The sequence below is a fragment of the Ciconia boyciana genome, chromosome 10, assembly GCF_034638445.1.
Source record: "Ciconia boyciana chromosome 10, ASM3463844v1, whole genome shotgun sequence".
Classification (NCBI taxonomy): Eukaryota; Metazoa; Chordata; class Aves; order Ciconiiformes; family Ciconiidae; genus Ciconia; species Ciconia boyciana.
In genome coordinates this window covers 30,138,787-30,260,682 of record NC_132943.1, presented here as the reverse complement: position 1 = coordinate 30,260,682, position 121,896 = coordinate 30,138,787, and the positions used below count along the sequence as shown (strand labels likewise).

The 121,896-nt window shown below is 37.2% G+C and overlaps 2 protein-coding genes and 1 long non-coding RNA gene across 17 annotated transcripts in view; 1 reads left to right on the top strand and 2 right to left on the bottom strand.

Moving 5' to 3' along the window:
• Window positions 1-516: 516 nt before the first annotated feature.
• Window positions 517-82,587, bottom strand: ADAM23 (ADAM metallopeptidase domain 23). Of its 9 annotated transcripts, none has more exons than XM_072873910.1 (27): window positions 82,151-82,586; window positions 80,826-81,052; window positions 70,985-71,061; window positions 57,016-57,079; window positions 52,386-52,468; window positions 51,594-51,657; window positions 49,191-49,263; window positions 48,581-48,654; window positions 47,564-47,629; window positions 43,574-43,645; window positions 40,662-40,828; window positions 38,571-38,655; window positions 37,691-37,781; window positions 36,070-36,118; window positions 33,692-33,791; window positions 30,921-30,992; window positions 30,051-30,137; window positions 29,819-29,899; window positions 27,803-27,853; window positions 27,284-27,347; window positions 25,518-25,623; window positions 23,961-24,080; window positions 22,476-22,644; window positions 20,449-20,560; window positions 11,599-11,689; window positions 8,366-8,420; window positions 826-4,134 (listed from the first exon to the last, which is right to left on the bottom strand). In XM_072873910.1, the coding sequence occupies exons 1-27, from the start codon at window positions 82,320-82,322 to the stop codon at window positions 4,021-4,023; spliced, it is 2,586 nt and encodes an 861-aa protein (XP_072730011.1). In that variant the 5' UTR covers window positions 82,323-82,586; the 3' UTR covers window positions 826-4,020. The 9 variants fall into 9 exon arrangements, with proteins under 9 accessions (XP_072730004.1, XP_072730002.1, XP_072730003.1 ...); XM_072873907.1 differs by lacking the exon at window positions 8,366-8,420 and having other exon boundaries at window positions 826-3,797; window positions 4,041-4,134; window positions 82,151-82,585; XM_072873903.1 differs by lacking the exons at window positions 8,366-8,420; window positions 11,599-11,689 and adding an exon at window positions 517-704 and having other exon boundaries at window positions 4,041-4,134; window positions 40,662-40,732; window positions 82,151-82,587.
• LOC140657218 (uncharacterized) lies at window positions 82,094-84,053 on the top strand. Its single transcript, XR_012044249.1, has 2 exons — window positions 82,094-82,796; window positions 83,061-84,053. It is a non-coding gene; the product is annotated as an uncharacterized lncRNA (long non-coding RNA).
• An 18,841-nt stretch (window positions 84,054-102,894) lies between these two features.
• ZDBF2 (zinc finger DBF-type containing 2) overlaps window positions 102,895-121,896 on the bottom strand; it is a 19,945-nt gene continuing 943 nt past the window's right edge. The window contains exons 1-7 of one of the 7 annotated variants that reach the window (XM_072874171.1): window positions 119,318-120,198; window positions 118,623-118,674; window positions 118,045-118,096; window positions 117,345-117,450; window positions 116,318-116,445; window positions 107,660-110,264; window positions 102,895-107,385 (exon numbers count right to left, since the gene is read on the bottom strand). In XM_072874171.1, the coding sequence (XP_072730272.1) occupies window positions 107,332-107,385; window positions 107,660-110,264; window positions 116,318-116,445; window positions 117,345-117,450; window positions 118,045-118,096; window positions 118,623-118,674; window positions 119,318-119,341 (3,021 nt within the window). In that variant the 5' untranslated portion in view covers window positions 119,342-120,198 and the 3' untranslated portion in view covers window positions 102,895-107,331. Of the gene's footprint in view, window positions 110,265-112,584; window positions 112,647-116,317; window positions 116,446-117,344; window positions 117,451-118,044; window positions 118,097-118,622; window positions 118,675-119,317; window positions 120,199-120,244; window positions 120,670-120,731 lie in introns of those variants that run through there. The other 6 variants (XM_072874168.1, XM_072874170.1, XM_072874169.1 and 3 more) reach the window with 6 other exon arrangements.

Genomic DNA, 121,896 nt, shown 5'->3' with positions numbered 1-121,896 from the left:
TTCATATGCTGCAAAACGCTTAACTCCTATTTTAGGAATGACTGTCTACTATAACTATAGCCCAAATGTTGCATGTTCATATTGAGTTCATAGATAAATCCTCCTACATTCAAATGACAGGAAACAAAAGTGGATGATAGTGGATCCATTAATGACAGCGTTCCCTCACTCTGTAGTTCTAAACGAGAGGCATGCTTTCCTACATAACCTTGGGAGTCATTAACACAAAAGTGTATTTTGTTTCCCTGGCTGGAGCTGGAGAAAGCAAAGAAATAGCGGTAGTTATTTGGTAACTGTGTCATGCAGGCTTTTAGTTTTCCCAAGCTGGCTTCACTAGAGTTAGTCTGGCAAAAAAACAAAACGGGAAACTGCGTTTCATTCAGTAATCCATTAAAATGATGACCATATTATTTGGTTATTATGAGGCCTTCAAAATATTTTTTAAATAATTACATCATTTTAGACTTTTTGTAATTACGTAATTCAGATTTTTGAACTGCAAAAGGCTTCCCTCAACTAACTAATGCATGCAGGTCTCACTCAACTCGGTGAAGCCAGCAGATGGGAGCGGGGCAGGCCCAGCAACCCTCCTTCTGTACGCCTGCTCAGCCCTGGGTGCTGAGGTGCTGGTCCCACGCATGTCGGAAAGCCTGTGTGCAGCGTCCTCAGAACCTCGCTGCGAGATGGGACACAGTTCAAGAGATCTTCAACAAAAGAAAACTCCAGTCAATTTCTACTCCTATAAAGGCGGTGATATCTTGAACACAGAAATTAAATAAAATGGAGAGAATAAATAAGGAAAAAATGATTGAAAATTAAAAACTACTCCATTCCATGTTCACGATGTTTTTAATACTCATCTTGCTAAGATGCAGAACAAGGACTATCGAAACTCCATTCATTAGCAGCCAACAAGATATGAATGAGTATTAACTTCAAACAAAAACTGATTTATAACATCAAGTTGTGCACTTAAAAAAATAATTACAAATCATTTTTTAAAGGAAGAGTAACAGTGGAAGCAATAATGAATATAAAACATGACTGATTAGGCTTAAAACATAACTTCAAGTATTCTATGGCATTTCCTCAGACATTTGTCTTGAACTTGTTTGTGCAATACCTATCTTTGCATAGTAAAGAAAAATTGGCTAAACTCCAGCCTTAAGTAATCTGTGCCTTTTAACATGCACCTATACAGCTGTTGATTTGTCTAGCAGACTTCTCTTTTTTAGGAGGATCAGATCAAATCAGTGAGATCATGCAGCAAACGGGAACGAGCGATAGTTACCACAGTTTCTTGTCCAGATGAATAGATAAATAATGGAGCAAACGTATAGTGGATGAAAGGGAGGCAGTCCTGACCAGGTCTTCTTTTGATGACGCTTTGCAATGAACAAATTAACACTAAATGGATATGTATGTCCCAAAGCACAGCAAAGGCGGGATGCAGAAAATCAACACCTACCAAAACCAGTTTTTTTATTGTCTACCACCACAGAAAGTACTTCAGCCTGTACCTACTCTGAGCTGTGGTGTCACTTGCGTTGTGCACACGCAGGGCAGAAAGCAAATGTGTTCTTCCACATACACACAATGGCTGATGAGTGGAGCATAAATTCCATAATTCCTATGAAACTGCTGGTGTAAATAAAAAAGTTACTCCAGCACTGAACATATGTACATAGTAGTTGGGGACCACTGTGGTCTGATTTAAAACATCACATCACACACTAACAATGTTGTTTGTGAAATGCTTCTCAAAGGTTTATTACACAGGTAGTTTATCTATATCCAGGTGACTTATTTTAATTTTTGGTAACCACTAGTGTTTCTGTTGCAGGTTACACTTGCTCTGGAAGCAGAACCCTAACGAAGTTAGGGATTATGTTCCCAAGCAAAGTACCTTTAGAGGACAATAATACAGCTGCAACTGTTTTTGGTTTGCCATCAAAGTATTGTCACTAACTTCATTCTGCCTGAAGCCAGGCAGGAATTTTTCAGAATAAGATCTATAATGTATATCAGTGTTGACTACCTGTGTGCAGCACCTTTAACTCATAACGTAGCAAGTGTTAATGTGATTATGTTAAAGCTGTTTAAAAACATTTAATAATAACTGCCAACCAAAACAATATATTGCAGTTCTTTTGTGAGACTGTTTCTTGAACATTATCGTAATAAGAAATACAATTGAAATGAGATTTTGTAAGTCACAGGAAATCTGCATCATTTTCTTAAATGTTTTGGCTCTTAAAGCTAACTCAGGAAATGGATTTCCACTGAACAAAGATGGACTAAGTAGTGTAACTGGACTTCCGTTGTTACTAATATCCAACCTTTAAATTAAATCCAAAATTACAGAAGTTTTTAATTCTGATTATCAGATGCAGCAATGAAATTTTCAGGTCGCTTCACTTACATAAACCGAATTACCTAAGTTTCCAATCAAGATGAAAAGGATGAGCCAGACCATACAGCCCTGTACTTTAAGGGAGACCTAAACTAGACATCTTCGTACCTTTCTCAAGCCAGGCACGCCCAGGCTAGCCTGGTTACTAGGGGAACAGTACTGCTGCCCAGCACTTCTCTCCACAAATCTATGCTTGTAATTACTTTTAGATGCAGCTTGTGTACAACACACAACCCCCTGAAATTACAGGGGACTTTGCACACTTTGTGATGGTAACAAGCTACTAGTAGCCAAGGGTCAAGTATGAATTTTGCATTACGCTTTGAAGAGTGAGATGCATCAAAGAGATCCAGGGAGTGTGCTAGAAATGTCTGTCACTTGGCAAGCCAGTTTGGGTGGGTGGGCAGAAGGCAAGAGAAGAAGAGTAACTCGTTCCAAGCTTTTAACATTTTGTGAGTATTTTAAGGCTTATTTAAGTTTTTGTTTCACAGAATCTAAACAGGAAAAAAAGTAGCTATAGTGAAAAAAAAAACAACCCGCAACCTTGGCACTTCTGTGATTAGTTTGAGAGGGTTTCACTGATCTTACATTGTATTATGGAAAATCTGTATAACAGCCAAAAAAAAGTAATCCAGACTTATAGTCAATACATAGATATGCATTTATACATTTTAATTGGTTTTGGTTTCAAGCATACAAACTTTAGATCACATCTGTTTGGTGTCAGAACTCCCTGCATCTGCATGCTATTATCTGCCTTTTTTGAGCAAGCCCAGAACATCCGTTGTACAACATGCTACAGAAAAAAAGGGGAGCAAAAAAACCCAAAACCAAACCCAACATCAAAAATAGATTTACATAAAGAATAGAACCTTTTTATGTGGAAATCCTTTTCTCCAATATATATATTTATATATAATCTGTGAAAATGATACGTCAAAATCTTATTTCCATATTTACACTTTCTCCTTCTTGGAAAAATTACATCTGTCACTCAATAGCTTCCATACCCAACAGACTCCTGGCCCAGGAGACCAAAACAAGGTGGACAGCAAGCTCACAGAGCAGGGAACTCTGAAGTCCAGCAGCAGAATGCACTGCGTGGCTGGAAAAGCCATCAGAGCCTGGTATCAGCTTCCCCGTGGTTTGTATTGATTGGGCTGCAGATTCTGCTTGGGGGCAGCTTGCTAGCTTGGTTGTTTGTATGTGAGCCATGCAGGTTACCCTTTCAAAATTAGCTCCTCATGCCACTGGAGTTTGATAAGAAAAAGGAAGTCATGCGAACTCAAGTGAAGTGAGAGTGCCAGCAGGCTCGGAAAAAATCTTCTGCTACTTCATTGTTTTGGAACAGTTCTCTTATTGCACTTGGTCTGTGTGTCTTCTCCTTTGTTTGAGGAAAGAAAAAAAACCACCTGATTTTGAGATTTTGAAACAGTTTGCTTGTAACACTTGTCAGTTAATTTTAACAAGAGAAAGGTGAATGGAGGAAGTATTTCGAACTTATCTCCAAAAAGGACAGTCTTCTACCACCTCAAATCCTAACATCCCAACACTGTGTTTATAGTTAGTTTCTCATGTTCTTCCTGACTGATTTAGTTCCTGTGCAGCTACAGCAAAGACATCATACCCCAAATCCAGTAGTGCAAGAAGCAGCTTTTTGAATCGCATTTCTTCAGATAGGGCCTTGTTGACTTGGATCGAACCTTCGTTTTTTGACATTTCTTCCAGGTTGCATCAAAAGGAGATGAAAAGAGAAAAATGCAAGACATTAGTTAGATATAACAGGACCAAAGCCATTGCCAAGGTCATAGTAAAGTAAAAGGCTCACACTGAGACAGTTTAACAAGTAACTTTTCCAAGGGGTAACAATTTAAGGAATTTGGTTGCAGGCTTTCTGAAGCATAGTATCAAGTATTGGTTTCCTTATGCAGTTTAAAGATCATGCTGGCATACAGAATTCAATTATTTCTGCAGTACTTCAAGTGGTGCTCTAAATTTGTAGAAACTTTCAGCCCACAGTAACATGTGTGTCCGCTAGGCCGAGAAAGCATGCATATACCTAAAGGGAATGCGTCAGAAGTGCTAGTACTGGAAATACATAAGCACACAGAGACTTGAGTTCTCAGAGGAAGCGCTCATCTCTGGCTATACCAGAATACCAGAATTTAGTTTATGTATTCCAGTGTGACGAAAAAGTGAGTGTCTCTGTGACCTCTTACCACACTATTGACCATAAGTGCTGTGAATCTTAGTAAGGTGCAAAATATAGCAAAGACATTGTGTTCGAAGGAGACTGGACGGTTCTGTAAGTTGTGTGATTAGAATTTAATGGTGACGGTGGATAGCAAGCTGGTGGGAGATATCCAGTCTCCTGCGATACCGATATCCTATGTCAAACAGCAAGACATTAGGAAGCGACAACAAAAGTTGGGTGCAACCTCCCCAGTATCTGGCTTTATGTGGGGCATCAAGCAAGGGGCTCATGCATTTAGTTTTAACATTGGGCATATGCACCACTACCACCACCAAACTGACATGCAAAAAATACGGAACAGGAATTCATAAATTCCCTAAAGCTACATACCAACCCCACCAGCCAGGACTTTTTATTTTCTGCAGCCCTGCTAACTACTACCACTGCTACAATATTTATAAATATACTATACACAAGGTTTGCCTGGTCGTTTAAGAGACTAATGGATGTATGCAAAGGCAACTTATTTTTGAGAAGACTTCCAGAGACTGGTAATTCCTAGGCATCCTTTGTTTTGTTTTGTTTTCCTTGGGTACCAGTGCCTACGTTTTTGCAAGGTGAATGCTTAAGAATTGCTGGTTTCTTAAAGATCGCTATATTCATCTTTCAGTCATTTCCCCTCTAGGAGAACTGTACTAATGCTCCTTTGGAATTAGGCCGACATTACTTCAATATCTCAATCCATCCTCCTCTGCACTACAGGTAAATCTGAGATGAGCAAATTTATTTTTTCAGGCCAACTTGCAGAACTGCATGATAGGAAGTATGACTATAATATAACTTGGTTAAATGTGAGTTAAAACATGCTTTGCATCTGCTTGTCCTGCCAGTTTCAAAGGGGAAAGGACATGTCTGCTTCTCTCCCCCCTCCACCTCCCCCTTTAAATACTGGCTAGCATACTTGAATTCCAACACTACCGATGAGCAACTTATTAGTCAGTCCCCTTAAAACAAATCATCAATGCATGTAAAAAATCCAGATGACTTAACTTCTCCTCCTATTCTAGGGAAAGTACCATATTCCAGTTTGCTTGAAGAGGACAAGTCATTAAAATATACACTGAATTACATTCTGTTACCTGAGCTTATTTTAATTAAAGAAATGGACTTTGTAAGTCTTAGAACAAGGTGCAGAGGACAGATGCTATGCTAGCTTCCCAGTACAGCTCTTGTAACAAAACTCTTTTGACTTTTATCCTATCAAATCTTTTCTAACCTGATCTTCACCAGCGTAGAATTCCAGTAAGGACCATTCAGTTGTACGACAGCTCAGCCAGCTCCTGTGCTATGGGACAACAGGCAAAGTCTGCTGTGCCCTCGCCATGCATTCTGTGGTCTGTCCAAACCATGTATTTACTCGTTTCCTAGTTTTATCCAGCAGAAATACACACTTTGAGGAATAAGATACTAACCAAACCACTGCCTTTCTTCATTTAGGATATTCTGCTAACAGTGTTGTATGAAAAAGAAACATGTGAAGAACTAAAAGAACATGTAGCATACGAGCCTGAAATAGTCTCTGAAATACAGAACATCAGGTACCTTGTCAATAAGGGAACATAGTACACATGTGCAAAGCATTAACAAGAGCCTGCCACAGCTCTCTGCTGCAATCATGGCACTTCACAGAGGTAGGCAGTCAGGTGTTACACTGCAGGAATCAGAATTCTATTCTGATTCCCCGACCTGCTTTAACACCTTTGTCTCAAATTACCAACCATTTTAATACTAAAATGAAGACAGTAGTCTTACTTTAATCGGCAAATAGAACAAGTCTCTCTCTTCCCCAAGAAAATTACAATAAAAAGAAAGGAAACCAGGATATCTGCACCTCTTTATAGCTATGTATTACAGAAGTACAAGGTTCCTTTCAGTATGTGTCAGTAAAACGATAAGGCAGGGGGCAGAAGAGTCCTCTATGGAAGGACATGTAGGAGAATGATGCTGTTTCCTAGTTCTTTGTTGTTTTATGTGGAAGATCTCAGAACATTAACTTCTTTTTGCATTTAATGTTTTAATGCTACTTTAAATAATGAGCGTCAGCCTTTCAGTCTGTAATCCAACCAGAAAAAGTGTCTCTAACAAAAACAAAATTATAGGTGATTCTGAACCAAAAAAGCACACCATGCTACAGCACATTACTGCCTCTGTAACGTGGTTGTCTTTACAAATGAAAAATATTTCGGAAAAGAAAACTGGTTTCAAAAAAGGCTGGATGTATATATGAAATACCTTGCTGCTGTCCTCTGCGTTTTTTTTGCAACTAATTAGGAATGTGGTTACAGAGTATATTACCTGCAAATCTGTGCTGTGGTCTGTGATCACTTAAATACAAAGCTTTACTTAAGTAGTTAAAGATTTATCCAAACCCAGTATTTTAACCACTTCAAATAACTAATGTTTTCATAGGCATTCCTAAAGCATGGTTCAAATGCTGAAGAGGAGATTAAATAAATGACCTTTTGCTACAAAACTGATCCAAATTAACAAAATGAGGGACCAAAATTAGCAGCTTAAAATAAGACGTTGACATGCCACTTATTCTAGTAGTTTGGAAAAAAGTGAGAAAATATCTCACTTTTGATTCTAATGCTGATGTTTGCGTAGCGATTAATGTATTTAGGTCACGATCCATGCTTTATGGAAGTGCTGGTAAGGGACCGAAACCTCCTTCCTCACAAAGTTGCCATTAGCATTCCACTGCCTTATCTTGCAGAAACTGTTGGGGTCTAAATGCATCTGCACAGACCAGTTAAAAACTTGGCATCTGTAAGGACTAGGTAGGTCTTTGGTCCATCCGTTAATCTTCCATTAAAGGGACAGAAAACCCTGCAGCTCTTCAGATAAGAAACAAATGCTGGGAATAGAATTGTGCCTACAATCCACTCTTCTCTGTCAGCCACTTTTGCATTCTGATATAACAAGCAGCAGCTTTTCATATGCCTTTCCACATCACTTTTACTAGCATTGCCTCCTATCAGTGTTGCTTTATTACCAAAAATTGCTTGAATACTGTTAAAGCCAGCAACAAAAGCATTTAATTGGCTTATATTACTGCAGTAGCTTTGCAAAAGTAAGTGAATATATGCTAGAAAAAAAAGTGAGCATAGGCCCCTAAGACTGTGACTGCAGCCAAGGCACAGTACTACTCCTCCAGTGGTAAAAGTGTCCTTCCTGTAACAGTCCTATATTAAATTGTATATTGAAATCTTACACAGACTTGCTACATCAAAATGAACTTCACATTTCATGAATGCTGTACTTCTGTACATTACCCAGCAGAGTTCAGGTAGAAGTATGTAGGACTCCCTTACTGCAGTCTAAACACCAACAGCTTTAAAAGTACTATGCAAGGCTCAACTGAAGTAAAATCCTCCTCTTAAGAGAGTTTCCACCCACAGCCTTTAACTCTAAGCCACCTGAAACATGTAATGGGGGTTTACACCCCCTAAAATTGTCAGTTAACTTTTGTCTTTCCTATTATAGCCACACATTAACTTGATTAGAAAAATTAACCTAGGCTTCATTCTTGAAACGGGAAGGTTTTTGGTTTGTTTTTGTGTTGTGGTTTTTTGTTTGGTTTGGTTTTTTTACTTTGTTTCTCCAAACTTGCATTAAGCCTTCTTTTACAGTTCACCTCCAACCCCCACCCCCCGCCACCTCAGTTCATGAACAAAGTTTGCTTAGTTGCAGCTTACGTTTGATATGGACTTGACACCACAGTACCGTATGTTCATATGAACATCTGATAACCTGTGAAACAGAAATCACATCTCCCAGTTTGTAAAGCATTAGCTACCTTCTCTCATATTTGCAGAGACTAAACACATCACTTGCTTAAAAAGGAAAAGTTAAAATCCTCTTTATCCTCATCTGTCCCTCCAGATACATCTGAAGCAAAGTATCAGAGGGTCTACATGTGCTAGCCCTCTTTTGTATACAAGCTGAAAAGCCTTTTCATTTCCCCTCTGACCCCCAGAAGAAACATGCACTTCAAGCTGTGAGCTAGGCCAGGCCAGTGTATTTGAGGTTCTGCTACAGAATAAACATTTGTATCTTGCTCTTTTGAGAATACCAGCTTCAAGAGACATTTCTAATACAGATCCTTTATAGGGATAACAAGCTTCTACATTTGGGCAAACGAATGACACCAGGATGCAAAGCTGAACACTTGTGAGAGTAGTCTGAGAGCTGTGGAACACAAAGAAGAAATAAACAAATAAATACTGTATTGTTTTAGACAGGAAGGGATTCTTCTAAAGATCTGTGTCCATGCAAGTTCTCAAGCATAGGCGTCCCCTGTCAGCAGCCAGACTGCTTGCACAGCTGCTAGCAGTGATGTAAAAGAGCAAAGGTTGTTATGGCATAAGACAGCTTAAAGAGATTCAGAGGAAGAAACTGCCTAAAGTTTTTATATTTTAATGATTTGTACTGCATTTTTAACAAATTACCTCCTGCAGTACAAATGTATTATTTAGGGATGAGTACTCTGCGTCTGGAAAGTATATGAATTGCTAAGTAACAGACATGTGTGTCCGATAGCACAAAACTGGTCCAAAAGTATAATCTGACATCTATTTTTTGCAGCAAAATCTAGCTTGGTTAACTCCCATGGGAACTTGCAATATCAATGTTTCTAATATTATTGCTTTAAATGTGCGTGCATTGTTGATCTCAACATTTCTGTTAAACTTTTTTATTTATTAATGCAAGCCTTGCAGAAAATTTGGCTGTACTTATTTAAAAAGCTAACTGCAGTGAAGTGTGGGGGAAAGAAAACTCCCTCAGTTCTGCAACTAACTGAAATCTTTATGTCTTGTTTATATGCTTTATATAGGCTAAAAGACAACTCTTTCCTATAATTCTGCATCTAGTAGGATACGGTAGAAAAAATGTAAATGTACTTGTATTAGTTAACACTGTAGAGTATGTCCAAGTATTACAGAGAGTCTGTAAAAAAGCATTACTCCCTGACTAGGCCTTTACACAGAAGAAATCTTTCAGTCCATCAAATGAAAAGAATCCCAGTTCCTTCTTGTGTTAACACCACATGCGAATCCATGTCTGTCACTGCGTATTCGAAAGTACATGCCTCATTTGAATTTCTGCCTTCGAACACAGATTTGATGAAACAACATAACAAATAAAAAAATGCATAAATACTAAATTATTTTACTGTTTATAAATATGGAAAATACACATCTCAGCCATATGATACACGATGCAAAAGATACAGGACTGAATTAAAACCATGTTGTTTAGAGCTGCCCTGTACTAACTTATAAATACTGGAGGCTGACATAGGGGTATTTATTGTACAAATAAGTGGATTTAATTCATTTAACTGAGAAGCAGCTGTAAGAAAAAAAACAATACAGCCACTCAGGATAAGTCTATCAGCAGGAATTAAAAAGGCTTCTGAAGATCATACACCCATGCTTAAAAGGCAGATGTTTTGATACATTTTTGTATTTAATCTTTTCTTACTAAAGCAAATGAGGAGCACTGACTCCCATGGCTGATGCCCGCGCCTCTTGCCAGTGTCAAGGGGAAGCGTAGGGAGTGGTACTTCCCTCAGAACAAGCATTTAGAGAAAAAATGAATGTGGCAGGTGCTGGGTCTTTCTGAAAACACCGATAGTGGCAGGCAGTGCAACAGGAAGTAATAATTGCCTTGTCCAGAAGAAAGGGCAAACTCTGCTTTCTGTTTTCAGCAGGGCTGAAAGAGCTTTAGAAATATTTTGTTTCTATATGCATGTGCAATTAGCCACCGGACAATATGAAAATATGTCTAAACCAGCAGTAAACAAACATTTTCAGGTGACCTTTGAAAGTGAATCAACAGATAAACGTGACCTGATCCCTATATTCTACTTCGATAGCCGCCTTAATCAATTAGGGAATAATTTTTTTTCTTCTCAACTCAGACATGGAATATGAATATAGGCCATTTAAAATATTCTTTGAATTATTATAAAAACCCAATTGAGGAATTATGGCTTATTGTTGTATCATGGCTTAATCTTGAGTCATGTTATTGGAAAGAAATAGCAACTTGAATACCATGCGAAATTACTTGTTCTTGTGCTTAACAGTTCCATGCTGTGTAAGGTTATAAACATCAATTCTAAATTTAGATCCTTGTTACCAAATATGGACAATGCATGTAGGTAGACTTGATGCTACAAAAAAAGGCAAGGATTAAATACCTCTCACAAGACTCTCTTTGCTTTAACAGTCACAAGCAGAATGACTAGTATGTTACTCTTCATAGTTATAACACACATTGAGCTAGAATTGGGTGAGAAATGTTTTCATCTTTCAGGAGACAGTTCAAGATTTCAAAACGTTCTCTCTAAACCTGAATTTTTTTAAAAAAATGTGAATTGATATTAAAAAAAGCAGTAGCCACAAACAAAAGTTAGCTCTGATACTTCTGAGTCAACTGTGTCAACACATTTGTTACTGAAAACTACTCAGCTACTGCCACCACTTACCATTTACACATGAAGTCTTTAGTACTAAAAAGGTTTATCAGTTTGAAAGGGCTACTGTATTAAAAATGAACACTCCTCAAGACACGTATCTTTTGGGGTTTTTAACCACTGTAGTCAACTTCTGAGAACAACACTACTAATTGGAGGTGAAAAAAAGACCTTGCTCCTCAAGCGTTATGGTGAACTCATGACAGTTAAATTCATTTTTTTACTGTTCTTCAACTTTGCACCCTGATGACATCTGCTAGTTTCAAATCCATTTTCTCCTCTTGTTCAGTGCACACGTAATTCTTTCTCTTTAAAGCAGTTTGTTATAGTTTGGGGGGGAGGGGCCATTACCTTAGAAATCTTGTAGCAGGAACTCAAAGTTTAGTGATGTAAGCAAGAAATAGAAATGCCATAGCCACTGAAGAGAAGACATGCGGCATTGCTTACTTAAAGCCCCATCCTGTCCCCCCAAGGACAATAGCTGCTACCAGGATGGCACCAGCGATGGAGCCTATTATAAGATTGGTGGCACTAGGACCTGTGATAAAGGATTATGGTAAGACAGACATAAGAACCAACCACTTTATTCACATTAAGTGAAGCAACTGAAGGGTAGTCAAACAATTCAAGGAATATAGACAGCACACAAGGTGATGTCTCTAGACAATTTCAGCAAGCCCAACTTTTCTGTACCAGTAAGAATGAACAAAGCTGTTGGTCTCTGCGTTGTGCTATGTTGACTTCTACTATAGCTAAAAATCTAGTATTAGACAGTAAATTCCATTGTGACTTACTCCATTATCTAGTGAATGAACTGTCAGCTGAGGACACTGAGATATTTGTGAACAATTCCTTAACTTAAAGGAAAAAGTATGAATGCTGTATGTTTTATGACTACAGCAAATGAGAATTTAAAAAAAAAAAAATCAAAAAGCCTAACTTTTTTCATGGAGGTCCTAAAAGGTAGTAGATAATTTAATTTGAGCTGAGAGCATCTAGCAGCACTTGCTAATCAGAGTCCAGGCTCCCTACAGTTACGTCAATGCTAAATTTACAAACAATTGTTTGACAAAAGAAAAGGATTATATAATAAGGAACAAAAGTTGAAATAAAAGCTGTATTCCCATTAAGCTTTCCAAACATCAAAGCATCTCTTCATCATCCTCAAGAAGCTACTTAACAACAAAGTGGGGAAGGGTGGAGCAGGAAAAAAGAGCAACAAAAAGAAGCAGCACAAAATATGTTTGTGCAATTCTCTTCAAAGGCAAGAGAACACCTAAATAAGATATTTGTAATTGACCCTTAAGTGCTCTATTTACACAGGGTGGAGGAAAACTGACAATAGGCTTGAGTAACATTTTAATTGCTCTGTACAAAAATTTCCTATTGAGCAGTCTTTGATGTAATGCTAATTGCATCTGAGCTCAAGGCAAAATGAAACCAACCCAACAGTTCTTTTGCAGCATATTGCACACTTTTTGCTTAAACATTTACATATTCGGGAATAGCCTTCAAAAACAGTTCTTGCCTCCTATCCCAGCCTCCCCAAACCAATACTTCTATACAGCAGTTGAAAGTTTCCTATTTTAAATGTGCTGAAACTGAGTTTGGAAAACCATCAGACAGCTAACATAAGGAAGAAAAAGGAGCAGCCAGAGATCAGCAAAGGAAAGAGCAAGGGCAGCTGCAACAACTGAAAGTTTTAAGCTGTTAGGTCGGTATCACCAAACCTTCTGCCCAGTCCCAGACACTACAATAAGTATGTGCCCTAAGTTTTAAAATTTACTGCAGTGGCCTAACTTCACTGCATCCATTACATGGTTCCCATACCAGTGCTTCTGGAGATCAGATTAGCTAAAAGAAAACCAAGTTTTAAAAATTGCTTCCTGCAATTCCTACACAAAGAGTATTCTGGAATATGAATAAAAGACTTGGACTGAAAAGACATATAGTGAGCTTTACAGATATGAGCAGTGCACAAATTTGACAACAATAATTAAAAGGTAATTTTTCACAATTTGGAAGAACATATCTTATTTGGACTTACCTTTAAAGTCACACCTGGCTCAAATCAACAGGAGTGAGCATGGTGGAGGGTAAATTAATCCATTCTACAGGCATTATATTCCCAATTAAGGCTTGCTTTCAACAGCAGCCTAATGAGCTACTGTATCTGACTCAGACCTATGGCTTACTCTGGATTTTATCAAATGACTGCACACAACAAAAGACTGGAAACACAGCAAGTAATTTATCTGTAATAAATTTTAGAAGCCTTGAAAAATTCTAAAGCTGATTTCTTTCTAGCCATAGAATGCTATCTTCCCACAAAAGAGGTACAATGATTAACTGATAGTAGCATAGTCAGAACTTGGATAAGGAAGTACCAAATTGCCACTTTTTTACATCCCTCTTCTTACTATGTTCCCTGGTTGTTAAATGGGGGGGGGGAGGATTTATTTCATAGGGCACATACATTCAACAAACAGCAGTTTGTCCTTTCAATACAGAAAATCAGTATGGGTTTTATTTACCAGAAATATGGAAGAATTCAATCAAAATTTAAACAGAAAAAGATATATACAAAACAATTAGGTTCAGTTAATAGAAAAGTTACTAATATTATGTTAAATAATAAATGGGTCCTGATAAAACACACACTTTGGATCTGACCCAATTTTATGAATTGTCAGTGACTAAAGAAGTGATGTTCATTTTTAACAACAACAATAGCAAAAAACCCTGAAAAATCAAATGCCTGTGAGAATTAGGCTATCTGCTAGAGAGAGCCTAAGAGTGGAGTCAATGATAGATGGCTGTGGATAAAGGCATGTCCATTCCTCTGGAATAATTTTTAAACTGTTTCACAGTACGCTGGGAGTGGCAGTTCCTATGGATGCAGAGAAACAGCTATTTTCCCTAGTAAAGAAACTGAAAGGGCTACGTTCAAGGTAAAATTTCACTGATAATCAAGACGACTATAATCTCGTTTCTGACTTCAATATAAAACCAAAGCTGGTGGAATACTTATGATTACTAAACAGCAACCACTTGTTTACCAGGACAGAGTCCTCCAGTTAATGAATTCCAGTTTTGAAATACAGAGATTTAAGAGGATTATTGGTAAGCCGTTTTAAGACTGTGCACATAACAGTACTTACAATGGGACTACTTTTACATGTTATACCTTACCTGGATGTATGCCTTATGTTTTATTAAGCGTTATCAAGGAAATTGTATTACTAATAAACCAGAATTTTGCTACCAGTATGAAGCCCACTTTGCATCAGGTCATTTTAGTTGGTGACATTTATGAAGAAAAGTATAAATCAATATGTTTCAGCTAAATAAGCCTCTCTAGTCACTGGGCTCAGATGCTTGACATGCAAACCGAAAGTAAGAGGAAGGTTTTAACAACCACCACACCGTAGGGTCATTTTCCATCCAGACTATCGCAAGATGCAACACTTCTGGTATACTTGTTCTTTCCGCCATACTACTGCTATAACCTGCGGACAAAGATTTATCAGGAGGAAGCTCCTGCAACTAACTGCACCATAACCACCTGGCACACCACCCTTTCCTGCAAGGCACCATCTGCTTCGGCATGGCTATTGTATCATCTCTAGTCATCTTTTAGGACGCTGATACAAATCCTACTGAAGGTGTTACAACAGAACACACCTATAATTTCAGTGGAATTCAGACTATTCCCTAAATCCTCATCATCATCGGACAGATTCGACCAGAATTAATATACATTGCTTTGAAACTCTGCTAGTTGTAGAAGAGGCAAGCTTACTGCAGATTGTCCTGCAGGTAACAGCATGCTGTGGTGGTTTGATGTTTTCTTTTCTTGCCTGTCACTTTGCCAGCCAAATCCTCTGGTTTAAGTTATCAAAGCTAAGTATCCATTTTAGGATGAAATTGGGAAAAAAAACTACTCCGGCACTTTGTCCCCCATGATTACTACAATAAATTCATAAAGCATTAAGAAACTAAAGTTATTTCAGCACTTTGAAGAAAAGCTTGTGATTTGCCAGTGAAGTGGCGAGGAAAGAGGAAGGAGGGCAGGACCTGCCATCAGGTTGTGATGAACACAACCTCCCCTGCAGCCAATTAATGGTAACAGGCACCAGGGCTTGACAGGCATTAGGAACAGAGAGGGTATTTGCATTCCCCACGTGCTTTCTTTAAACCAAGCAACAAAAAGTAGCAGCAGCTTGCCTTGAATGTACATTTGTATCTGAAGGAACTAGAGGACAGAGAAAAGACTGGTAGAGTCCAGGAAAGAAGAATGGATAGAAACAAAAAGAAGAATGAGTCAGGCAGTGCGTGACAAGGGGAGAGGAAAGATGAAGAAAAGCTGGAATTGGAGAAGGATACAGGAGCAAGAACAAATGGTCCAGGATGTTGGTCAGAGCCGAGTGGATTGAGACAGCAGGTAAGGGAAGATAAAAACAGAAGGGTACAAGGCAGAATGTAAGCAAAAGGCAAATGGTCCTCAACCTGTAGGTAAATAAATATTCTGCTCCAGAATCTGGGTCCCAAACCTCTACAAATCTTCACAGTCTTCAGTTTTTAGCAAACAGCTGTAAAAGCCACCAGTAAAACACAGATGTGATCTTTCTCAAGCATATGATCTATTACTTGCTTCCTTCTATTTGTTTTCCTATTAGTTGTCCTCTGTGAGTGTAAAGGTCTCTACTCTTCTGAGAATCTAAGATGGGTTTCGTGTAACAGTCCAGTTCAGCAAAAGCTAAAAAGGCTATCTCTAGGGCTGCAAACTCAGACACGCAAAATGCTGCCTACCAGAAGACTGCCTATGCAGCCTCAATTAGAACTGTACCTGAATGCTTTTTCACACAGCCTGATTAGAAATCACAAACTGTCTTCCTGTGATTCCCCCGTCAGAGAGATGGCACTGTCACATGACAGAGGTAATGTATAGTGTTAGACATAGTGAAGTTGGAAATCTCGGAAGAGCAGAGTAACAGCAATTTATTTGTATGTAGTTTGCACAGCGAATGCAGAATGAAGAGAGTCCTTATATGGGCATTTTTATATGCATGTGTATATATACATATATACACACACACATATATAAATTGTAGCCACTGTTAAAATTGAGGTAGTGTGCTAACAAGATTACAGTTTCCTAAAACTACAAAAAGATAATAAAAATTTCTCATACATATTCTTTATATATGAATTCTATACTTCAGCACTCTACTGCCTGGAGGTAACAGAATCTTAGCAACAGAACATTCAGCAGCTTTACTGGAAAGCTAGCTGTCTAGACTATCATCATCAGCTTTCATCTTCCTAGCTAGATTGTGTGACCTGTTATTAGACTGAAAGCCCCATAGATTGTAAGAAACAATTTCTGCATTTTGTGAAACAGTCCACATTACTCAGTCTATTTTGCAAAATAAGCACAAACCTCCATTTTTTCCCATTCTTTTTATAATTTGGTGTAATGGAAACATTTAGACATTTAATTTTACTGTGACAATGTAAAAATTCACAAACTTATTGTTTTATGCCCCACATTTTCCCAGACAGGAGAAGGTTCAACACTGCATGAGCAAACCACATGACACAGACACAGTCAAATCACACGACAAATACGGTCACCACATGACAAAGCTAATGGGGTAATACACAGAGGGCTCGGGTGCATACAGTTACCTCACACACTAGGCACCAAACATAAAACTCAAACTAAGAAAAATGCTTACTCTATTCCCCACCCTGTGCCTCCAAAAATCACCCCCAAGGCCAGAATGGTCCCTGCCACTGCACCTATTAGCCTGTTAGTGGCCATGCTCACTGTGTGGAGGGAAAAGGGAAGATTTTTTAAGGAAATGATCACATATATGTCTGAAATGAAAACATGAAATAATTCCTCAAAGGAATATTTTATGCTATAATCCATCATCGGATAAACAATTCGAACCTCCTAACAAACCTTTATTTACCAAATACTGTAGCTTTAAAAATTCTGAAATGAGCTGTATTTGGTTTTCTTTGAATGCTTGCAAATATTTCAATGAGAAGTTTTCCTGTAAACGTAAGACTATTCCTTTTAGCTTGTGAGTCTATTATTTGCTTAAAAAGGGAACATCCTCAACCTACTGCTTATTTAAAACAGCCAAAATGTAAACAAATCACCAATAAGAAAACTTCCTTTTGATCACCAGAAACTTACTGTATCCATAATACAACTAAGCAAATGAAAACTGTTTGTTTGGAAACAGTTCCATCGCAGGAAAAGAAAACACCCCAACTTTTTAATTCATTCCTTTACTAGTTAGTACTATTTTCCTTTGTTACTGCATTTATCAATAGGACTCTCTATTTATCTATATGACCTAAAGACAGGTAACACCTCTTGAAAGGAAAAACCTACCCTAGAAATGTGCTTCAGGTAACACCCTGGAAATTTCAGTATGTTCAGATAGTCTCTCTTAAGACACTGAGGCCTTATTTTTCATTTTTTAAGGGAACTCTTTTGAGAAAAAACATCTATACATTTCCTATGTTAAAGATTAAAAGCTTGATAGATTCACTGAGTCATAATAGACCACAAGCAAGCAGCTGAATTCCCTGTCTAATGGGAACTTTTCCAAGGGACTAAAACTTTATAGTCTTGATGCTGAATGAAGTCTGTTTTTGAAATGGTTTCATAATTTTTTCCTGTTTCATAAATATACACAAACACACACACACACTTGAGACGTAAGTTTTACATTAAAAAAACCAAACAAACACTATCCCACTAGTCAAACAAAGGCCTAATTCTGCAAATGAAATTGCAAAGGAAGGATCTTGTGTGCATATAGAGTCCTACTGATTTCGAAACTACTAGCCAACACTCTAAAGTAATTCAAAGTTTCTACAGTAGCCAAAAACTAACAGCAAGAACTCTTTGTCTTCCCAAAACTGCTAGCATGCTGTGTAGGTCTGCTAGTACAGGATACAGTAGGTTGCTGAGTTTAGAGTAATTCCAAGATTCATGTATTAATACCAACATAATTAAGGACCACTAATTTTTTAAATCTTGAAATACAGTATGGAGCCAAAAGCGATTGATGGATGATGGAAAGGTCTGAAAAGTGCAGCAGGAGCAGCAGTCAATTGTCAATTATCATAACGATATATAAATAAATAGCAATACTTCCTAGCTATACGTGCCCTAATTGTAGTAAGAAAAATGCTTTGATTACTGGTGTAAAAAATATTAGGTGAATTTTCACATCATGAGTGTTCTGTTTCTGAAATGTAACAAAACTGAAATTTAGGCCTAAGGAAAAACAAGTATTTTGGTTTCTGTCTCAGACTTGTAAACTGGCATATGACATAGAAAGTACTGGTAATAAGGGGAAAAAACTTAATGGAAACTACTGTAGTACGTTGGATCTTTACAATACAGAAAACTACTTCTGTATTCTTCTGACATCTTCTCACAAAGGAATTCCTCTATTAGCACACAAAAGAGACTACAGTAGCTGTCAGTGTTCGGGCTCCTAAATTCATTTCTAGGTGCTTCAACATCAATAAATTACTATAACAACATAAGTAAAAATAATCCATCTTTTGAAATCATTGAGCCACCTTGTACAAAAACATATTCTGCCTTTTTGCAGAGGACTCCATCGAAAAATGCAGTCTAAACTTTATTTCTGTACCTACTAGCAGAAATCCATGCAGCTACTATTCATTTAAGACTCTTTCCCAGAATATTTGAGCATTGATGTATTAATTTTCACAAAGGTATTTCCATTCTGAATTCAATGAATTAATCTGAATTACAAAAATCTAACCAAGGTAAGTGTACCTTCTGTGTTGCCTTTCCTATAGATCTTTTTACAGAGGAGGGAAGTATTTCTTACCTACAGGATTTGGAAATAAGCAATATAAAATTAATGCACTCCCAGTGTCACAACTGTAAATACTGCTCTCCCCATCCACACACCAAGAGAAGTAACCAGCTCTATAGTGCTGTTCTCCACTATTTTTTTTTAAGAGTCTGTAAGCAGCGTTCCACAGTTAGGAAGGTTTTTATGGGAAATGGAATGACAAGTAGCTTTGTAAGACAGACTACAAACCAGGTGGCTCTACACTGAACAGTGGTAGAGTTAGGAGTTCAGGAAGCACCTGTACAGATTCCCTAATACAGATCTGGACTGCCCTAGAGAGCCTCTTTCAGAGTGGTAACTGTTTTAAGACGATCTCTTCAACAGTTCTTGGTAAAGGTCTACTGGAACCATTCCACTAAGGGGCAAAAGAATAAGGCACACAAGACAGAAGCAGAACCATTCTGGTGGGACATACCAAAATCCTGTCCTCCTTTGAAACCTCGGATATTTTAAAGAGTAATCAATTAGCGTCTGAGCTCTAAGGTCTACATTTTTAAACAACTCTGTCTTCTTTCTATCAGCCTTGTATAAGGGACAGAAGAACCTGGAACTGGGACATAGCGGAAAAATTTTGTTTGGGTTTCTCAGTTCTTTATCGGGAACATCTGTAAATGTGTAACACTGGATAAATATAGTCTGATGTTGGACAATGTCCTGATGACAGGAAAGATAGAAAAAAATTGGACAGCACAATCCAAAGACATTCTTTGGCACAGAAGTCAAAGAATCTCAAGTGCTTTTCTTCCTCTCTGAAAAACTTTTTTGATTAATTATTTCCTCAATAGCTCTTCTTTGCATTTATATTTCATATGCAGTTGAAATACCTACACAATAGGTAAGAGTAAGCAATAATAGTCGTAAGAATAATGTAAGTCCTTAAAATCTTAATTTATTTCTTTTTCCTCCCATTGAAATCTGATTTCAAAGAATCAAGGCTTTTTTCACCAGGGACATTCCACTTTTCCCTTTTTTATGCCACAGCTCTCTGAATTAGCTGAGAACAACTAAGGGAACTGGAAATCTCTAGTAAAACATAAATACTCAATTATCCTATAAATAATAAGAGCTACACTTAGATTCCAACCACAAAGAAAATAATCGTAAGAAATAGAGAATAAGGGATGAAGTAAAAAACAGAAAGTACATGTCGTTACCTATTGAAATCTTCCCCAAATTTAGGTTAGAAAAATAAAAGTTTAATCAATTCTCAAAGCAGAAAGACCTACTTCATTTACACAAAGCAGAATTTTACTGCCTGGGTCTAAGCAGGACTGCACAATATTATTCTCTTTCTGTATGCTAATTCTGCTACCAGGTATCAACAGAAAGACATCATAAATACTTGAAAGAACATCAAAACTGAAATCACACAAACCCTTGGGTCCTTCATCCTTCTTGCTACCAGTATCCCTGATAGGATCATCAATACTGCAGTCTGTCCCAGCCCAGGAGAAATTACAAATGCAAGTGGCTTCATTACTACAAACCTGGAAAAGAAAATAAATGAGAGCAGTTGGTTTTTAACTACATTTTATTAAGTTTATTTAACATGTAATTAGGTATTTAATTCACAGTATAAAACTTACCCATGTATATATTGTAACAATAGAACTGAATGTTTAGAATGAGTATAATACATCAATAACCTAAAAGTTTGCTTTAACCCTCCAAATACACTCAGATGCTAGGAAAAGCAGAAGTATTCCCAGTGGGAATTCCCATCATCACTTGCACTACACACCTACATAGGATGTAAAAAATAACAGAAACTCTCATCCAAAAAACCCCCTGTCTAGACTAGTTAGATCTTCACTAACCATCTAGACTTTGAGCCTGGATGTCCAGAAGGAATACAAGCATTTGTGTTTAAAAGGTTCAAGACATGGTCATGCTTTACAACCTCTCATTTACAGCTTGCTTCCATGTAGAAAAAACAGTAAGATTTTCATTGGTTTTATTGTCATTTTTTCCTAAGCAGCAATGAGGAGTGCTTGCTTATCTTCTAGAGAGAGAGGAACTAGTTCTTCCTAAGTCTACATTTAGTTGAATGACCTCTAAGAAAGGACTTAGGACTCACTAAAATTGGCAGCACATTTATCAGATACATGAAAACTTATCCAACTGACAAAACCTCAAATATCAAATCAATAGTGAGAGTTAATAGCTATAAACTTCCCATATGAAAAAGAATGGAACACATGGAATGTGTTGCTAGAAGAGGTTACTAAGGAAAAAGCATGACATGAGAAATAGACACAAAACAAAGAATGAAGTTTTGATTATGGGGACTCGAAGTGAAGTCAATCATTGGGCATCAGCTAATAATGTCTTTTGGACACTGGAACATAATGTCAAAAAATCCCAGAAAATAACCTACACACTAATGATTACAAGTAAGTAGTACATGTGATTTTTTTAATTTAACTTTTATCTCACTCTGCTTCTTAAAGTATTCACTGAAGAATCTTATCTAGGAAGCTGAAGATAAATACATCTTATTGGCAGGTTTGATCAACTGAAGTATTCTTTTAAAATTATGAATCGGAATCATGCAAAGCAAAACAAAAAAGGTAACACAGTTCTCTCACCACTCATGCCACTCTGCAAAAGTACCAAGATGATTTCTAGATCTCCTAGATCCTTTACTTTCTAATTTTAAAATTTTTCTTCTTGATTTTGAACCTAACCCTCTTCTTTGAAGCACTCAAATTCATCTTCAATTACAAATAACAAGAAGAAAAAAACCAAAACTTCTTGTATAAAGTCTAGCCCCTTAGGCAAGTATCTGTCCACTGAATCCCACAGTGGAAAGGTTTTATCAATACTTTATCAGTATCAGTTAAGACATGGAACAGTGAATCTGTTCAAACATACCTAACGTCTTAGACAAATGGACTTACGGGTAGAATAACAGAACATAATGTGCCTGAATGTAAAATGATACACTTTGCATCTGTTCAAGAAGAATTAATCATCTCTGTTGAGGTCCAACGGTTTAGAATTTTAATTATTTAAGTAATGAGAAATAATTCCATGAACACAGGACCAACTTTATAAAGGTATTAGTATGCAGGAAAAAGTTGAAGAGAAGATGGCAAGTAGCTTGAAATATGGGTAGTACATTACAGAAGTCTTTACAATAACTGATGTCAAAGCTCTTTCTTGCTAGTAATGAAAACAACACTTTGGATATAATTGCAGAACTAATTTGACAACTTTGCTTTCTAAAATTTTATCTATGCTTCACAGAATGGCAGTCTTCCTCTGAATCTAATATTTGTGTTTTCAGATCAACAGGTCATAGGAACACTTTCAGGTAGAGAACTCCACAGGGTACATTAAGATCAGATATAGCAGAGGGAGCTGGAGAAGCTTAGCTGCTAACTCCCAGTACAGACTCACCCCATGACCAGAACAGACTTTTCCATTAGAACCAATGGGACAGCTGCTTATGTTCAAGGACTGAATTGGCAGGCACTTTTTGTCCAGACACATCATGTGAGGTCCACATGGAGCTCCATCCTCCACATAACCTAAATCCGTATCATCATCTAAAAGAACATGAGCACCACTGGGAGAAATAAGTTTTAAGATACTATTAGTATTATGACTGGAGTCTTTTGAAAATATTAAACATGTTAGTGTAGATACTAAAAACTTCATACCCTTCTGTCACTCAAGCATACAGACAGATTGAACAAAATTATAGTTTTTCTGTCTGTCCACAGCGTTGACAAGGTGTTCCAGTTGTCAGAGTAAAAAGAAGTCCAGATAACTACTTAAATACTCAAAAAGGGCACCTTAGGCTCTGGGGGGTTTTTAACAGTCTTTGATGGGCTGTGCTTTTTTTTTTTTTTTTTCCTTTTTTTTTTTCCTTGTCCAGTATTGTGCACAGTAGACTAAAACCCATTTACCTGCCCTTTACCTGAACTGTAGCTTAACATCTTATCCTGCCACAACTCTTCAGTTTCCTCCCTCTCAGCCTCCACTTCCCTACAGCTACTTCTCTGAGGATATAGTACTCAAAAACATTACGTTTAATATATGGGTCTTCAGCAATTACAAACTTCCCCGCTGAAAAATATAATGCTGAGCATTAAACTCTGACTGTGAAGTTCTGCTACTGGAGAGACCAGATAGAGCAATGAGGAGGATAACCCACATTGCGCCCTCTTTAAATGTGGAATATTAGCCTTTTTATTTGTCCTGGTTTCGGCTGAGATAGAGTTAATTTTCTTCCTAGTAGCTGGTGTAGTGCTGTGTTTTGGATTTAGTAAGGACTTTTCGGCTTCCCCTGCTCTGCCAGGTGCACAAGAAGCTGGGAGGGGGCACAGCCAGGACAGCTGACCCAAACTGGCCAAAGGGATATTCCATACCATACGGCGTCATGCTCAGTATAGAAAGTGGGGGGAGCTGGCTAGGCAGCAGCGATCGCTGCTCGGGGACTGGCTGGGCGTTGATCAGCGGGTGGTGAGCGGCTGCATCACTTGGTTTTTTTGTTTTTCCCTGGGTTTTGTTCCTCTCTCTCTCCCTCTCTTGTTATATTCCTTTTCATTACAATTTATGATTATTATTTATTATTATTATTTTATTGCAATTATTAAACTGTTCTTATCTCAGCCACGAGTTTTCTTACTTGTGCTCTTCAGATTCTCTCCCCCATCCCACCAGGACAGGGGAGGGTGAGCGAGTGGCTGTGTGGTGCTTATTTGCCAACTGGGGTTAAACCACGACATTGTTTTTTTAATCAAAAGAAATACTGCTCAGAATGATTTTGCTGTAAGATACTAATTACCTAAAAAACTTACAATTTTACATTTATGTTTATCTTAATTCAATTAGGTTTGACAAAGCAAAATAATGTTGGAACACTGCATTATCTCTTACCTGCAGTCCACTATTCGTCCTTGATGATAAAAAGAATTTGGGATAATTTCTCCTTGAACTTGACCAACTCGTGGAACTCTAGTAAGATTAGTACAGAGTAAAAAGCCACAGAAAACATCACTGTAAAATGAAAACATAAATCAAAAAGTTACTGGAATAATATGAAGTAAACTTACAAAAAAGAAAGCCTGGCAATGATGCTGCTGATCACATTAAGTGATATATTACCATAAGCCGCATGATAGACTTTCAGAGTACAAGACTGGAAATAAAATATTATTTGATATAAATGACAAGAGGCAGAAACAAGTAATTGTTCATTCTAATGCACCAGTGAATGTTCACATCAACAAAAAATTTATCTGTGCTCTAAATACAACACAGTACAATTAAGAGGAGCCAAATTGTACAAACTTTGTCATATCAGGCTAAATTACATTTCCCTCTCTCTAGCAGCTTGGACGCTGTACATTAATGTGAAGTTTGAATTTTTAATTGTATTTTATTTCCCTTTCAGGACAACAGGACCATAATAACAATTGTTAGCAAGCAGCGTGTGTGCCTGAAATTTGGTAACGAATCTGCTTTATTTGATGTTATATGTGCAATCTTCGATAGAAGCATATAAGCTTAAAACTTCCATGTCTTACTCTAATTGTCCTAAGTCATAGAAGCAGCTGGATGAATGCTAGAAATTGTGTTTTTTAAAATTGCAAAAAATTTAAATGGCCCTTCAGCTAGACCATTTCTCTGCATCTCTCTACTGACCAAGAAAAGCTTTTATACAAATGAGGTTTTTAATATGCGTATCAGAACAACACTATTCTCATCTAAATATAAAGAAATCCACTAAACAACTTCTTTGCTTATGATCCTGTCTGAAAAGTGAATCATGTAATTAAAAAAAAAAAGCCACTTGACAAACATCAGATAGTCAAAAAAGGAAAACACCATTCCAAGACTGAAATTTTTACATGCATACTTAAAAATTATAAAACAGTAAGTAAATTAGGAGAAATGTAAGTCTATCCACTAATGATCATTAACTTGAAAAGTAAATTTAATCAAATATTCATCTAGTAATGATCACATGCAAATGAATCAGCCATTTTCTCTGTAGCATCCAAATGTCTAATGGTCCTCTCTGGTCAAAATAAAGGTTGGAAGAAACTTGAAATAGCACAATCTGCTATCGATCCCAGAGCAAACGAAAATAGTGTGTGTATTTGCAGCCTAATTTATCCCTACCAAGTCTGAGGTGTTTGTACATTATGAACTTGTGACTTTTTGCTGCCTTGTCCCCCAGCTCCTCTGAAAGAATTAAAAGTCACGGTATGTTCTTCTGAAAATCTGGAATTCTTTAGAAGTGTATTGCTGAGTCACCCATGAATTTGTCAGAATGAGCTATGGAACTTTTTCCAGATGCAAACCTTGTGAGGGAAAGAAGATTCAAAATAATGCAAAACAAACTGCTGAAACATTCATGAAAATGTAGACAATATTAAACCAGTATTAATCTATTTAAAATACAGATAATGTCTACCAAGCTGAACTTACTGTTTGCTACACTGAATCCATCGGTCTCCATCCTTTCCACAGTTTCCTTTTTTTGTGCCTTCTGTATTAAGCTTTTCATAACAAAATTTGTCAGATCCTGAAGACTCTGTTGATGAAGAAAGGAAAAAGGAATGTACTTTCTACTGGCAACATGAGAGCTTTGACAACCTGCATAATTTATTGCAGCAGTTCTCTGTATTTTTTTAATACAAAACAGAAATCTAACCACATGTGTATGTACACAGGTGGTATTTTCCAGTGACTACAGTGGGAACCTAGCAGACTGAACTGCAATACCTGCAGATGGCTTTTCTAAAAATTGCTCAATGTTCAAAATTTGCTCCAAACTTTTAAAAAAGCAATCTCCACAGTGTCTGTATTGTCTTCTGCATTTGAATTTATCTGTGGTCTAATTTTGTTCGCTTCGTAACAGTTGCACATAGATTTAATCTAGTTGTTTGCACTGCAATTGTTCCTGATCTGTATTTTAGGAGATCAAATATTTTATATGTGGCATATACCATAAGCATATGTTCTGACATCAACTCAATGTTTAGTTTATTTTATTTTTAGGAGTTCACAGAGAAAACAAGGTTGAACAGTCAGAGTGTAATTTCTACTGCTTTTTAGGAGTAGAAATCTGAACTAATAGGTTTAAAACCACAATTATTACTAACAAGCCCATTTGTTTTTTCTAAAAATCAATTTTAAAAAAGCACAACAATTATACAGAGAAATATAAAATATTAAAGGTAAAAAAGACAGAGTAGTTTCAGTAAAATCTCTTGTACTTAAGACAAATCAAATATTTTAAAATATAAGTGTGTAAGATACAAATAAATTAGTTAACACTAACATCTATTGCCTTTAATATTATCAATAAATGTGACGTGGCAACATAAAACTCAAAAAGGCATCAGAAGACAAAGAAAATGTTGTCTCCAACCAATTTTACACTTATATAGCATCTTTTGTATTGTACAAGACAAACAGTAAATGATAAAACTATATCCCTCCCCTCCCATCTTGCCTAGAATGGAATGATTCTTCTGCCTCAGATAGGCAGTGTCAGCAGTGGCAGTTATGATTAGACAAAATGCACAAGAAAACATTAAGTGCTAGAGTACAGGACATCCTGATAGTTCTGCTCTGCTGAACTGTCTCAAAGTCATTACACAAAGCATTTATCCCCTCTCAGCTGCAAGCAAAATCCATTGCAACTGCAATTCTATTTTACTCAACACCTCTGGGCTTAAATTCGTACTATGTATATGTAAATTCACACCAATGCACTAATTTTCCTGACTTGTAGGATGGTATAGCAAAGAGAGGGCAAGGTGGAGCAGCTTTAGCATGAACCACTGCTGGAATAATGGAATTGACAACTGTCATTAAAACCCCCAAAAACATCTGTTTTGAACTATACCAAAAAAATCCTCAAACCCATTTTTTTTTCCCCTGGTAAGAGTAACTCAGAGTTGCCAGTATTTTGTATGTTTTCTCACCTAATTCCACCAGAGTCCAGCATTTGCTGCCCTACCTATGTCTGCAACCACATCACATCAGAACAATCTCACTATCATCACTCTCAAACTCGAAATTTCACTTGGCAATCAAGCCACAGTTTCTCACTGCAGCCTACTCTACTGAGCAGAAAACTTTAACTTACAACAGCAAGAACAAAAAATAAAAATACTAAGAATGCAAAACAAAGGCAGGAATAAACCAGAAATAAAATACATTTAAGGTAGTTAAAGTCAACCTACTAGATCCCCAGATATATTTGCACTGATTATCTCTTGTCTTGCATTCACCATTATAGCAACGACCCTAAACAAAACACGACATGTTAGCAATGAGAACTGAACACTATTTCATTTCCTTCCCCTCCCCAACAAATGCGTCATTTTGATTCTTCACACACATATTGGGATGTATAATAGTTTTCATAAATTTGGGTAGATGGAGTACACATTTTGGCCCAGATTCTCAAAGTCAGTTGGTGTCTGATATGTACTGACATTTCAGCAGCTGCTTCATACTTACATAGTTGTAAAGAACTTATTAACATGGAGTGTAATAAAAGATCTACATGTAAAATGTAAAGATACCACGCAGATTTTACTCAAAGCAGAAATTTTTACTATTCACAGAGTGCATAAAGCACAAGCAACACCAATGTCCAAAAGACAAAATTTATGAAGAAATATGGAAGACAGGATTAAAAAAAAAAAAAAAGAAAGCTTGTATTTGCTGATGTGCAGGGATTTTAAAACATTGCATACCTGATTAGAATCACAGGCATACCCATCTTGTTTATGAAGATTTGGTGGGCACTGAAAAAAAATTAAGAATGTTTTTTTATCATGTGTACTGTAACAATACATCAAGGGATCATATATAGAATTTTCCCAGTTTTAAAAGACAATTGCACAACATACAAAGGGGGTAGATAACATAATTAGTGCAGGAATCTTTATAGCTACAAATACAAATGAAAAAATTAACATCTTGAGCCATGAAATACAAGGTTTGATTCTAACTTTCTGCATATTCCAAGTAGAAATTAAGAAGGTGAGGCAAAATGAAAAGCAAAACAAATGTGTTCAGTAACAGGATATTTGGTAGCTAATACTGGGGCCATGTTTGCAACACTGCCACTGCATTCATTTCAGTTCTACTAAGAAAGTAAGCAAGCACCTAGTTGTAGCCTACCAGTCTATTGCTTACAGAGCTGTGGGGTTTTTTATGATGTTAATTGTCATGTTCTCTTAGCATTGGAAATTTCTTTGGTATGAACAAGTCATTAGGTCCAGAAGCCTGAGATTACTAAAGCTAGGAGCAGACCATTCTCAAAGCTTTTCCTCACCAAAAGGGACCCGTGAAGATTTGGAAAGGGTATGCTGCTGCAATGTACCATATTAGCCAATACTTTGAGAGCAGCCTTTCTAGCTTAAGAAAGCCTTTCTCCCTCCCATTAAGAATGTTCCACCTACAGAATAAAAGTTTTACAATAAAATCTCAGCAATAGCTACTTATCTGTAAGTGTGGATGTCTCAGATGATAATACAAAAAGAAGTTACTGTTAATTCATTGGCATCTATAATTACAGCCAATGCCCAGAGACAGACATGTGATCTATCCTGAATCTTATTTCTTCAAAGCTAAGAACCTGATGCAGTAGATGACTGCAGCAGAGTTATGAAGTTCTTATATAACATTGAAGCTAAACACTCAATATTGAAAAGGAGCATATATCACCTAAAGCATCAAAGTTGCTGTGAAAATGGAAGATGTACAGAATGTCGACTATTTAAAAGAACTGAAGTTAAAACAACCTTTTGGTTGCTGTTTATTCCTATACCTTTGAGTATTAGCCAAATGTTTTCAAGAAAAATGCATAAGATCCACAACTTTTAAAATTATCATACCTGTGCACACTCTTAAAAAACATAACAGTTTATACAAGTCTTATGAGGAGCGGCTGAGGGTACTGGAGTTGTTTAGCCTGGAGAAAAGGAGGCTCAGGGGAGACCTTATCGCTCTCTACAACTGCCTGAAAGGAGGTTTTAGCGAGGTGGGTGTCGGTCTCTTCTCCCAAGTAACAAGCGGATAGGACAAGAGGAAATGGCCTCAAGTTGCGCCGGGGAGGTTTAGGTTGGATATTAGGAAAAATTTCTTCACCAGAAGGGTTGTCAAGCATTGGAATAGGCTGCCCAGGGAAGCGCTTGAGTCACCAGCCCTGGAGATATTTACAAGACCTGTAGACAAGGCACTTAGGGACACTGGTTTAGTGGTGGACTTGGTAGTGTTACGTTAATGGTTGGACTCGATGAAAGGTCTCTTCCAACCTAAACGGTTCTATGATTCTATACTCAATTAGTTATAATTTTCTACATTTATATTTTAAACTAGTTTACTTCATAAAATCTTACTGTTACTACCTTTGAATCCATTCACATTTGCAGTATATTCTTAGTACTTATGCTATAGACCAGGCAAAGAGTAAAGGAGGATGTCTGACACAAGTACTATACAGATACACAAAACCCCACAAGTTTTAAAAAACAAATAAACCTACAGAAGTCATATTTTGAGTCCACTCAGATTAATTTTTTTGAGCTTATGATAGTTTATTCTTATGTTTTAAAACTTTTGTTACAATTAAAAAATAACCCCCCACAGTTATTTGGGTATATGAGGGTGCAGTTTGTTAATCCGCATTTTCCTCTTAAATTGATATAAAAATGAGTGCAAACAAACATCAGTAGTGTAAGCAGAGAAAGCTTCTGCATACATACCTGGCCAGAATCTCCAGTGCAGAACTCTGCAATATCACATTCATTCACTGCATATCGACAGTCATAGCCTCGTGGGAAAAACTAGAAAATGAAGCATATAGTTCAGGACTAAGATTATGTCTACATACTGTCCTTTTCATTCTACATAAAACACACTTTGAACTATAACAGGCTGCACATGACTTCCATGGACAACTGAGAAGAGCAATAGATATAGTGCAGCAACACTCACAAGACATGATGTATTACAGCAGGGTCCATCACTACAATGAGCTCCATTAGAAAGAGAGCACTTCTTACAACAGTCTGCATAGCATTCCTGAAGAAAATATTAAGCGAAATTTTTAGTTTTCTATTTTAAATAAGTTTTTTCTTCACAATCTTTCCAACAAACTATTATGTACCAGCAGACAAAAGATTCAGTTCAGCACTGATGACCTGAAATTATCAGCTGGAAGAATCTTTTGCAATGATCAAATACTAAAGTAAAGGGAAAACAGTGACATATATCCTATAGGGACATGGGGATTCACACCTTCTGAAGCCTCTTCAGAAGTGTGGAATAGCCTGTGCCAAATGCATGCTGCTTAGTCAAATTGCATTCAATGCAGAAAAAAGATTAAGAAAACTATTTATGGGTGCAAATATATTTAAATACTAGAACTAGCACTCAAATCTACAGGGCATATTTTTGCAAAAACATTATTGGACTATTTCTACAATAGAGAAGAAAAAAACAGTTTACTTATTCTGTCTGAACACAGGCACCTATCTCCAAAGCATAGATAAGGAGTCTACCACTCCAGGCATGCTATCCAGGAAAAGTAAAGGGGTAAGCACTTCTACAGTGCAATTCAAAAATTGCTGGGAAACAGCTACATCTTGTCATTAGTGTAACAGGAACTGTTCTGAGGACACACTGTCTTTGCACTCGTTCTCACTTGAAAAAATGTTTTAACACAGTCCTTTAATGAAGTTGTTCCCTAACAATAAGCAAAACAAATTCATTTCCATAACCCTTCCCCCTCCCTTACCAATCACATAATTTATCTTAATATATTTTGCAAGAAAGACTTGTGGAGTAATATATAACTCTACTTGCCATTCGGAAACCACAATCACATTCTTCTCCTGGTTCTACATATCCATTTCCACACTCAGTGGTTTCAAAGAGCTGAAAGCAAAAAAACCCCCCCCCCCAGGTAAGAATAAAACTAGTTATCAAATTACTTTCCTGTCACACATAGCCCATTTCCACAATGCTACAGAAACACGCTCTCACAGAGAATATATGCCGTGCTGCTGTGATGGGGAAGGCGGCGTGTTTTTCAAGTGCTGCTAGTCAGAACTGTTCAGACATGAAAGATGTACAGTTAAATCACTTGAATGCTAGCCCTCTTTAGGAGAATACTGATCTCAGAAAATTATGATAAACAGAGAGACAATAAAATAATACTCAAGGGGAGAACATTTTAACTTCATTCCTATTCTATGGACTCCCACTTCTCTGACAATTCCTTCAAGAAACCAGTCAGCAGTATGATCTCTGGGATTTACTCAGGTACCCATACTTGCTCATGCAATTAGCTACTGTCTATACCAGTGTAACATGTTTGTGCATGAAAATAATAAACATGATGAAACTGCCAAAAGGAAGTTCTATGTGCCTTATTAGTAAGTTAGAATAACACAACCACATATAGATAGTGCTAAACAGTTAATCCTAGGACCAGATATATGCAATACAGATAAATTCTACAGTTCAGGATGATACAGATTCTATACTGGTTTCACATATCATAATTTTGATTAAAGGTGATTTAAGATATTTTTTCAGTCTTGTCACAGAAATAATTTTGCAAAAACCTTGTCTGTTTTCAATGTAATAATTCTGCTTTAAAACCCTATAAGAATATCAGGAATCTCCAGTTTAACTGGGATATTAGCAACAGAAACATTCATCACTAGAACAAGGCTGAAATGAGAAGTTAAAAGGTAACAAGTTAAAATGAGAACAGATAAATCTATGGCTAGATAAGGGTGAAAGATGCGAGCAAACATGTTCTGCATGGGCTTAGTGGCAGTACAGCTGTTGAAGATCATGAAGATACGAAATACATATAATACAATATGAATAACATAATACAATATAAGATATGAATAACAATAACAATACAAATTATTTATAAACTTGGATGGAATTCTTCTTTGGTACTTTGGGGGGTAGGAATCATAATGCCTAATCAAAAAGAAAGAAAACATTTTACTTTTGTTGCATAAACCACAAAGGTAGTCAATAGCACCTACAATTTTGGGTGCCAGAAGCAAAACTACACTGAAGCAATACCCATATGTACTTCACTAGCAATGTTGACACAATTCAGAAAACTGAAATTCCTTTGTTTTTCCTCTATAAGCCACTTTTACTACTATGCTTCAGTGGAAACAACAAGATCTCTTATTCTGAACCTGAAATTCAGTTCTTCATCAAACAGACCTGGTTATCTGACCTGTAGCCCATAAGAAAACAAAAAGGGGTCAACCAGAGAAATGCAAGAAAATAACAGAACACGCACAAATTTCCTATGGCATTAATCAGGAAACATCAAAAGTTGATATACATGTCAGAGCATAACTAAAAGGTTATAGTTAAAAATGACATCATGGTGACTGCTTAACACAACTACGTTTTATTTACCAAAAGGTTAAACACACCATTTTCTACTTTACCTCCCAACCTCCAAATAATAGGATTCAAAACACTGTATGCTTCCCCCTCCAAAGTACTTTAACTTCAAGGCTGTGAAACACTGACACAGATAACATATAAAGATAATTCAACTATTCTCCTGGGATCATTTTCACGGAAGGAAACCAGATTTTTATTCTGTATACCGTCAATTTGACAATTTGTTCACGTTACCTTGCTAGACAACCATCATGAAAAAATGAAGCTGTATTTTTCTTTCTCTCTATTTACTCTTTTCTGTAAGAATTCTTACATTTTATTCTATAAGCAAAAGCTGCTACCCTGGGAAAAGATTAAAAAGCACTCTAACAAGCAAAATTTTTTTAGTTAATTGTGCAAGGTGGTGGTCTACCAAAGGATACAGCACAGTAAACAGAACAGCCTAGTAGTCTCATGTGGTATTAAATTCTACAAGGACAGCAAGTTTGACATCATGATTAAATAGAATATTAATACTTTGGATTGATCTTACTTTGCAAAAAGAGCCACATGGAATGTTTTTATACTACTCAGCTTTAGAAGGATGTCATGCTAATATTGCCTTAGAAAAAATAATGACCTTGATAAGTTTTTAGGTGAAAAAAGCAATGGACAGTACAAGCAAACAGTTATAAATTACAGAGTTCACTAGATCTACCTCTGAAATGAAATGAAGTTAACTTTGAGAACAACCACAAGCTGCCACTGTCTATATGAAGTAAGCTATTGATTTCTAATTCCTAGTGTGGTAATTGGCATTCTTTTTAACAAGCTTAGGCAAAAAGTCCAAGAATTGAGTGTATGTGGAGCATGCACTACGACCTCACTTCTGGATTTATTTTGCACTAATTCTAGTTTAATAGGTAGTTCATTTATGCTGAATGGGGATTTATTTAGCTGTGAAAAAAATCAACTGCAATATTTGTCATTATTTGAGCATGAAGAATTGATGGAAAACAAGTTGCATTCCTCTTAAGATTATTTTTAAATATTATGGGAATGAACAGTCAGCTAATTACAAGCAACCTCAAGAAAATACCCACATAGACTTTTGAATAAATCTGAGAACAGACAGGTGTTAGTGAAATTACTACATTTTCATTACAATGTTTAGCAGAGGTGCTGACTACCAATGTATTTATTACCTTTGTTGGCCTGTTGAAAAGACAGGCACCTCCCCCACGAAGTAAAAATTCTTTGTATTCTGCAATGCTGCATTTGGAGAATTTCCTGGAATGGTATACCCTAAAAAGGCAAAGAATTATCTGAGTAAATGCCTTGAAACACCAACAGTTACGGGACGGGGGCAGAGGGGTCAGAACATTTTTTTAATACTGTAAATCCCAGTTTCTTACAACCACTGTGTGTACCAGTATGTCAGCTCAGTCTTATTCTCAAGCAATAAAATCAAAACAAAAAGTTTTTAAACATTTTGCATTTTTATATTTCTGGATTATAGATATTTATATTATGGATCTACAGTATATGAAACTGTAGTCTTCTAATCTTAATAAGGTGAAACCACATTATCATAATAGCTGCTATGCACCCTCTCGACTACATACATAATCCAGTGCTCTCTTGGGTTTGTTCTCCCTGCAGCTTCAGTTTGAAAGATGGATTACATTCCAGATCCCTGATCTCATGCCAGGGTTTTAAAACTGTTCCATTCATCTGATCCTGTTAATAAGGTTAATTTTAAAAGTAAAAGTATTTGTAGCCATAAAAACGGCTGTATAGGGTCAGACCAAAAATCCACTTCACCCAAATACCATCTCTGATTTTGGCCCTGAGAATATGCCTAGGGAAGAGCAGAGAACAGAGCACTGCAGTACTACTTGCAGAATATTTTTGCAGCTTCCAACAATTTTCAGCTTAATGACTTTCCCGGGAAGCTTTATTTTCTCTTATTTAATAATCTTCATTGTATTTGGTCCCATGAATTTGCCCCAAATCTTTTAGCATCTACAAGATGCCATAGCAAGAAGTTTCACAGCTTCATTACAGACTGGCAGAAGAACAATTTAATCCTGTTTTTTCTGTCACCTATTTGCTAGTGTCATTTCGTGTCTCCCTAGTTCTTATACTGGAAGAAACAGTAATCATTTGCTATGTTGTTCATGATGTTACAGAGTACTCTCATATTTCCTCATCTCCATCTTTTTCCCAGCCTGACGAAAACATACTTTATTAGTCATTTCTCACATAGAAACTGCCTGGTATTTTTATTAGCTATGTTTTGAGATCTGGGAATGAGAACTATTCACACTATTAAAGATGGGGGTAACCGTACCATAAGGCGGTTTTTCATTCCTTTCCTAGCAGCTAACTGCTACTGAGCTGACATTTCCACATGGAATTATTCTATATATAAAAAATGTCTTCTGGCACTGATGGAGTTAAGTGAAAAGGCTTTACACTGCAGCTCATTATTCACTCATTTCATTAGTCAGTCCTTTTTCAGCTTCTGGGTGACTATCATCTGCTCCTGGCATTTTTTTTTACTGTTACCTTATCTACAGAAGAGGTTTGTTCCACAACCTCTTCTACTGATATTTCCATTAGAGACTGATACTTTGATGAGTTCACCATAGGAAGGAAGCTAGTATCTATTCTGATCAATGCCTTACTTTGGATTCCAGAAGCAAACTTAGTGAATAATTTTCTGATGCATTCATACGGTGGCTGACAATTACAAGTCTACAGGAAAGCACACAGTAATTCTACTGAAGAACCAATTTCCAAATACCATATGAAGAAACTAAGCTCATTCTGTCTTATAACTAATTTTCTCCATGATTTTTGCAATCAAGCTGCCACAGTGAGCAAGAATTCTGAAAGGAAATTATTTATAAGACTCAAAAACCTGTGTTTCAGAAGCTATCCTTTTCCAATGAAGTGCTTACAGTATAGAGAAAAGAATCTCTGGCAGTATGTGAGGGCAGAGGGCAATGAAACCTGGTTTCCTCCCATATAGATGTGCTTCCCCGCCATACTTCACTGACCATTTAGCTAAGGATTGAGAGCTCTTGCTGAAAGCTTCAGGTTTCTACTTTTATTCACTGGAACAGAAGCAGAGAGATCTGTGGACTCAAAATTAGAATTTTGAAGGAACTGGGGAAAAAATAATTAAAATTTAGGAGGAAAATAGAAATATCACTTATCAAAACTATTAAAACACTTCTTCAGCTGCATGTAAAAAGTGTAACTGGATTTATTTAATGAAAAATATACATATTGTACTTTTCAATCATTTAAGTATAGCAAAGCATTAGTGAATACACTGCATTGCACTTCAAAATATAAGATTTATGAATAACTTCCTAAAATGTGAATAGCAAAGGGAATGAATTGCTGAAAATTGAAGTAATTGATCTGTATATTTGGGTTGTTCCAACTGCTTCTATTTTTTCATTTATTAGTACTAAAACACATGGACAAAACCCAATACATAAATATTTATGTCATAATGTAAAGTATGAACTCATTCCAGAGCCCTCCGTTACTTATAGTTATGACATACCCCGTTTCCTCCATGATGCAACCACCCCAGGATTCAGTGCAGTCACACTCTTCTCAGACAAGACCAAAATACAACAGAAAAGGAAAGCAGTTATAAATATGCTTACAATGAATATAAAGTACTCCCTATAAAAAGGGACTTTGACTAATTATACATAGATTAAATGGTTGCTTGGCTGTACAGATTCTAGCCCTAAAAAGGAAACGAGCCCACCTGAAGAGATACTAATATACTTAATATAAACACAGTATTTTCAAATTACCATATGTGCATGTTCTTAGACTCAACACAAAGTTTCAGGCAGTATAGAAAGCTAAAAATAGCTGGCAATGTTCTTCCCTACATGCTCTCAAAAGAGGCAGCACAAAGGTATGTGCAGTACACATGATACTGGTTATTAAAAATGTTCACATTTCCTCCTCCCTAAAATGTGTACAGAACACCCTGAAGGAGAATTGTGACTGGACAGGCCACGTTTTTTCCCTTTGGCATAAAATTATTAATAGTAATATGTGAATCAGCCATTCAAACATTCATTAGAAAAAGTAGTTGAGTGAAAATGGATTTACAGTTTACTTACAGCTATAGCATGTAAGTCAACAGTGACCAAATTCATAAAATAAAAAGATCAACATCTTATGGTTAGTAAAACAGAAGTTACAAACTACCCATAAAAATTATTTACCAAAGAAGTAATATTTTCAAGAAGAAAGGATCTGTATTCTAGTTACTACTGCAAATCCATACTGTTTCTCCACAGAAAATATTCACAGATTATTTTTATGGTTACTTCTGCTCTATCCAGGTCTTTCGTTCACCTTTCTCTATAAAGGGTATCCAAATAAGGAAACTAAGCTATCATTTTAAAAACCTCTATCTTACAGTTAAAAAAGATTCTGATTTCCAAATTATATGAACTCTGTTTTACCTGTAATCAAAAAACAATTATATAGAAAATATTTCAGCAATTTGCAAGTTCACACAATTCAAAAGCGATGCTTTACAAAACAACATTCCCTAAACTTTTCCACATTGTTTCCTAATTCACAGATTTCTGAAGTGATTACAAAATAAAATCAGCATTACCATTCACACTTTTCAAGAAACAAAGAGAGAAAGTAGCCAAATTGCTTACAAGATGTGAGTGGAAAAAACCCAACAATTTTCTTTAGCCCCAAAAAGGGCTTTTGCAGCAGTTTTTGTACCTACACTCTACACGTATTAAGACCACATCAGTCTAATCTTCTGGCTGTGAAACAGCAAGGTAACAAGTTGAGCAAATGTCACCCTGGACTAAGTTACAGCTTCTTAACTGCTTCTTCAATTATAAATCAGTTAAATTAATGAGTTAAATTAATGGTGTTTTTACCATTATACCTTTGAATGTTGGTTATCAACCTAACCTCCGGACACAGGACATCACTGAGGTCATTGCAAAATGAGTGCTAAACTGGTGGCTCTTATTTTGGTTAAACTCAAATTTCGGTGTATATATTTTCAAAAGCAGCAATTCTTGTTCTACAGTTACAGCAAATTTGGTATTTGTTTCAAATATTACAAAGGAAGAGTTTATATATTTAGCTAAGGAGGACAAAAGAAGACTCCACGTCCATGTACATACTCGGTTTCCTGGCAGCTGGCTCCCACTGTATTCCAAGGTTCTGAGCAAGACTTTGTGCTAGTTCCTGTGCCATGGCCAAAGGAAGACCATACTGCATTTCAAGAGGAGCGCAATTAAAAAAAAATAAACAAAACAAAACCAAAACCACAAAAAAAGTAAGTTATTGTAATGAACACTACATTGGCTCATTCTGGCTTACCACATACCTACTCCTTCAGTAATTCTGTACAGTCAATCACAATTCTGTGTGCATATAAGGAAAATAATCACAATGAAGTGTGTAATGGAAAAAATTTTCCTCTTAACCTCAGGGAATCCCTGTCTGCTGGTTAACCTACAGAAAGGAGTCTGTTTGATACATATGTAATATAGTTTTGTATAGTATGATGAACCCCTGTTAAAACAGGAGATTTTCATTATTGATTAATACTGCACTGAGGAAAATAAAAAATAAAAAAATTAAAAAATCAACACACAGGGACCAAATTTTCCTAGTTTTAATGTTAAAAATTCAGTAAGAATTACATGTCATCACCACCTCAGAAGATCAACCCTCTTCTAGTGAGAAGACTCAAAAGGATGTTCAGTGCTATATTTCAAATACTCCTGTCTGAGATTTTGGGGTCTAAATTTCTGTCAAATATACTAAAAGCCAATTTAAGATCTTATTAAGAGAATAATGCAGACAGGAGGAATGCTTTTTAGAAAGAAAAGCACAGTGAGCAGTAGTTTAATGATGATACAAGAAGGTTGGCTGTGAGAATCCTAACTTCTTAATAGATAAGTTATCTTTAAAGCCCTGAATACTGAAACATATAAACTCTGAGGTTATAATGTACAGTTTCTACTTTATTTCACTTTAGTCATGAAAAAAAATTACCTCATTCACTCCTACTCCTCTGGTCACAGAGCAAACCCCGCCAAAGTAACTCAAGCTGCTCCTTTTGTAATGAAATGTCACATTCCTTACAAACAAAAAAGAAGAAAATATAACACATTGACATTGGGCACCAAGAACTTATTGAAAGATTACACTTTCACACATGCTATGATACACTGCATGCACATTAATCCTCATCTAGCATCAAAAGCAACTGCAAGTTTACAAACAGAACACTGACATCAAAACAGTCGATTAGATACAACCTTCAACAAAAATACTATTTTTACCTTGTGGAGTCAGAATCAGTCCCAACCCACAAACAAACCAAGCAGAGAAAGCTAGAGTACCAGATTCCTAAGAAAATACAATGATAACGTTTCCTTTAAAAAGATAACAATATATTCCAATTTATAACCTGTCAGCCAGGAATTATATACTGAAATGTATCAGTGTTGAGAATTTTTAAAATTATGCTCTTAATCCAAACCAATTCAAGTTCTAGTTTCAACTCCAAATGAAAAGACTAAGAAGTACACCTAAAGGGAAAGTAATTTAATACTGCTCTTTAACCCTGCCTCCTTTCATTTATTGTTAATAAGCTCCAAATAATTCAGTTAAGTTAATGTAATCTGGAAGATATAAATTATTCTATAAAATGTCTATAAACTATTGTGAATTATACCTATTTTAACTTCATAGGCATAATAATAAATCAGCCTTGGGCATGCATAGCAAATGACCCTAATCTTTGAAAATGAAATCCTTTTACAAGAGCAGAATCAATGTCCCTTTTGTTTTTTTAAATGACAGGATACTTCAGACATGTATATTTTTATTTTTTCAGAACATTCTGACAGCCATCAGAACTTTCAAACTGCAGCCTAGCTAAATGCTTAAAGCTAGATGCTTTACAATAGACAGAACCACAGTAACGGCTGAGGTTGACAGGCACTTCTGAAAATGGTCTAGTTCAACCCCCTTGCTCCAAGGAGCCTCAGCTGGAGCAGGCTGCTCAGGGCCATGTTCCATTGGCTTTTGAATATCTCCAAGTATGGACACTCCACTCTGGGCAACCTGTTCCAGCATCTGACCACCTTCACAGTGAAAGTTTTTTTCCCCCTATGTTTAAATAGAATTTCCTGTATTTCAGTTTGTATTTGGTACCTTTCACTGTGCAGCATTGAGAAGAGCCTGTTTGCTGACAAACTCTTCAGCAAGTGACACAATACATGCACAAAAATAATTAAGAGTGCACATCATCATCACTTTGCATATGTTATGAAAAATGCAATTAGCGTTGGGTTGCAATGCCTGTATTAAGGCAGTACAGCTATGACAGAGGCTGGAGGAAGTTCTTCATCCCCTAATTTTTATCTTCCTCTGCAGAAGATGAATGATAGGAGAATCACATGGAAGACATTTGTCACTCCATCCTTGTCATACGTCATGCTGCTGGGAGAAGGCTTAAGATCTTTATGCTGCACAGGGGAACACACTCTTCCTCCTCTTTGCTTACAATGCCATGAAGTAAAAAAAATACTGTTGCTCAAGGCTGATGTTGTGCCTAATGATGCAAGTGGAATTTCCCCTCAAAATGCTTTGTGTCTCAGAAAACATTTCATTACAGCTCTAAAGGAGGACACCTTCCATGAACAAATCATCACTGTAGCTACCTATGTGAATAAAGACAGTAACTGGAATGCTCTTGTGGCAACACATAATACTGTCAGCTCTGCCCTCTCCTGCTCTTTACTGGGAAAGCAGTACATTACACACCTGATTAGCAAAACTAGGTGTCCTTAAGGGCTCATCAGAAGACACTTCAAATATGTGACACTGTCTCCAGGTTGCAAACACATTAAAATTTCATTATAGATATATATTCAACATGACCATGGTATATACTACATCTATTAAAAATAGACTAATGGGTTAAAAAATAGATTAAGCTTCCTAAGGAAGGCAGATGTTGATTGATGTAGTCACTACCAAGCAAAAATGTAAGCAAGAGAGACAGGTAGACAAAAGCAGTAGACAGAAAAGTATATAAAACTGTAATAGTCTAAACCATTGTATAAGGGTACATACGAGAGCAGGTGCACAGCATCAGCATGCTGTTTGATGAAGTGCTGTCGATATTTCGAGAAATCATGAAGCATCTGCAGAGGGTCAGGGTGAATATTAATACGATCTCTGTCTGTCCAAGTTTCCACAGCCACAAGAACCACCCTGGTGTTCAGCTGTTCCTTGTATATCTGAGGGCAGAGACAGGACAGGCACAGGAGTAGAACACTGGGTCAAACATGCACAGTTAGCCAGTAAGAGTAAAGCGGAAGGACAAGAGGGATAAAGCAGGAGGGAAACATGGGGAAATGGTTAGCTGGTAATGCCTTGGGTTTCCTAAAAGTTAATATTCTGATCAACTTAAATGTTATGTTTCAGAGGACAAAAAAACTTGCTGCTCTTTTTTTGAGCTACTCCCTTTTCTTTAGAAATCTCATATCAAATAATTTCACCACTGAGTTTTGCAGAAAACCTGTACAAAAATCAGCAAAGAAGAAATGTAAAGGTACACTGGGCGATCTCAAAGAAAAAGAAAAGAAAGATCTCAAAGACAAAGACTAGCCAAAGCCAATCCTTAAGTCAAGATTAAATAATTTCTCAGTTCTCCAATATATCCAAAATTTAATTCACATAATGCTTGATTTTCATTTATAGTATGATCACTTAATGTTACTCAAGTAATGTGTGAATTAAGTAAGATTATTAATTTTTCTATTAATTTTAATGTCACTGTAGCAATAGACAAGGAAACAACAATCAGGCCCTAATAATTACAAAACAGCTTTAAAATATGCATTTTAACTTCGTGCATGATACTTGATTCTGAAATAAAACTGCTGCTCGCTTTAGGTTCAGGCCATAAAATGCCGAATTTTATTAACTAAGGTTATTCAGAGCTTGCAGATCTACAAAAGAGGCATTCCTTATCCGCAACAGACAATCTGCCCATCAAAAATCTTACATGGGACACGAAGAACACTTACTGATCATACTTAGTTATGGTCTAAAAGCACTGAATAATTAATGCATTGGCTGCCTAATGCATAAAATACACAAAGGGCAAGTTATTTGGTCACTTCCATGAGGCACCATATTAAATATATGCTTTTATTATCTTTTTGCCAAATTATAGCTACAATACACAACATGAATTGCAAATATTCTCCTGCAGTTATGATAAATATTTATACTGAATAAACTAGCATTGACTAGCATGCCAGCCTTTTGTATCAAGGCAGCATTATCCTTACAAAAAAGTCAATGTGTAATACTCAGCTTAGGAAAAAAGGCAATAAATATAAGAGCAAGAGAGAGCAACCAGCTAAGCTTACTTGTGTCCAAGAACTTTGAAGGAAAAAAGAATATTAATATGCTTCAATCTGAGGAAGACAGGCTGAGGACATACACAGAAAATGGTTAACGACATGAGAAAAATCAATAAAATTAAACCCCATAAATTACATATGGGTGGATCAATAAAGACTTTACTTGTGTTTGCTAAGAGGAAAACCGTATTTCCTGAAGCAAACAGGAAGGAAAGAATGGAAGAGGGGGCAGAGAACCTGGAAGCCTCTGAAAGCCAATATCCTTTTCCCAATAATATATCAGTAAGAAATACGGCCCACTCCTTATGAACACAAGGGAATAACGTGGCAGAAATTCCTGCTCCTTTTCATGCTTTGTTTAAAGAAAAGGCCATTAAGACGTCATTTTGCAAGATCTCTATGGGGGGCTGAATTCTACACTGGAGAGAAGCTGAATGTTTCTGTATACACGCGTACAGCAAATAAAAATGGAAAAACAGAAGGAATAGTCAGAGAAAGGAAAGATAGATTAAATAACTTTTGTTAAAACGCAGAAGAAATACAAAGAAATAATGATCAGATGAGAAAAAAAAACAGAGATGCCACCCTTTCTTTGGGAATGTCCAATATAAACTGCAGAAATATTATTTCAATTATTTATATTTTTATCTGCTCTAGTAACTTTTCTTCAGATTGCTGGCATTTTCAGACCATTACACAAAAATATTCCAAAACACTTCCAGTATTTCATGTATGATAAATATATTCACCTAAATTTTCAATATACATACAGTATACACAATACTTTATATGTAAGACACTAAGAACAAATACTATATTGCTTCCTCCGAACTAAACGAACTGTTGACAATGTTTTGCACTGAATCATATCGCACAGTTCTATTGGTATCAATAAAGTTACATGGAAAGGGGACTTAAGAGTCAGAATTTTGCTAGGCTTTGTATTCATCACTACTAAAGAATCTATCCTATTTTCACTACAAACACAGCTCTGAAATGTGTGTGGTCATTACGTGCATATCAACAAGAGAAAAAAATCAAATTTTACCACAAATCTTACTTTTAGTTTATATGCTCTATGTGAAATTGTTCTAAATATAGTCACAGATACAAGTATGGTGTCTGTGTCAGTGCCACCCATTTATAATGTACTACAATGGGATTTTTTTTAAGCTATAAATACAGATTTATAAAGGAGAATTTTTATTCACAATCTCTCTTTCTCCCAATAGATGTGTGTATCCTTTGTGAACTATACTTGCAGCTTCAACCACGTGTGGTTAGATTTGTTTCACAAACGTAAACTCGATTAAATCTCATTCTTAAGCAGTGATGGATACTGAAAGCTCCTTCAAGTTTGAAATCCCCCCTGCCAAGGGCAAACTCTGGCAGTTGCAAGCTTTGAGAAAAATGTCAAGGATAGTTTGGTGGTTTTTTACACGTTCACCCCAGGCTATTCTTCTGCAGAGGAACTAGAAATGAATTTTAAAATGTAATTTTTATAGCTGCTCATTTTTTTTATCCTGGTATCTGCTAATGTTAACTTTTTAAATATAGTGCTAAACTAACGAAGTCAGTGATACAGTTTTCAGAAGAAACATTGATACTTACAGCATCTACAAGGTTTACCACAGACTTTGCAAAATTGTTTGTGTATGCATTTGAAGAACGGTGCTTTTTGAACTAAAAGGAGAAGAAAAATTAGAACACAGTGAGAACTTAAATATTTATTACTAATTCTTTATTTTTACAGCAAGAAACAAAAATTAATATTTTAAGAAAGAGTAAAGGAAAAGCTCTAAAAGCTTTTCAGACCACAGCCTAGATCTCACATTCAAGAATCCCTGGAAGATAAAGGAAGCCATGTATGCTAGATAGCCTTTTACATCTATAAAACGAGCATTTAGCCACAAGAAATATCCTATTCAGAATCAGAGTTCAAATGTTCGAGACAAAATTACAGGTAAACACAAACATAAACATAAGCTGAAAATTGAGAGAATGCTGTACCCATTAAAACTGTGCTTAACCTGATGAGTTAAATATCAGATTGTACCAGCCACATTCCATGACTATAATTACGAGTCGTGAAGACAAAGCATTTACCACTTGCCCTGTGTACAGCTCTTTGCAAAGGCATCCTTTCTCTACTATAGCACCAGACTTTTATGACAAGTAGCATTAATTATACCAAAAGGCAAAAAGAAAGAGGGAGTACATGGTAAAAGTAAATATGTGTTTGAATGTGGAAAGAGTTAAGCTGGATATCTTAAGTTTTAACTTCAAATTTTTTCCATTTCTATAGACTTAGATGAGCTGTATTACAAATTCTGCTTCCTAATTTCTGTTCATGTCATTACAATTGTCTCATGTCTTTCCTCATCCGGCCCCACAAGTCCCCTCTGTTCCAAGTCAAATTTTCCAAAGATGCTGCTATGATATCTGAACATGAATCCATGACTTTCAAAAAACTATAGAATTATAAACCAAAATTGCATTACACAATATGATTTGCAGGCAGGAAAAATAAGTCTTCAAAATTTCACAGAAAAGGAACACAAAATTGCATAGAACAAAGAGGGTAAAAAATCTTCATCAAACAACTCTTACTAATTTGAACTACTGGTTAAAAGCAACAAATCTTATCGCCTCATGAGCAAACACGATCAAGTTCCATGAAAGTGTCAGCTATTTGCACTCCAAAACACAGTACCCAAAAAGAGGCCTTGAAACAAGAGGGTCTGACTCTTCTTTGAGCAACTGAGTAGCTACTCTCATCAAACAAGTTAGACAATTAACTACCTTCCCAAATTAGAATTACAAAACAGACAAATCCCCTGTTTTTCCAGAATTATGCTTGGTGCGAAGGTGGAAGTAAAACTGGAAGACATAAATGTTTTACAAATTAAATAATCTGTTTCTCAAATTGAAAGTCAGAAGAGTGACACACACACACTATATTATTAGACAACAAATTTTCCATCCTTTTAAATTGCAGTTATTTTTGCACACGCAATATAGTTTTATATGGACGAAACGCCACAGAGATAACAAAAAGTTCATCTTAATTTTGAACAAAAGGTTGAAATGTAATGATGACACTCATTCGACTGCAGGAAGATAAATTTTTTACATATGCAGTCATTCTCTGTTAAGTTCCACAATGCTTCAGCACATCCACAGCAGATTTTAATACCCAAGGATCCTACAACATATGTTTGCAGAGACCCCCTCCACTATCACTATTCTCAAAACAAAGCACTTTCAACTACAGTGCTAGTAGGCGATTAGGATGTACACTGAGAAGAGTATCCATATCACCACACTCTGTTTGCTCCCTAGGGAACCATGATACTAAAACAAAATGATGCAGGAGGGGGGAAGGGTGGCTTTAGTTTTTTGTTTTAAGCCAATCCCAAACTTTCCCAGAAGCGAAAAGGTAAAATAATATGCTTTGGAAAACGTTCTTGGTTTTCATTAAAGTATTTAAATGCCAAAATCAATAGCAATACACAACATAATGTGTTTAAACACAGCTCCTACAACAGAAATTAAGCTGAGTAAGTCAGTAAAAAGTGCAACGACCTAATTAAATATGTTTAGCTGTGTCTTTAGTGTTACAGGAAAGGAAAATTTTGTGAAAATACATAGTATTAACCACTTAACACCGCAACGGCCAAAGGGGTTTGAGATACTTCTTCCAACACAGAACCTTGCTGCAGGAGAAATCTGCCCTCTACTGGTAAACAGAAAACCTTAAAAGTACATTTAGTGAGCTCCTGGATTGGCAGGCTTTAACTTGTAATTGTGAACACTTCCTTACGTATATCCATTTTATTCCTTGGAAAGAATTATTATCTGCTTCTGAGTCACTGACAACTCTGAAGCAAAAGATCTTGAATGCTTGTGGTCTAAAGTTGTAACAAATAAAGCCTGACAGGAGACAACAGTTGCTGTCTGTAACAAGTGTAGTGAACAGGATGGTTGTCCTTTAAGCATGTCTGTAATACAAGAGGCCAGAGGAAACAGACAGACATAGAAATATTATCTCTTCATAAGGAACACTAACCACAGACCTCAAACAAGACAACAAAATGTCCATAATTTCAGTTATTGTGCCCTATCCCTAAACAACTAACAGGTGAGCCCCCTCAGAATAGTTTCCTACCAGGTGGCTTTAAAAGTGAAAACAGTTGAAGAAATTTCTGCCCTACTCTTTCCACCCATTTGAATTCACCCCACATTGCTGAATTGACACAGATTAAATACAAGTTATTTTTGTCCAGACTATTTCTATGATTTATTAAACAGATGAGGGAAGGTTGTATTATCTGTCTATTCAGCACTGGAACAAGTACAAAATACTGCATCCTGTTCTGATATCTGCTATTTCTGGCTCTTTAAAATCATCCTTCAGTGTTGACAAAAGAGACCACAACAACATAAAGCATTGGGAAAACATGCAGTAGAGTGAGAGATGTAAGGAGCTTTTACAGAAACTTAAAACTTAATTTTACTTGCACATAAAATAAGCAGAAACTGTTTTATCAATAGAATTTGATCTTAAAAAAAGGTCTTGCTCACACAGAAGCAAAGCCATACTAAGAGTTGATGACCCTTATTTGCCTCTTAGTCAATGAACAGCTGAGAAAGCTAAGCGAGACAAGGGCTCAGAACAAGGCACAATGAAGTCATTTTTAGAGTAACTTGCTGTCTGTTGCAGTATGTTCTTCATTATTAGAAAACTTTTAAACCCACACTGAATATTTTTCCATAACAGATATGCTCTAGTTAAAATGTAGCTATTGGACTCAAATTTGTGATGCTTTTCAAAAAGGGTCTATAAAATAGTCGTTCAGGTTTACAAAACTTATAACTCCCCAGGCCCCTCTGTCCTGATTTTTCATAAGGGTAACGCGCACTTTGATAGCCTTACTTGGCATCATTAGTGAAAGCAGTAACATTTAAATAACAAATGTCACTTGGTCTGATTTTTTCCAGTCATCTCTCAAGATAAAAATGAAAAAAAAGTGGGCTTCCTCCTCCTCCCATTTGTTGTGGGGTTTTTTTGTTTTTTTTTTTTAATCAAATAACAAACACTTTCTGAATCGAACAAACAACTTATCTTGCACTTCATTATGAATCCTGTGTATAAGTGTGGAATAGCCAGGAAGAACAGATAGTTCTGTTTATATGCTTTGCTGCATTAAAATTTAAGTTAGTAAAACTAAACTCAAAGTAACAAGTTTTGACCTCTTTCTTTATTACTTTAAGGATAGGATGTAATTTTAGAATGTTTAGTGTGTTTGTTCTAGACATAAATGTTTTATTGCTTTACTTTGGTGGTTACGGCATATTAAATTATCCATATGATACCAAAGTGTTTCAGACATATTTTGAATATATAATTGCTGTAGAAAATCTTAGGTAACATTAAGCATTATTAGGTATTATGGCCTATACTGTGACTTACAGTACAAATGTTAAGAGCTGCTGATAAACAAAATATTTGACCCAAAAGTAGCTGATGCAGCACAGTGCTGTACATCAACCCACAAATTATAATCAAAAGGAAGATTACCACTGAATTGATATACTTACCATTTTATGGTCATTGACTATCATGAGCTCCAGATATTTCATTTCTTCAAAGATACCACGAGATACCTGATGGATTAAAGAAATTATTTGAGAAATCATGAAGATGTAGTGATTTTCAAAAAGAACTGCAGCTGATGTAATAGGATTACCCATAAATATTAAGTACGGTGTGTAAACCTGTAAAAACTGGGTCAGATGTTCAACTAGGGTAAATAATCATAGTTCCAGTAACTTAGTAAGTTATGATAGACACTGGTTGAGAATCTGAGTCACATCATTAAGAATGTTTAGAGTCTGTTCTTTTTGGTTCAGCACAGAAGCCACCACTGCTTCACTCCTCTCTTATTTTCACAAAGGAGAAAAATCTCAAGCACTAAAAACTCTTGGTCTACTGTACTATTCATCACAGATTCAATGAGGAAGGAAGTTACTAAAAATAGATGCACTCTCAAAAAATATGGTGTGGATTGAGCAACTCAGTGAAGAAATACAGATAAATCTTAACTCAGTTAGTCCCCTAACTGACACATATGCATGTGCAGATCATGAGCACTGTCCACTTCTGTTCTCTCAATAACCCAGTTCTGGGTGTTCTCATTTTTAATTTAATGATGCTACTTAACAAGTCAAATGAAAATAAAGTCAGATATCTACAAAGTAGCAAGACTTCATTCAAAATTATTCTTTATCCTCAAGCAGACTCAAAACTTAAAATTCTAAACTCATTTTCACTACTAAACTTCTGTTCAATTGATGTATAGTATTGCTGTCACTTTAGAAAGTTTATCCACTTTTCTCCAAATATTCTACTAAGAATTCTATTAAGAATTATATTCTATTCTATTAAAGAATTATCTTGTTTTATCATTTGATAATTGTATTATGTGACAATATTAGGCTTCAGAAAACAAATATTTTTGGTAGCTTATGTTCTCTCAACATTAAAAAATCCAGAAATTAGTGGGTTTGGGTTTGTTTTTATAAATGGTCTTAACTCAGGGTCACACTTCTACTCACTGCTCTCTTTCTTCTCTTTCTCCTCAGCCACTGTAGTTCAGACAGAAAGGGCCATTCAGAACTAGATTCAGTCTCTGTACAAATTACAATTTAAGAATTTCATGGCATTATTTTAAACTACTTATGTACACTGTCCAAACCAAAAGTAGATTACGATCACTAAAATTAGAAAAACCTTTGATACTGAAAGGTTCATTTTTTAAAATATACAAAATATAAAATATCTCATATCAAAACTCAAGTCATTTCGAAACCTAAAGTTAGAATTAAAGCATGCAAGGGGAGGTAAAGAGACTGTAACTTGGGCTTCAAATATACATTTTCTTCCATCTCGTATCCTCAATAGCATTAATATCACTGATTAAATTAAATGATTTGCAGAAGAAAGCTAAATACAGGTCTTCATGGATGGAAATCTTTCAGCTGCTTTTTGACAACTCTAAATTCCATTGCAATAATTGTGAAAAAAGTCAGGTTAGTATCTTTTTTTCAAGTTTTTCTAAATAATCAGCAATTTTATATAGACTGTTAGCCTAATATTAAAATTTTTCAAGTTATAGATACAATTATTTCCAATATTGAAAAACTCATAACATAAGTAAAAACATACCAAGGTCCTGCAACTGCTTGGAGGCTTGTGCTCCGTAAGTTCTTTGGATGATATGTGGCCTACTTTTACTTTCCTGGTAAGAAACATATGTGACATTTTCTTCTAATTAATAATGTCAAGTGAAAAGTGAGGCACTTCTTTCAGTATTTATCATTTTTATTATTTTTCCATAAAATGCAAACAACCATAGTACCAATTTGGCATAGTACTAATCTGAAACAATATATTTGCAATCCTGAGCAAATCATGGACCCTCTCTGCTTCAGCACATTTACTGGCCTACAAAACTGAAGTATCACAGATGTCTTTGAGATTACTTGAAAAAAGTCCTTTAAAAGCCTTAGTGTTAGAGAACACAGACCATTTATTCCAATAAATCAAATGAGTATATATCTAGCTGAAATCTTCCTCCCACAGATGAAAATAACTATTACTATTTATGACAAAAATTTATCTTTCTAATTGCAGCAAAATGCAAGAAACTAATCAATATGCTATCTTTAAGAGGATTATTTCCCCCTGTTTTATTGGTGTATACAACACTTAAAAAGGAGAAGACTTCTAATGCATATTTTCTTTAGAAGTCTGACATGCCCCAAATTATCACATTTTGGTATCAGCTCTAGAAAACAACTACCTTTTCTCCTGTAATACCTCCTCTGCAGAGCCTGCCAAAACAAGCAATTTTTTTCAAAGGGTAGGATGCTACTGTTCCATAACTTCTGTAAGAAATACGTAACACACTGATGGAAAATACTGCATATTTTTGCTAGGTTTTTTGGGGGGGGTGGGTGGCAGGGGGAAGTTTTATGTAGTATCTACTATAGTTAAGATTAATGCAGCTGAATAAACTACATGCTGAAGGCTGTGTCCAAGATATTTATCTCGCGTAGTACAATCAAAAAATGAGCCTCTGAAAGATCTCTGTAGCTGTATTATTTTGATCTTCAGTAGTTTTGAGAAAAATATTCATCTCATCTGTCTTTTTATCATTTAGAATTCCACTTGAATCCTCAACAGAATTGGCAGATGGTATCTCACTTCTATAACTAGAACTTTTGCTCTGCTTCCAGGTTTTACTGAAATATCACACCAAGAGAGAGATCCTGGTTTCCTTTGTCCACCCAAGCAAGAAAACAGTTTAGTCAAATTCTCCTCTGCTTACTATATGGATAGCATTGTATAAATACAATCTCCATGAATTTACTGTACCTTTGCTGTCAGTTTTCAGCCTTACAACCTTTATGAATATGTGCTACATCAAAATGCATTACGTAGCTTAACACATGGCATGTAATATTGTTCCTGAGGAGACTGAGAAATCTTTTTGGATGTAGTATTTTCCCATGTCTCTATAGTTTCATTTACAGACCAATAATTGACCATCCAAATGATACAGATTCCTCTGAATGTTGATCCAGTTTCTTTGAAAGTGTCAGGAGTCAAAGATTTTCCAGATCTTTCTTTGGGCTGTAAGTTCAGCTTTACAGTCACTAAAACATACCAGTTCTGCAGCATTACATTATTTGTCATATACTGGTAAGTACTAGAACGAGACAAGCTTGAGAGCTGTGACACAGCATCTGGAATATATCCGACAGACCAAGTGGGATACAAACCTTAAGAATTCTCTGTCTCAATGTTGCAGAATCATTTCACTGAAAATCACTCAAATCTTTGAACCATTCAAGAGGTAGAAATCTACCTGGTTTTACTACTGTCTATGAAATTGAGTCAGTTCTATTAACAGCTAAAGTTTTAGGAACAGCTGTATTGTAATACTTAACACGAAGTACAAAAATAATAATAGCAAGATATTTGCGTAAATGCAGTCCTACATGCTGATCCAGCATAGTCATATATTGGAATATGCTGGATCAGAATCATTTAAGGTATACAGTGACCACTGACTTAACACATATAAAGTGTAAGATATCCAGATATAATCATCTACTTCATTAAGCTCTTTGTGGAAACATGGTAGGTCAAAACCAATCTGATCCCACTATTTAGAAAGGAATGAATAAATGACTTCCAGAGATCCCTTCTATGAATTTATAAATCCTTTAGGTCAAGTACTAGAGCAAATTGATAAACACTTTTTGACAGTCTATAACCATTTGCTATGGAAACAGTCTTATTAGTCTACTCCCAGAATCTAAATGATCAATGATAACTAGGAAAAGAAAGATTAAAGAAAAGCAGAGAAAAATCTCAGGTAATTCATACTTACACATTTCTTGCCTTAAATAAATTCCAATCATGTGTTTTAAAATACTTTTGGTTTTCATATGAATGCATGAGAGAGGTCACTCATTTATTGATTTATTCTAATACTTTTATTTGCTATTCCTCGAGCACTCTCTTTCCCAAACCAAATAAATTAGATAAAAATAAACTTACTGCACTGTGGGTGAGATCCATCGGTTCTATCAAGTACAAATAAGTACTATCTTCAAACACACCACTAGAACATGGAGAAAAAGCAGTGATATTTAGGATTACATGTCAATTAAGTTTGACTCCAGGATATGATTTTTGATGAGATAAAACCAAACTTAGGGCTGAAAAACTGACCAATATTAAAATAAATTCCATATATGTTCATTACTACCTCATGTGGCTAAAGCTAAGAAATTTTTTTAAGAGACCAGGCAGATTTTAATGAACTAACACTGAATGTAATGGCAATGTAATGATAAAGCACCAAAAAGAGTAAAGATTTGACCTTGGAAAGAGGAAGTCCTAAGACACACATTAGCATGCAGAATATAACCCAACAGCTGAGTTGCACTTAACAGTAACTAATCCTAGTAAGGACTAATTCCTTACATTTTTTCCTTGTACAATCTAACAAAAAGATCAATTTTTCTATTGGCTGACAGAATCACACATGAATACTGAGCATGCAAACTGCTAAAGTACAATTCTTTTTTATCCTTTACCATAATAAGTCATCTGGTGAAATATTTATTTGCACATACCATATTCAAAGGTTTCATGGGACAGCACCAAAAGACTTTAATCCAAATGATACTAAAAAAAAATGCTAGCAGTTTGGCATAGCTGGTACTGGCATTTCAAAACATCAAAAATCTTTGGGCCGGTAGAGTTTCATTCCCTCACATATTAAGAGATAATATTCAAGAGTAATAATTAGTTAATAGCCTTCTTTGAAAAATGAGATGCACTTACTGAAGTCCATTACAAGTTGAAAGAGCAACTTTGGAATCCTTGATACCTCTGATATTTCCATGGTAATAACAATGCTCTCCACCCTAATAATGTTTAAAAACAAACAAACAATCACAGACACACACAAAATTACCCTGATTTAACATCTGTTGCTTAAAACCAACGCAAAAAAAGATCTAACACCTTGCATTAGGTAAAATTTCAGAGAAAGCAGTGATTGCTAATGTGAATACCAATGACTAGCCCTAATTGCTTATAAGAGAAAAACTGTGCCCAGTAGAGACTAATCTATACAAGTCTTCAAGCCATAACATGGGTTACTCTTTTGCTGAAGTCACAGCATTCTTGATCTTTTTTTAAGTTCATTTCTTTGCTGTAAATTGATTCTGTAAAAATGTTATGTAATGCAGGTTATATGAGCATTAAATTGTTTCTTGATGCTTTCCAGGTCTGTTAAAATTACAAGTGATACAGTGTTCATCAATCACCTGGCATGTATTTGATTTAGATATGGATTCTACCAATTTTGTCTCACTAAAAATTTATCAACTGAAGTGTTACATCATTAGACTGTAGGTACCCATATCACTAATGATGAATGAGCCAGAAAGTGAATCCACTTTAGCAACTCTGAAGTGTACAGTTGCATTTTTACTGTACTTGTCAAAAGGGTAATAAAAGTCAACTCTTGATTTTAACTGCATAGATGCAAAACCCAAATTACTCAAAAAACCAGCAGGATTTTTGTGTTTCTCTAAGGAAGTCAGCAATCATGTTTTAGACAAGGTCCTGCCTTCTATTTAAAAAATAATATTTAAATTACCTACAAGTGTGTTTAAATGTTAGAGACTTTAAAAAATCCCCAAAATTACGCAAACTACATCCAAAACCTCAGTTCTCAAAGGCCCTAATGATATGAAATAAGGGAGACCTTGCTGAATGCTGCAATGCAAGATTTGAACAGTCAACTGATGCAGGGATGAGGCTAAATAGAATTAGTGCAAAATGTGCTACCAAGTGGGCATGCAATGAAGCTCTGTGTATAGTCTTCCAGTTCTCCACAAGAACATAAGGGAAGTTGAAATATGTGTATATATGGGGGGAAACACAACAAAGCAGGAGACCAAAATACCACAGAGAAGAATTGGTACATACTTAAAATCTTAAAAGTTCTGATCCAGAAAAGCCTTGCTCAGATGCCAACTAAACTCTAGTGAATGTTACTCACTTTCCTCTGAATTAAAAGTGCAGGTTCCCTGGACCTGCCTGGTTTTCATCATAGAATGAGCTAAGTTGAGCTCTCTGCTCCTGAAGCAACTAGCTCCTGTCTAAGCTCTCCTTAAAGTGGGCCGAGAACTTCAGGCACGCTCAAAACACACCTAAGACAGAGTGACAAGATGGATCCTCACCAAATAGAGTTGCAGTGGCTTTCTTTTCAAAATGTGACCATTACATGTCAGTGCCCCTCTCTGGCTAATAACTACAGCACTCATCCCAGGTTTCCCAACTGCTGAACAATTTCCCAGGTCATCTTGAGGAGAGTCAACTCACATCTCCCCACCTTCTAAAGTGTGCTCTATCTCCAAAGGTACTGGCTTCTTTGTGTCAGAGCACCCTACATGAATCAAGCTAAAGCAGTCTCATTTTGTAGAAATCACAAAGATTTATGAAGTCAGAAAGAGGGAGCATTATTCTGTACCCCAGAGGCTAGGAAGCTTCTAGGAGGAGGTCTTAACAGCAGACTACAATAAATAAATTATTCAGATGAGAAATTCAGAAATAATTGTTTTGTCAAAGCATCATCTACTCACATACAAGAATTACTAGTGTTAAAATAATTTCATGAAGATCTTTTTAAGTCTCAAATTTTTTTACTTTCTGTAGTTTCATAATTTGTCATTTTTCTTTATATGTATTATTTTTTCTATGTATACATTTTCTACGTATACATTTTCTTCTATGTCTTAAATTTGTGTGATATAATTTCTCCATGTAATGGAAATAGAGTTCTACTGCACTATCAAGAGTTTTGTATTATTTGATTGTAAATAGCTAACTATGTATAAAAACCTAAAATCTTTAGAATATTTTTAGGATTACATACTATAGGCAGCCACATGGCAAATTATTAAATCCTTTATCTCTATTCTGATACAAAAATTAATTCTATCCTTATTGCTGGACAGCATAATTACTAATCCCTAAAATTCCATAAATCACTGAGGAATAAATTGATTAGACTGTTAGAGGCTTACAGAACTACTTATCGCAACTAAGGGTAAAATAAACTGGCTTCATAAGAATGGTTCAACTGAGTAAACAAGAAGAGTATATTTATTTTCTATCAACAGAAACAAAGCACGGAGAGCAACATTAACAGATTTCGTTCAAGCTATGAATGTTTAGAAAGAAACCAAGAAACATTACTTTGACTTTCTAAAGCATTACTTTGACTGTTCTAAAGAAAAAGGACTAGTGAATTTAGAAGCTGTTAAATACCAGAAATTCTGCTGCCATATGTCAGTGAAGATAAAATGAGGAAAACCGAATGACATTAATTTACCTCATTTAAGTAGCTGGCCTTTAATGTCTATCAACATAACCCCAGCTAAACTAAAGATAAAAAGTATTCTCAAAAAGTTTTATTAAAAACCCTTAAGTGTGGTTGTCTCTCTCACACATTGTTTGAAAAACGTACCATTCGTCATCAAAATATTCTTAATTCTGGTGTCATATGTCATCTGAATTCCAACAAGTATATTGGAGCCATTCCTTCTGCAATTACTATAAATCAAGGAAGTACCAAAGATGTAAATGCTCTTTGTTTAAGTATGCATAGCATTATTTCCATTTTGCATCTTATTTAATGAGTTATTCAGATTCTAAATGAAATTCCTAACAGACTATTGTGCATAATTAAATCAAAGTACTACACAGAAAGCAATCACTACATATGTACATTTTGATCAGTGAGAATGCATAAGCCATGCTTTTCAACAACTAAATCATGATTATCTTTCTCACACAAGTAGCTTTTCAATAATTTTTTTAAAAGACAGTCCTCCAAGTAAAGAAATTGCTGTTTGTTCTTCAGTGTTTTCACTCTTGTAACAAACTACGCCTTTCTAGAAAATACAATACTTTCCATCAAGATCTCATTTCTTTACATCCATGTCAGGAAACAAAACAATCTTTTACCTACTCAAGTCTAAAAAGGATTGTAAGATACTGCAAAAGACCAGGATACCATCCTTATTTGATCTCCTACACAAGTTTTGTGTATATTTTCTGAACTTATAATGAAGCCTTTTACAGATTAATGCGACCTTAGGAGCTCTATTATTGTTTCTAAATAAATCAATTCAGAAAACATCCCCTAGGAAGTTTGGATCCAGTTACTGCAGCATGCAAAGGTAGTCCATTTGCTGAGTCTAAAGTTCTAATATAATTTTCTCGTCAGATTCATGATTCAGCAACCGCAGTGCTCAATGATAGTGCTGCAGCTGACAATTGCATGAGCTTGTCTAAATGCCAGAGGGAATTGTTATCTTGCATCGTTTAGCACTTTTGCCTATTCTGCAGAGTACTGAGTCTTAATGAAACATCTTCCTTAGTATGTTACATGAAACTATTTTTTTTCTTCAGTGGAAGAAAACAAAACAGTATATTGCAATAATTATATTGCAATGTAATTGTTTAATTTTGCCCTCATCTGTAATATATTGTTTTATTTGAGATTCTCTATAACAAGGGCAAAATAACAAACTAGACATGTAATACTTGCACAAACAACAGTCCCAGCTTGCTGAATGCATAAATGCAACTTTAATGCTTGCTTTCCTCCACTCTAAATAGAGATATATTTCACATATAATAAGCTCACAACAAATATTCCAGCATTCATACCAAATATGAAAAAAGTCATTCCCTGAAAATGGAAAACCTTCCTAGGAACCTACCAGTCCTCATTTTGTTACTACAACAAACAAAGAGACTGATCTGGTTCCCTTAGTCAGGGCTGAACTATCTTGCATAACTTTAATCTCTTTGTCTTTGGATCAAGCCTATGGCACTGAATTCAATTTGGGAGCTGGTTTGACAAATGTAATTAATTGGATGTCAAGCAATATGCTGGTTTGGTAATAACTGAAACCTTAACCTCTGGAGTTAAGTCTTTCATTTTCTGTTTCACAACTGTGTAATTCTTGCAAAGAAAAGTCACTGCCAAGTTTTTTTGGTTTGTTTGAACATCTTACATTACCCTTATCCCTTCCCCTTGCACTTTGTGCTAAGGACATGTAAATAATTAATGAAAACTATACTGATGGTGACTTCAACCCTTCCATCCCCTACATTTTACAAGATGTAATTGTTCTGGCAGTATCTGGATCATCTTCACTACTACCACCTGCCACTACCTATCCCTCACCCCGATGCACAGCTTTCCTTTTTTGTACAATTCTTCTTGTGTCACTGAGGTATCCTTACATGATGAGATCACAGTTACCTTGTATCTGGGGAAAAAGGCTTCTGGTGTTTTTAAGCCTTGCAAAACTTTTTTTCTTTTTTTAACATATCTTTGGCATTGTTCCCTCAGAAAGACCATTCAGACACATTAAGAGCACAATACCTTAGAAAACTTGGGTTTTCCATCTTCATAGTGAATCTCCACATAATTGGAAGATAACAAGTCACTGTCAAAGAAAGGAAAAATCAAGATGAGAAAAATCTGAATGTTCTTTCTACTGCTATGGGTGGGTTTGGGTTTTTCTGTTAGAATTTTCAAACCACTGTTTCTTTCCTTGTAAATTAGTTTTAAAAAATCAAGCAGCTTGTGTCCAGTAAATAGTTTGCTGGTGCACTGGAAGTCAGAGTGTGTTACAGAAGGGGGATTTCATTTCATAATCTAATCCCCTGTATTTTACATTAGCATTTAAATTAGCTTTACAATTAGATTATCAGCCTTTTAAGTATGCAAAAAAAATCCCATGGCTTTACAACTTTGTTTGCTGTCAGTAACCGGTACTGACAAAATGTATGTTTAGTTCATTATTGTTTTCAAATAAGTTTTATATTTTATCTAAAAGTTAAACAGAGTATATGTAAGGCTGAACAAATACATACACAATTGTTCTGAAGACAAGAGTGTATACTTTACCCGTACCTCACTTTCACAACTGCAAATACTCAGTTTCTTCCAAAACCAGTAATGTTCTTACAAAACAAACAAACAAACAAAAAAACCACCACCAAAAAAACCCCCAAACCCATACTACCCCTTTTCTTCCTTTCACTTTTTCTTCTCGGATTCTTTCCTCACTCTTATTTTTTCCTAACTCTGGCAAGACAAATTTCTGAAGCATAAAATGTAATGTATTGTATGTAATGTATACTGTAATGTATAATTTACAGTTCAAATTTCTTTTTTTTTTAAATAAGATTAGCTAGCCTGTACATATCCAGGGATAACTTCAATGCCCTGTTTACCACTCACCCCTTTATAATCAGGGTTGCAGCACAGCGGCCCAGGGAGAGCAAAGCAGTTAAATATGTTAACTGGCCCCATCATACATGCAAGATAAGCATTTTACTTAATGTGATCCAGAATTCTCAGCATTTTTCAAGCCTCTAAGAGCGTGTACCCTTCCAAATAAAAAAATCATTGAAGGGTCTGATAATGGTACATATATCAAAACAAAAATATTGTTCCTATGAATAAAAACCATCATCATTGTGGAAGCCTGGTCTGACAAAATAGCTCTGATGGGAATTCACGACTAACAACAACTTAGGATAATGGGTATCTCTAACTTAGATTAGGCTATTAGCAATCCTGATAACACTTTAACTCTGGGACTACTGGCTCATAAAATCGATTCTTCATGCCACATTTATCAGGCACTACACTTAGAGAAGATCCTGCAGAAATCAGTTACCAGTGGTTCTCTTAAAAGTCCTTTTTCAAGGAACTGAGAGACCACATTATGGACACTCTGTGCCTGCAAAACTAACACTAATAGCCATGAATAATTACTGAAGTCTCATAATTTGTCTTAACCTTTATTTTGATAGCAGTATTTAATAGATGTATTTTTAAAGTGCAGATTTTTAAATAAATTCAGTTTCATAAAATCATTTTAACTTTTCTCTATTTGTATCATAGTAAGCTGTAAATTTTCTGCAAGAGAATACAAATGCTTTATAAATAGCGTAAGCGCTTGACTACAATGCAAACATTCACTTCTCCAATGTGGCAAGGTTTGAAGCTTCTAAAGAGGATTACATATACAAAGTAATTAAACTTTAGAGTGTTGATAATGTCCTTTTCTTCTTTGCATTTTTCATACTTCTCATGAAGCATAAAGACTGCCATCCTCCATACTTAATAGGATGGTATAGACAAGGCTAGAGGTAACTGACACAAGTAGGAAAATGGAAAATTCTGATTAGATATAAGTTTAAAAAAAATCACTGAGGATGGTTAAACACTGGAACTATACTCAACTTGAAAGGGCCTTGACCAGACTCTGATTTTTACAGACACTTCTGCTTGAATTCACGGAGACCGTTTGGTTTCCTCAAACCAATTCCAGGATCAGCATTTGTCTACCCATTTCCAAATCAAGCTCACACTCTCATGCCCCCTTTTTTGCCCTCTTCTTCTAGTAACCTTACACGACTGATCTCAGAACTGCTTTCAGTGCTATCTAGTGCTTTTGGCATCTCGTAAGACTTGCAGTAGGTGATTTCGCACTGTCTACTGACTCACAACTAACTGTAGTTTAATTACAGCATTTGTCTCTTGGATTTATCCCACTTCATGTGACATGCTGCTCAAAACTTCTTTAGTCCACCCTTTGCAGAACCTTTGCAGAGTTCAGTGCTCTTTTCTTGTATTTTGGTTGAACTTCTGTTGTAACCCAGTTGTTTCCTTCATCTGCCAACCTTTTCCATTCTTTAGCTTCTCATTACTTCCAACTGCAAAGGGATTCCTGATTCAGGTAGTGTCCCACATGGTAAGATATCTAACATGACATGCTTATGATGGAATAATCCTACATATATGTTACAAGTATAAAGCAAGGATGCAGCAGACAGCAGCTTTTCCAGTAGACTCTACACTTTTCTCATCGCTGACTTTCCAACGCTACTGTCCTGTGGGATCTGCTGGATACAAGGCACATCAATGAAATTCTCCATACTGAACAAATTCCCTCCAAAGAAAACTGAGGTCTGCTATTCATTATATACTTCCCAAATGCCATACTATAAAAAAACCCGCACCTTTAATTTGTGAACCACCCTTTTGCCAAATGTAACACAGTATCTACCACCTAGAAGGTGGGGTAGAAAATCTATTACAAAGCTATTGTCTTTCACAAACCTGTTCTCACACTACGCTGTAACAGGGTATTTAACACTAGCTTCTGATCATTATTATGTTCTTAAGCTTGTCACACGTAACTGCCAATGTATTGCAAGGGCATTTTTCTTTTAACATTTCCCACAGGGCAGCAAGAATTTTGAACTTTCCATTGAAAAAAATCAGTCAGCTTCTCCTTAAACGGTATGCCTCTACCTTGGTAGGTACCTGATTTTTGCCAGATACCTTATATCACTTATTCTTATTTCAAGTATCTGTCTACTTCAGCAAACACCCTAAAGAACCTTACTTCCAGAAATCCCTCAACGTATACTGCTAATCTGAGACAACCATGACCTTATTCAGGGGAAGAGGGGAGAACGGGAGGGGGACAGTATGTTTGCAGGCATTCTCCAACATGGCTCTGCTAGTACACACAACCAGTTGCTTCTATAATAAAGCTAATCTCAGTCCTGTTCTCTATATTCATAGCAAAATCCGTACAAATGCATCCATAACAGTGCTTATAAATGGTTAGTATTGAAATGTGATATTGCAGAGAGTATTCTAGGACTGAAAAATTCAGCAAAATGTTCTACTACTGCAGCAAAGAAAAAGACAGAATTTGGGTAAGTGGGTTTGTTCTATGTTTTGCTAATGCTCCAGGAATAACAACAGCTGTAAAAATAAGTGTAAAACTGCTACTGCAAATTTTCCCTACCAAAACTTTTACCTGACAAAGTACAGGCTGACAAATCTGACAAAAGACAGGAGAAATTATTCAAGGAAAAGGGGGGGGGGGGGGGGAGAACACTTGACCAAAATAACTTTCAAACATTTTTTCCAGCATGACAGACAAATACACAGAAGAGCACTGTAATTTCAGCAGTAGGTGTGATGGGATCCTTTATGCAAGTGGCATCAAAAAGAAAGGCCTGGAATACACTGATTAAGACCTCATGTAGAAGTACAAGTGCCTGAGGAATGAGATACAGAACTCATGCATAAAGTAGGGGTCTCCGCATCACAAAATAACTCTTCCTCCTTCATTATCATTTACAGAATGCCTAAATTTACCTCTGACAGGCAGCCCTGAACTTTAGAAAATACATTTGTGCCTCATCTGCACTGGACTGTGTTTTGTCACCTTTCAGTTGATCCATTTACATTTTGATTGAGCAGAAATGCATCCAGTACAGCAAATTTGTTTTTCAATATTATGAACACCAGAAACAGTGCAAGCTTTAATTGAAACAACTGTGTAAGTCATGATCACATCAGACAAAAGCATATTTAGGCTAGTGACACATTAGTATGATGCCTTACCATGAACACATCAAATTGCAACATGCTGAACGAACTTGGGAAAAAAAAAATTTCAGTCTGCTATGTCCTTTTCTATAGTTCCTCCCAGCCTGCCTTCTTTGTCTTAGGTAATTGTTTTTATTAAGCTGTCCTGCATCACCAGCTCTTCTATCTGAGTTACGGTGAGAGACGCAAAATAAGCAGCAAAGGGATATGCCATTCCCAGTAGTTGCTGTCTTTGAAGACACAGGCCAGCTGTTAAAGCAAGCAGCAGATGCTTTCTGAAGAACTCACATCCACTTCCCCAGCACATATTTCACTGCTGCTGTTTCCATTAGCAGGAGAGTTGCAGTGTGAAAAGTGGCTTCCCTCAGCTGGCATCTAACTACCCTGACAAAAAGAATTGATTTGGGTAGGTAAAGGCTATGAAATGACTAAAAGCTATCTCATACACGAGTAACCAAGTTAGCTTCCAGGAACCTAGTATATAGCCTGCAGAAAACTGGACTACAGCTGTACCTTTCTTGCATACTTCTTAAATTATCCTTATACTAACCTACTACCAAGCAATAATTTATTATTTTAAGTATTCTGAAATTATTCAAGCTCAGTACCAGTGTCTGAGCAACCTAGTTTAGTTGAATTACTTAACAGAACACCCATCAGATGTTTTTGTCCATTTGACAGATACAGTTTAGTAGCACATAAAGATGTGAAAAACAAATTGAGACCTTGCTACAGCATGTTGTTAGATCATCAAGACACCGTCATCTAATGAAATGACCATCTATAGCCTTGTTTCTACTACCAGTTTCAATTATAACCACAAGCTTTGTTGAATCGACTGTTCTTGGGAATTTATTATTAAGTTCCTAGTATGTATTTACAGTAGTCTTTACTTGGCTGTTGTCTTTGAAGCTGCTCTAACAAGAGTGCCTCCAAGGAATACATATACTGCAAATATTCATTGTTATTTTTTAAAACACAGCAAGGTTTCACTACTTATATTACCTTGAAGGAGCTTAAAAATCAAAACTTAATACTGTGGATCAAGCATCTGTGTTTACAAGCAATTAAAAGAAAACAACCGATGATGCAGGTGTATAGGTTAACTTTTTCATAACTATGGAATCAAAGAAAGTCCCCACTCACTTCTGCTATTAATAACAGTAAACAGTATACTTCTTTAAAAAATAACTTCTTGCACAGTCTTGCTCTTGTTGTTTGTTTTTGTTTGGCTTGTCTTTCAGGTAGAGAAAAGGATGACCTGATAACAAATGTATTAAACTGGAAGTACCTAGGTGATATTTTAGGTATTTTTTTAAGAGGTCCTCAAATGGGGAAAGATCTCCAAAAAAGACCAAGCATGTTCTGAAGTCTTATAGAAAGGTGCAGATAATGCTCCAGATTCTTTTCTGGATCAGTCTGCCTCCCTCAGTGCAAGAAGCCCTGAGTCAGTTCAAGGGAGTTCGGACAACAAATTATTCATGATCCTCTCTCTAGTTATGTCCTGAAGCCCTCCAACTGAGAATGGAGCATGCTACATTTCAATGGCTACTTCAGCAAGCATTTTGAAAGTAGGAGCTTGAAGAGTTCTTCAGAATATTAAGAACAGTATGTTGTTCAGTTTCCGCCATATTTTCCTTTATCATAGCACTGAAGATACCACTTTAAAAAGTACTATGTAAAAGGATATGAAAAATGAACAGCCAGACAATATTACAGAAGATACGAGTACTGTGTCATGGAAAATACCTCAATGTAATTTGCTATAACAGAACTTTCCTAGAAGAGCAATTGACAAAATGAAGATTTAATTTAAACAACTGTTCAAGTTCATTCAATACTGCATTTTAATTGATCCCTTTCTTCCATCACTAGCTTGGAAAAAAGGTAGTTTTTCTTTATCAGTAAGAATTTTATTAACCTGTAGTGTAAGGCTGAGGGCTGCTGTCCGTCTTTGCCAGAATGGTCTCATTCAATAGTAACCGTATTTGCCAAAGCTTCCTTCATTTAAAGCAAGCTTTTTCATATACAAACAAACTTGGGTTTCTTCTCCTCTTAAAGAATTCACTGAATGCTCCACATGTTCTGATACTTTGTGTCTAATGATAACAGTCCAATTTAAACCAACTCTTACTATGACGGAAAAATCCAACCAGATGTGGGTATGGAGTTTTTTTATTTTATTTTACTTCTAATACTAAAACTAGTGAAATAAGTTTATTTATACTTATAGAGAGCTGACAACCACCTTCTGATTAGATTAATGACTATAGCAGAATCAGAGAAACATTTTGGTACTCCAGCAAACTAAAAATTTATTTTGGTTCCCCTTAATCCATGCTTCCATGGTGAACTATATTGCACAACTTTAGCTCTGTCATTGAATCAAGTTAAACTCAGTGATATAGGCTCTTAGGAGCTAGTTTGATTAACTTAATTAATCATATGTCAAGCATACACAGGCTTTATACTAGCTCCAAAGGCAAATATTTCAGCCTGACTATAACAGAATCCGAGATCCCAGTAATTCACTTCAGCATAAAGATCTCACTCTTAACAAGACTGGACCATCTCAGAAACAGACTGAAAAATCTACTAGATTAGAAAGATAATAGTTCTTCACCACTGCCACATTACAGTGGTTACATGTGAGCAAGGAGTAAGAACATAACCTAAGAAAGGATGCATCGAGTCAGACAACTGCTTAGTATATTGTTTGACAGCAAATACACACATGCAGCAATTTTTCAGGGAGTTTTCTCAGCACCCAGTGATCTGTGACACCAGGATTCCATAAACCAGAGTTAGTATAATTGATTTCAATGGCCCTCAGTAGATCTCTTTTCTGTAAATTCTTCCAGTCCTTTAATTCCTATAAATAGTTTAATATGCACAATACCCTGTGACAAGAAGATCTGCATTTTAATTTTTTTTGTGAGAAGCACCTCCTTTCAAACCTCCTCCTGTATTTGATACCTGTAGTTGTTACACGGGAGGAGGCAATAAACATCCTTATCCTGCCACGGAATTTTATAGCATTGTTATATTGCCTCAGATGTGTATTTGCCTTGCCCTGAGCTTGTTGACCCTAACAACTCACCAAACCAATGGCTGTGGTTGCATCTCAGCTGACAGACATTCAAAACCCTGTTCAGAAGGGTGTAAGATTCACACTTAATTAAATCCAGGATCAAGAGTGCACAGAATAAAGTCTTTTCACTCCACAAGCAAGTGGTCTGACAAGAGGGCGAACATTCACAACACCAATGTCTGCATTTTAAAAGACAAACAGCATGTCCTCTCAGGGTTTTGGGGTTTTTTTGTTTGTTTTGTGTTTGGGGTTTTTTGTATTTGGGGGGTTCTTTGTTTGGTTGGTTTTGGTTTTGTGTTTTTGTTGTCGGGTTTTGTTTTGGTTTTGTTGTGGTTTTTTTTTTTTACAAATTCTTTAAGATGCCTCTTCCCAGAGGCTCCCAAATCCCATACAGGAATGTACATCCCAAGAGCTCTTACATCAGCACAAAAAAAAAAAAGTGGAATTTCAAAAAAATTAGCCTATGCTGAGTTTCTTATAGTCTTGTTGAAATAACCACTGCTGTCAGTGATTTTATTGATAGCCATTCTACTCATGCATTGCATAGCAGGTATAGGGACATTACTTAATTACTACAGGGGAATCCAAAACTTGAGTGCTTGAAAGTCAGGGACTGCAACATTAATTTCTATGGCTACAGTTTTAAGTTCTCCCCTATAAAACATATATGGAAACAGACACACATACACACTTTTTATTTTATAAATATTTGCTAAAGAGAAGGGGATGAAATGAAGAAACATGAGATCAAAAGAGAAGAAAAAAATATTAAAAAGGACTGATGTGGAAAGTTCTAGGAGGACTGAAAGAAGTAGATGATAAGGAGCTGGAAATACTGCTGAGAAATATTTGAGACATTGAGCTAAGAGTGCAAGCCCTTGGTCAATGGCAGGATTGGTGCTGCCTCATACTGTGCTCCTAGAAGAGTGAATGAGTAAAACAGTAGACAGTGCACATCAGTGAACATACGAATGCACATGCATACATAATATTATAAAATACATTTTTTTTATCATAACCTTAGTGACAGGATGGAAAAGAATACCTGAATAGAATTGTACTAAACACTTAAAATTACAGAAACAAAATACTAAGAGAAGACAGAATAACTGAAATATTGCTTATAATTAATACTTCTAATTTACAGCTGAACACAGTAATTGAGAAGGAAGCTTCTTCACACCGCCAGGTTTTTATAATTTTTAAAATTACAAAAGAAAGCTTTTTTCACACATTAATATGTATTGAAAAATATGGAGAGGTTTTAGTATCTGTGTGTCAGTCTTTTTGCATGTGAAATGCCCACTGAGGCAAATGATAATGTTTAATAGGTTGCCTCCAGTTCTGGGAGTGGCAAATGAGCCAGTAAAGCTTTGTTATCTACAGCTGAGACACTCAAGACTGCACTTACTCACAGGAGTACACACGCATTGTTGTAAAATCCTAACACTGAGTTCTTTGCATCTCATCTGTGACAAATTTTAAAAAGCAGACTAGAGTTAAACTTGCCACAGGAATATTATCACATTTAATTTACACACCTTGTGTATCTTATAGGATCCATTTAGTACCCTAAATGTTTAAGCTTTTATTTAAGAAAATGTTATAAATATTTGAAGTTTCCTTCTGGAAAACTGTGACTAGTTTTCCCATTTCCATTAAAAAAGAATTTTGAGCAAAACCAAGAATCAAATAGATTCTCAAATAATCCAGTTACTCCTCTACTGTTTTTTAAATTATGCTAACAACATAATCTCCTATGGGACTATTCTCAAGTTAAATTCAGCCCTACAGAAACATACAACACAGACTACACAATTATAAGCTTTCAACTGATGGATAAAATTAGCTGTAATATGTTGGCTGTAATGCTGTACTTCACATAAGAGACTGACTGCTCACAAGAGTCATCATATTTTAATGTCTCAAATATTTAAGTCATGTTACAGTCAGATGGGGGGGTGGGGTTCAGTTCATGCCAAAGATGACAGATTTTTTTCATATGATCTCTTCATTCAAAAGAAAATCCATTTTCCTGGAAATAGATTTTCCTGGAAAGGTGGACTTCTATAGGGAAAAGAAAAGCTGAAAAATACAGGCTGGTTTTGGTGATTTTTTTCCCCCCTTTCCCCCAAAATCCTAAATTTTGAGGGAAGTTTTCAGTAGGAAGAGAGAGAAGTTTTTGTCTTTGGTTTTTACCTCCTGTTTCTGTCCAGCTCAGGTACCTAATTCCTCATTCCTTGTATGTGCCTCAGCCACCACAGTCCCAGTGAGGGAAGGCTCTAGCATGGTCCCAGCCTGCAGTGCTGGAGGAGACTCCTTTATTTAGAGACTGGTGCTAGTCCATCAGCTGAAAACTGCCAGACAATATAGCCAACTTCCCTCATCACTAAAAAACAAGCAAGCAGGCATTTTGTCACTGCCTTTGGTAGTATTGCTCTCTAATGTGTTTTAGTACTACACCGGAACATAAAGATTGCTAGCTTTAAACAGGATATAAGAATAATCTGCAGAAACACTTGTGCTTCAACAGAAGAACAGCAACTTAAAAGCCTTTTGCATGTTGGTGGAAAAGAGATCATTAAAAAGTAATTTGTAAGCACCTCAGAGACATTTGTTTATGTATATAATACATAAATGAAAAAATAAGAAAGTGTTCAGATATACCAGGATCACTGATTACTCAAATACATTGTTACAACAAATGAATTGAGAGTATTGTTTGAGGACAAAAATATGAATTTACTGAAATTAATGAACACCTTTAGAGGCTTTTTATATAAATTGGGTTTTAAAACAATGCTACATGTTACTTGTTACATAGGGAATTTATCAAGTTTGGGCAGACAATCATAGCTGAATTATAAAAAGTTTAACTTTCCAAATGGGATTAATCATTACCCCACTAGTACCCTATAATCTTTCATTTTTGTACTAAGAGCATTAACTAAAAACATTATTTAATCCATTACAGATTAGAAAAAGTATTACTTTTGGCATCAAATTATTTCCATAATCCACGTATCTGCAATTATTATGCATTGTCATAAATGACATCACACCGACAGCCTGAAATTGGTCAAACATTTAAGTGTAACAAGGGGCAAGATTTGAGTAGCCTATGTTATTAAAGAGTTCAAAATAATCTTTTTTCCCAGAGTCTTCTTGTCAGAAAGCGCTGCCAACAATGACCTTTAGGATAACAAATTACGTCTCATCTGTTTTAACACCTGTAGGCCTTGTGCAACTGAAAAGTTGATTACCCATTCAAACTCCATAGAGATATTACATTTCAATTGTCTCTGCACACTGGATTCAAGAGGTTTGATGGGCTCATATTTCCTTCAAGCTGTTTGTGCCGTTGCACTATAGCAAGATAGCAAACCAAGTAAAAATTTATATTAACATGCTCCAGAAACTTTCAGATTGCCACCTGTTCTTCTTACAAAATCTTGACAGTTATTAATGCAAGTGAATATCCAATTTTCTTCACTTCCTGGCTATAATACTTGCTGTGAAAAAAAGAGCAGCTGGAACATAGCAGGTAGGCAACCACACGAATTCCAACAAAGGTAAAGACAACTTAAAACTAGAACCTGTTTGCAGGCAACAACCATCCCCTGATTTTAGCTTTATATAGTCGAAGAACTTCCCTAAAAAAAAGTCAGGGACAAAACCAGAATACACAGAATACACACACAGAGTAGGTGACATTAACGCACCTTAGAGTAACTGATACAAATACACATTCAACATATTCAAGGGTATTCCAGATTTTGAATACAAAAAATCCACATGCGACTGGATCATTTTGGCCAATAGCACATAACAGCTCAAGTCTGTGGCCCTGTTGTCCTTCTGCCTTTCCCTCTGACTAGACATTAGTAATACCAGTATGCCAACTAAAATTCATCGTAATCCAACATAGTAGCAAAAGGCAGCATTGTGCTGAATACATAAACATAACTGAGATAGGAGAATAGGTCTTTTTCAAATCATTGTCTATGGGTATTTACAATTTATGATGTTACAAGTTTTATGACTTGTACATTTGACCTTATGTCAGGTCAAAAAGTAGGGAAGGTTTTTGAAGTCATTATTTTCTGGAGCAGAACCAGATAAAGAATCAAATGTTTACAAGTCAAAAACCTCTTAGGAAGCTAAGAGAAGACCCAATGTATAAAGAGGCAAATGGCAGGGATACCAGTAAGGCACCTGAACACCCTGCACCTTACATACAGCCAGTAAGAAAATTCTGGATACCCCAAGAGCAGAACTTATTCGCAATAAGGTGCACAGCAAGGGATCTCCCTCTCTCTTTTTGAAGTGAAAGACATTGCATTTCTTGATTGCTGATAAAGCAACTACGGTTGGAAAAAATACGTACATTTACTTTCTTTATGGACCATTTGTTGTTATAAATAAGCAAGGCCAAACAGCAGGGCTAGACAACAGGTAACATTGCAAGGACATGGGGAATGTAAGGCGGTCGGGTTTCTGATGGCATTCGGTTAACAGCCTTTCAGTGTAAGAGACTAAGACAGGAAAAGCAACCAACGCCCAGACACACAAACCCTCATGAACAGGAGGTAAGAGTTCTGGTCTTTGTTATTATCTCTGTTAGGTCACTGACTGACAGGCCATGGAAGGAGCCACTCAGACATGGCCTTGAAGAGGTTCAACCAGAACTTTAGAACAGGTAAGAAGGGGTAAACAATATCATCATGGGTCTCCTGGGAAAGAACAAACAATACAGGATGTTTGCAGGGGCTTGTGGAAATGTGCAAACATTTTTATGGGATGTTCAGGGGAAGTGCCAAAGGTAGGGAAGGTGAATCAGGATGGGACAAGTGTAGGAAAATGGAGAGGAAGTGGCATAAAAAGGAGTCATTAGTGTAAGCTGCAAGTCAGTAGGCTTGTTTGGCCCAGCCCTGCACCTGATCACTGCAGTCTGTCCTATGTTTTTATGGAGTCCTACTTGTAATATCTTCTGTGTGACTTTGCTCTCTATTCTGTATAGGTGTGATGTGCAAGCAAACTTCAGAGTCAGTCAACAGCTATGAGGAGACCTGTATCTGGAAAGACTTAAGGTCTAAGCCGGTGACCAACTAAGAGACCCCAGGCCTAGACGTGAATGTTCGATGAACTGTGTTACCATTTGAGTCTGTGAATGTGGGCATGCTTGTGAATCAGCAGAGGGCTGGTGCACATGTTTCACTAGCAAACTTCCAATTCCCATCAGCTGGAGAACTTTATGAGGCTGTTTGTATTCTTGTTCACCTGAGTGCTGTTTGCATTTATATGTGGTGCCAGTAAAGGCAATGTTTTTTCTCTGTGATGGTCTGTGTGACCAGCCATATCCTATGTATAGTGCCATCTTGGGAATGTATGCTCAGTCTTGCTACTGGCTGGACATGCAAAGAGGAACAGTGGCGAGCAGACCAAGAGGAGAAATTCCCTGTAGCTTAGAGGCCATTAGATATAGGTTCCCTTCACAAATACGTCATTACCACCCCACTGGAATTACTCTGCATGGGTCCAACTCCAACTCTCATAAAACATCATAGTCTTTCACCACATTAAATTCTTCCAGAGGCTAGAGAACATCCAGTTACGTTCAAGCCTTCTTTCTCCTTCCATTCTGCGTGCCATTCCTTGCCTTCGTACTAACTCATCTTTTGCCAGCCACTCAAGACTTTGTGTCACATTTTAAAAGATGGAACTGCAAGAGCAACCTAACTTCAAAATCATGCATGGATGAAGGAAAATGTTTCCAGTTCACCTTTACAGCAAAACATCTGATAACTAGTAGCCAAGCAGCAAAATATGTGAATATAACAGTTCAGCAAATTTTATAAAGCGATAGCTTGCTTCTTTGAAAAGCTATTAGATTTTATAAACTTGCATTTTTCTCCCTAACAAAGCTTTCATTACATGACAGTTAGGACTAAAACAAGACCTCATATGGACCTCAAGACCAGAGGAACACATTGGGTTTTTTTTAAACGAGTATGCAATTGTTTCTGTAAATTTGTCCCTCCTTTAAGTGTGCTGAAAGATTCAAGGGCAGCAGAAGGGGCAAATGTACTTTTAAGCAATACTGTAGATAATTTTACCTGTCCAGTATTTAGTACTGATTTTATACTTCCACCTTATTCTTAAACTTTCTCAGTGTAAACTTTCAGTGGCAAAAAAACTTCATTAAAATTTTTAGAAAAACACATAGTTACATACCTTCAGGTGGGGATATAAACAGATGTGATACAAATAACTAAACCACCATTGACCTGTATTACGAGTCAGATCTCCTAGACCTGACAATTATGTAAAATTGTCTATCTTACTGGTAAACAGACTCTAGCTGCACCTTTCAGTACAGCCAAACCATTAGGATTCCCACCTCATTAGGAACTTCATGATTATAGTGACAATAGCATGTTTTCCAGATGATTAAAGATGAGCCATTCATACAAGCATTTACAATATTCCTGCATACCAACTTGAGCAACTAAAATAACATCTGCATGACAGTTCACCAATAAGTAAAAAAATGCACAAGAAAATCCACACCTTTCAAGCACTACTGATACTGGAATCTCCCTATTTATCATCTTTTTATCAGGAATGATAAAATTCTAAAGGTATGTATGTTATGGGCGTCAGCAAGGGTAGCAGTTATCTCACTTAAAAAAGGCTAAATGTTATTTTGTATTAGGAAACTTGGATAACAGCGTATTTTTCCGCAGATCTTGGGATTTCACGTGCCCTGATCTTGTATCATAAGTTAAAGACAATAAGAGCAGGAAAGAAAGAAACCTCAAATTGTGCACTTACTTATTCAATGTGAGGTCAAGGATGAATTTGGAGCCAAAGGCCTCAATCTGGAAACTTGCCTGGGCCAGATGTACAGCCTGTAAACATGAACACACAGGAGTACTATATAGTTTTGCAGAACATTTAAAGTTGTCAAAAGAATCACTGAGCTTTGTATGCAACAAATACATGAAAAACACCTGTGAAAAACGTTACAGAAAACATCCTTATTTTCATTAATCTCATAGGCAAATGAAAACCTTTGCCCTTGTACCAAATTCTGATTCAAAAGGATTTGTCTTTTTAGACAATAAAGGAACAGAAGCAAATGGTACCCAAAACCCATGCTTTCAAATACACACTCATTCCTCACAAAAACAAGAAAAAAACCAAGAAAAACAAAGATTCACATAAATGTCTAAATGTTGCCTTAATCGGACGACTAAGTAACAAAAGCATAAGTAATGTAGTATACTGTTCTTTTAATGTTACTGCATTCATTCACTTTAAAAGGCCTGAAATAATGAAAGCATTTGTAATACATGCCTTCAAATAAAAAATCATGGCAAGGCTTGTATTACATGTTATGAAAGACTCCTCCAAAGTAATCCCGTCACAATTAAAGGCTTCGTACTTGGCATTGTAGCCAAACCAGTGTACAAAAGACTGATGCTGCTCAACATACAACAACATATAAAAAAACAACATTAGCTTGTCTCACACAGGGAGTTAACTTTAACTTTCAGGATATTCAATTTTTGTCAGATATATAAATTGTATTCTTTTCTATACTATTGTAACTGAAGCCAAAGACATTTAAAACACATTCAAGTGTTTTCTAGAAAAATAAGGAGAAGATAAGAGATGATCCAAGAATTTATTTTTGTGAAGACACTGTTCAGCACGGTGGAAGAGATTAGATCTGAATTTCATAGAACCTCTTCCCTGATAATGTTCTAATCAAATCATGCTTACTTATACACTAATTTGATACAGCATTAATAATTATATAAAGTTGGAATATTATGACTAAGCCCTTTAATCAAAAGACAAAAAATACTATTTTTTATTAAACACCACAATGAATCTTCAGGTATGTCACAAAAACTATATAAAGTTCTAGCTAGTTTACGGCATAACTTAAATAACGTGAAGGTTAGCTTTTATGGCCCACAAGGCCTACAATTTTGTTCTGCTTTGGAAATTTTTCCACAAAAGATAAATTCTTTTATGTTCCTCTTCCATTCTTGCACTATACAGAGAAGCACTGATTTTTCATCTTATTTCTCAGCAAAGGTATCCATCATCTTTCATAAAACCCTTCAATATAATTTTCAAAAACTATTTCTAAAAGTTGCTATAGTGACTAAAATCAGCTGTGATGGTTCCTGTGTTAGTTTATCATTCTTTGCCCCAGAAATGATCATTTCCCTTTCGACAGGGTCACAGAGCTTTGTTCTCAAGCTTCTTTTAAAAAAGTGTATAGTTACAAAATATTTTAAAGATCTTTGATATCAATAAACAATCTTTTACCTAAAGCCTGTTTTTTGTTTATTAAAAAAATACAATAACTTTAAACAAGAATTTTAAAAATAGTATTCCTAGGTGATACCTAAAATAATATGGAAGCAAACCAGTATCAAGCTTTCTCTCTGTTACATTTTTGGTAAATTAACAGTTGTCTCACCAGTTCACCAATTCGCCAAGATAACACTGGCCTGGCAAACTGAGTTTACAGCTGCTCTGAATCACCAGAGTGAAACAGTTTAATATAAAGACAAACAGGTGACTTGATGGAGATTTTCTCCATCTACTTGATGGAGAGATCATCATCAATCCTACTTGATGGAGATTCTCTCTTGATGGAAGAATCTGAGAGAATCTGCAAGGATGAAAGGTAGCGCATATATAAAAGAAAAAAAAAAAGGCACAGAATCTCAGTTTAAATGCATGCCTAGTAGGAGAGGCTTTTCAGTCCCTGCTCCACTTTTTTGCACAGTGAAACCAAGGAACAAGTGTCACAAGGAGCACTTCAAGCACCTGTTCGTGACAAAAACTTCATTATGTTTTCAACATGCACATGTATTAATTTAATTAGGAAAAAAAAAAAAAAGCATGAAAATTTGTTGCAGGAAAAGTGTTGCAATTCGTTTTATTCCATAAAGATTCCACTTAGAGTTACAGGAGCTACTGCTTTGAGTCTCCTTCACATGGAACATTTACCTAAAATTATGTGTCTTCATATATATGCCACAAACAAGACTTCAATATTAACAATCTGGAAAGTTTAAAAGAGCATGTACTATTCCATTAAGATCATTCTGAAACATGAGAAATGAGAACTACAGAATTGTTTAAAGTACCTAGTTTTTATTATATTATATATATATATATATATCTCACTTTGGAAGTTTTTCAAAATATCTCCTGCTCAAAGATAAACATGGTAATTTTGAGTATATTGTGTTTTTACATACAACCGTGAAGACTAAGTCTTTCGTTTCAGATAAGATTATCATTTACAGATCTATGACATAACATTCCTGACAGATGTAACATGGCAAAAAGTGACTGCCCAATCAGGATTTACTCAGTGTAGTATATCATTAACGATGTTTACAAGTCATTTTAGAAACAATACAACTACCAGTGACCCCAATGCTATACTTAGCCAAATTGAGCAAAAAACTAACATCAAAAGTGACTATATACTTTTTCCAGGGTTAGTTTAGAAATAAAAATACACTCTTTCTTTTCAGTTTGATACAAGTGCAGCATTTCTTTCACTTCTAACAGACTATGTATTACTTAAAATGTGTATTCTTTGAAACACCTTTTAGAACAAGAGCAGCATCAAGGCTAAATAATCACCTGCAAGAGAGAGAAACCCAAGTATTTTGCTTCCCATTTTAAATTGGTTTTTGTCACTACTGTTGTTCTGACTGCCAATTCCAAACCAACTAAATAAGCCAAACTCTCGAAAATCTTTCCTTTCAAGAAGATTTAAGCTACTTAACTGATTAAGAAAATGCTTAAGTGTGGAGGATGACATACCACCTGGAATAATAAAATACACTTCAAAAGCAATCATGGTGTACTGAAACATGCCAAAACCCTGAAACTTCAGCAGATACTAAAAATGTACATGTATAAAAAAGAAACCCGGGATAACCTCAAGATTGGGAACGCCCATCAAGAGCTATTAAATCTGAAAGACAAGTTCTAGTTCCCAGAAGATCCTGAGCCACAGATTGCTGGAGTCTGGGAGACCAGTCTAGGAAGTAGCACTCCATGACTGTTATGCTCCTATATCCCTCCCTAGGCATCTGCTACTGATTGCTCTCAGGGACTGCTAGATGGATGTCTAGTCTTATCTGCTATAGCTTTTCTTTTGTCCAGTCAAGCCCATTCAATGACACACGTATATCAACCTTTAAGTTTCAGCCATCAACCATGTATTCTTTATCTTTCTGCAATTTAAAATTACTTAAAGTAACTTGTATTCTCGGTCTACAATATCACAAGAAAAAGTTCATCTTGTAGGACTAGCTATAATATCATTGCTATTTCTGAAAACAATAACTTCTGTATACAAAAACACCACTTGCTATCTATTACTGTGCCTCACTTAACAGATGTAGCCTGTACACATGAGCAATTGCTGCAAAGCAGCTGACACTAATTCGGTACCCTGCAGCAGGGCATGTTCTCCACCAAACTCAGCTCAAATAATTGGCTACAAAAAGAACACTGGATTTTAAACCCCTGCAGTTTAGCAAAAACAATTTTGAATTCAGGTGAATGTGATACACCACTGCTGCAGCAAAATACACATTCTGTTAAGCCAGTTTAATAATAGGTAACCACCCATGAAAGCCATAAGCCAGAAATCAGGGGAAAGTAATGAGACTAAAGTATTTAATCCTGAAACTGACATTTTCCCTGTAACAAGTTAGCACAGAAAGCTACCAGTGAGTTGTCACCAGGTGTTTTAGCCATTATATCCATCATGTACCACCATGATGGGAGGAAGTATTTCAGAAAAGTATCTGTGAAATTCTGTTATACAGCTTATAATTTCACAGTATTCTCTCATGAGCTACTGTGTAATACAATGCCTGAAGTATAATCTGAAATACGGTGTTCTTCTGACTGGCATAGAAATATAAATTCAATCAAGAATATAATGTAGATTAGCATATCTTTTGAAGAATATATATAGGCTAGATATCTTACCATGTCTTTTCACAGGAAAAATACTAAACATCACCTTCTTGTACCACTGACATACATGCATATGTTCACATCTGCATGAGTATTCTTTACTTACATAAACAGTATTCTTTACTTACATAAACCAAGTTCCTTTGTACATGTTTGTTTATCATTTAAAAACCTCTGCAGAAGTTCCTGCTTTGACAGCTATAAGTTACTCCAAAGGCAAAGCTGCAAAATTACATAAAGTTTTTCTGCAGCAAAGACTTACTGATGATATATAGAGGAGTGGGTTGAAGGAGGGTCTGAGTCTTCACAATGTTTCCTGCCCCCAAACCCAAACTTGAGAGAGAAAAAAAAAGTCTTTTTTCACTGTTCTGGAAGCTCAGGTTACTAGCATAGTCACTGTAATAAGAGATTCTTCATACTAGGGACATTGTAAGAGTGCTGTAGCTGCTTGTGCAAAGCAGTAGCTCTCAGTTTTTTCCAAGCTAAAAATCCATATACATAAAGAATTCCAGTTTCTTTCAAATCAGTCATTAGCTTACTATAAGTTTCAAGATAAAAAGGGACTGGAAGGCTGGAATCTCAGTTCTACTGATCCATGTCAGAACTTGAACACTTTCATTGTCTTCATTATTGCACTTGGGCATCATTTGTCCGTAATTCACTTTTTCCAGACTTTCAGGAATTTTACAACCATCATCATCAAAAGTAAAGTACTATATTGGTTTTACTTTCTTCACAGTACAACTATGCCAAATGCAATAATGTTTTATCCCTTCAAAAATACTAAGTTGTGACACAAGTCTTTAAATGACAGTAACAGCATTATTTAACTGACTGATAGTACCTATGGGTCTTTTGCCAAGATCATACAGATATGATCTCCAAATGACAACATCATTGTTTTTAGAAATTATTTTTGCATATAGTTCTGCTGACTAAAATAATGGCCAAAAGCAGCCTCTCTCATTTCAGTAGCTGAGCAAGGAGTTTCATTACTCCCATTTTGGAATTAGAAACCTAAGTCAGATTTAGATGGATTTTTACACCATTAAAACATTTTTTGATCTAGACCTTCATTCTGATAACAGTACAAGTTTTGTCACAAATCAGGGTGACTTACTATATATTAGTTCCTTACTCTTCTTTTAGCTTGTTTGCCTATCCTCAGGCTTCATACAGAGGCCATCCTTCTTCAGTGTTTGGAAAACATCTACTATATGCCAAGATAACCTTCCACTATTCATTGGAAATAAAGCACTTCATACTGAAACAGCATACATAAATGTCACAGCAGCATGTAAAAACTCACACTTAAAACATACAGGATTTCAGAAAAGTTCCTTTTGATGATTTGTTCCTGGTCTTTAATGATTAGCAATAGAGAGGTTACTTTGACGCACTTGAACCTCAAGCCTTGAAGACTGTTCTTCGATTCTTTGAAAGAATGGTTGTCGGCATGTGAACAAAGGCTCAGGCCTACCTTTGAAAGCAATCCTACTGTCACTCTTTTAACCCCAGGGGCCAGAACCCACCATTCTCTCCGAACATGACAATACTTAGATATCCGTCTGTAGTGATACTGGCCTCTAAAATAATATCCCTCTTGGTGGTTTTGTTCATCAGACTCTACTAAGTAGTGCATCCATACCTTGGACCACTTTCCTGCAGCACCCAGCTTCCCACAACTGCTAAAAAACCTATAAATTTCATTTTTTTATTTCAGAACGAGGCCTAACGAGACTTTTGCATTAATATAAATTCGATATAGAATGGAAAAAAAGACAAAGTACACAAAATTCTCCATTTGCAAGTAGTGTAAATTGAAGGTGCACCACAGAAAATTCTGAAAAAATGCAAAGCCAGCTGAAATACTACACAGATTCTCCAACAGTCTTAAACTCATACACATAAGCCACATGAAGTTCATTCATTATTTTGATGAGTTTTCATTACATGGGGATTAAAAGTGAAGACCTGGCCTAAGATAGGCAAGGGAAGGGAAGACAATAATTAATGCATAGGATTTTTATCTGGATTTTAGTAAGAATTCATGTGATGCCAACTCTTGAGAGATTATTAACCATGATCGTTCATCTTTTACAAAACAGGCCTGCTTTTTCTTCAATACCACCTCCTTTGCAATGGCTGTAATACAGTTGTTTTCCTTTCATCTTAAGGATGCTTTCCCTTTCAACTTTCATACGCTACATACCAATGTTGCATAAAGGACTGAGACAGCACTGTATCTCAACCTTTAAAGCAGGGCAACAGCAGAAAACATAACATTCAGCCTAGCAGGAATATTTTCTTTATTTAAATGACAAACAGCTGAGCTGAACAGAAGCACCTGGAGTTTTCACCCCAAGAAAAATAGCCCAAAATGAATATAATTTTTTTTGGGGGGGTGGAACTGTCTTCACAGTCAAAACTACTATTACACATCTTTTTTTTTACAGCCGTTAGGGTCTGCAAAACAGTTTTCTTAACACCTCCCTCCTCCCCAGAATTACACTAGCAGCTTAGAATTATGCATGAAGACATTGCTTCTTTATAACTTCTGATTCGGTGATCTAAAACCAGTTAGAAACTGTCCAGCAGATACAATCTTCCTTCATATGCACCTAGTTCAAGCTATTTTCCACTCAAAATTTGGTAAGGTTGCCCTGAGCTATGTTTCTCTGGCAATCCTACTATCTTGAGATCACATCTTGTGTTGCAAGATTTTTCCCTCTGCTGTCCACCATAAGGACCTGCTCCTAGCCTTTTGTGATAAGTTGTGTCCCATGCAGTCTTCCCGCTAGGTCCTAACAATCTCGTATATGCAGTCTGTGAAAATTAATCAAAGCAGTCATCTGGTTCAATAAAGAGATTACCAGTTCATTCAAAATGCTACCTCCATGTGCAGAAGTTTAGAAAGACAGCCGCAGAACACAGACGACTCAGACTTCTTCAGCAAGTTTAAGGATTCTTGTGAGCTTCTTCAGTGTGTTTTTATAAACCGAGTGCTCATTTTTGAGCATTTCACACTAAAAATAACTTCAGAAGAACTCAAAACCAGCTAGCCTTAATATGACTACAAGGAAACAGGTATACAGATTTTAGAGTCGTCAAGCACCATGTATTTAAAGTATGCTTTCTTAGAGCACAAAGAGAAAATAGGTTACACACTAGAACTCTGTCCACCTTGGAGATAGACCACTTAGTCAAAACTATGGTGAACATTCCTTTTTTTCCAACGGTGAGAAAAAGCTTCTTAGAAGAACAAGAAGGAATGAGAGAGGTTCTACCAACAGTTTAGATCACATATGCCCTCTCATTATGATGGCGTTTCACCAAATTCAAAGAGGATCAGTGCTAAGAAAGCAATTTATTATTTAAATTTTTGATTCTCTGGTACACTGTTTTCTCCTCCAGTCCTTCATTTCTGCATATATTTCATGAAGAAGGTTGCAGACCCTTACTTTTAGGAAGAGACTTTTAAAAATAAAACATTTTAAATCATCTTACCTATTTCTCTAGCTTTACCTCTTTCTTCACACATGCACACAATTTCCTCTACTCTTCCCCTCTCCTTATAGTGACTCAGCATTTCTGCAGTATTCAGGTCTTATTCCACAAACTATCCCTGTGGCTTACATTCTTCTGGCCACTATAATGAAGTTCCAAAGAAAGGCATCTACTGAATAATATCCATAGTTAGGGAATATATCCACATCATATGCCTATAAATGGTATATTAAGGCTGACAAGAAAATACAGGTTAAAGAATGTATGGTTCCAAGAACAGTAAAAAAAGAAAAAAAATGGTATTTTTCTTCCTCAACTGTCCCCTGTGTATGTACATAAGGTCATCATATTTGTCTTTACTTTTTTCACATACTAAAAATCAATCCTAAATATAGATTTCTTTCTTTACCTAACTATAAAGGTATTTTGGTTATTTCTTTTTATTACCAATGTGGCAGACAGCAAAATCTCTCAAGAAGGATTTATTACAATATAGCATTTATTTTAATTCTGGGAAAAGTTATAAGCAAGTACTACAAAATTCCCCCTCCCCTCCCCCCCCCAAAATCAAAACCCTCGTGTGTCTTTCACAATCCAATTGCATTCTGTTTTCTTTATGGGCTGTTTTCCTTTCACATCCTAGGCAGGCTTCCCCCCCCAATTATTGCTCTACAGAGATAATTATAGTGAATGTAAAACAGAACAAAATAACCAAAATATTTGTTATTATATTATTGGTCAAATAGACAGAAGGGCAAAGATATGACTTCATGCAAGGAAAGACACAAGATGCAAGTTGGTGGGGGAGAAGCCCTCTATGGTGCTCTGGAAGCAAGACATGCAAAAATCAATCCAGACAAGGAACATAATCAACCCCTTCCTTCAATTAAATGGATCAAAGCAACAGAAGTTTCATACCAGAAGACTGAAGTCAACACAATGTCACTCTCCATGAAGCCCCAAGCTGAAAGAACCCTTCTGTGGGAAAAACTGCAGCGTTAGCATTCCCTATGCTTAAAAGGGACACAGTAAGTAGAAAGAAGATCCACTTTACACAATACTCAGCAGCAAGCATACCCAAGGAAATCAATAGCAATTCTGTCAGCACTGATTTCTGCAGAGCTTTACCCCAACAGCTAGATATAACGTAGGGCATAGGAAGGATAGGCAACGGCAGCAATGTGCCTGTGGGCAATGCTGGGTAAGTAAAGAGATTGGCAGATGTTGTCCTCTGTGGATACCCGAGAAAAAAACTCAGGTAGAAACATGGAGGAAGCACTATTCCCAAACCGAAAGGGTTGTCAAGCATTGGAACAGGCTGCCCAGGGAAGTGGTGGAGTCACCATCCCTAGAAGTATTTAAAAGACATGTAGATGTGGTGCTTAGGGACATGGTTTAGTGGTGGACTTGGCAGTACTAGGTTAACAGCTGGACTCGACGATCTTAAAGGTCTTTTCCAACCTAAACGAGTCTATGATATAGTTTAGAATAGGTTTACTTCTTTACCAAGTTATTTCACAAAACCAAAGTTTTTTCAATCCCATGCAATTAGAAAAAAAAAATTACTATCTGCATCTATACAAAATTAAATATTAGATCTTTTCATTAAAAAACAAAAAATGTAGGTATTATTTGACAAAAACTGGTAACACTTTACAGTGATCTTCACTGGTCATACACTGGCAGGAAACCAATACTGCATTTATTAGGTAGTGCATGATACACTCAAAGCCAAGTAACTCACACTGTAAGTTCAGGATTCTAAAGAAACTCCCTATGCAGACATTTCTGCAATCTCGAGCTGTTTTGAAAGAAGCATTTTGTTGATGATGGTATACCATAAGTCAAGACACCAGAATCTACGCTGATCAGATAAGTAAACTTTGCATAATTCCCATTCGTTTTATCTACAGTTCGGCTTCTGAACCATCCTGAAATTCAAAATAATTATTTTTAAATTAACACAAGGGAAATTACATTCTTGTTTAATTACATGTCCTCCTTTAATTCCTAAAAATGGTGGTAAAGACCACCATTAAGTCTCGAAGATCTACAAAATAAAACATTCAAACAAAGTCCCACATCACATATTACTGTTTTGAAAATTCTGCAGATGAGCTTTTTACCCTACCTTGTTGTGTTTCTGCTGGTGCCTTGCCCTAGTATCCAGGATATGGTAAGGGGTTTCAGAGTCTCTGTTGATGTAATAGATTAGTTTTGAAGGCAGTGTGATTTCCTTCTGGATTGCATTGCTGTAGCTGTTATTTTTACTGTAACTGCCTTTATTCTGTTGAAATGTATTCTCTTCATCTGCCAGTACTCCCTCTATACCGCCTGCCGTTTCATTCCAATGCAGGTCTGAGGAAGAAAGATATGCCAGCCGTAAATTAGATGGCAGAACGTGTTTATTTCCATAGAAACCTACATATTTAGCTTGCAGTATTCTAATATTTTGTTAATCACTCAAGCAAACAAAAAGACAGCTTACTCATTGAGCTAGATCCCATTCATTTTTCACACATAATATTGTTTCAGAAATAACATTATTTATTTAAATGCATATACATTTTCCTATGCAGTCATGCATTATAAATATTTTAACGCTTCTCAACCTCCAAGAGGAAAAAGAAAACTTAATGGATATGTAGTTACCCCCTACATCCTCTTTGATAGCTAAGTTCTCTCTCAAAGACACACGCACAAATATATATATACAAAAAGCTAAGAATACTCCCCATGTTCCTAAGACAAACTGAATTCAGAGTCCATGCGCACTGAATGCTAATCAATCCCCTTTACATAATAGGAAGTTCTCTACCTCTCTCTTTTAACTTTGACAAGAGCCCTTTTCTTTAGTGGCAGCTTTTCAGATGAAATCCTGTATCCTTCCTCATTAAAATTTCAAGATACAGTCAATCAACAAGCAATGTAACAATAATAGTAAAAACATGATGCACAAACCGACTATATTCATCATTCCACGTCATCTATATGCAATCAAAAGCAAATAATCAAAAAGCACACACAAAAATCCAACCCCAAACAAATAAATTAGCTTCCCAGTCAGATCTCCGTACACATGCATCCTAACACACACAAAAACCACCTAAGCCTTTTTTTGTCGCATACCTCACCAGCGTATTTCCACGCACACCATCCTCTATCTAAAACACTGCAGTGGCTTCAGAAGATCAGAGGGGGAATCTCACATTTCTCTCTTTTTTGTAAGCAAGCGAGCCAAGGAAACATTTTCTGAGCCCCGTTTTTCCACACGCCGGAACAGACACGTACACGAAGCTGGAAGGGGCGGAGGAAGAAATCGTGCAGGGGAAATGGATGTTATCGGGGTTTATCACCCAGGGAGGAGGCAGGGGAGCCAGGGGAGGGGGAGGACGGGGACCGAGGAGCAGCAGACGCCTCCCGCACACGAACGCACACACACCCCATCATACCCACCGGCGGCCGCTGCAGCCGCGCGGGCCCGGGGGCAGGAGGAGCCATGGAGGAGCAGGAGCAGCGAGACGAGGCGGCCGAGGAGCGGCAGGAGCGTAGGGCGGCAGGCGGCGGCGGTGGGGAGGCGGCGGCCGCAGCGAGGCTGCCGCAGGGAGATGCTGCCGGGCGGCTTCATGGCTCATAGCGCCCCGGGGCGGCGCGGGGGGCGGCCGGCCGGGGGGCAGCGCGGCACCCTCACCCCCGACGGGCCGTGCCTGTGGGGCCGGGGGAGGGCGGGGGGCCCGGGCGGGCAGCGGGCGGAGGCGGAGCGAGGCAGGCGGCTCCCCGCGACGGCACCCGCCCGTCTGGCTCCTCTCTCCACCGTTACGGGAGACCGTTACCTCAGCGCGAGGGCGGGCGGGTAGCGGCGCGCGCGCACCTTCCCCTTCACCCCACCCGCCTCCCACCGCCAGCCCCACGGCAGGCGCACGCGCGCCGACCTCGTCCCACGGCGGGCGCGTGGGATGGGGCGGGGCCGCGCGGCCGCTGTCAGTCGTGCTGCCGCCGGCCGCGCGCCGCTGCGGACACGGACACGACGGACACGACGGACACGACGGACACGACGGACACGACGGACACGACGGACACGACGCCCCCCCGCACCCCTCAGGTGCGCAGCGGGGCAGGGCACGCCGCGTCCCCCTCGTGTCACGGGTCACGCTGAGCAGCCCGGGGCGTTGCAGCCCTCCGGCGGGGTGACCGCCGCCAGCTGCGCGCACAGCTGCCTCCCGGCCCCGAGCGCGGGGGAGGGCGGGCCGGGGCGTGCGGGCAGCAGTGCCGCAGGGCACGGCCTCGGGCTGCCCGCAGGGTGGGCGACGGGGACAGGCGGCGCCTCGGGCTGCCCGGACGAGCGCTAACGGGTTGTAACTTGCAGCTGGGGCGGGCAGAGGGCGAGCGCGCGATTTCCTGATTGGGGTAACACGGAGGAACCCACTCCGGCAGCGGGCACGACTGCAAGCAGCGGAGTTTGGAAATACTCAAATTCGTTGAAGAACTTCACGCAGAGAGAAGTTGCTTTGAAAACTGGCCGCCTAGAGCAAGGCGCGGAAGAGAGCTTGGGGGACAAGAAGAGGAAGCCACGGGTCAGTTTGCTCCCAGGGAAGCCCTGTGCACGCACAGATAAGGCAAATGAGCCATTTCACAACTTGCAGTCCTCATACGCTGCAGAGGGCTGCAAGGGGCCCTTCCCATAAAACCTCCTCTCCTCCTGCGCCAAGCGTTGTGCAGAGCTTCAGGCTCCCCTCTGCTCCCTCCCAACACCTCCAGCCAACAGTTTGTTCCTTGCATCTCCCCCCTTGCTCTCTTCTTTAGTCCCCGTGTCCCACTCATCCTTACTGACCACAGCCAACCTGCAATGAAGTGGTTGTGGAGGCGAGAACCAGATGTTACCAAGGGTGTACGTATATTGACAAAGAAAATGGGCGTGCGTACAATAAACAAAGAGGAGTGCTGCAGGAAGGTGCACGATCAGTCTGTGACCTGGTGTAAATCCACTCTGGCGTGCTGCGTTCAGCAGCAGACAGTCTGGACCACGAACAGAAAGAAGTGTTAGTACATTTCGGTACAGTGAGTATTATCTCTCATACTTCAATCCAGCATGCCTGGGGGGAACCACGAATATGAAGAATATTTGCGAAGATAAAAATAACTTCAAAGAGAGAGGAGAAGATTAATCTGCTGCTTTGTATTCATTCCATGGCTTCAGGAGTCAGAAAACCTGGAAACTGAGTTCAGAGACAAGTTTAGATATTGAGTTCTTAGTGCACATTTTGCCCAGCAGACTTCTAATACCCTAGAATAGATACGTTTCATTTTGGTGCAGGTCTCACTGCTGAGGAAATAAAGATGTTTCTCCTTTTTGTCTGGATATTGCTTTTTACTTGTCAGCTTATTCCTTCTAATCTGAGTCTGTGTACCACATGGCTTTCCAGAAAGAGGAATTTTCTCTGCTTCACATAATTTTCTTTAGATTCCAGCCTGAATTCATTATCATTGTTAATTTAGAAAGTATAAGCAGTTTTACAAATCATTACCATGCAGACTACTTCATAGCAGTAGTGTTACGGCTTTTAAAAAAAAATTCATTCTGAATTCTCAGGCTGGTCAAGTAGGTGCTCCTTGTGGAAACTCAAAATCTAAGTGTGTGCCAGCAGACAAGCACATAGAAGACACAGACCCACGAGATGACCAGGTGTGAAAAACAACAGAAAACATGCCTTAGGATTTCTCTGTTGTCTGGGTATAGGGAGAAAGCTGTACCAGTTTTCTATATAAAATGGTCTTCCTGATGCTCACCTTCCCAGACACTTTCCATGCAGCCCACCTAGCCCAGCTGTTCCTCATCATTAGATATCACTAGAACATTTCAGCCAACAGCAGCTCCTGTTTCTCCTCATAAACATACAAACAGATCAAAGGACCAGTTATGTCAGCGCATCTAGATCTAATAAATACAATTAAAAAAATATTCTGGGAGCGAAAAACAAAAGAGTAGAATGACCATACAATTAAAAAAAATAAAATCCAGAAACTCAAATGCACCACACAACACAAAAACAACAAGTCTAGCAACAATGAATGCTAGAAACACCTGCTCTCTGAAACTATCAGTTCTTATTTTTGCTGTCCAGATTTTGAGGGGAGAAAGTGATGATTGCCTCTTTCTGCAAAGGTTGTCTAGGGCAAAGATTTTCAAAAGTTCTTTTAACTCATGTACAAGTCAGCAGCAGAAATAAACACCTGAATAACCATCTGAAGCAGACATGCCTAGTCTCCCAGTCCCTGATGGATATGTAACTCAAGCTGTGTTTCATAAACCTGCTACAAGCCTTCAGATGGTCATGTGCAATTCACAGAGCATAATCAGCTCAAGATGAAGTACCCCACTAGGAATGACAGCTGCTGTTTTTTTAAACCTGCTTTCATCTTTGAAAGACACTATAAAATAATCCCAGATAGACTGCACTGCAGATGTCTGAAAACAAAATACCAGAAGTGTGGATTATCGTACCAGCATCTGTACCAAATGAAAGAAATTGAAACTTCTAAGTCAGAGGCACACAGGAAACTGCTGATAGCTGGTGCTTCAAGACTGGCTAGGGAGCAAAGGCATACTATGCAAGGCATATACATACTTTCAATCTGGGTGATAAACTTTACGTCACATCTCCAGATGATTGCCCAGAGCTTTTAAATTCCTTCTGACTTTATGAGGATGGGGGTCAGTGAGCACATGGGATGAAATTTTGTAATGCTACAATTCAAATCAAAAAGGCTTCAGATGCGAAACTGCTGATAGTAGTCTTGGCTGTTCATATTAACAGCTGGTCAGGAAATGTTAGTCCAGGCTCTGTTAACCTAGTGCTAAAGATACAACCTTCCAACACGATCAAATGCCTTTTCTGGTATCACCTGAAAAAAGAAAAAAGTCAGCATATCACTTGACTTGGGAAAGTCTCTATGTAGAATACATTTTTAAAGATCTTGCTGCTTACCAAGGCATAAATAATATTGACCTTGCTGAGTGAGCACGGTCACTAGGAAAAAGAAACTTTTACTAGGAAAAAGAAAATTTCTGGATTTCAACAGTAGTCTCTTATCTAACACTTATTTCAAGAATCCAGTTAGGTCCTCTAACACATGAGCAGGGGGGTGTTCCTGGATATTCCTCACAGAGACCAACTGTTCACCATTTTAATAGAAAGAAGAATATTTCTGTTGCAGATGGAATATGAAGGAGACAAGTTCGGGAGATACAAACATGGATGACTAATTTATGAAAAATTTTTTGCAAGGATGCTGTAAGAACACTGGCTATCAAGTTTACAATAGTGATGATCATTACAGAACAGGAAACTGAAATATCAAATATTCAGTTTAACAGGAGGTTAAGCATAGGAAGACTAGTGTAGTTACTTTGGTAATAACAGGTGATACCAGTTGGGCAGCTGAAGGCTGGCCTTGGGTGATGAAGGGTATAACACCATAGGGAACAGGCAGCACAAACAGCAGAGTAGAAGCAGCCATTGCTGAACTCTGCTAGCATGCGAGTGCAGCAGTCAAGTATGATTACAATTTATTCATGTTACCAGCAGGCTCAGCCGTAGGCCGAGGTCCCGCTGTGCTCCCTGCTGTACAGACACAGGGCAAAATGACAGATCTGTTAGAGAAATTTCCTTTTGATTTGCAATAGCAAATAAGTCAGCCAGTGCTGTAAATAACAGAAGAAATATAACAGCTCTAGGAGGGGTCCCAAGCACACTGCAGGTCTAAAAAGGGGTAATTACACAGGGGACATTGAACAACAGAACCTCATTAGTTGGCACATAACTAATCCACACAACCTGTAATTTGCATGCAAAAGAAGGTGGTAGCCATTCTCTGTTTCTCAACAGGGGGTTAACAGCTAAGACAAAGCTGTACTGAAACTTCATGCCACTCATGTTTCCTTACTTTATATCATATGCAGTGTAAGTATGGATAATTTATACTTAGAAGAAACCTGGGAATTGCAATGAACAATACATTGCATTAGTATAACTTTTTTTTAATCACACATGTTTGAATACTCACTGATTCTCCATGTTCAGCTATTCTCAAAGAGCTCCTCTGTCATTAGTGTGAAAGAGAATATTTCTATACGAAGGGCTGTTAAAAATTTTTTTTATAATGGGACCATCTCTCGCTACACATCCCACCACCTAACAGCCCAGCAGCAACCCAACATTGGGTCAGAAAAATAAGTACTTGTCATTTATTCTGTTTCTTTTAGCTGCTTTAAATACCTTTTAGCGACTAGGGGAAAAAAAAAAAGCATAAATGTCACAGTAATGCAACAAACACATAAGACTGATTCAGGAAACAGAGCTGTGGCTCTAGATTCTCCTAAAGCAAGCATCACTTTCCAAACTGTAGGTCTAACAGAACAGGGTTTCCATTGCTCTTCACTTTCCTATCTTCTTTATTTCAACCTCATACTCTTCAGAGGAAGAGCTTTCTCCTGCTACTTAGTCTGTAGTTCAGCAGAGCCCTAAACCCAGCTTTCCCCTCCATGTACAATAGTGGAACAATGTACAATATTTGGCACAACACTATTTTAGACACAGTAATATTATAAAGTAGAATGCAGTAAAAATGCCCCCTTTCCATCAGAACCGTCACTCATTTACCAAGCTCTGCGTGCACATCATCGTTACCTACTCCTCTCACCAGCAGTACTACACAAATGAACTCTTTTGTGTTTCATATGTTCCAGCACTACAAGTTAGAATATACACGGTAACAAGGATATACTTGCCAGCCCCCTTCCCTCAGCATTGTGAAATGTTAACAGCAAAGTCAAATGAAGAAAGTAAGATGATAAAGAGAATATATCTTACCAATGTTCAGCAAAGAAGGGAAGGGAACACAGCTGTGCTGCTAATAGCAAACGAGTCAGAGGTTTTATTAATTGCAGTTCAATTTGTATCCAAGTGAAACTTAGCATCAGTAATACTTCTGATTGCAAGAAAAGATTATTTTGAATAAACCACACCAGACTGTAATTTCAGAATTAACTCACTGTGTACTCTTGTGTAATTAACTAAGCATTCATAGCCAAAGGATTTTAGAAGTTGTTTAGTAGGATTCCTCAGCAACATTTAAACAACTGCATGTAAGTCATTGTATACAAGATACTGCAGTGAGGTATTTTTGCCATCAGTGGAAATATTATGATACTAAAGGCTCCAATTATTCACCATATTGCCCAATTTATTAATAAGAGACAGAGAAGCAGCAGAAACATGCTGGTCAGTGATGCCATCTAGAACACATTTGTCAGCTGTTCTGATATGGATATACTTAGCAAGTAAAACATATGCCACCAGCAGAAAAAAAATGCTGCTTTTCTAATAGGCAAGCACTTCTAACTGTGGCTGTGACAGCAGCCTGCTCCTTGCTAGCTCGTTTCACTCTTGTGAGTTAAAATGTAAAAACAGTGTCAAGAAAATAAGATGGGGTGGCAGGGGAAATCTTACTTAAATATGTACTTTGATTTATATTTCCTTCAAACTAAATACATGTTCACATCCCAAGGACTTGCCACAGCTGATCAAATACTTCCAAGTGGTAGGTTCTAAAAAAGACAGATTTCAGCTATTCCAGTGTGACTTTGCAAAGAGGAGGGAAGATATCATCACTCTTTCCTGACCCACTTGCACATGCACAGGGGAGAAAAGGGCTGCAAGGGATCTCCTGAGTCATCAAGTCCACCCCCAGCTACCACTGGCTATTCCATCGCACAGTTCCTTTCATACCTTGCATTTAAAAGTAATTGGATTTTTTTTCCCTTCTACTACCACTGGAAGGCTGTTCCAGAAGCTCATTGTTAGAATCACTAAGTAAATCCTCCTACTTCCAGCCTAAATTTATTCATGCCTAACAGAAACCCATTTGTTCTTGTGCCAACGCTAGCATTAATAGCTCATTCCCCCTGCTGGTAGAGATGACCAGACTCTCAATGCTTACAGCATCTAAGTCCAAGTGATGGGTGAAAATTTCATGAGACTGTAGTTGAAAACATTCAGGATGTTATCTTCAGTACAGAGATGCCCAGAATAGCAAGGACTGCATTAGCTTGAGAAGCAGAAGGAATATGGCCATGCCAGTACAACGCATGCTTGAGCTACTAAACCTCACTGAGAAAAGGAACTTACCTAGCTACAGCTACTACTACTTGGAAGCTCGTTCACTGGGCATGGACATGCAGCATTTAAAGGTGTTATAGTTGCTTTATTTGTGTTCACCCAAAAATAAAAATAAAAAAATTCTTCCTCCAATAATTTGCAGGTGCTGAGGCTGCTGCTCAGGTAAGAGACTTCTACACAGTCTTGCCTTCTACACAGTCTTGCATTCAGCACAGAGACCTGTGCTGATGCTGCTGCCGTCACTGCTGTCATCCTATGCTATAAAAGGTAAGTAAAAATGCTGAGAAGCAGCAGTGTTAGTCAGATGGGGAAAATCCTGGCATTTCCATAAAATGCAGCTCTATGAAACAGGAAAAGAAAATAGAAACTGCTATATCCAATTAGGCATCCTGTCTTTTCTCCATAGACAAACTTGGACCAGTTTTCCTGCTCCTTCCTTAATTAGGCATAGGGATGAATCAGACATGAAACACACTATCCTGAAAGATTCCTTTTTGAGGATGTATCTAGGATTTGGCACTGACTCCTATAGAGAGCCTAAATCATTTAATCATAATATCTCTAGAGAGATGGTCTGAATTTTTAAGAAAAATCAGTGCAAAGTGTTATCAAAGTGTTGCACTAAAGTCCTAGGGTGTCCCCGACACATTTGAGTTACTAAAATACATTTTTTTCTCACATAAATAACTTTCAGTGTTGGACATGGATCACAAATTGGTGTGTCATCAGCCCCCCCACCAAAGACCTTCTAAACTAATTTCCTTACAAGTTTGATATACAACCAAAGAAAGTCCTCTTTCAGCTTCTCCCCACCAATCAGTCTGGACCTATGGATTCCCAAATTTTGAAGAGGTCATCACAGATTCGGTGATTCTCATGACCCATCTGCCACAGACAGCATCTGATAATGTCAACATGGTTGTTTTGTAACATTGCATCAAAATTATGCACAGATCCCAGTGAATAATTTGCATAATTTCTGCTGTTAATTCCTTGAGCAGATTCTCGCTTCCTAAGGAAGCTCCAGTAAATTTTCAATCTCCCAAAGCACGGAAAGAGGCACAGCCCAATAATATTTTACTAGTTTACCAGACTCGAACTGCCACTGCCATAATGCAGCAGATAAAGCAGAAGTAGTAATACCCTGAAGCGTCAGCTTGGTACAAAGGCAAATAAGACCCAAAGAGTCTTTCCTGATGTCATATGCACCCCTCAGTCTTCTTGGACTTCTTGGATTTTTTTCTGGACAAAAATCTCAGCCACAAATCTCTAGAGCACAAAACCCCCCCAAGTCCTCACAACCATGGAAGTGGATACTCCTCTCTCATACCCACAGGAGCCACACACAGCCTGACCATGTGGATTGTCATGTCGAGAACCCACACTTGAGGGATGTGAAATTATGCCCTTTACCCCGCTGCTTCCATTCTTCCTTTCGCCCACGTGAACTCACACTTAGTCACTATTCAAAGATCTTATTATTTCTCTATATGCATATGTTCCCCATGATTTTCTGGAGTTGCTTATCCCATCAGTTAACTATAAGTTTAAACACACATTATTATTTGTTGTTACTATGGAAATGTAGAATTTTTTTTAAGACTTCCTTGGAAATTAAAGCAGCATTATTTTATCCTGCATGGAGTATCTGTGTAAGCATACATGATGGAAAAAGCGCTAGTTTTCCTATACCACCCCCCTCCAAGAACATGTTTATTATTCAAAACCCGTACTTCAAAAATTACTTTTCCTATTATTACTTACAAAACTGCTTCTTACGGGGAATTAATTAATTTGCTTTTCTCTTAAATTCCATCCATATCTTATGGCTAAGAAACACTCCAACTTTAGCCATCCTTCAGTTTCTCATCCTCTTCATCCTGCTTTTTACATGTGGGTACCAGAAGCCCCATAAACAAAGAAGGAGGTCACTTCCTTTCTCAAGACTGTTGCCTTGAGAAACCAAAGGCTTCAATGCATAATGATGCCAGAACAATTTCTTGCTGCAGACAAGCTAAAGTGGCATGGCAAAGTTGTCTGTATGCAGGCATGTGCCAGCTACTGCTTGAAGTGAGAGCTCACCAAAAGCAGTTCAAACCTCCAATTAAGGTTTAATTGTACCAACTACACTGTCACAGTTAAAGAATTTCACATAAATATTAAGAAAAGCGTAGGAATGCATTAACTTGCAGCAGAAAATATTTGCTTATTGTAAGCAACTCCAGAAAATTAGCTGCTCCTACTTGTAGCTGAAAGGGACTAGTTTGCTGATAATCAAAGCATTGCAAGCATGAAGTGCCTGAACAGGAACCAAAATCAAAAGAAATCTCACCTCTGATTAAATGGGTTTCAGACCAAATCCTCTTCCCATAACAAATAGCATACACAAAACTTGGATCATGTGGCTGCAAAATAAAAATTTTAGTCACAGAAACTGGAATTATTCTTAATTTTTACTACTGTTCTCATGTGCTGATACTGCATGTGGAGCCTGGAGTGCAAAAGAATTTATTAAATAAATAAACAAATATGCTTCAACTGGTAGAGCTTGGTAGATTGAAGCATTAAACAGCAGGGGAACATGCCCAAAGGTACAAAGCAGATTAACTGCACAGTCCAAAGGACAATCTGACCTCTGCAGGCCAAAGGCAGTTCACGGCCCTTCCCACTGGACAATGTTTTCCTGCCTTTGTTTTTCAATATTATTTTAGCCCCATCCCAAAATTTATGTTGCTCTCCAACACAGTTGGATAATCAATGAAACTTCCGTTTACCAAAAAAATGCTGCTGAGCACAAAATGTCTCTTTTTCCTCACTCTGCCTATAGATAAATTGACTTTTCTTGTAGAAGATAAACCTGTTTCTAAACAGCCACAACCATCCATTGATTTGGTGGCTGTTTAAGAAATACAACAGTCTTTCACAACATTATACCACCTACAATCTTTATGGGGGAAATAACAATAGCTGAATAGATACAGACAAGAAGCATCACTAATAAAAACAAATCATGCTTAGAATGAAAGCAATGGAATCAGAATTATATAATCTCTTTTGCATTATTTTGCATTCTTATAACAAGAAATCCATGTAATTCTATTTCTGCTTCAGGAAGGTTGGCCACTCAACAGTACAGTTCAAAATGTCAGCCTGTTTTACAATAGCTAAAGAATCACCCTATTTTCTTGACCCCAGTTGTTTTAAACTTGACTTCCCCACTCTACACTGCAGTGCAGTACCCAGACCAGCATAAAGTAGCCCTGGTTACCACCCAGGAGCTACCACGCTTGAAACCTCTCCCTAGTTTCCAAGTGTGGATACCAACTAAGACTTTCAGACTTTTCACATGACCTTGGATTCTCTGTGGTCCTATCTTCAGCAGTACAGCAACCATAAATCTGCCTTCATTGCTTTTTTAAGGGTTCCTTTTAGCAAATTGCTGGGCAGAGCTCACATGGTACCCCCTCTTTGCTGCTGGGCTACAGGTAAAGATGCCTTGTATTTAGTAATTCCTAGTGCCAGAGCAGCCCTTACAGATGTGGCCATATGGTAACGGCCCTCTGTCTAGGCTTAGATAAGTACATGAATAGGTTTAAAGTGACATTTAAATGCTGGTTTCTGGAACCCTTTTTGGTCCCAGACATATGTGTAAAGGCAACGAGTTGCAGAGCCAAAACTAGAATCTGTACTGGAAGCACTAATGTGCTTATCCAGTCAGGGTATAAAATGTTATTTGGCTTATATGAGCTGTCATGCAGCTGAACTGCAGAGCTCAAATTTAAAATATTCATGATCATCCTAGCAATCTTCCCCCCGCCCCTCCAAGAGAGCAATGAAGAAACAGTCTTACATTTTCAGATGTAACTCTTTTACAGAGGGAACATCTTTTGTTGGGCTGCCAAGCCTGAGTCATCCCTACAGACTCATTTCTGGAAGAAGCGTGCACATAGGACTGACAGCTGATCACAAGCTATCTCCTAACTTCCATAAAGATCTTATAGGTTTTAAAGCAACCTAGTAAAATTAAGACACAGTAACCTTTTCTTTATAGTGGCAAACATTAATAAAATTTGCTGTTGCTGTAGTTATGAAGAGGGAAGACTTTTTTATTCATAGAACTAGGTCACTGAGGAAATAACGTGCTCACACAGCAGGGGAACGCTCTCTGAGTGTGCAGATAGCATACCTCCCAGCTTGATACCGCGGCTTGGACTGCCCCGTTTGCCTCCCAGCTGCTCCCACCGTGGTTATGGCGCTGGACCTCACAGGGCCCCCAGCAGCAGCGACGCAGGCCAGAAGCAATGGACCCCGAGAGCTTCTCCACCAGTACCGCCATGAGCAGAAATGGGACCTTCAAGTGGCAAGTGAAAAGAGTCGGCACAGAAGCTTTAGTAGCCAGTATGTTAGAGTATTAAGATGGCAAATAGCAGGTGGTAACAACTTTGACTTCTAAAAAGCACATATATTGGGTAAATAGTAATCTTCCCTTTGGGATTTTTTTTGGCTGATGCCACCGTATCAGCCAGAACAGGTCAGTATTGCCCACATGAACTGCAGGCAGGGAGATCCTCCCAGCTGGCTCACTGCCGCAGAAGAGGTTGGAAGAGCACACGACTGCTGTCTCTCCAGAGGCTGGGTCGCCATGTAGCATCCACCTTCCAGGGACAGGCTTGGGCAGGGATGGGGGGGCTTGTTTCATGAGGGTCATCTTGGCACACTAAGTCCCTAGGTAAAAGGCTCCAGGAGTGTGCAAGGGAAAAGGGCTAAGCATCGTGCCCAAGACCTGCAGTGTTTGGACCTGATGGTCTTTGCTGGAAATACAAAGACAAGGAGGCCCCCCGGTGACTGGCTCCCTCCCAACAGCCCAGGAGGCTCCCCACCACACGCTCACAGGTAGGTCAGGTAGGTACATGGGTCAGGCACCGAGCTGCTTCTCTGACCCCACTGCCATCTCCAGGCTCTTCTTTGGAGGAAACCTCACTGCCAGGTGAAGACAGTGGTCAGCATCTCTCCAAATTCACCGGCTCCCCGCTGTCGGCCAGATCAGGCACCAGCAGCCCCCACAGCAGAGTTGCTGTTGCAGCCAGGTTGTCTTTCACACTCGCTGCCATGCTGAGTGGCGGGGCAGGGGCAGAGAAGGGCTTGATGGTCACAGCAATTGGGTAAGGGCAGCCCGGTCTCTGCAGGTGCCAGGGCAAGCACTGTATCCTTTTGTCTTTCCATCCCTCGGCTTCCCGCGTGTTGCTGTTGGAGTTGAGGCACTTGCGAACGAGGACTTCGGGTCAGCGTTAGGGGTTCCTCCCCTCTTTGAACAGCTCTGGAAGTACGGGAGCTCTCTGGAGACAAGAAGTGCCAAATGCTCATCCGGTGACCCTCATACCATGTCTTTCACTGGTCTCAGATGGCTGTGTCAGGAGGAGACAGAGAGATCCTTTGCTGCCTCCCCTGAAAATTGACTGTTTTGATGGAAGCAGCTGGCATCTCTTCCCACTTACCCTGACAAACCCGACCTCCACGCAGCACAAATTCCCAGTTGGGATCTGAAGCAGGCTGACAGCAAGCCCTGTTACTTTTCCAATTGACATTTGGAGATAGTAGAGATTTCTTTCTTTTTTTCATTTTTACAGTAAAGATGTCCTCAAGGAATTTACAAGGAGATCTTTCCATTACCTTCCCCAGCAGACATTTCTGCCCCAATATGAAAGGCGGCTGAATATCTAGAAGGCTCTTTGCTCAAGGCACAGAGTAATTAGCATACCTTGTGCCAGGAGGGAGAGGATTAAACTCTCCCCAGCCATCTGCTGAACATGCCTTGCCAATGTCAGAAGAGCATTTTGCTATATAAACTGCACAAAGCAGATATCCACATACAATTTTGAAATTTAGTAATTTTCCATTGAAAATAAAATCTGGTTTTGCGTAGTGCAAAAAGGAGAAGTGGAAATGCACCGCAGCATAAGAAGACACAGAGAGTGATGTTATTGAATCTTACATTTTAACTTTGGGCACACTGACACTAGCAGGAAAAAATGGCCATGTAATGCAAGTTCTCAGAGATTTCACAAATCACTTTCATGACATCCATCCTTGCTCAGCAAACACTTATGTGATTAACTGGCTGATGAGGAAAATTGGAACAGGCATGTGAGACTGAAAACACAGACTTTGAAATTTATTTGGAGGAAGTAATGCTGTAGGGCCTAGGAAGAAGAGAAACCCATGTTCTCTCAACTCATTTGTTACACTATCCTTCACCAAAGTATTTTCAGTTACAATAACAGATAAGTTGTACTCTGCAGAAAAGTAATTCAATTTTCGGGTGGATTTTGATATATTCTTGCATTATGTTTCATTGCAGTCTGGAGCAAAACAGACTTGTTTTGTTTTCAGTTGCCTACCAAGGAGGACGGAACTCCAGTTCTGGAAGAGCCTATGCCTCTCCTCTCCAGAAGCTGAGCTGCTCAGAAGCTGGCACACATCATTACAGAGACTTCTCCATCCCTGACCCCGTTCCACTTGCCCAGGATTTAGAATTGCTGGGTAGCTGGTACATTGGTATCCTCCAGGCAAATCATGGAGAGCTCGGGAGTAAGGACTTCCAAATATTTAAGCCACAGCAATCCACCAGCTATACCCCTACAGGTGGATCTTCCTCCTGTCAGGCCTTCAAGCAAAATAGGACCTCAGTGCTTCTCTAACTGCAGCCCCTTAATGCAAATAAGAGAAGCAGCAGAAGAGAGAGATGACATATAGCCTCCTGCCAACCCACGTCTTATGTCAAGGCAGGAAATGCTTACCAGTAAATTAAGCCCTAAATACCAGCTTTCCCATTGCTTCAATATTTATAGCCCACTAGCTGGACCCTGAAATATGATAAAAGCTTACCAAGAGCTGCTGAGCAGCCTCAGCATCCACTGATTTCAGAAGCAGAACATAAAGTACACTGTGAGGACCAAACCTGGATGGAGATTTATACCTAAAAAGAATTTTTTCTATCTCTAATTTTTGTAATTCCTTTAAAATCCATACAACAGCTCTGTTATGCTTCATGCGCCTTGTCACAAGTACAAGCCTTCACGTTGGCACATTTTAAAAATAACCAGTGAGTAAGATCCTGTTCTCATTTCTATAAAAACTCCCCTACTGATGATAAAAACTGGTTAATAATTTAACAAAGTAATCTGAGTGCTCTAAAAGTGGCACAGAGCCGTTTATATTTGAAGAAAGTGCTTAGTTATAGGAGATTAATCTGTGAGAGAGGACTATTCTTTATTAAATAAAACACTTCCAAAATCTTTTGCATAGTCTCCTAACATCACCTACCTATGGGTAACTATAGGCTGTTTGTTCCTTGTGCTGTCTGCTCTCATGTTTAGAGAATGGCTCCACTGAGAAGAGGCTAGCTACTTACAGACTAAAATATAACTCCACAGGAAGTTAATGCAATTTGGCCCACGTAATCAAGATCTAAACTCCACCACTTCACTCAGGCCCCAAAGTCAGAAGAAAAGTCGGGCCCCTGCAATACAATTTATTGATCTGAAAATCGGAAAGAATTGGAGGGTTTGTGTTTCTTTTGTGGATTCTGGAAGGTTGCTTATCCTCACATTATCAAGGATCTCCATTTATGTTGAAAAAAATATTGATATTCGTTTCAGGTTACCTAGGGCCTGATCCTCATAAATATCTAGCAAAGACTTGGACCAGCATCCAGGCCATTCAAACCTCTGAAAGTTAGCCAGTGTGCATCTTGATTTGAAACTGAAGAAGGTCAAAACTAGTGAACATGTTTAGAATGTTTTTCTTAAGCATCTTACCTCACTTTTCCAACCTTTAAAACAAGCATAATACCGGTTTATCATTAAGAAATATTTTTAAGGATAACTACTAATTGGAAGTGATGGAAAATGGAAAAAATAAATATGCCTTTTCTTTATTTGGTTAGTGCATCCCCACATCCTTCACATTTCATCTTGCAGATAAAGGTATAAAAATATTTTAAAGTGTTTTATGACTTATATCTATATTCCAAACTTTTAATAATTTAACAGGGTTCTTTTTGTTTTGTTTAATATATTATTTTTATTCTTCAGGCAAGTTAAATTTTATAAACCAAATCTATGAATATGGAATACTGAGCTTCTGGATAGCTGAAAGTGAAGCCTGAAAGAAAAATTACAGTTCCAAGGCATTTTCTAATTTGGTTTATAAATAGATGGCTTTGACATACCACTCACAAAAACAAAGCTATAGTTAGCTTGCCTGAGGCAGCTGCGCAGCTGGGAGAAGAACGTACACTGGCAGCCTATCTGTGCAGTCGCCTGTGTTGTGATACTTGCTATCAAAACACCAGTTAAGAACACAGGAAGAATTAGCATTTTGGCTCAAGGCAGAGTGACAGGAAGCCGTCTTTGATTTTATGTTATCCAACATGTAAGCCGTTGAAGAAAATCAAGCTAAATAGATTCTTAATTGGAGCAGCAGGTAAGAAACTCTAATGCAACTAACCTTCTTGGCTGTTTTGGTACAAGGCAGGTAGACTCACGTGAAAATTGTTTCCTGTAGTGGTAAAGCCTTTTCACTATTGATAACTGTATAGCAAAATCATTTGTATATTTAAGTCAAATGAACAGCAGAAATACTCTTGGAGTATGACTAGCGGGATGAATATCCCACAGAATGGCACATCCTGTCTGGGGCCTGATCCAGGCTCATGTCTGTCACTGGAGGTTTCTGCATCAACACCAGCCGAACCATGCAGCTGAATATTCTGCTATACCTGCAGCATTCTGGCTCTGAAACAGCACAAAACCTAAAGATTTCAGCTGAAGCTCGGAAGTAGGTCCCCTTGAACTGACAGAAGCTTGCTGGTTTTCTCTTAAATGATTTGGGCTCTGTCTTACCAGACTGATGCCCTATTGCCCTCCCTTGAGCGGAGCTGATATAGCAATTCTAAAGTTTATTTTGTTTTTATTAAATTCATGTATTCAAACTGCAAAATTAGGATCCACATCCAAACTTTCCAAAATCTCAGTTACTTCAACATAATAATTGGTTTCAGACCCATCTTTCAATTAAACACTTTCTAGCTGACAAATAGGCCCAGTGCATGCACAAATATGAATGGATAAAACCTTGGTATCACACAGTGAATGCCATAAAGGCCTTTTATGCTATATGCAACTTTTTAAAAAAAAAAAAAAAAAAAAGAACGGTGTTTCCTGCCCCTTTACTTAATACTTCTTCTAATGTTAATTTTCAGCATAGTAGACACATGTATTTTGCAATCACAAGAGAAAAATTCTATGTGTGTTACGCCTGAAAAAGAGCAGGTATCCTCCCACACACTGCTTAAAAATGATCTCTAGACTTCCGAGATGCTACATGACCTTCACTTACATCAAGTGCATTAAGTTTAAACATTTAAATAAAAATAAAAACCACCACAACCTTTCCCCACAGAAGCATCCACGCTCAGCATACAAATACCATCAGAATTCATCATTTAGAAACAAAATTTTCCTTCCTTGAAAGTACAAACCTAAGACAGTGATAGAAGTGGACTATCACTTATAAGTGTTAGAAACATGAAAATGAAGATTAAAAATAAGAGTCAACTTGTGCTTGAATTTCACCATTCAGTCCTTTCAAATCCACTTATAGCCTGAGCATTTTGACTGTCAAGACATTGACAAAAGCACGATGAAGGTCTTTAAAACAGTGCTGAAGAAAAAGAAAGGTAAGAAAAAAACCTCAAACCCACCACAACTACTTTACATAAAATTTCCAGAGGAGTCTGAGGGACTTGCAAGCTCATGTCTTCCCCCTCTTCAAATGCAATTCAAGAATTTAGTGAGCTTCATACAAACTGATGACAATGGAGCTCAGATTCAGAGACAACATACAAAAGAAACAAGCAAAAACAACAATAAAAACCTCACAGCTCAGACAAGCCCAAAAGAAAAAAGCCACAGCATGTTACCCTGAATACTACATTTGTAAAATATTTATTAAATCCAATTAATACTAAGCCAGTTAGGACAAAATATTGGACACAAAGCAAAGTAAACCAATCAAAAAATCTCAAGTAAACCAATCAAAAAACAACAGACGGGGCTAAAAGCAAAGAGGAAAAAAAATACATGAAAAGAACACATGCAAGAACTGTATAGACATGTAACAAACCTACAATTGAGCAAACAACTATAAAGTTTTAGATTTACAGTCAGCAAACCCATATCACTTGAAATATTCAAAAAAGAACTAAGGAAAAATCTTCCATTGGAAAAAAAAAAACCTAACTCCTGTAAGATAAAAAGAAGGGAGGGTTAAGCCTTAGGAAGTTGGTTTAGAGGACTCATTTTGCCACAGAAGCCAGGTAAACCATAGGAAAACCAAAGCCCGCGCAGGTCCGCATTGGCACAGCTCTTTGTCACAGCCACCTTCTCCTTTATGGGCTGGGCTCCCCACTTGAAAAAAAATCTCCCCTGGCACAGCTGGGCAAGGGTTTCGGTGCCAGCGATTCCCCACAGCCACCGCAGACCGTGCCAGCGTGCCAGGGGACGTACAGCACAAGCAGCGGTCCAGCTGCCGGCGGGCAGGCAGACTCTTCTCAGCAGTGCATGGTGAAAGGACAAGAGGTACCAAGCAACAAACTGAAACACAAAATTCCATGTGAACACAGAGATAAAAACCTTGTTAACCATGAGGGCGGTCAGATGCTGGAACAGGTTGCCCAGAGAGCCTGTGGAGTGTGCATACTTGGAGATACCCTAAATCCCATGGGACATGGCCCAGAGCAGCCTGCTCCAGCTGAGCCTGCTCTGAGCATGGGGTTGGACTAGCCGGTCTCCAGAGGTGCCTGCCAACCTCAGCCCTTATTGCGGCTCTGTGAGCTTAGAGGAGACAGTGGGAACACAAGGCTTGCCGAAATACAACTGTCAGGTTTTTGTTGTTTCCACACACACGCACTAGAATGAGAGTCTCTCACAGGAAAAATTGGTTGAAAATGGACTTTCAACCTCTTTTTTCGTGTGAATTAAAAAATTCTTCTTTTCCAACATCCTCTAGAGTTAAATGAAATAAAGGAAAATAGAGGAGTTGACCCACTGGCTGCTCTAGGATGCTTGAAAAGGATGCGGTAGGCACTAAAACAAGACCCAAGGACTAGAGGCAGACAGGTGTGGATGCTTGGCTCCCCTTTACAGCTTCCATGAAAAGGCAAAGATGTCTATGAAGGCATAGGCAATAACTACATAATTACATAAAACTATATTCATGATACAGCCAAATGACACTCATCACACCCTACTCTGAGAAAATAAAGATGGAGAACTCTGCATTGCAGATAAATTCTTCTTTTAAAATGGAGGAGTGTGAGGGAGAAAAAAATTTGCTAAGCACAGAAGTGAACAGTCTCTGTAAAGGTGGAAATAAAAATATGTAAGATAGTTTCATTAGTGTGTTTTCTTTTAAGCTCTAAAAAGAAAATATATTGTGCTTACCAATGCATTTCACAAAAACCATTGAACGCTAACGACTAAAATAAGAAGAATATGAAAGATAATTCTTGATAATATTGAACACTTAAGAGTTCTTTACATCCATAAAGAGTGCTGTATGAACATTAACTAATTGTGGTAGGTGAAAATATGCTGACTTTGACTCCAACATTACTCTGACCCTGGATTCAATCAAAACTACAGTATGTTGGCAATAACTCAGGAAATGATGATTTGCTAGAACAGACTGGAAAATTAAAGTGTTAGACACATTTCAAAATCCGTAACATATCCATTACCAAAAAGCCAGTATGTTTATTTTTAATTGTATGCAGATTGAGTCTAATGCCATTAAAACAAAAAGCACAAGTGTTTCCATTATCATTTGGGCAACTGATTGATTAGTCATCATTAGATCAGAATTTTACTAGAGCTCCTTTCAGTGTATGGAGAAATCTGCTGGTAGCCACATACTGCCTTACAACTTTTCTCTTTAGCCTTCAAAAAGAAGCACATACACAATCTTTGTTATAATCATTTTTCCCCTCTTAGCAGTAGCTGAAAGGATCAAAACAAGCAGCAGTGAAGAGAAGTATTATTCATGTATTAAGCAAATAAAAGTAACATACCAGAAGAAAAAATGATGGAATCTGAGCTGAACCACCACAGGAAGTAGATGGTTTTTGACAACTGTTTGCAAAGGTTCAGACAAAACAGAGCTAAGTACTAAAAAAACCCCTAAAACTGAGTATTCATTGGTCTAGCGCCAATCTATACAACATCTTTAAGTCTTACTCCTCACTTCAACCTCCCTCTTCACCTTAACACTTTAGTGTAATAAAAAGCACGTCATGCACATGCATTGCATCCACGACGGATGCAACATGTATGCTGAGAAGTACACCTACACCCTTCACTGTCAATTCTTACAGCACAATCTCCAGGCCAGCAGTGTCTAAGCTCTCTGCATAAGCTAGCAAGGGTATATTTTGATTCTGCAACTTGCTTGTACAAAGTTAATAATGACTAAGTAAGCTATAACCAACATTTTCAGTTGCAGCAGTACCAACAGTAACGCAATATGACACAGCAAATATGAAAAGCTGACCAGCTTTAGTACTAAAATGCATTTTTATTTGAGGATGTGAGAGATCTAAAAACCTGTTTACGAGTGCTAATATTTTGGAAGAACTGTTTTTCAGTTTTCCTTAAGGAAGGAACACTGACAAAGAAAAAGCCTGAGTTTAGAATCACTGGCACTGTTAAATCACATAAGCTGTAATAATGATCTGTGTTCATACATTTAATCAAAAACAATGCTTCTGCACTTCAAGAAAATCATTATGACTTCCAGTACCACAGAAACACAATAATTTTGTGCATCAAACCACTAATGACTCCAGTGAATCCAAAGCCAACTAAAACAGTGTTACTCATTTCATCATAACTCTCAAATACTCCACCTTGAACTGGACCTCCATTGTACTTGACACTCTATAAGCATATCATTAATTGCTTATATTTCCCATGAAAGATGCAATCACCAGACTTAAAATTTGATTACAGTATCATGTTTGTAACTAAATATTTAGATGGTTGAACAATATGTTATGTCTTTAATGAATTACTATTTGACAGCCCAGTAGTACCTTCATTCAGCCAGCTACATAATACATAGCGATCTTCAAGTACAGGTTGAAAACTGAAAGCATGTCCTGAAATTTTCTGACCTATTGAGGCCTCAAGAAACAATATACCTATGCCCTTCAGCCATTTATTGATCCAAACGGACACATCTGTGTGCATCGCTCCTGCAAAAGATCATGCTGGTTTAAACAGACACTGTTACAGACAGCAAATGACTACTAAGTTCAAAGAACAAGGTATTCTACACATGGTATTCTATGGTTAAAGGTGTTCTAGCATTCTATTTACCAGAAAGTCTCTTAAAAGTATTTTTGCACACAGCTTTGAAGACAGTTCTGCATGCACTGTAAGACCATAATCGGGATTGATTAGGTCTATGATTACAGAGAAGCCAATCCACTTTGCATAAAGTAGAAAGCTACTTAACATTGTGATACTTCCAGCCCTTGCCCCCATTTATTAAGTGCACGTTCTGAAAAAACTGTTCATAAGTTCTGCAGGGATCTGGCTTGCCATGTGGTTGGTGATTCTTGGTTTCCTGCTGCCAAAATGCAATTAGACATCTCAAATACATCTGACGCTTTTTCAATGCCATCCTAGGATGTCATTGCTTCAGTTGCCACAGGATGGGATGAATCTTGGCTTCACTGAAGTCCACAGAAGACTTCACTGGGTCAAGATACCATACAGTTGTGAACAGCTGTTTAAGTTATGACTGCCCTTCTTCAAAGTAGTAGCTTATTCCATAGCATTCTGTGGTGTTCTTCCCACAACAAATTATAGCAAATAGTTTCAAGTTAAATTCCACTTCAAGAATAAAGAAACTACAAAAAATGCAAATCCAGTGTTTATTTTATTAAAACAAGATTTGTTCTGCTGAAGGAATGAATAAATTCATAACTGCAAAACATAAGCAAACAAGGAACAAAACCTTTGCTTCTAGGCATGCTCAGACCTATGCTACTACAAAGTTTTCTGAAAAAGATTATCAGGAATGCTGCAATTCATAACAGATAAATCATTAAAGACAAAAATTCTGGGATTTTAATTGCATTAGCAAGTGAGATACATTTTACTTTTCTTATCTGTCCCCAAAACATCAACAGCTGAAACACTGTTCTATTTCAGAATAAGTATGAATTTGGATTACTCCATTCTCAGGCAGAGTTACCCTAGGTGAAAGAGAAAGGAAGACAGCTAAAGGTACCACAAATCATCATCCCTCTCCTGTTTTGCACTACTCGGTGAAGTAACTGGACTCCCAAGCACAGGAGCACATATACCAGCTTGTCCTCTGCACTTCAGATGAGGACACCATCCACTTCTGTTACCTGTCACTGATTTACTTCCAAACAGAATATCCTGTCCTGTGATTTAGCTCTTCAACATAAAAAAATCCAAATGCACGACTGAGGAAAAACATGGAAACAATAAATCTGAAATTAAGTGAGCTGAAAATACAAAAAAGAACATCCAGCAATAGCACTGGACAAGTCTGTAATATCACTGTAGTCTTACAAACTCACATTATGTCAAATGACCACAGACAGACAAGCAGATAAAAAAATTACAGCATCAAGCAACAGTTCTGCAAAATACATTACCAATTACTAGAACATGAAAACGACAAAAACACATATTCTCATTTGGGCACTAATTTAGCATGAAACTTAAACACAACTTGAGATTAAGCCATAGTCTCATTATAAATACAACTAAATACCTCATTTTATCCAAGTCCCAGAGAAGAGCACTTTCATACTACAATTACAAGAACACTGGATGCAAACTTGTCAGAAAGAAATAGAAAGCAAAAAATCCTATCAGAAAAGGAACTGAAGAACTGCTAGGTGCAAGCGTCAGACATCTAAAGTTTTGGGGACTTGGTAGGCTATGTTTGGTTAGCACCTGGCACAGTACGAGTCTGGGTCACACTCAAGGCTCACAATACAAGTAAATAATAGAAATCAAGCTGCTTAGAATGAGATTGTTTTAAAAGGTTGAATGAGTACTTTGTGGGGGGAGAGACTTTTCTAAAATTATGAACTGTATAAAAAACAAATATCAACTTGCAGAAGGTCAAAATGACATATGCATAGAAGAAATGATAATATTTTTCTCAATTATGATATCCTGCATTTAACTGCTGCCAATTAGATTCAAAAAGCATGACTTTATTCCTCTTTAATCCAGTTACCTTTTCTTGCTTCTTTAGATGTAAACATACTGACAAATGTCTTTGCCCATTAATATTAAAAAAACACAAAAAAACAAAACAAAAAACCCCACTCCCCCACCCGAAACCAGCCAACCCTCCCATCAATTTCAGTGAGAAAGTATTTCAGCTCTGAAGTTTTCCATTGGTGTAGACTTCACAATCATGTTTCGAAGTTTCAGCCTTGCTGCTAATGAAACAACATGCTATTCAGTAACAGCAGCAAACCTGTATCATTCATCTAATAGGGAAGTGTTCGACTAATTCCTCAAGACCCCAGAAAAGTTCTCTTTTCTCCTTCATGCACATGATATTTTGAGTGTCTCTGCAATTTTTTTGTTTTGCATGTATCTTCACCAATTCTATTTCCAAAGCAGTTTCTGCGTTTACTTCTCATATCACAATCTCCCCTTTTTCCTAGCAGTCACTGAGCATGCACAGAATAGGTTTCTAAACAGTCAGAAGTGAGACATAAAATAAGATTTACTATAAGCTTGGATGTTATTCTGACACTGTCAACCACAGAAACGTTTTCAGACTTGTATCCCAAGTCTTCTATTTAAAAAAAAAAATTGTTACATTTCATACTTGTTTTGGTTTTTTTTTTTTTTAAGGAAAATATATAGCTACTTACACTTATTTAAATATAATACATTTTCCTTTTTAAAAACCCCACCCTGACAAGGGGGTCTATTATTCACAAAAAAAGACATTACAGGCTAAAAATATTAGTCATCTTATAGTCATCAAGATATTTTTATTACTCAAGGTTTCAAGGAAAAGTTGTGTGCTGGAGAAACACAAGCTTGCAATGAATGAGTATGGAGAACAGTATTTTTGGCTGTAAACAAATGTGCACCAGTGATCTTAAAGTACAATGTGCATTAAACCTTATTCACACACAAAACAATTAATGCTCTTCATGTGTACAATATTGTGAAAAATAAGATGGAAGAAGTTAGATAGGAAAACATTCTTGTATCATAAAAATATGTTAGAATGGGACTTATCTATAGAGTTAATTTAAAGCTTTGCTTTAAAACAAACTTTATTTAAAAATCTTCTTTTGCTTTATCTAAAAATTACCCTTTCTATAAAAACCATTCCTTTAAAACTTTGCTTTAAAAAAATCAGTTTTATATTAGACAAAATATTAAATTATACAGGCACAATTAGTTAAGAGGGCTATAAGAACTCATATTATAACCCTTCATTTTCCATTGACTTGTAATATGGTCATAAGATTGTGTCTACTGACAACAACAGGAAAATTCATCCATAGAAATCAACTTTTATTTCAAAAATAAAATTAAAAAAAATCAAAAAATATATCAGACCATATTTGATTTGTAAAGGAACTTAGTTTCCAGCTGGCTTAAGTACATGCACATCTTTTATTTACCCTGGGAAATATGCACATACATTTAAAAAAATCTCCAAAATATTTCTTGAACAAGTGGTTTATGATGACAGCTTTTATATTTCCTTCAGATACTGTATATTAAAATAAAACATTTCAAAGTCCACCTTTACTTCAGTCCAAACCAACGACCCTTGACACTTCAGAAAATGAATCAAGAATGATTTTGTTTCTTCAGGGGAAAACACACAGATACTATGTTCAATGGCACAGAGTGCAGGGTTTGGTCCTTTCTATGTTTTTCTTGTGTTCTGAAAGATGTATTGTACAACTAGAGAATTTACAGAGACCTTTAAAGTAAGATAGATTATATAATATACCAAATTGCAAATTTACAAACCAGAGCCCTGATTGTGATGATGTTTAACTACATGCTTAACTTAATACAAATGAACAATTAATCTTGGCTTTTAAAGCATAGAAACATCTGCAAGACTAGGGTTTATGTCTCCTAAACACATTAAATAAGCTGTCATCATAATAACTATTAAAAAAACCCAAACCACACTAAACCAAAACAATATGGCATTTTTTGCCATAAAATCACAGTAGTTAGAGCATCAGTGGCTAAACATGAATCACTATGGAATATAATTTTAATTCAACTAAATATTTTTAAACAGATATTTGAGTATCTGTTTAAATAGGTATTTGAACTCTAATACATTTAAATGGATGCTGCTTTAGACTTATTTAAATATTTTACTGAAAGTTTAAAAAGAACGTTTCAACTATAGCACATAAAAATGTAACCAACAGTACACCAAATTAAAATCAAAAAAGTACAGAAAGTCAAATTTAAGGTTGAAATTCTAGAACAACTCACTGCTATTTGTTTGTATTATAAATCTTCCATCCCCCCACTAAGGAATGTGAAATTCACCTATAAACTTAATCAATAAGCTATTTAAAAATAAAAAAAACCCACACAAGAAAACCCCAACCCAAACCCTAAGCCTATATTTCTTTTGGAATTTGAGATTTCTTTTTAGCCACCACCATTTGAACAATGCCCTAGAGAGACATACTTCCTTACCAGCATGGTCCATTATTGCTTGAAAGCCCACAGTGACTTTTTGTCCAAAATAACTGCTTTGGACATCATTTCAGGGAAAAAAGTCAATATAAAAACATGTACAATTATATTTCCTTTCAAGAAAGCACTGAATTGATCTGAATCGTATCATACTGTATTAATTTTAATGCCACTCCATAGGCAAGTATATATTATGTATTGAAGGAGGTGTGCATATACACAAACACAAAATACATACACAGAATTCAGCCCAGATTAACGTATCTTCATTTAATTTCTAGCATAACCACCGAGTCATTTTTTGCATTTTAGAATTATGTGGAAAAATGAGAATAGGCACAATTAATTAATACAGCTTCTAATTTACCTTATTATAGTGCACTATTACACACTGATAATACCATAAAAACAATATGATACTATTCAAGCTCATTTTTCTGATGTACAGGTGAAGCCTAGTAAATAGGATTCTAAGTGCTTTTTAACTCAAAATGCACAACTTTTGCAGCTTTACACAGTAGAACAGTGCAATACATTATGCCCCCATATTCCAGGAACAAGAGCTGAGTTTACAGTTGTACTTGTTTCACATTAGACTGGCTTTGCACTTTCTGCAGTTCTAGCACTTCAACTGCTTCATCTATGAACTCCTTTTGTTCCCTTTCCTTTTCCTCAATCGTTTTCCAGGTGCTGGCTATAAAAAAAAAAAAAAGAAGTTCTTTTGGTAGCTAGCTCTCACCTGGTAGAACAAGACAGTTTCGAAGTAACGGTACAGCACAAGTTCTTCTAGAGGGTTGGTTCACAGTGCTAGGGTGACCCCGATCTCCACTTACTTCCCAGTTCCTGACTTTGGAAGAAGCTCGCTCTGGCTTCTTGGGAAAAGATTCCGATATGACTTTCTGCCTCTTTTCAGGAATCCCTGTGACAACTGTTGAGTTCAGAAAGGTTCTTTTTGGTTTCCTCCTCACCTTTAATTTTTTAGCATCAGGCTTTTCTTTCTTAAGGTGCTTTCCCACTGTAGTTTTCCTTGTCTGGCACCTATGGATAGAGAAAGCAGAAGATTTCTGGGCACGAGGACGAAGTTTCCTTCTCATCCCCTCTTTTTGCTGTTTTTTAGTTCTGGAAGTTTGTTTGCCTGCAGTTACTCTGTTTCCTCTCCTCCCAACAGTACATCTGACAGACATAGGTCCTGCAGCCTTTCTGGAAAAAACTGGTTCTTTATTAGTGCCTTCTTTTCTCTTCCATATTGCCTTTGGATGCTCCCTCTCTAACCGCTCACTCCTGATGGAGGTCAGAGGAGTTTTGGTAACTCTAGCGTTAAATGGAGTTAATCTACAATCTCCTTCTACCGCAGACTGGTGAGAGTTCAAAGGTGAAATGATCAGGTGTTTAAAAGAGTTCTCAGAATGACCAGATAGCAGACAATCTGTTCTTTCTGTGGAAACAGAAGATTCATCTGCCTTTTGACTTGAGGCTGCATCATTCCCTTTACCTGGATCTGGCAGGAAAGATGCTGAAGATGAACTATAGAAGTCTGACCAATTGAGTGACTTTGATGGTGTGCTTTCTCTCTGTGCATCAGCTAGTTTCCTCATGTTTGCATCGAAGCTGAGGCTTCTGAAAAGCTGTCGAACGTGGGAGGGCTTTCTAGCCTTTTCTCCAACTGTACTCTTCGGAGGCGTTTTCAGAATTCGATTTGTCAGTGGGTCATAATACTTAAAAGAACACTGTTTGTATTTATACCTTACAGAGTCCTTGCTATCTGTGGAGTTACGATTTTTCCTCATTTTGGGAATATCTACAGGTTTACCTTTACACTGTTTTATCTCTGGGCACGAAAGTACATACACCACTGTCTTGGGCTGTACAGGACTCATAATCTTGCTATAGGACTCAGGAAGTTTAAGGGCACATAGTCTAGTTTTCATGTTTGGAGTTTTTTCATTCTCCGGCCACACGATGCTTGCTTTCTGATCAGCTGGATCAGATTCCCTTCTAGACATTTTTCTTTTTGCTACAGGGTAGTTCAATAGACTTGTTTGGGTGCCATGGCTGACTTTAACCACCTGGCATCTTGAAGCCAGGCGCCATGTCCTTTTCCTAGGCATTTTAAGAATTTGTGGGTTGCATAGTGTATCTGAGGCTAAAGATGGGTTATCAAAATCAGAGCCACCACTTAAAGCATCATTAAATTCTGGCAATGCTTTAACTGATGCACCTTCTGTTCTATTACCCTCAACAATATTGTTCTTTTTTTCATCCTTCTGCTTTTTTTTCTTCATTCTCTTCCCTGTACAGTTGGCTGAGGATTCACTGTCAAAATAGCAGCGAAAACGACCTTCCCTGAAATCACGCACAAGTTCTTCAATTTTTATATCATCTTCATACATTATTTGAGACCAAGTCTTTCCCACAAAAGAAGGAGGCACATGAGGCAGAGCTGGAAGAACCGGTTCTTCGGTATGAACTACGACATCCTGTTTCACTGCTTCTATTTTCTCTACTGACTCACTTTTTAAAACAGAAGAGAGCTGTGTTCCATAGTCTTTATCTTGCAAACTTATTTGGACCTCTTTTAGGAATTCTATATCTTTTATAGCTGCCTTGGGTAAGTCTGTTCCTGCCTGAATAGGTGCATCACAGTCAAAACTCATTTCAGAACCCTCTAAATGAGTCTGGTCCAGAAGTGATGAAAAAGTTAAACAGGGATTATTCTCTTCTTTGAAATAAATTTCTTCAGATTTAGTTCCATGGCAGTATTTCAAAATAACATCTTCAATAGTTTCATCCACAGAGCTTTCATCACCTCTGTTCGTCTTCATGTTTTTGCATCTTGCTAGTTGTGGGGATGTCCCAAGATCTAGGGAGCTGCTGATACCCACAGTATCCCTGAGATGGAAATCAGTCACCAAAGTTTCATCCTGAGTTCGTAAACCATCTCGTTTTGAGAGAGATTGACCTGAGGTAATACATAAAGAATTGCTGTGGCTGCACATGGGATTCTGATGAGAAACTGAAAGGCATTTTGGGTGAACCAGTGCTGGAGCAGGATTCAAGCACGGGTTCAATAACACATCACTATTGCATACCTCCATTCCTGTTTTATCACATCCACTATGCAGAATCAGATTTGATGCTGCCAAATTCCTAACATTTTTTCCTCTTTTAGGATTAACAGAAGAACTATGGATTAAAGGACTGACAGAAAAATGCTGAGGTACGGGGCTCACAGCTGTAAACTGGCCTTCATGGCTATGATTTGCAATTTGAGCATCTTTCAAGGTATTCCATTTCTCATTGCTACAAATGCCCATAGACTGCTGGGATATTCTTGTAACATGTTCCTGCCCTCTTTCTAGTTTTTGAATAAATGCTTGTGTTACAGAAGTTTTCTTCGTGCCCTCATGAGACAGGCATGGAGCAGAAGAGCATATTTCACCAATGGACTCCTGGTCTTTGCTGGAAATCTCCTGTCTGTCTCTGTTCCTCTTTTTCTCCATCTCTTCTGGGGACAGGCAAGCAATCCTAGCAGCCTCTGGAGTGACGGGGAGTGGCATGTCATCATAGGTTGGTCTAAAGGGGAGGGGAAAAAAAAACACCTTATATAAATACTGTAAATATGCTTACAGTTTTTCAAACAACAGTGGTTTGGTTTTTTTTTAAAAAAAAAAAAAGGAGTAATCACCTAGAGTGCATCACACCTAATGAACAAACTCAAGTTACCAGCTCTGCTACTTTAGTGGAGATATTCCATTTTAAAAAAGGGGGAATGTTCCACAAAGCTAAAGATAACAATTCAGGCATTAGTCAGTTACCCTCTTCATGCAACCACCCATTAAGAATGGCCAAACATACATTACAATCATTTTATAAATACAGCAAAGCAAGAAGAAGTAAAGCTATTTCCTTTGTTTGAAGTTGTGAGCTTATAAAGAGGTTATTTCACTGGTAAAACTATCATTAATTAATATTGAGCTTTTGTAGAGAAATGGAACATTATAATATGGCACAGTATAAAAATACTATTGAGTATAAATGTCCCTTTTCCTACAAAACGTGGCTGCCTGATAGGAACTCTGCACATGTTGCCAAGGAATTCCATGCTTACTGTTTCTCACAGACATACCACAGCTTCTGACTCACTTCTATAAGAAGCCAAGTTATGATTGTTCAGCCTCACTGTGACAACAGATTTTTATATATTCTGTAACTGGCAGTTCTGTCTTTAGGACTACCTCAAATACAAGTGGTTATGTCTTTCAGAATTAACAGACAGATATGGACTATTTCTCTTATGCAACACAGGAACCCACAAGGCTTTAATGTGTAACAGCTGGGCAAATACAATGAAAATATTTTTTAAAAAGTAAATATAACTGAAGAGACAATATTATATTTCATTTGAAAGTTATAACCAGACCTTGCGAGACCCAAATGGATGCTTACTTTAATACATGGCAGACAGCCATGCACTTCTTATGGTGCATTCATCTGCTAACAGAAGTATTGTGAATAAATTTTATTGTACAGTAAATTTCTTCAGTTATAAACATTCAGCTTCCACAGTTATTGAATGTTAAAAAAAAAAAAATCAATCAGGAGCCAATAGAATTAGCAATGCTTACTAGTCAACATGTGCAGAAGTCCTTGAAAGACTCAGACATTAGTTACTAATAAAGCCAGCCGATACCAAGCAAACTTGTAGCAAGTATTTAACTAGCTACTTCACACTGAAAAGCAATCACAAGAGAACTTATCTGAATATAGCTATGTCTCAGCCTTTTACTGAGAGATGACAGAAAAAAGAAGAATTCTCATCTTGGAAGAACTGTTTTATAGTTGAAAAAAAAAAATGATAGGTTTGGCCAATGTTTAAAAAAAAAAATTAAGACTGACATTTGAACTCTACAGAGTTACCAAGATTTAGTCCAGAAAAGCATACTTCATAGGATCACCACCAAAACAAATAAAACTTCCCGCCCCCGCCATAACTCACACTTGAAAGCACCTACTTCAAACCTCAGCATAGGGCTCAGTGACAGGGCTCGTGATCCACCATTAGATTTTGTCCTCTCTCTCTCTGAGCCACTAACAATTAAGAAAACAGTTTTCCAGCCAGCTACATATCAATTTCAGCAGCATTTAATCTCCAACCATGTTTTCCTTAGCTTGCTTATAAACCTCATACAAGAACATGCCAAAAGCTGGGCTTTTGAGAGATTCACACTGGCTACATAAAAAGTGATAAACCACTGCATGCTATTCATAATGAAGTAACTTAATACTTTACTTTGGCTATTTGCATATTATTCTTCATTCACTAAAGTGATGCACATATTGACTGCCAATACTTGATTTGAATTAATGGTGCAAGTTGTATTAACACCCCCCCCCCCCCCCCCAAAGACGTTTGTTACTACAGACTCACTACCTATGGCTCCACAGGTAAAGCTGAGTCCAGGTTTTCTTCAGTCCAAACACTAAATGCTGAAAAATTCATATTGGAAAATTTTACCTTTGTTTACTTTCCAGAGGTTAGAAGATAAAGGCCACCATGCCTGTCTAACTTGTTATAATTTTACAAGGCGTTCAAAAGCATGTACAAGACATGCACATGTTCCCGTATCTGTAAAACAGCGTGTGGGGAGAGTGTGTGTGTGTAGGAGTAAAGTATGTGTGAATGCCTATACCCTTACATATTGTAATAATACACAATTTAAGTGAAAGTAAGGAAACTAAAGTGGTAGCTGTCAGGACTCACGCATACCAGAAGCGGGAATCTTGCAGAAGACATGGCTGTCTTGGTCAAAGGAAACAACGCAACAAAAACTGACATAATTGAGATGACAAATTATATTTTTCCTCTTTACTGTAAAGGATGTTTAATTGATACCTGCCACAGATCTTGGTTTTATTCCTGGTAATGCATATGGAATACCATCACAGGCTGAAAGTCTGAAGAAAAAAATGCCACAACAAAACTTTTCTATTATAATTACAGTTACAAAAGACTGGAAGGTGGTAAATACATTGCTGACATTTAAAAACATAATGAAGTTATAGGTGTCAATACGAAAAGTTTCATAGCAACTAAAAGCTTTTAGAGCTGTACCTGGCAAGTTAGCTGAAGTAACAACAATTAAAATAGAATAAAATACCTGGAAGACTATAAGATCTAGCCACCATCAAGGTTTCTCAAAAGGAAAAGCTGCATCTCACTAATCTCTGGACCACGTGTTAGGCAGTGATAAAGGAGCAGATAAAGAAGAAAAGATTAACTACTTTGATATGCAAAAGGCGTTCATTAAGGTCCCTGGGAGTCTACTAAAAAGCTAAGTAATCATTGGGGGAGGAAAACACCCCCAATCAAACACCAAGAACTGGTTGCTAATATCAAATAGGAGGGCTGAACAACCACTCGTCATCACAACAAAAGATTGGAAGAAGAACGCTCTCCAGTTCAGGCTACATTTTATGAGTTACTTGCCACTTTCAAAAATTTTGAAGAGTAAATTATTAAGATCTTCAGATGACAAGGAAATGCTAAAAGGACCCTCTGAATAATTTAAATAAAGAACACAATAGGGATGTTCAGTCAAATTTTGATAAACAAGGGATAAAACTTACAACACACTTTGCATGACCCTAACAAGCCACATCGATTCACCAACAGCAGTATATAACTCCTCCCTGCTCAAGATGCATTATTTTAAAAGAAAACTAATAAAATTATGACACAACCTGCAATTTTCCTTGTGTACTCCAAAAATACAACATTTTCCTCAAAGGTGTATCATCTTTTACAATACAGTGGAATTCTGGTTATCCAGGAGAACGGGATAGAATTCATCAGAGTACAGATAAAGGTTATAGGACTGACTAAGCATTGTGGTTTAACCCGGCAGGCAGCTAAAGACCACCCAGCCATTCACTCACTCCCCCCCACAGTGGGATGGGGGAGAGAATCAGGGGGGGGAAAACCAAAAACCATAAGATTCGTGGGTTGAGATAAAGACAGTTTAATAGGACAGAAGAGGAAGGGAAAATAATAATAATGATGATGATGATAAAAGAATATACAAAACAAGTGATGCACGATGCAATTGCTCACCACCCACCGACCAATGCCCAGCCAGTTCCCGAGCAGCAGCCTCCCAGCCAGCTTTCCCCTAGTTTATATACTGAGCATGACATCATATGGTATGGAATAGCCCTTTGGCCAGTTTGGGTCAGCTGTCCTGGCTGTGCCCCCTCCCAGCTTCTTGTGCATCTCCAGCCTTCTCAGTCAGTAGAGCATGAGAAGCTGAAAAGTCCTTGATTTAGTATAAGCACTACTTAGCAATGACTAAAACAGTGTGTTATCAACATTATTCTTATACCAAATCCAAAACACAGCACTATACCAGCTACTAGGAAGAAAATTAACTCTATCCCAGCTGAAACCAGGACACTAAGCAAAAGGAGAAACCTCATATAATAAAACATTAAAAAAAAAGGATTATTTCTATTATCATATGAATGCTATGTAATCAAATACATCAGATGATCAAACAACGCCTGTCAGCTGAACTGCTGTGCCCTACTGCTGCATGCATTCTTGTCGACCTAAGCTCTAAGATAAACCACCTTTGTTTGAACTTCAAAATCTTACACATCAGAATTAGACCTAAAGGGAAGGCCAAAGGCAGTAGAAATAATATTTTAACTTTCTCACTTCAGAGTTCTTCCACCTTTGTGTGAAACACCTGGCACCTAGATACTGCTGGAAGACTTAATATAGGACTAAATGGACTTTGGTATGGATAAACTATAGCAAATTCCTAGGCTTCTAGCTTGCTTAACAGCCTGTATCCAATTTTCAAAAGTTACTTATAAACAAATGTCTCTGGGGTGGAAGGAATAGAACTACAGTTCTATACAGTTAGAAACTTCTGACAGTTTTGCTACAAATTACCCCCAAAAGCAGAGTGAAGATTTACCCTCTTAAATGCTCAATATTATTTCTTTATGTAAAAAACTTCTACACCAAGAGTTTGGAGGAAGGAATGGTTTCTTGGTTTGTGGGTTTTTTTTTGTTACTGGGGGAGGGGCAGAACACCTTTGAAATTCAGTATAAGGCAAAGCTCTGATAATTTTTTCCCTTTTCCATACTACTAGGTATACCTCTCCTGCAAAACAAATAAAGTCTCACAAATATTTCTATAATCCTTTTAAATAACACTCTTAAGATTCCTTGTGTGAATTCAGGTAAATAGTAAAAACAGGTATTTAAGAACTGAGTGAAACTGTGTATCAATCCAAGTGTTTTTATGTAAGAAAGAAGAGAATCCAATTCTTACCTCAAATGTCAGTTAACTATGTCACTTTTTTTTCCAGTCATTTTTCAGAGCAGGATCACAACATAAATCTACTCACACTTTCTTTTCCATCTTTGCTTTTCTTCCTCCAAACTCTGTCTAGATTTGGGATTACTCCTCCCCCTTCTCCTTCCAACTTCATCTAGATTTTGTACATTATTTTTCTCATTCCATTCCTTCTTCCAACAACTTAGAGAACATGGGTAGCTTGTTTTTCCTAGTTAGGAGGTTTTGTTCACCAAAGGAATAACCTTGTATAAGCAACACCTCAAGAAAGGGCTTTTTTCATTTGGGTGTTGCCTTAAAATGAATTCTATAAAAAAAAATGTGGATGTTCTTAAGCTAGAAGGATTAAATTTATTTAAGATGGAAGGATTAATTTATTTATTTGTAGTGATGTGTACATGTCCTGGGCTAACTTGTCATAGACATGCCTATTGGCTTGTTCTGTCACATCCCTGAAAATATCAATATGACTGCCTTCAGACAAAATACCCTTCTACTTGTTTGTCAGATCTATAGCAGAGTTGTTTATCAAGATACACTGTACTGGGTTCAGACTGGGATTTTTGTCTGCCTTGCAGAACCCAACAAACGAGGAATGAGATTTAATTGATTTCCCTTCATCTACAGAGAAAAACTTATACACTGGCCCCCTTGTCACTCTTAAACATGCACATGATAAATAAAGAGAACACTTTTCAAAAGCTGAGCATTAATGAATTGGCCAATTAATGTAATTCATGTAACTATTAACTGAATGTGTGAACTGCAAGGATAATGAAAAATTAAACTTATAAGTATTCACCTGACATTATCCACGAACAACAAACCAAAATTATGAACTCTTTCAAAACATCCCATAAAATATACAGCTAAATATATATAAAGCCCAGAATTATAAGAATTATAATAATATAAAGCCCAAATTATAAGAATTTGTAAATGCATGTCAGACTGTACAGTCTGCTGACCCATATATTCCTTCTTTTTTCAGGTCTTCACATTTAATTGCTATCAATAGCGTTGTATCAAATCCTTAAGTAGTGAAACAAAGTTTAAAAGTGCAGAGACAACACAAAAGCAATATACTTGGACAATGTTTATATAAATACACTCCTTTCTAAATTGTCTTCACTGTGAAAGTTTCACCTCAAATGGGCAAAATTTACCGCTCAGCATTAGAACAGAAGTAAGACCTCGTAATACATGCATTCTATGAGCACATATTTTAAAAAAAAAAAAAAAAAAGAGCCAGCTGTATTATACCTGTTGTCATGGTATCTGTGGGGATGATGCTGTAAAACATCTTGCAGGAAACGCTCCATCAAGCTACTGGTACCCATACGATTCCTACAGTAAGTGGTAAAATGTCTGTGCTGGGAGCTGAAAACATGCTGGTGAAAGATAAAATGGATGACTAGTTTAATACTACTGTTAACGCACTGGCCTGTTCCTAAAAATTACTTCCCAGGTTAAACATTACACTATTGCCAGGGTAAAAATTACACTGTTGCTATGAAAATATCTAAATTAAATGAAAAGTCTTCATCCTTTTCTACTTTAAGGCCTTGATTCAATGAGATTTTTGAGCATGCTTAGGTAGTCTCAAATAATACTAAAATGTATGAAAACATCTTTCTGAGTTGGAACCCAAATTAGCAGCTGACAGCTGCTCACAGATCTCTTGTAACTAGTACAAATAGTCTCACAAATCTCACAGCTGCTCACAAGTCTCTTGTAACTAGTACAAATACTCTAAATGTATCTACAAATTACTATTAAAATATTCTTGAACTTCATATGAATAAACATCCTATAATTCACTTGAATTAAGGAGAATTTTCATAAGCATAGAAGATTAAATAGGCTTCTACTTTCTAATTAAAGAAGTCTAAAAGACAAGAGACCGACAGAGTTAAAGAACAGAAAAGAAAATAGTTGATCAAATGTCTTCAGCCTTGGTATCTAACATATTAACCCTAATACTTTACAGTATACGGATATATACAGATCTCAAGATTAAAGCCACAAAAAATAAACCTAATGGATGCAATGCACAGCATTGTGCCACTTCAGAAAAGCAGACTGCAGTAGCCATGTCGCTCCACCAGGATCTTTTTAACAGGTAACAGATAAGAAGGGTATCTTCTTCTCAGTGCATACATTGTGCAATTCACAAATTGGTTATTTTTCATTCAGTATTGGTTGTTCAGTGTAGAGACTGATATTTTATAAGCTGATAAAGCCTTTTGGTACTCCTATCTGTTGCTGAATTATGCAGAAGCCTTCTCACCTGTTCCAGATTACTGTAGTGTACGTGGCAACAGTTGCAGTATCCTTGTCTATTTTGCACAGTGGATACTCCAGGCCGAGGATGTTCTTGCCCTCTTGTGTGTAAACTGAAAGAAGCAGGTAATATTACCAAGACATGTTGGGTTGTTTAATCCATGTTCTTAACATGAAAATTCTAAATATCTATCTTACTACAGAGCTGGAACAAACTTGCAAGATAAACGTTTCTGTTTCAGAATTGTAATGGCAAGTGGGACTACATACTTGAAGGTATTCCCAAGTAAATTTCACTAAAGAAAATTTTTCTTAAATGCAGAACAAAGGATAACAGGTTGAAAGCACAGCTAACACAAGTGCTAATTTCAGTTGGCTGAAATCTGAAGAGAACTGTCTCTCCAGAAAAAGGCAGTCAGCTTTTCATTCTTCTGTTTTTTAGTATTTTGAAATTAAAAAAAAATAGACCAAACACAAAGAAATCTTGACACCCACACATTAGTTTTGGGCACTACAATGCGCCTTCCCCACAGTTTTTAATAGTATGTGAGTACAAGATAAAAAGGACCTCCATCATACACTTGATCTATATTGCATCACTGTCATCCATTACACAAGATAACAGGTAAGCCTGAAAAACAGATTCTTCCTGTTTTACTTTGTGTAAGCAGCAAGCTAGATGCCAGTTAGATGATCACCTAACTTACCTGCTATTGCTGTCCTGTTGTAGAAAGCCTTCAACACCATGTCTTTCGATTCCTATAGAAAAAAAAAAAAACAAAACAGAGTATCAGAGAGATGGAATACAGTTTTACCTACAATTAGTTACTTCTCTTACATTGCGTTTGTCAAAACTACTATTTTAAAGGAAAATAAAAAGTTTAGTAAGTTCAAGAAAGCATGTAGAGAGAGATCCTTTTGTCCTCAAAGTTCCTCTAAGAGTTTCATAAAATAAGCTTTACTCTTTCATGGTTGAGGTGAGTTGGAATTTTTTTACTGCTTTGTCTGGGATCAAGACAAGGCAATCTACATTTATACTGCTACAGCCATGATCACCGAGATAAAACGTAGCATGTCTTAAACAGCTTATTACAGGACAAGCAAATTACATCTACATGGAAACTCTGTGGATGATTCAGAAGTCATTTCTTCCATTTAAGTTCCATAATGAAATTTAAGAAATCAAAGTATGCAATTGAAACTACAAAGTGAACTAATGCTTCTACTGTTAATTATTACATTAAAAAAAAACCTGCAACAAAAACATCTACTTTAAACTTCTCACCTTGTGCTGAAGAAGCAGAAGCTTCATCAGATGGTTTGATTCTGTCAAACATCTGTAAGTAAACAATAAAATAACTGAGAATATTAAAAAAAAAAACCCAAACAACAAAACACCCACTAAACCCCACTGTAAAGCCCCTCCTCAAGTTCATCCTTCGGTCCAGGCTCCAAACTGTTCAGAAGCACTATATTGTTTCAGCTGTAGACCAAGACTTGACTTCAATGAAGCTACATTATAAAAATAAATTTCTGCTTTACTAGGTTACCCTAATATTACATTTAACAATCCATGTTAGCTTTGATAGAAGGGGCTAATTTCTGATCTAATTAACAAAGTCAAATACTATACTTATGAATACAGCTTAGACTCTTAGGTTATTAAGCAATAACCTTGTTAAATTCATTTAATTACTTAATTTCCTAAGTTGCCTTTACAATAAAGATGAAACATGTATGCTAATAAAAACCATACAAGACCTAGACCACACAAAAGAAGTCTCCACGCTGGAAAAGTAATCCTTATTGCTCAAAAGACCTGCAAACCAATATTGAATCCCATAATTTTTAATTAAAATATGACTGCAGCAACCTGCAGTTACATGCTTGAGGGTGCCCAAAGACAAAGGGCTTCTGAGTTTCACACAGTCCTTTTACATTATGGAATGCAAGCATAAAAATCAGCTTTCTAGTACAAACCTTAGTGTCATCAACCCTCTTCATCCACCAAAGCTGACTCCAGACTAGCAAACAATAAATGTCGAACAGGAGGCCATTTGCAGTGCAGGACACTTATCTTTTCTCATCCCATCTGGCAACAATGAAGTTAAAGAGCCTTTTAAAATAGAGTTAATAATGCATGTTTTCCATGCCCTAAGGCATGTAAATTTTTCTGTACCACTTTGCAAACATGTCAGTCGGTCAAATTAATAAATCTCTTTTTGAAGTCTGCAGTGCATCCTTCTTTTTTAATATGGAAATTGTTTTGACAGTCTTTCCTACATAAATGTTAACCATTCCTTTTGGAATAACTTTGTTCCTTCTTTCTTCCTCATAGTCCCTATGTATTAAATATTGTTCTTGTTTTGGATGCTAGCACTCATGAAACTAAGTATACTTCTACAATAACAGAAAACAAATTCCTCAATATTAACCAAATTGAAATGAATCTATTTTGAGCATCATTCATGAAGCTGCTCAGAAAAACAATGTTTTATTTTGCTTATGTTATATAAAGTAGTTAGATACTGCGATAATACATTAACTGGAAATTTCACAGTAGGTTGGATGCTCAAAACATTTTACAAATTAATCATTATATACTCAATGAAGTATTATCATTAGCATTACAGGCAGGAAAACAGAAAGGCCACAATAATTTGCACAATCACTGTCACCAGCATCACAGTGAAAGTACCACATCCTCTCTCAAAACTCAGGACTTGGCAATTCTTAGATCTGCTCTTGGCTTACCATTTATGTAATTGTGGGATGACAAAAAAAGTTTCAAATCAACTGCTTTTACTTTTTATCCTTTATAAACTATTTTTACAAGAATCATTCCTTCCCTTCTCCTTTCTTGTTCTCATATATGTAGAAAAGATGCTCCTATATGAGGCTACATACCATCAGGCTTGACAGATGTGTGGCCTGTTGTTTGTTTTCTTTAAACTTGTTTTGCTCTTTCCCCAACTATGCACTGCTCATTATAGAATAGCAGGGCTGTTATAGCCGTTATGGTCAGAAGGAATACCTTAATATCTCAACTCAAAACAACAACAAAAAAATCAACAAAAAAACCCCAAACAAACCAAACCAACAAACAACTCAGCCAAAACACCAGACTTGTTCTCCTTCCCATAGTGTATCAATTCATGTAATAATATTGAAAAAAAAAAAAAACCACAAAACCAACCCAGCTGTTCTTATAAACCTTCTCATCAGGCAATTGAGAAAAGCTTTCTTGATAGATCAACTGACCTCAGTCATCCTGTTCAGTGTCCTATACACAGCTGGGACCCAAAAGAAAGTGAAAGAAAAACCCACAAGGCTGTCTTTCATTAATGATGCTTTATGGAAAATAACTTGTTCCACATGCTCAAAGTCAACTTACCGATTTTTCAAGGTCTTACTATACATATATATATATGTATATTAAGATAAAGCTACAAACGTGGAGTGCAGTAAGAGTGTAGCAACCACAGAGGAGGCTATCCCATTGCAAGGGCGGTCAGACAGTCATCAGGGGGCACCAGAACCACTCATCCCCATCCGCTGCCCCAAAACTGGATTAAAGCACCTCGATATACAAATATCTAGTTTCATCTCAGAGACCTCAGGCAGCAGCAACTGCAACATGTTGAAGCATAACTACTACAACTGCATTACTTCGTTATTTCAAGGAATAATTTCAACGGTGGTGTGCTACCGGGAGTTCACTCATCTGCAAGTACAGTTCTGTAAGATACACCCCCAGGTCCAGACACAGACTCATGCACGTTTAAACCGAGCTAGGAGCATAGCAACTTTAAACAGCACAGGACTATGAAAATACCTATACTGAATTACTCGGTCTGGATCTCGTCATCTTTCTACAGTTCGAGGAGATTTAGTGGACCAGATTTTCTCACTGGAGGAGGGGCGTATTAAGTAAAACTTGTAAAAGCCTGGCTATCACTTAGTAACTGACAGAAAAATATCAGAGGAAGATCTTTCAGAGATACTTATGCACAAAGCTGACAAGACAGGAAAACCTATTATCTTTATCTCAGTGTTTTATGAGAACGCTAGTGTACAGGACAAAGAAAAAATCTGAACTCAAACTATATATAGCTTGCTTACCATCCGAAGTCAAGCTTAAATCACAGGCTAGTAACATAAAGGAAATCTGCTATGCAGATGCCTTATTTATGTTGCCAAAGCTGGAGAGCCTAACTGCAATCCTCACTTTATCAAAACAGAAACTACAGCTATAAATCCACAATGGATTTTTCAGATGTCCATACAAAGCCTGCAAAACTGTAACTTAGTTAAGATACTTCCAACTGTAAATATCTTAAACTGTTGGATTAAAAAAGTTATATCTGTACAAGCTTTAGCATAAATATTTTATCACTGAAAAATCCCGTATACTGTAAGAAACGTAAAAACAGCTGCCTCCATACAGAAATATTTGATTTGGTAAATTTCTAACCGGGCTACTTTAGCTGTCTCTAACCCAAATGCTTCTTTTTGGTTTTATCGAATTACTCTGCGTACAGCAGCCAGAGGATGAAAAG

Bases quoted from the DNA above. Each gene is read 5' to 3' on its own strand.
- ADAM23 (XM_072873901.1), bottom strand. From the start codon at position 82,322: ATGAAGCCGCCCGGCAGCATCTCCCTGCGGCAGCCTCGCTGCGGCCGC. The intron at 43,646-47,563 runs GTAAGTATATCA...TTCTCCTTTTAG, and splicing joins TAGTCAATGACCATAAAATG to TTCAAAAAGCACCGTTCTTC. The intron at 38,656-40,661 runs GTATGTACCCTT...TTTGTTTGTAAG, and splicing joins GATGCTGTGCACCTGCTCTC to GAATGTGACATTTCATTACA.